The sequence below is a fragment of the Phoenix dactylifera genome, chromosome 3 (genome assembly GCF_051530095.1).
Source record: "Phoenix dactylifera cultivar Ajwa chromosome 3, Ajwa_hap1_PhDact_Kaust_v1.1, whole genome shotgun sequence".
Classification (NCBI taxonomy): Eukaryota; Viridiplantae; Streptophyta; class Magnoliopsida; order Arecales; family Arecaceae; genus Phoenix; species Phoenix dactylifera.
Window position 1 is genome coordinate 44,232,478 of NC_143192.1, and position 114,461 is coordinate 44,346,938.

The 114,461-nt window shown below is 38.3% G+C and overlaps 7 protein-coding genes across 17 annotated transcripts; 2 read left to right on the forward strand and 5 right to left on the reverse strand.

Moving 5' to 3' along the window:
* The first annotated feature begins 4,257 nt into the window (after positions 1–4,257).
* Positions 4,258–12,736, forward strand: ERCC1 (nucleotide repair protein). Of its 2 annotated transcripts, none has more exons than XM_088718584.1 (9): positions 4,258–4,567; positions 4,642–4,795; positions 4,887–4,990; positions 6,339–6,438; positions 6,628–6,704; positions 8,262–8,361; positions 8,833–8,904; positions 9,153–9,221; positions 9,354–9,616. In XM_088718584.1, exons 1-9 carry the CDS (start codon positions 4,341–4,343, stop codon positions 9,438–9,440), a joined length of 990 nt encoding a protein of 329 aa, XP_088574710.1. In that variant the 5' UTR covers positions 4,258–4,340; the 3' UTR covers positions 9,441–9,616. The 2 variants fall into 2 exon arrangements, with proteins under 2 accessions (XP_088574710.1, XP_008803935.3); XM_008805713.6 differs by lacking the exon at positions 9,354–9,616 and adding an exon at positions 12,134–12,736 and having other exon boundaries at positions 4,261–4,567.
* A 391-nt stretch (positions 12,737–13,127) lies between these two features.
* On the reverse strand, positions 13,128–27,460 carry LOC103717365 (uncharacterized). Of its 6 annotated transcripts, none has more exons than XR_001879995.3 (7): positions 27,013–27,460; positions 22,875–23,175; positions 19,645–19,803; positions 15,005–15,297; positions 14,488–14,622; positions 14,235–14,324; positions 13,128–13,427 (listed from the first exon to the last, which is right to left on the reverse strand). XR_001879995.3 is itself a non-coding variant. In XM_017845247.4 (6 exons), exons 1-6 carry the CDS (start codon positions 27,205–27,207, stop codon positions 14,316–14,318), a joined length of 1,092 nt encoding a protein of 363 aa, XP_017700736.3. In that variant the 5' UTR covers positions 27,208–27,460; the 3' UTR covers positions 14,005–14,315. The 6 variants fall into 6 exon arrangements, 3 of the variants coding, with proteins under 3 accessions (XP_017700736.3, XP_089785829.1, XP_017700734.3); XR_001879994.5 differs by having other exon boundaries at positions 14,411–14,622; positions 27,013–27,459; XR_001879993.5 differs by having other exon boundaries at positions 14,235–14,622; positions 27,013–27,458.
* A 1,321-nt stretch (positions 27,461–28,781) lies between these two features.
* Positions 28,782–33,533, reverse strand: LOC103717367 (zinc finger matrin-type protein). The gene is made up of 6 exons (XM_008805721.5): positions 33,126–33,533; positions 32,793–33,005; positions 32,630–32,709; positions 29,449–29,524; positions 29,247–29,375; positions 28,782–29,149 (listed from the first exon to the last, which is right to left on the reverse strand). Exons 1-6 carry the CDS (start codon positions 33,273–33,275, stop codon positions 29,000–29,002), a joined length of 798 nt encoding a protein of 265 aa, XP_008803943.3. The 5' UTR covers positions 33,276–33,533; the 3' UTR covers positions 28,782–28,999.
* Positions 33,534–39,892: 6,359 nt separating this feature from the next.
* LOC103717369 (serine/threonine-protein kinase BLUS1-like) lies at positions 39,893–77,913 on the reverse strand. Of its 4 annotated transcripts, none has more exons than XR_003387558.3 (22): positions 77,345–77,912; positions 68,345–68,599; positions 68,131–68,255; positions 67,956–68,000; positions 66,613–66,694; positions 64,770–64,838; positions 64,400–64,570; positions 64,242–64,307; positions 59,007–59,075; positions 58,776–58,847; positions 58,569–58,630; positions 53,828–54,109; positions 51,448–51,584; positions 51,120–51,214; positions 51,011–51,049; positions 50,859–50,918; positions 43,693–43,794; positions 43,531–43,582; positions 43,401–43,453; positions 42,179–42,247; positions 41,632–41,683; positions 39,893–40,489 (listed from the first exon to the last, which is right to left on the reverse strand). XR_003387558.3 is itself a non-coding variant. In XM_008805723.5 (22 exons), exons 1-22 carry the CDS (start codon positions 77,516–77,518, stop codon positions 40,412–40,414), a joined length of 2,205 nt encoding a protein of 734 aa, XP_008803945.1. In that variant the 5' UTR covers positions 77,519–77,913; the 3' UTR covers positions 39,893–40,411. The 4 variants fall into 4 exon arrangements, 3 of the variants coding, with proteins under 3 accessions (XP_008803945.1, XP_008803946.1, XP_088574711.1); XM_008805723.5 differs by having other exon boundaries at positions 42,183–42,247; positions 77,345–77,913; XM_008805724.5 differs by lacking the exon at positions 77,345–77,912 and adding an exon at positions 71,931–71,994 and having other exon boundaries at positions 42,183–42,247.
* Positions 77,914–81,752: 3,839 nt separating this feature from the next.
* LOC103717368 (NADP-specific glutamate dehydrogenase) lies at positions 81,753–83,306 on the reverse strand. Its single transcript, XM_008805722.5, has one exon. The coding sequence runs from the start codon at positions 82,663–82,665 to the stop codon at positions 81,853–81,855; it is 813 nt and encodes a 270-aa protein (XP_008803944.3). The 5' UTR covers positions 82,666–83,306; the 3' UTR covers positions 81,753–81,852.
* A 3,469-nt stretch (positions 83,307–86,775) lies between these two features.
* Positions 86,776–93,879, reverse strand: LOC103717370 (kinesin-like protein KIN-14E). Its single transcript, XM_039121569.2, has 20 exons — positions 93,512–93,879; positions 92,427–92,725; positions 92,150–92,321; positions 91,993–92,063; positions 91,719–91,899; positions 91,526–91,635; positions 91,303–91,402; positions 91,140–91,226; positions 90,859–91,035; positions 89,652–89,925; positions 89,392–89,553; positions 89,091–89,306; positions 88,752–88,789; positions 88,458–88,621; positions 88,218–88,343; positions 88,005–88,130; positions 87,848–87,913; positions 87,689–87,751; positions 87,548–87,610; positions 86,776–87,442 (listed from the first exon to the last, which is right to left on the reverse strand). The coding sequence occupies exons 1-20, from the start codon at positions 93,738–93,740 to the stop codon at positions 86,948–86,950; spliced, it is 3,219 nt and encodes a 1,072-aa protein (XP_038977497.2). The 5' UTR covers positions 93,741–93,879; the 3' UTR covers positions 86,776–86,947.
* An 8,981-nt stretch (positions 93,880–102,860) lies between these two features.
* Positions 102,861–107,375, forward strand: LOC103717371 (putative metal-nicotianamine transporter YSL9). Of its 2 annotated transcripts, none has more exons than XM_008805727.5 (8): positions 102,861–103,400; positions 103,712–104,150; positions 104,221–104,393; positions 105,187–105,284; positions 105,373–105,507; positions 105,600–105,789; positions 105,873–105,987; positions 106,069–107,375. In XM_008805727.5, the coding sequence occupies exons 2-8, from the start codon at positions 103,793–103,795 to the stop codon at positions 106,992–106,994; spliced, it is 1,995 nt and encodes a 664-aa protein (XP_008803949.3). In that variant the 5' UTR covers positions 102,861–103,400; positions 103,712–103,792; the 3' UTR covers positions 106,995–107,375. The 2 variants fall into 2 exon arrangements, with proteins under 2 accessions (XP_008803949.3, XP_008803948.3); XM_008805726.5 differs by having other exon boundaries at positions 102,861–103,319.
* Positions 107,376–114,461: the final 7,086 nt, after the last annotated feature.

Genomic DNA, 114,461 nt, shown 5'->3' on the forward strand with positions numbered 1-114,461 from the left:
TTTTTGTTGTATTCTACTATATATGAGGGCTCAATTTGTATATAAAGCACATTAGTTCTATGGACAGAAATCATATTTTCAATATAATTTTTTTAAAATACTTACATATTATTTATAGGTGCACTCTAAAATTACACAGCTGAATCAATTATATATATATATATATATATATATATATATATATATATATATATATATATATATATATATATATATATATATATATATAAAAGAGAATCAATTGTTATTCAATATCGCGGAACTTGGATGACTCACCAGGCAGTTTTGGGAACCACAAAACCATAAGCCTGACAGAAGCGACGTACCACCCTAGGAGGCTAAACCATTTATATTACTGTTTTAATAAGCTCACTGAGATAAAAAAAAATAATAAGGGTATTATCTAATAGATAGCGCTCTCTCTCTCTCTCTCACACACACACACCCCCGCACACATACAAAGTTCAGTGTATATATAATTAAACATTAAAAAAGGAGTGATGATTTTAATTATCTTAGTATTAAGAGTCATAGAATAGGGTCAATTTTCTAGTCTACCAAAAAGAAGGTTCAACAACAAAGCTAGTTTTTATTGTATGGCCCTCGTGTATCTTCCATATGGAGGAGATATATGCAGGTATAGTTTCTTCTTTTTCTTTTTGATACACGTAGGTATAGTTTATTAACTTGAACTACTTTCAACGGTAAATCTTATCAAAGCCCCACAATCGCGGCGTTGAAGGACCAAATTAAAATGACATGAAAGGAATTTAAAAATCAATTTTAGTGTTTGCAAACATCTTTAAAAAGCTTATAGCCTCAGGACCACGGGTATTCGTTTCAAAGTAATATTTGGCTTTTGATACTAATTTCTATGATTATGAGCTGCAACTGTGGATGGAAGAAGGTGCAAATTGGTAGCTACATGCATCAAATCGAAATTAAAAGCAAATAAGTGGCAATTAGAGGGAGAGGCAGCATACCACAATATGCTTCACAAGCCAAAGCTAATAAATCAATGTGTCACTCTTTTTACTAATCATTATGGCACTAATAATCTTTCCCACCCAATCTTGTAATGACCTCGTCATGGTTGGATCATTTTGAGAGAGGGGGTTCATCCATGGCCCAAGTCCTCTTTATCCCTATTGGGTCCTCCACGACCTTAGCAACCCTTGGTGATGAGTCCACAGGACTAATAAAAATTTGTGGCGCACAATGAGCCTAAATCTTAAGGTGAGTTCCTAACATTATGTTCTCCATATATTAATAAATCAAAAAACCAATAGGCATGACCTTCTTTTACCCCCAGGTTAGGCTGAATCTCCCATACACAACCCCACCAACAAGTAGGAGGTTTTCATCTAAGAGTTAAACTTGGACACCCATCCTTGACCTCCATGATCCACTTAGTCTATTAACAACTATTGACGAGATACAGAAAAACCAATTGTCGTCCCTCTTGCAACAATTGGATTTATCCTAATGGAGCGGCAGGCTGACTTTTAAAGGTTTTGGCCTACCTTGTGTGCATAACATCTAGCATCGTCTAAATTTAATTGTCTTATAACTTAGAAAATAGCATTATTTTCATGCTAGTACAATGATTTCGATTGTTTTCATGCTAGATTTGAACCATAAGACAACATATTACCAAAGAAAGATACTTGAATAAGAAGTTTCTCTCTAGATTGATTTAAAAGATATGTATGTATGTATGTATTCTGATTTTTTTTTTTTTTTGAAGAGGGGTGGGGGGAGGATAAAAAAGGCTTCTTAGCTGATAATTGTTAGCTTAGTTGGCTAGCACCTTACCTCTAAGAACTTCTCTTGAAGATCTAGCACAAACTGTTGATATTACTAAAAAAAAATATATTTAAGCAGGAGCCTATGGCTTAGAAAATTATCTAGAATTTTCTTTTTCTACCTAAACTAGTATCTACAATATTAAATATAGAGCTAGATACCTTCACATTTGCAGGGAGAATAACTTCTTTACACAGTAGCAGTAAACCCAGGTCCATCCAATCCAAATCTCATTCTGACTTAAACTCTGATCCAACCGAAATCTTAGTTCATCTGAGCTAATCTAGTTTATCCTAATTTGAGGGCCAAATATAGTACATGAGCCTACTTAGCCTCTAATTCTATACTTGCATGCAAATTCAACCATTCATGAACCTAATATAGGATTGGACAAAGCTTAGATATCATTGGATCCTCTAATATCTTCATCCCACGACCCCATACTCTCTTATCATGAAGCAACTCCCCTCTTAACCATCATTATTTTCTTAGAAATACTAGCTAAGTGGCATCCCAAGAGACCTCCACCACATTGTTCTTTCTTAACTAACTTGATTCCATTTTCAGTCTACTTTTGCCCTGTATCCAACTTCTCACATGCTCCCTTCCTTCCATCTAATTTTAGCCCCAATAAATGACAAATATAAATATTTCTCTTGTAACCAACTTTATCCATTAGATGCCACATCCTTGACATGTATTAGTTCAATTTTGGTGCCTCCTTTTTGGCCATCAAATACTCCCCCAACGTCTTAACCCTAAACCCTTTGGCTAGAACAAATAATTTTCATATCACTGCCAATATTAACCTACATCATTATATCACTCACCTCTCTCTTACAATATTGTAATTATCCGTTCACCCTCCACTTCCTCTATCCTTATGAGGAGAAGATCTATTTAAATTTATCCATCTAGTTTTCCTCGTTACTATTAAATCAAACTCTCTTCCCTAATCCTCCTGTCCTCACCATTAGATCAAACTTTCTTCTATAATCCGAACCCTTCTCCTTTTTCTCTAATATACCATTCCAAAAGAGCACAACTAAATAGACATACCCTCTTTAAATCTTGATCATCTACCTCTTCAATTCTCTCCTCACACCATTTAGCTAATAAAGACTTGCCACATTTTCACCATAATTCTTAGATTTTTAGGATTGAATTGTGAACCATCGACTAATCTATCCTATTTATACAATCTTATCCCTGCAAATTAAGGAGCATGAACTAAAAAAACATGCTCTCCCTTCATCTCAATTCTCCATTTATATCACCTCACATGTCTTCCTTTAAACCCAAGAGCTAATATAATTAAGCCACTCAATCTCCCTTTCCTAGCCTTGGGATTTAGGGGTAATCTAATGTGATGATCCCTAGGAGAGGTTACCTTACATCCCTCTCCCAAGAAACTCTTCTCCGAGAGGGAGACTAAGTTAAGGAGAGAAATTTAGTAGGAGAAAGAGATTTAGGATAACTTCTTCCTAGCTCAGTCTCTCTCTTCTAGCTGAGTCCTGTTCCTTTGGCCTGTGTTTCTACACTTGTCATGGTTAGTATATCATAGCCGAATACTGTTTGATCTAGCAGGGAACATGTGATTTCTATGTGTATTGATCTTTAGTCTCATCCATATGGCACTTGTAATATTTAGGTTGCCGAGATTAGGTGTAAAGAACTTTGTATAGAGGTAAAGATTCAGATTTCAATAAAAATCCAACAAATTATAGGTTGTAGAATCATTAAATTATTTATATTTTTTGCAAGCAGCAAGTGAAGAAGAGATAAGAATAATAAACAGTAGCAAACATGCCATCAATAACAACAATTGGTGTCATCAGTTTGTTATTTATGAAAGCAAAAACTAGTCTGCTAGATCATTTTCTTCCCAATAGATACGCATAGCCTGAAACCGGTCGAGGTGCACTGCCACCATCCTTTTCACCCCCTAATTTATTCGCAGAACCATTCCCTTGCTCAAATAGGCATTAGATTTGGAAATAAGCTTCAAAAAACAAGACCAAACTGATTATCACTTTCTAAATATACACTTAGAAAGCTTTAAGAGTCCAGCATGCAAATCGACTCTCAGACCATGGATTTCTTTCCCCTATAATACAATATGTTTAAAAAAATTCCAAAAACATAGGATACTAGAGAAAAAGGAATCATATCGCTGTTCACCTCCTCTTGCTTAAATGCACAGAAGCGCTTCACATGATCGAACTCCGATCTATCGATGCTTTTCCATACATACACGCACGGCAAGTGCCAAACACTAGTAGTAGCAATGCCACTCATCAAGCTCTCCAAAGCCCTTCTCGTTTCAATTCATTTGCTATTATTTGCAGCTCGAAAATTGTAGACGTTGGACTCCTCTACAACCTGTTTAGCCCAACAAGATGAGGCATCGTGATCGTTACGGACCGGCCCAAACCCATCCTGCTCTAATAAGTAGACTCGCGACAAGCGAACTCCAAGCCCCGACCGCGGCCTTCCGCTCCGTCTCTGTCTCTCTCTCTCTCCCCCTCTCAAGAATGGAGAAAAAGTCCGAGGAAGAGCAGCGAGCGAGCCAGGAGCAGAACAAGAAGAAGGGCGTCATAAGGATCCCCTCGTACCAAGAGGTCTTCGGGGGAGGCACCTCCTCCTCGTCCGCTCCTCAGCCTTACAACCCTCCCCCTCCACCGTCCTTCTCTCAAGCCTTCTCTTTCATCAAAGCCTCCGAGTTCTACACCCCTCCTCCGACTTCCGACCCCTCTCCCAGGTGAGCTCCCCTCCCTAGTCCCTCCCTCCACGTTTCTCTTCACCCCCCGATCCTAACCTTTCTCCTCTTTCAAGGCACGTCGCTGCCGAGCCCCAGGCTTCTGCAACGCCAACGCTGCCGGCGGGGGCGGCGGCTTCGTCTTCTTCCGGTTCTGCTCCTTCGTCGTTCTATTCTTCGGCGATTGCGTCGGCTCAGAACCGGAACGCAATTCTTGTTAGCCATCGGCAGGTGGGTGACCTTTCTTTCTTGATTTTTGAAGGCCTAATTGGGAGATTTTTTTTTTTTTAAAAGTTTGTTTGCTCGCTTGTTTTGCGCGCAGAGGGGGAATCCGTTGCTTAAGCATATCAGGAACGTGCGGTGGGCGTTCGCGGATGTTGTTTGTGACTACTTGCTAGGACAGAGCACCTGTGCTCTTTATATTAGGTATAAGCACATTTGCTACTGGTTTTTCCCCCTTCTGATGCTCTCTTTCTTCCTTTCTTTGTTATTGGGTTATTTTCTACATCCTTTTTTTCCAAGAAGTAAAATAGAGATATTGCCTTTGTTTGAGGATCATGGATATGCGGTTGTTGGCCTATAATCTCTTCTCTGGTTTGGTTGTCAGAAAATTATGTTTGAGTAATTGCGCACAGAAAATGTAACCATTAGCTTCTCTGTATTTCCTGAAACAAAGGGAGATAAGCTGAAAACTACCCAGTCAAAGGCATGTTCCATGGGAGATGCTATTGTTGGAGCACGATTCAGCCTTCCCTATCTACAGTACGATAAACTGGTTTATTGCTGCTTTAACATGCCATTAAGCTTCCCCTCTGTCCAGATATAACTTAAATTACCTTTCAAAAAGAAAAAAAAAATCAAGCCTTGTCCTGACTTATTTGGGTTGGCTTTATGAAGTCTTATTGCGAATCATTCTTGATGTTGGTTATCTCCGAAGTAACTCCAAATTTTTTGTTACCCTTTTTCACAATCTCATTTATGTTAGCCTAAATCTTACCTTCTGTTTCTAGTCTCATAAACAAATTTCATGCACCTCTCCTTACCATGACTTTTGTTGCAAATGTCTGTACCATTTGAATCCGTTCTTTACCGCTTTATCCTCAATTAGTGCGACTTCTATGCCTCTTCTATTATAATCCTTGCCAACTATCATCTTCGTAGTCTAATCACCTTACATTTGATTCATACAACATTGTAGAACTTATTTTTGTTCAGTAAGTTTTTTTTTCTTGAGCTGACAAGGACTGCATTAGTCAAATAACATTGCATACGCATGTCTGCACTTCAACTATCCAACTATTCTTCTATAAATATTTTCTTATCAATCACTTTTGTGTCCAGTAAATCTGATATAGTTGAACCAAACATAGGAAGGCCTTTGCGGCGATAAGCGTTACTGAGGCTTGTTTTAATTATTGTTTCCATCAAAATTTTGTTCTATATACTCTGTCTTTGTCTTTATATTTTTTTAGGCCATAATATTATAAAGCCTTTTTTTTTAATTTCAGTTTATCATTTAGTTTTATGCTCTCTGATATTATCATTATATCTTCTATGAATAATATGGTCCATTTTCTTAAATATTAGTAGTAAGTGCACTTATGTCTAATGTGGAGTTTAGTGCTATCGTTGGTTGGTCCTACATTAAATATTAGTTGCTTGAATCTGTTCATATCACTATCTTTTGCTATTCTTACATGGATATGGATATCTCTATTGTTAGTATGCTTCTTTCATCTCTCTTCTCTTTAATTGAGTTCACCGATATATGCAGTCTCCGCTATCATCTTCTTCATCCAGACTACTTATATTATCGAATAAGAGAGTTGCAGAAGAATTTTAAGCTCCGTGTTGTTTTGTGCCATGTTGATGTGGTAAGCTCCACTAATTGCGAGAAGCCCTCCTTATTCCATTTAGGACATTTTTCACCTTTTCTGCTTGGGCTGATTAAAATTACTTGGATTCTTAGAAGTTACTGTCAAAGATTAGCAGTCTATTTTTTCCGTTCTTTCATTCAGTTCTTTTCCTTTTAAGATCAGTTTTCATTGCTCTTAGTTTTTCAGGAAGATGTTGTCAAACCATTGCTTGAAGTCACAAGGACAGCAATGCTGCATGACTGCACTCTTTTATGTGGTTGGAGGTATCATATCCTTTATTTATTTGATAATGTCGTATATGTTGGAAGCCTATTACCTATATTTATCATGTTGTAAACAAGGAAGCTTTTTGTTACAGTTTGGAACTAATGTTTGACTTGGACTGCAAATTATTTTCTCAATAAGAAAATTAAAAGTTGTCTCAGCTTGGGAGAGCTTAAATTATTTTCCAAGCAAGGGTATTTTTGTACTCTATTTTACCAACAAGGCTGAGTCACTTTGATGTTGTTAAAGGTTCTCAAGGCGCTTAGGCAAGGCGAGGAAACCTCTAAGCGCCTCCACAATCCCAAAACAAGGTGCGTTTACCAAGGCGACACCTAGGAGAGTGCTTGCGATAGCAAGAGGTGCTCAAGCAAGCGCCTCTCCAATGTCCGGCACTGTTCTTCCTATCCAGTTCTCTCATTCTCTTAGAACTATGTTAATTTTATTGTGATGTTGATTTTGTTCTATTGGAGCCCTTGTAAATAAAGGGCTACTCTAGGATGTTCGGTGGTTTACTCCTTTGCATTGTGTTGTTTAAAAATATGTTTTCATGTTTTGGGAAGTGGTGTTTTGCCATTATGCTGGAACTTTGAAGCTATTTTAAGATATCTAATGGTTTAATTTTACTAACCTCGGTTAAAAAACATGTTATGCGAAGTGGTATTTTGATGTGATATTTTGAAAGATGTGAAACATGATATCTAATATTTATGATGGTCATGACTTAGGCTATTGAAACTTGAGTAATTAATCTTATATATTTGTATTGTTCAGATACAAATAGTATTTATTTCTAGTGCCATTATTGAACTTTTGATAAATTAGTGCCTTGCTTTCTTGAGGTAAGTGCCTTTTTGGCATCTGGCACCTTGGTAGTATGGGGCCTTGTTGACTGAAGGGCACCCTTTGCTTTTGACATCCTTTAGTCAATATCTTGGAATATACATGATAAATAATATATGCACGATAAAGCCTGAGACATGCCGCTCAATTTTTTGCTCTCCTACCTCTTCCTAAATTCATTGTTTATGGTATCAGGAATTACTGATAGGATACCAGAAATTAACCTGCACCTAATTTTGTCTATTTGATAATCTGTTTATCCTTTTATACCATTCATGTGTGTCAAGGAAAAATCTGATGTTAGGAATCTTTCATTCTTTGGTCTCCTATCCGAAATTGTCCACCTGTCTGACATCATCCTTTACCCTTCACCATCCAAGTAGGGATTGGCATTGTACAGGTATGTAGGAAGTAAAGTCGTTTCTATTTGTTATAATCATTGTTAATTAAATAGTTATGCTTTTTTAATTTGTAAAAGCATGCAGGAACAATCAAAGCCATTGCTGTTGTGTCTGAAGATATCTTCCTAGGTTTTGCATGGATATCTAGAGCTGCAAAAATATCATCACTTTGTTTACAATCTATTTTTGGTATTTAATGCTATGTCCATATATCCTATGTTGTGTATTGTTTTCCTGTAAAGTACGGGATACAATTAAAATAGTTGAGAAATACCTTCAGGCTTCAACCTTGACTACCTTTTCTTTCTTTTCTAGCCTGGAAGAATGTGGTCGGTACTTGGAGACAATTAAAGTTTATGAAAACAAACCTGCAGACAGCATTCGTGAACAGATGGATACTGATTATTTATCACGGGTATCTATTTTTAAGGACCACTTCTATCAAGCGTTGATACATTTCTTCTGGATGGATTGCTTATGTGCTGAACGAAATCAATTATTCTAGGATAACTAAAATTGATTAAAAAATAGCTGTATTTAGTTGAACCTATTTCTTTGCAACAAATGAGACATTTTATTTTGAAAATCTAACTGGTGATAACCTTCTCATTCAACTACTTCTATGATCCCAGTCACATCAGTGAAGGTTTATTTTGTTTTTTAACCTAAGGGAGTCGGTCATTTTGTTTTTTCTCAAAAAATCAGATTGTTTCAGTTCTTAAACCATGAAAGTTATCTAATAATCTTTTTAATCATATTATCAAGGGATTTATTAAATGATTAGTAACTGAGCTTCCCGTAACTAATATTAGACCTTTAAAATATTGTATACTTTTACTCGAAACCATTTATACTTGCTTTACTTAAATTTCTTAAACTTTTGCAGCTGACTCATGCACTTACAACTGTTCGACATGTTAACAAGACTGATGTAGTTACACTTGGTTCAGCTTTTGGGGTAAGCCTGGATCATGTTAATCTGTTTCCTGAAAGAAATGCTGCATCTTTTAATTTCAGTTCTTCCTAGTGTCATAGATGCATATGTCAACCACTTTTTTAACCATGAATTTGTTTACCTGTCTAGGACTAGCTTTTGTCTTCTGTTCCTTTTTTTTTCTTTAGAGCTTCTCTGTGCAAGCCTTGAAAAAATTCATTCTTAATAATATTGCATGTTCATTATTCAGCGAATTTTCCTACATGTTGCAGTCACTTTCACATATTATGGATGCTTCTATGGAAGATTTGGCTCGTTGCCCAGGCATCGGTGAGCGTAAGGTATTTGTCCCATTTGGTGGTCCATGTGTTTGTTGTACATGCATATAGCTTTTTCAAAAAAGATTTACCAATTTTCTTTTAATTATGTTGAAGTTTTCAAGAATGCTCTAACTCCTTACTCTTTTGAATCAGCTTACGTCTTGGTTCATTTTACTTAGCTTTCACCTGCCTGCTGTTTTAATCACAGCAAAAGATAGTGTTGGGTTTGTGTTTATGTAACCCCGGAAATATTTTAAGCATGTGCTTCTTTATAATCGAGCATTCTGTTGCTTTTGATTGGAATGATTTGCAAAGAATTTATAGTGCTGACTACATATGAAAGGGCTATATTTTTTGTTAGTTGGTTGATATTGTTACTCGGAAAATTTGAGTGTTATATATGGAGTGTACATGAATCTTTCATGGTTCTCTTTGTTCAGTATTAGGCATACAGCATTTTGTTGGATCTATTTTCAAAAAGTTCAGCTTCAAGGGTGTGAAGTACATGGCTGCAACATTCCTACCCCCCTCCTCCTAGGTCTTGCTGGATTTCAGTTAAACCTTAATTTAATTTTAATTGATTTTTCCATTTAAATAATGTCATTTTTCTACATATGCCATTTCCATATATAGTCTATTATTCACTGACACTAGGCCTTCAATTTTAGAGCCCTAAGAAATGAGGGTTTGAGGATATCATTTGTGTCTGCCTCAGAATGATAGAATAATATCACAACATTATGTTACTAGTTTCACTGTTGAGGCTTGATCATATGCCACAAGATTAGAGGTTGTGGTTGCAAAAGCAACTATACTTAAGATGTGGTTTCAGGATTTTGATATTGCTTGAGTAAGGGACAAGATCTGATACTACACAATGGGTCTACATGTCCTCTCCTACTTCGGGATTGATTAATATATAATCTGGAGAAGTATTTAAAGAAGAAAGCATAAGTGTAATGAGGAAGGGGAAGAGAGAACAAGTGGGAAATCAGCATCAGGCAAAACTGTCACTTGTATGTAGAATTGGCATTATTAACTTATAGAAGAATGGCCGGTTGTCTTCCTCTTTGAAAATCAGCACTGAAATGTCATCAAACTCTTCTGAAATTGGCACCGCATGGTTGGTGAAGAGTTAGTACTCCACCAAGAGAATAATGAGCACTTCAAAATAATTTCAACTTTAGTTAAATTGTTTAAGGATGAGTAAAAGAGTTATTTATAGTTTCTATGGTTTCCCAAATGACCTGGGAGTCTTAGAATCCCTAGTAACTCCTAACAAATTAATAAAGACTCAAAAGGCAGTCATACAGCCAAAAGTGTCATCTATGCTGGTGTAATGGCCAGACATAAATTTTAGCAGTTATTGTAGTGCTTCTACTAAAATGGTCATATCTCCTCTTTCCAGTCTCCAATTCATGTGCTTCTTGAGCTGTTTGAAAACTTATTCAGTACGCTATCTAATGGTCATGGTGCCTTTAAATTTGTCATGAGATCTTGCCTTTAAATTCATCAGGACATATTCATCATTATGCAATTTTTTGGTTGCATGTTCTAAACCAACAACTGTTAGACTCTTTTGAGTCAACTGTCCAAATGATTAATTCTACTGTTGTAAGGAGTCATGATCGAATGCAACAGGGTCAAAAAACTGATAAATTATGACTAAATTGAGTCGATTTCGAACTAATAATTGAGTGTATTTCCACTTAGTCTTACAAAGTTGCAAGGCATCAAGGCCATCTCTGGTCTCCCTAGTTCTGTCATACTCATACCCAATGAGGATTCACTGTTATATAACAAGACAGTTTAGGTAAGGCGGATTTTGTGCCCCATCTATTGCATGTCATAAAAAAAGAGATGTTCATAACCTTATAGAACAACCGGAAACTACTTCTGTGACTTGCTAGCTTTGCAAATGGAGAACCTCAGAGTATTAAGATACAACAACTCACGGCACACACCTTTGCCACGTGTTCAGGAGCTCCAAATCATACACCTTTTTTAGGTGTTGGTTTCTGAGAACTACTAGCTGTCATAAAATTGTCTGACTGTCGTAATTGAGCCCATATTCGTGACTGTCAAAAGATCAACTTTAGATGTAACATGCGAGTATCTTTTGTCTATTTATGGACTCCTTTTTTTCTTGGGGGTAATCGATCTAGTTGTAGATGACTTTAAGGTTCGTCATTTTCAACTTTTCCACTGCTTTTTTCTAACTCTGATATCTTTGCTTGCTGCATTGTGTAAATTAGCGTTTCAGCCTTCTCATCCATTTCCAAGCAAATATTTGGTCATAAACAATCTACAAATATAACTTAGATTGCTAGTTCTTGTCCAGGGTTAGATCAGTTGTACTAATTGTGATTCTTGTCTGTGAGACTGAGTTTTTTTAATAAACTATGTCTTTGAGAAGATCCTTAATGCCTGATTTTCAGCGGTTGCATAGTTATATGCTGTGTGCCTTTTAAAATTCAATTTCTTAAAGAAGGCGCCAGCGCAGTCTGCTGGTAAGCCTATTGGTGGTGCGCAGGCAAATAAAAATTTTTCTTACATTTCCGTATGCAGCTTCACTCTATAGAAATCAATAAATTTGATAAATACTTACCATGATCTACCCACTCAGAGCTTCTGATGAAACTGCCATACTGCCAGATGCAAGTTTTTATCGGTTATATGGCTTTTATTATCTGACTCTTTCTCTGAAATTGGTTGACAAAAATTATGATCTAAAGCTATTTGCTGCCTGCTCAAAAATTCCGATCACATGCCAGAAATGCATGCTTGCAAATGTGGATTATATGGATTCATTATCTGAATTTCCTTCTGAGTAAAAGCTAATAAAGATTTTGATTTAGTTTTTTGCTGTAACTTTTTGCTTTTTTGGACCCTGATCCAATTCACGCGGTAAAACTTCAAACTCCTCATTGCAGGTGAAGCGCCTGTATGATACCTTCCACGAACCATTTAAGCGAGTTTCCAGTCGGCCTACTATTGCTGTGCCAGAAACTCCCATCAAGGACAAGAATTCTGAAGAATCTATTCCAACAGATATTGCTGTGGAAGTTGAGGGGAAAAACTCTGATTCATCAAAAGCTGAAAAGGAATCCAGTCTTGATGTGAGATCAGCCCTGACTGCTGCCTTCGACAAATATGCAGAAAGAGTCCGCAAACGGGACCGGAAGAGTGAACTGTTTGAGCCAGGGGAAGGTAGCAGCAGCGGCAGCGTAGCCCCAAAAGATGCAGAAGCATAGAATAGGACGATCAACATAGGCAACTGATTAATGAACTTAGGATTATGGATGAGGGCTGAATACTCTCATTGAGCATGCCTTCTACAGGTAGAATCATTGGTGGAAAGAGAGTTGATACACATGGTGTATTCGCAAGTTTCTTTCACTAGATTAAGTCACTATTTTTTAGGCTTCATTTTTCAGAGGTAGTAATTGATTTTACTTTTATGCTTATGATATTTTTGGCCAGATCTAAGTTATGCCATTTTTACGCCCCTGGCAAATGAGCAAACTTTTGATAAACTAACTTGAGTTCGACTTGAAATTTGGGCTTGCTTGAGATAGGCTTGAATTTATTTTATATATAATATTACTATTACTATTATTTATACAAATAATTATTTTTATAATGATTTATGATAAATTAATGTAGATTGTGCAATATTCCAACTACAACATTAAAAATACAATCATAATTATTACTCTAAATTATTTAAATGAAAGAGTTGAGCTTTAGTAATTTTAAACTGAGTGGATTGCTTGAACAAGTTTGTTCATAGCTCGGGCCGCTCGATTACAAAACAGAGAGATAACTAGGCTCTGGCTTGGTTGCATCTCTACTGTAAAGTGGAGCATTTTCATTCCCCAAAGACTTCTCCAAGTATGCTGAATATCATATAAAATGGCTAGAGCATGTAGAAGCATGAAAATACTGGTGAATTAGCAATCTTAAAAATGTTGCTAATTAAGTACGGATGTAATAATCAACTGAGAAATCTATTCCCATAAAGTGAGGCAAGCGAACACAACATTTTAATGTGATGAACAGCGTCATTCTTTGCTGGATGCCTTGACATGGTTGAGGCCATCCGACTTGCTGTACTTGGTAAAGCTACTCCGTGAGAAGGATTTGACCGAGTCTTGTGGTGCTTGCTTTCCTCAATCACTGATGGCATCAGAAATCTAGTTGGAAGCTTTTTAATCATTTGATCACCTGCATCACCAATGTGATGAAATGGTTTATCAGAGATGCATATAGGGGCAGTCATCACCGGTCAATTCCGGTGTAACCACGGGATATCATATCAAACAACGGCTTCACTCCCATAATAGAAATTCACCTGCCTCAATATCCTAACTGCCATTTTTACCACTTTGTTGTTGTCACTAAAGTTACAAAGTGAAGTTAGCCACGATTCCAACAATTGCTAATTAAGAGTTGAAGACAAGAAAGTAGGATGATGTATTGTAACATAACTTCGACCATACCAATGTAGAAGAGGTTGGTAGATCCAGGAGCAACTAATAATGCAGAGAATCATCATAATCGATTCAAGACTTTATATACATTACCAACAGATATTATTAAGCAACAATCTGTTAGTGCCACTTCCAAAACATCAGTTTCCAGGCTTCACTTCATGACCTAATCACTAGCATGCTGGGTCGAGGCGCATCAAATTAATTTGGAGCACTGATATCTCTACAGGCAAATGTCCACATCTCATACAACACCAATTTGTAAATGAACAGGTGTCTACCCTTCTCCAAACACACAGTAAGGAAATAGATTATGCAAAACAAAATTGAAATTTTTTAATAAATTCCCTCCTGCCTAAATCCTGCTGTTCTTCGAGTGTCATCCCTTCTCTTACAACCACGTTGCCAGTATATTTATAAACTAATATAAACAAGCCATAGACAAAATGGTGAACCATTTTTAGGGTACTGATCATGGAAGTAGCCAACAAGATGAACAATAAATATAGCATTTGGGTAGGAATTTTTATGACCAGCACACCTTCAAAACATGATAATTCTCAACCCATGAGAATGTTGACCATCTCCAAAGGTGGGTGAATCAGCTGCTTCGTATCCAAGACTACAATTCCTGAGAGTGCAATATCCACATGTTATGATTCTGAAAGGTCAAGGCATCACAGTTTAAAAAACCTTCAGAATGGTTTAAAAACAGACTAAGAGTCCTGGGCTTCTGATTGGCTGTTGACAATATGAGATACAAGCTTAGAAATCTCCAAGATGGCATTCTGGACCTGATCATCATCCTGCTCTCTGTGCCTAGACCATGGCAGAGATTGCAGCCCGAATCTGTATTCACTTGTTCGTTTTGCCTTTCTAGATGCAGATAATGCATTCACCAGGTCTGACTGTGTCAATGCCCTTGGTCTCTGAAGCATACAACAAATGGATTGGGGTAAATCATTTGTTACAATCATGCAATAAAGTTGGCAAATAGAATAGTTAACAGGTGACGAACAATTTCACTAGAGAACTGAAACAGAACAGACCTAAATAGATAACTTGAAATCCTTAGAAAAAGCCCGATAACCCCTCTCTCTCTATCTCCCTATCTCTCTCATTCTTTTGCCAAACTAGATTTCATTACTTAATCATTAAAAATTATCAAAACACTATTTAATTTCAAGATATTGACACTTTTGAACAGTTAAGCAAATAATCAAAATGGAAAAAAGCAACTTTGATTTTTACGTTCGTCACACAGAACATCTGGGTAGAAATGCTAATCGCAAAACTAAAATACATCCTTACATTTGGTTGCTTTCCCTTCTTTTCATCTTCTAACAAGTCCCTAACAGGGAAGTAGGCTGCTTGCTTGCAGACTTCAAGTATATCAGAACCAGTAAAACCATCACAGAGGCTGGCAATGTATTCATAATCCACGTCTTCAATCCTTTCACCCTTTAAGATAACCTTCAATATTTTTGCTCTCTCACTTTGATCAGGCATACCAATTTCAAAGGCCTGGGTGAAACGCCTAAGTATCGCCTCATCTAGTTCTGATGGGCGGTTTGTGGCAGCAAGAACCATCACACGTGCATTTTCTGCAATAACAAAAAGTTAGCATCTGTAAAAAATTCATAGCCTATTCCGGACCCATTTGGAAAATTATGAAGAATCCAAACCTACAACTAATTGAAAATGAAATAAGAAAAAAAAAAGAAGAAAAAGAAAAAAAAAGTGACAGGCCTGTTTTCTTCATGGTGATGTAGTATCATTGCGCCAAAATTCTGATTCACCTCTCTCTCTCTCTCTTTTATCTTGAGCTTTTTTAGGACTTCTAGGATGGTCTGCTTAAGACTATGAAGAATTGCATATAAGGAATATAGTAGTTCATGTGATTTTTAAGAGATGGTACAAAGAAGAGTTTACATCTTTTAGGGCCTGTTTGGAAACTTCCTGCCTCATCAGACAGGATCAGTTGGAGAGGAGTGCCAGGGAAGAGGCAGAGTGGGAGAGCAGGAGGGTGAACACAGCTGTGAGGCCTGATCCGTGAAGGTTCAAGAAAAACCACCTCTTGATTGTGCGGAGATCCGACCCCCACGTTCACCCTCTTTCACTCTCCCGCCAGCTCCCTCCTTGCCTTCCCTCGCACTCCCCCTTTCCAGCTGATCCTGCTGGATCTGATAGGAAGTTTCTAAACATGCCCTTAAAGTTGCATATTCTCCTATTCTTCATTATTCAACAATTAGTTTTTTTGGGTTCTGGTGCATAACTTTATGATACACTACCTCCATATATAGTATGAATCCAACAATCTGAATATTGAAATTCTCCAACATACTCATAAATTTACTCACATAAGTCTATCCACCAATAATAAACTTTGTCAGGAAGCACAGAAACTATACATTATGACATGAGAGATGACAGATCATGACCATACAAATATTGGATGGGAAGTGTCATTACCCACTTAGCATTTGATTCATGTTTGTATCTAGACTTCCGACAACAAATTGATTCAATGCTACAAGCGAATCTTTTAACATCAATCATCCAATAGGATATACCTCTTAAAAAGAGAGCTTCATATCCTCCCAATAGGCTACTCTGACAACATTCTCATTGAACACATGCCTCAATGGCATTACCTAATTCATCTATACCAGCCGTCGAATTGGTGGAGGACATCCACAATCCTTATGGGGTGAGGAGGCACCAGGTAGTCATTGCTCAACGTATCTAATAATTAGGTGGGAGTGCCCAGAGGGCAAAAGTGAATTAGTAATCCTAGAGATCCAGTTTTCTTTCTTGTTCAGGATCAGATGGTAATAAACACGTGGAAATGATATGCAAAATACTGCAGTAAACAATTGACCTAGACAAGTACATAATTACTTCAGAAAATAAACAAATATTGCGAGGTATCTTGGTCAAATAAGCTACCCAGGACCTAGCCTAAGATTTGAAAAACCCAAGAACTACGTCCCATTTTTCCTTTAATTGAACTGTAGGCTATCATCAAAATGTCACTACCTCTTTTTTTTCTAAAAAACCTTCATGGCATCCATCTTAGTGCGACTCATTTTGCAAAATCATGTTAATGATGATTGCATGCATAGGCAATTTGACAAATATTACCAATATTGAGCCCAATAGTCATGCAAAATCATGTCAAAGTTTCTCAAGTACATTACAAAGTATAAAATACACAAATTCTTTATCAAATTGCACATGAACTTCTTCACCGGTCAGAATAAAGATAAATTGTATTAAACATATCTAGCGAACATCAACAAAAACAAAACATATTTATCTAGTAAAACTTTATCAAAAGATACTCAAGTGAACTTCTGGTGTGAAAAATGCAGACGATAAATTGTCACGGACACTTTCTTTTCTAAAAACACCTTCAAGCCATCCATCTTAGTGTGATTCATTTTGCAAAACATGTTAATGAGGATTGCATGCATAAGCAATTTAATGAATAATACCATGTTGAGCATTGTCTTGAAAAATCATATGAAAGTTTCTCAAGTATATTACAAAGCATAAAATATGCAAATTCTTTACCAAATTGCACATGAACCTTTTCATCAATCAAAATAACGATAAACAGTCTAAACATATCTACTGAACATCAACAAAAACACAACATATTTATCTAGTAAAACTTTATCAAAAGACGTCCAAGTGAACTTCTAGTATAAAAAAAATGCACACTTTACAAATGGCACATCATAAAACAATTAAAAGAAATAACATGTCGATCTCCCCAAATCAAGGTTCGCCAAACTGTGCTGAACCAGCTGGTTCGGGACATATGAAATGGACCAATCAGTTACTAGCATAGTTCGGCCAATCGAATTGTGACACTATAAATTCCTCTCGCGAAGCCCTCTCTAGCTCTCCTAATACCCTCAAAGCCCTCGCTTCCCCTCTCCTGCCTCCTCTTCCGGCTTCTGCCTCCTGACAATGCTGTTAGACAACATCTTGTCCTTGTTTGACAATGACTCTCTCTCTTCATCCCCACCACCGGATCAAGAGCTATCGGACAACTTGAAGCCCTCGAAGCCCTCATCTCCCCTTGAAGCCCTCTCCCGCCTCCTCCTCCTCCTCCGACCTTGGTTGTCTGACTATGCCATCCAACAACATCTCATCCCTGTTCAATGATGACGATAACAATAATATCCCGGCTACAAACAAGTACCGTATAAAACTAGTCGCTGGCCAGTACGACTCTTAGTTTGACGAACCTTGCTTCGGATATTAACAAAAGAAAATGCTTCTAACACTAATTTCATAAATTCCTTTAAAAAATTCTATGTATTAGAATAAGTGACACAAGGAAGAGATTAAAGTTATCAACTCAAGCATGGACTGGACAATGACCCTATGGTCACACCATTCCTTTGGTTGAAAGATGTTCCTGGTTCGAGCCTTGGGAGGCGATGCCTATTTCTAAACTTGGCTAATTTAATACAAGCGGGCCTTCTAGCCTTCCTTGCTCTTCTCATTAAAAAAATGAAGACGTAAAAGAGATACTTGCTTAGTTTTTAACCATCCCAAGATACTGATTGCAAAATTAAGACCGATGCCTTAGGTCTTTACAGAAATGGGTGGATTAACCAATAAAATACTATTAAATTAGATACAATGAGTCCAACCTGAGTGAGTTGGTATAGATTTAGGCTAACCAAGACATAAGACAAGCACCACATTTTCCAAATCTATCTCAACTTCACCTGATGAGGAGCTCAACCACTCAACTCCAATCATATCTAACGATTTCCAACTTATATGAAAGAGGTATCAGATATTGTCAAACAAAAGCAAGGCATGGCTCAAAAAAGAGAATGGTGGTGTGAGATAAGAAGTACCTAGCGGCTGAAGGCAGGCATCTTTGTTGAGGATGAGCCAAGGGCTTGAGATGCAAAGATGATTAGAGAAAGACAAGTGAGAACAAGAAGAATATGAAAGACATACATGAATTGCCATCTCTTCTCCATATTTACCATTAAATTTCTTTCTTCCTATCCAGCTGCAAACCTCTTACACATCACTAATCTCAGTGCCTCATTGATGTTCCTTGCTTGTGGATATGTGTTAAGCACATCTAGGATTTCTTCAATATCTCAAGTAAAATCCCAAGAAAACATTGAGAAAATTCGATTTGGGCCTCAGTAGAATGATTTAACAAGCCATGGATATCAAGGGGGCATAGTTTATATATGAATTATTGCAAAAATAGGTAACCTTGTGATATGATCCATATGCATTAAAAAATTACATGGTGAGTTGTAAATATACAGAATGCAGCAAAGCTCGCACGAATAATTCCTTGAATCACTACATCCCTTGACAAGAGAACATGAAGAATGGCCAACTTAAAATATCTTTCTAAAGAAGCACACTTTAGTTCGATCATTTACCTCTTGGTTAGAAACTAGGTTCGTAATCTTGGTATCAGACTTATACCAGTACTATTTTGGTACAGTGTCGGTACGCCTAGTATAGAGATTGGTTTGGAGTACCAATACTCAGTACACCCCCTGAACTGGCATTGGTACGCTATGGTACACCTAACATGTACCAGTACAGATTGGTATAACATACCATGGTTCACAATATAGTTATGCATACTTGCATAATTCATGCAATAAGGTAAATTATCTACAGAAAAATGGCTTCAGCATGAGCTCATGCTAGAATTAATCCTCCGAATTCCATTATACTACAATATACAAATAAGAATCTTACAATGCCCAAGGTCATTTTAAGAAAGAAACCAAGATAAATCAAGATGGTAACATGTATAAAGTTCCCCTGAGTCTTTAATAACTGAATGTCAAGATCATTTGACAGTAAATTATGGAATAGTTTGTGAAACAAGAAGATGCAGATGTGAAAATTTTGAAAAATATAGGATCAATGATTTAAGTACTTACGGTCTGTGGTGAAGCCATCCCACAAAGACATAAACTCAGTTTTCATGTTGGTTAAAGCTTCATGATCTGTTGTGCGCCGCTGTCCCAAGAAACTATCAACTTCATCAACAAAAACAATAGCAGGCTGGAGCTTATAAGCCAGAGTGAATACAGCAGCCACTGCAGAAAATCCAGTGAAATGCCTTTCAGGTATGGCTATAGTGAAAACGTAGTTATGATATTGAATAACACGAGTACAAAAGTCCCATAGAGGAGCCCATCAAGATTTTTGCTTCTGTATCCACAGAATTACAGGCATATCAAGAATTATGAGAAATCGTGTCTCCACTTCATAGGCACCAATATAAAAAGACCATCGATCAGGCAATCCAACAAGAGGATAGGAAGCCAGTTTCATGCATGTAAACCAATTATTAGTCCTTTTCAGGAGGCCAAAAAAACATAACAACAAAGCGGTCCAATGGCAAACTGAAAGTAACAACAATTGGTCGCATCTATATCAGAAGCTTTCAGAAGAAGAAAATGCTTAACAGATTCTGAAGTTGCCAGACCTCTTCTTAGCTATTACCATGCTATATGATTCAGTAATTCCTTGAGTCTACTATGGTTTCTTAATTGAAGTTCTCTAGTAGACACACAACCTTCTCATATCTGTTACACTTAAGCCTAGCAATTATAATGCATTGTTACATGTTGGAATTCTTCATTAACCAACTTAAAGTGCAACCATACCAATAAGCTTAAGGGAATCTTTCTTGACAATAATGGAACAGAAATATATGTGTAAACAGAAAACAGGTTTTGGTTATCCTTCCACTTGAGCATAACCAAAGACATCAGCACCAATAGCAAATGTTCCTGTAATATCAAATCAAAAAGTCCAAAATGACAAATCTATCTAGTCATTACTAATAAGCTTCCCCAGACCTTTTGTTTCATTTGAAAGGCTTCGCTTGATTCTACAATTTAACCAAACTTAATTCTGTCGGATGCTCCATCAGCCGGTGCTTGAAAGACCTTGATATTTATCTATATGAGCAGTCAAAGCTAGCAAAATAATAAGTATAAAATGGGCCATGAAGGAAGAAAAGTAAGCGAACTGCAGCTTTGGATATATCTGAAATTAGAAAAGTCCGTTCAATAGTCCAAAGATCAAGCATGTAAAAAGTAATACCCAGTGGTAACAGCAATAATAAAGGTCACAACATGCCTTCGACTTATAATGCTTACACACATTGACTGATAAAGACAGATTTTCCTTTATTAGCATGTTTCAACGTAAATGAACATTAAATTTATCAGAAGCCTAGTTCCACAAGCCTGGTTCATCTGATAATATCATGTTTGACAATTTCGCTAGAGATTCTAAAGTAAAGTCCGCCGTATCGGTGGCGGCCCGGACCGGTACATACCGGCCCCATACCGGTTCCGTACCAATCCGTACCAGTTCGTACCGGTCTCATACCGGTTCTCCAATGATAAGCTACCGATACCGGATTTCACGTTGATCCAGTATCGGTCTCAAGCCGGACCGGTACGTACTGGCCCGTACCGGCCGGTACAGCAGACCATGTTCTAAAGTCTGATCATAATGTATGCAAAAATATACATGATTTTACACAAACAGTGATAATTACATGATTTCTATTTATCTAAGAAATATTATTAGCATTTCCAGATAAAAAAGATTATTCACATACTGAACTCGGAAGTGTTCCGGGGTGGATTGGAAAGGGGCATAGCAAAGTGAAATACTAATATTTTAAGACTGTGCTTCCAGTTAATGGCATCATTAATAACAATGTATAATTGCATTATGGAAATATTAGTAAAAAAAATATGAGCAAGAAGCATAGCATTAGATGAGTCCTGAGGCTTAGAATCTAATTTCAATTTTACTCTATTGTTGTAATTAAATACAGCCATATATATTTGATGCCATAACTTGAAAAATATGAATTCTATCTTAACCTAAAGAAATATGATACTAGGATTCTTCAGTGAGATATGTATTTTTAATATCTTTCATGCACCAAACAGGCGTCAATTCAACCGAGTTATGATGGCCTAAGAGGAATGCAACAGGACTGCAGACTTAAATGTCTTTTTTTTTTCTCTCTTAATGATAATTTGTTTACAGCTTTGATCAATGGTTAAAATGGAGGCTTGATTTCTTAAGGTTTGAGTGACAAAGTTTCAAGGACAAAGCCACAACTCAGCAGATAGAATATGGATAATGAAAGAACTTTGCTTCCTTCTTTATGCATCTTTCTGTCCCCTTGCAATTTCTTTTCCTTTTGCATAAATTTTCAATCAACTGAGGCAATAAGGAATCATCTTGATGTGAAAAGGTTCACCCTGAATCATGGATTTAACCCCAGATAGCTTGTTTACATGAATATCTGAAACAATATTCAGAATTTTTTATCAAAATCCAGACTGAAATATATTTTCTAACCATAATATTGTCACCACTCCACAACTATATAACAGCAAGTGAAATTCCAAAGGAGATGCTTCATCCTATGCTGAGGTTCTGGCAACTAGGTCATATCAGCATATCACTTAAGCTATAAATCAGCAGCATCATCGAACCTTCACTTCCCACAATACTTTCTTCAGTATATAGCCTACAAAATGCATGGACAAGCTATCAAACCATCTTGGTAAGCCCAATGATACCCCAAAAATGGAAAGGTATGGTGGCTCAATGTCTATTTGTGCCCTGAACTTTGAGTGAAAATCTTCATCGTCTGCAGAAAACCATATCTTTTTCCACCTTTTCTCTCTTAGGAGAGAATGCATTGCTAGGAAAGAAATGAGGAATCTATCTTTTTATATGATTCCTAAAATCACTTAATTTTCTGACTATAGTTCAACAGATGAGGTACATATAGTCACATTAAGATTTTTTTTTTTTCTGATATGAAGACAACACATACAAAAAAGCAATGATTTTAAGCTATTGAAACTTTGATGAAACTTTCAAAAAAGGGAAAAACGAACATGCAAACAAATAATATACCTTCAGTCGCATAGATGTACGATGTGATGATTTACTCATGTACTTGGATCACAGATCATGAGATGCATCAAGTGAATCGGTTTATATGTTGAAGATTTTACAATATATCAACAAAGTATATACCAATTAATGCCAACTCTCTTTTGTAACAAAAGTTCAATATTTATATAACCAGTTGACCATTACATATATGATTCAGACTTACCAAGTTTCTGAGCATCACCAAACCATTTACTCATCAGATTAGAGATCCTCACATTGATAAAAACAGCTCCAGACTCTTTGGCTATAGCCTTTGCAAGCATTGTCTTTCCAGTTCCTGGAGGTCCATACAACAAAACTCCTTTCTGTGGACTAAGAAGCTTTCCATGGGCAAACAGTTCAGGTCGTCGTAGAGGAAGTATGACCAATTCAAATAAAGCTTGCTTAATATTTTCCAGGCCTCCAATAGACTCGAACTCCACATCAATATGGTCAGGATTTATAACATCGCAGGCTATTACGTCCTGCATTTCGATGCAAAATATCAGAAAGCATAGATCACAAATTCATACTAATTTAAGAAATTTACTTTCATTTGGATATTGTAGCACTAGCAATAAATTCACAAAACTTTAGATGTAGATCAAGATATAATTGATAGTGTCAGACAAGTCCTTGAAAGGCTCCTTCAAGCCATTTTATCCAACATACAACAGATTATGGAATGACTCAAAGTGAAGTCTTGTAACACTCAACCATCAAAGAAGAGGCCTGGTGAAGTGATCAAACTGGAGGCATCATTTCATTGTATGGCAGAATAGTTTCAAATTGAAAATATCAGTTTCAGTGGCGTCGGACCACCTCAAAGGAAGCATGCTTGACATCTTGCTGTAAAACCATGGAGACTAGGATGCAGTCCACATTCTAACGACAAAAATAGTCTCTCTCAATAAGCTATGCTCCCTTCTATCTAACTGTCTTTAGCAATGCATACCTTGCAATGGTTAATCATGCCATCAATTCAATAGGGGCAACAGGGAAGTCTACTTCTGCCTCTGTTGGAGAACAGAAAATTTCATCCATGAAAAATCAAGGAGAAAGCCTTAGATACAAAGCAATGAAGAGATAGGACTTTCAAGTTGTAACAAAAAGAAGGAGAAAAAGAAAAAAAATGCTAATATTGGCCCAAAGACTAGGTGAGAAAGGTAGAAAAATGATATGACGCCGACAAACAATCATAAAAAAATATGTCAAATTATGCAACAGACCCAAATTTGATATTAGTGAATGTTAGGGCATCCCTTGTCTTGAAATAACACCAAAGATGCCATTTATGTGAATTCTTGGTGGATCAAGATCTACAAAGCTGAACCTAAATAGTTGGGACAAAACTAGATGACTATAGTTATAGTTGTGGTAAAGGTCTACAGTTTCGATACCAAGTACCATATCCATGAAGCTGAGCTGTCCCAAATCGAATGATTCAAGATGTACTGAATTCGGGATGGTTTGGCCAATCAATCTAGTTTGCTTTTTTATTTTTTTTTAAAAAATAAAACCCCTCTAGGTCCCTCTCTCTCTCAACTCTCCCTTTCTTCCTCTCCCAATCTCTCGATTTTCCTCTCCCTCTCTTCCTATCTCTCAATTCGAGCTTTCTCTCCTCTCACCCTCTCTCTTGATGCTTCGCCACCACCAGACCAGCTATGATCATGCCAATGCTGATGCGATGATGACCGCAACTAGAGCTAAGATTTCGGATCCATGCAAAAATGCCAGCATTTCCATCTTTAGCCGTGATGAAAATCCTCCTTGTCGTCTTTAGCCCCTATCTTCTTCCGGATCGGCACCTCCATCGAGCCGAGTGAGTCCCTCCCTCCCACTCTCCTTCTCCCTCTCCCTCCCTCTAGTTCTGATACACGTCGAGCATCCATATTGGTGCCTTCATCAGGCCAGGTGAGTCGCCACGCTCTCTCCTCCTTCTCCCCCTCCCCTTTGGTTTTGGCACACATCAGGCCTCCAAATCGATGCCTCCGTTGTGCCCGAGTGAGTCCCCCCTTTCCCTCCTCCCTCTTCCTCTCCCTCGCTCTAGTTCTAGTATGCATTAGCCTCTGAATCGGCGTCTCCATTGGGCCAAGTGAGTCCCCTCTCTAGCTCTCTTCCCTCCCTCTCCCTCTTCCTCTCTCCAACTCTATTTCTGGTACGTATTAGGACATCACAGTATGTATTGGTACTTAATCAACATGGTTCGGTATCGACACTTGGTACAAAAATATATACCGGTTTGTTATAGATACAACATTGTTTGATTTTTTTTTCCTTTCTTATTTTTAAGGATTATTTTGACAATTTATGGATTTTTGAAAGTACTTAGTGTACATTTTAAGCACCCAATTAAATCTCGGTTATTGTTCTAAGTACCCAATTAAGGTTTATGGATGTTCAAAGTACCTACAAAGTGTCTATCCACACACAACGAAAATTAACAAGCGCTTAACTCTTTCTTTTTTCCGAGCACTAGGCTTGCTTTTGGGGCTTGTATATGGGTGTTTGAAGCAAGGTTGGCCAAACCGATACGAATCGGACAATTCGAGCCATACCGAGCTAAACTGATCGAGAATTAGAACAGCTAGGATGGTCAAATCAGTATGGCTCTTTAAAATCTAACGAGCCCTTCCGTTCGACTTTTTAAAGGCTCATGATGCCCTCATTCCGCCTTTTAAAGGCCTTCAAGACGTCGCCGCACATACCAAGCCCCCCAACCTCCCCGAAAGCCCCCTAAGAAGGTCCTCTCTCTCTCACCCTCCCTCCCTCTCTCTCTCCCCCTCCATGGTTGTTTCTTATCATGCACTGCTCTGCTTATCATGCGCCTATCCCATGAGAAGGACCCCATGCCTCCCGTCTCACCCTCTAGGGAAGAGGGCCTTCTCTAGAATCCTTTTCTATCAGGCTTTGATGGGTTAGAGGGGTGGAGGGTTCGAACCCCTTTGGTGCTTTCTGCCATCTCCATGATGAAGAAAAGGCAGAGGAAGAGGCCGAGTGTGAGCAACGGAAAGAATACGAGATGCTTTCTCTCCCTCTATGTCCCTCCCTTCCTCTCTCCCTCTCTCTACCCACTTCTCCCTCTTCCCCTCTCATTTCTTGTTTTGGTATGTCTGAGAATGGCATGGTATGGATCCATACCGTGCTAGTCACTGGCTAGTATGAGTCTTGGTATCAATTCGGTGAACTTTTATTTGACGTTAATTTGCTAGAAATGCAAAATTTACTGTTCACATGCAATACCCTCGCCTTCTCTCTTGCAATAACCTCATTATAGGGCATGCAGAATGAGGTTATTCAAGATTCTCCTGCCCAAGAGGCACTATTCTTATGAAAGGCAGCAAATATAAAAGCATATGCTCCTTAAAACCCTTTAAAACAGAAAAGGAACCTCAATCAGAAACAAAAACTAGTTACATTTTCATCATACATAGACCATTTGAAACAACAACTTTGACTCTCTCTTGCAAAAACTTCATTATAGGACATGCAGAATAGGTTATTCAAGATCCTCCAACCCAGCAGGCATTAATTATTCAGTTGCTACAAACTTAAAACTTCCGTACCCTATTAAAACTCTCGCTCTTTATAAAATATAGCATCTTCATATATCATCAAGCTAACCTAAAGACACGAATAGAATAAAGTCATCGGTGCGATTTTGTAAATCAAGTTATGGTACCCGATGTTACAGAACCCTAAAACAGGAACTTGAAATTTAACCTGCCTACTAGAGCTTCTTGAGAAGAAAGAAACAATGAAAAAACTTATGAAACCCTAACACGAATAGAATAAAGCCATCGATGCGATTTTGTAAATCAAGTTATGGTATCCGATGTCGCAGAATCCTAAAACAGGAACTTGAACTTTAACCTGCCTACTAGAGCTTCTTGAGAAAGAAAGAAACAATGAAAAAACTTATGAAACCCTAACACGAATAGAATAAAGCCATCGATGCGATTTTGTAAATCAAGTTATGGTATCCGATGTCGCAGAATCCGAAAACAGGAACTTGAACTTTAACCTGCCTTCTTGAGCTTCTTGAGAAAGAAAGAAACAATGAAAAAACTTATGAAACCCTAAATCATAAAAAACGTCAGACTTCTCTAGAATAACAAATAAGAAATCAAGATCGACATGCCCAAATGCAACTCAAGGGTTTTCAGTTGGGAACTCGATAGGTTTCCTTTCCATCGCCAACTAATTTCAAAAGGCAACAAGAAAACAAGAGTAACCCTAATCAATCATCAATGGAACAGGAGTTCCCAGAAAGAGACATCGCCACGCCAAAAACTGGACGCGGCGTCAGTGACGCTGTGTACCTCGTATTGATTGGTCTGGATCATGGGGCGGCCGAGGCGCTTGGCGATCTCCTTCTTCTGCTCGAGGGCCTTCTTAGACGCGGCGCGGTTGGGATCGAGCTGGCGGAGGCCGGCGAAGAGGACAAGGCAGCTGAGCGCGGCACTTGCGGCGTAGAGGACAAGCTCCTGGACGAACCTCGTCTCCGACGCCCCCATCTCGCTTACCCTCGTGTCTGGAAGTCGGCGGAGCTGGTCGTCGTCTAGCGAGGGCGAGGGCAGTTCTTGGTAATTTGGGGGAAATAAAAGAGGAGAGAACTTGGCGTTCAAGAATCAAGAAGATTGGGGAAGAAGGCCAAACTCTGAGGCTTGGGTTTTCTTTTTCCTTTTAACAAAAGCAAAAAATAAAACTAATTAATTCTTTACGGTCCAGATCACCAGTCCTAACTCCTACATGGCACGGCGGGGGACCGTCTTACGTAGCAGTCCAATATTGGAGCGTCATACTCAGAACGAGCTCCAGCCACGAATATATATATAATATTTTTTATTTTATAATATATATTATTAATTTATATATTTTAACATATAATAAATATTATATATGATTAAAGTTCGTATTCGAGCTCAAACTTGAGTTTGAATTCGACTTAGTTGATATCTGTTGAGTTGAGTTCGGGTTTGGAGATCAAGGCTCGATCATTTTAAGTTGAGTTTCGGGTTCGAATATTTTGAATCAAATTGAACTTGAGCTTCTATCCCCCCAATTCGGGTTGCACTCCTATAAGTTACTTTCCCATCAAGTCGGCAGTTGTTGCTTACCTTAGGAACCCACCATATTTGGCAATCTTATCTCTATTCCCAAGACAAGCACAGGTGTTGCTTTACCTTAGGAACCACCATATTTGGCAACTTTATCTCTATTCCCAAGACAAGCACAAGCATCCATATCCCATCCATATCCTGTGATGGGTCACAATAACATGATAGCTATCTATGCACATATAACCCTCTGCAGCGCAAAATAGACACCGAGGATCCCAACTTACGTTACTTACCCTCCCACATGTACATCTAACCTGTGAAAGCTTACGGAAAATATAATTTAAAATTCTAGTCTCTACGGTAATCACCAAATCGATTTTGTAAACTAGGCTGCATTTGGTTCCGAACTAAGATAGGAATATTTATATCACAAGTCATACCAGTTGACTCCACTCTTGAATAGCGGAACATTTCTTTTTGAAATAACTTCTAAATGATGATATTTTTGTCCATAAAAGGTGAAAAAAAAAGTAAAGTGCCAAAGGAATAACTTAGACAATTAATTCTAAGCAAGTTTAACCAGCATAACTATTCCCTAGTTATGCCTCTTTCCAAATACCGTTTGGCAGGTATAACACTTATTCAAAGCCTTATACCTATTTTGTACCTGGACAAAATACAGCCTAGCAAATTGACAAAGTAAGGATTAAACAGTCAATATTCAATTTCTAATATTTATAATAAAATATCATTCCAATATGAGTAATATTAACTCCTAGTCCGATGTGGCATGAAGAAGAAGAAATTGGTACAATACGCCTCAGTTATTCTCACCAAGAAAGCACCATGATTGGGTGATCTGGTGATAACTCACTTCTTTTTTACTTAAATATTTTCAAAATATAATGATATGTTACCCAGAAAGATTGATTAATTCATACTCTCCCGGTGTCTCAAAGCTGAAATAACAACGCATGATTCAGTCCGACTCTCAACAACCGAAGGGCAAGGGCCAAGCCATACACGAATTGAAACTAAAATAAGATCTGGTCCTTTCAATCTCTTGATCCATTGGAGTCCTCCACAGCTGCAGGGTTTTATATTATGCGCAAATTTGTGAAGTTTTAGCAATAGCAAAACATAAAGCAAACAAATTGAAATTTATGGTCTACAAGCTCCAAATCCTGCTACCACAGCTGTCCATACAAAAAACAGCATATAAAAGATCCCATGTCTTCCTGATCCTCTAATCTGAATTCATTTCCTTTGCATCTACATCAGAATTTTCATTCAGGTGTTCCAGATCATCAACTGGTTTTCTTGTGATTCCCCAATCCCGAATTTTCTCTCTTGAATCATGTGTAGAAGGTAGTTCAGTACGTCTCTTGCTCCTTCCCTGAAGCAGGTAAAGGTAAAACCGGGTAAAGGTAAAAACAGCTTGGGTATCCCTATTTACTAACGCATAAATATTCATTAAATTTCAAAGATCTAACCTTTTTAGGGGTTTCTTGGTAACTTTCAATCCTGGTGTCTTTCTTCCTGATCATCGAGGAAAATTGCTTCAGAGCTTGACCAAAAAATTGGATGCCTTCGAGATCTCCATTCCTAATACTTGCTTCTAGCTGCCAACAAGGATAAAATATGAAGAAGAATCAAAGCTTAAGACCTGTCGGCAGAACATACATTCTAAATCACCTGAATGTGAACAATGCAGACAAGTATGCTGGCAATGGGCAACCAGCTTTCTTCTGGTGATAGTGACAAGTTTGTCCTGAAAAACAAAATTCTACAGTTTAATAAGCAGAGGCAGGCCTTCAGTACTTAATAAAAGCAAGTTCTCGGAGACCTAGATTTTTTCCAGATAGTAGAAAGAAGTATTATAGCAAATCATATCATAATTTACTCAGTAAGTCCCCCAAGGGAATACAGGTACTCAAGCATCTCTGAGCAATCAGAATTTTTTCCTGTTACCATGGCCTCAGCATGATTCATGCATATTTAAATGATCCGCTAAATTAACTACAATTATCAGAAAGCACTTACATATAAATGCATTTATGCTTTAAGTGACAAAATTGCCTCTTGCATACTGGCTATAATGAACAACATGGGCCCAATGGTAACTCTCAGTTCCAGGTAACCTCATGTGAGAGAGACTGAAGGCAACTAATCTTCCCTTCTTAAAAAATTTAAAACATACGTATATCCAGCACAAATAAAGGTGGATAAATAAGACCTCGTGCCACCTATATAGGGTGGTGAGCTTTATGGTTCCGTTTTCAATTGGTTCTTACTTCATGTCCTATTTCAGAATGGTAGGCATCTGCACAATCCATTCACCATCTCCTCCAAAGTTCCTCCTTTGCTCAATGTTGCACAAGGTAAAATCATCTTGAAAGGCACCCCCTCACTTTATCCACATATATACAAAAACATGATTAGTACATACATATCTTTGCCTCCAGCTGTTCAAATTGCTTAGTGCCTCAATTTATCTAAGTCTAGGAAAGTCTTATGTTTCCAAGACCTAGCTTAGTGCCTCAATTTATCTATTAGCTAGCTAGTTGAAACTTTGTATGTTCTACTGTAACTCTATGGTGGAAAGCACATGGGACTGATCCACATGGTTACGAGGCAAGAAGGCAGGTAAAATTTAACTTATAAATGTCAGTATGTGAAAAGAACAGAAGTTCACACGTGCTAATACTTGATTCGAGTTGCGAAACATCTAGACTCGCAAGTCGTATATGATTGTGCTGTAATATTTTTTTCCCTTCCCCACTTTTGAATACACACAGCGGGCTAGACTAGAATGAAATAGAGTAATTGACCTAATTTTCATCAAGTTCAATGCAAAAATTAAAGAGAAATACCTTGTCAAGGACTACTAACAATGCTGACATACAATAAAGCACTAAGGGTCTGTTTGGATGTCAACACAAAATATTTCTAGAATTTTTCCATTTGAGGTTGGCGATGGGAATGAGATAACAATGGAAGGGAAGAATCCTTTCTGTTAAGGGAACTTGAGATTGAAAGAGTCTAAAAGTAATGGGATAAGAAAAATCACCTCCAGAGCCGAATCAGGTTTCCCATTTTTCCCGGATTGTGGGCTTAGTGGAGGCCGCCTGGTGGTTGTTTCTTCCCCGAAATCCTTCTCTCCCATCGCCGCCTTTCCCTTTTGTTTCAGCCAGAGGCTAGTTTATCCTAGGATAATTTATACTTTGAATCCAAACAGGCCTTGAGTGGTTAATAGATGTTCCTAGTAAGTCCACTGGCAATTTTAAGCAGGGAAGGATCATTCCTAGATACGGATCGACATTTGATCAAGTTAAAATAGTATGTGGTGATATCTTCAAACCATGTTTAACTTGAAGAGTTATAATCAGCATGATGCTATTGCTCCATCTTTAGAGACAGATATTACGAAAGTTGATAAACAAGATAGAGTTATCCATTAAAATTTGAGAAGAAAATCTGTGTTTGATGACCTAAATACAAGAGAAGATGTAAACTTAAGATGTTAAATATGATGATTAAGATGTCTTACTTCAAAACCTCCCTTCAATTTCTTCTCCTATACAGGTTTCAGTTTAAAGTGTGTGTCATGTAAGAAAGTATATTTACCAACTAATGCGTAATTGGGCAGCTCTGTTACTTTCTTCTTCCATATTCTTAAGATTTCATGTGGTGCTCGGATGGTATACAGAGCTTAGGTTTCAGAAAAGCCATTTAATTCTTAGGTCACAGTAATACCGAAAGACATTTGTGGGCATCTAATAAGTTTATTTAACTTGAATGATTACTTCATTATTCAATTTTTATTTTTTGTTACAAACTGAATTAGATCTTTCGCTCCCTACTGCAATTAACCTAAGATATTTGAATGGATCTAATATTCAACAATCACAAATGAATCTTGATTGAATTATAATAATCTGGCAATAGAATTGGTAACGTATATAGAAGACACCTTGGGCACTAGGTGTGGGTTAGGCTGGAAACTGGTAGCAATACTCCCTCAAGCTTTAATGGAACATACTTGCTCCTTAGAGAAAACGCCAAATAGATGGAGCAAAGCTTTGTTTACTTCTTTTATATGTTGTAATCAAAATAATCAAATTGCTATGCTGATCACATACTTGGATTTTAACTAAACTTTTCAGCATCAACATGATCAAATCAATCAAAATTTATGAAATAAAAGTTGCAAGGCCCAAAAAATAGATAAGAAACAAATAATCACATGACCAAATGGGAGATTGGCATCAACATACACCTTCATAAATTAGCAGCCGACCATTTTCTTTGAATTGTATTTACAACTAAAAAAATTCAAGAAATAAAATACTTAATCCAAAAAAAATAGCTCAATAAAAACAATATAAACTCTAATGACACATCCAAGTGACTAACTGCATCATACATAGAGCAAGCATAACAAGAATGGTCACTCATAAAAAAATAATCCTTTCCTGAATGGAGATGGTCAGCATCAGCTTGCTGTTGGATACTGACAATTCTCAGGCTAATATTTCCAGTTAATTATTTCCTTGCATAGCTCATGAAACAAGTCTGACATTTAACAGCCTTGAGCAACAAACTAGGACACCTTGATTCGCATGTTAAGTAATAAAAACGGGCTTAGAAAAATGCTTCCATCTACATAAATCAGAGCACAAAAGGTAGCACGCAGTTCGTTCTCAAAGAAAAATGAGCATTTACACTTATGAAGATGGGCATCTGTATAGAAGCTCAGCACACACAACCTTCTCATATACTAACATTTAGAAGTTGTGGACAACAGTAATCATGAAATATCCACCATTCAATCCAATAAAGTTCCTATTTTTAAAAGTTACTAAAGAGCTCAAACCTCAAGTATGGAGCTAAGTACACAATTGAGTACACCAGATATCTCTGTCTACCACTATCAAGCCACGCAAACACCCAACTCTGCTCCAAAACAAGAAGCTGCCTAAATTAACACCTTAGGTAAATGGGGAAAACAAGAAAACAGTGGGCAAAGGACCGCTTACCAGCCAATTGAAGTAAGGGATGAAGCCAATGATACCCATCACGGCGAACCTCGCATCAGTCGAATCAATCGCCCCACCACCATCCTCATCGTCGGCGCCGCCAGACGGGATCGGGAAGACGAGCGAATTGAGGACGCAGGCGCCAATCGCAGCTGCAAAAGGGGCGTCGTAGGAAAGCTCAGCCCGGCACACGCCCCTCCCTCGCCCACCTCCCTGCGTCCATCAAAACTCGAGCTTTCTTGACCCAATTAGATAGCAAAAGGAGCTAGAAGGAAACAAAACAAGAAGCAGAGAGGGAGAGCTTAGGAGAGAGAGAAAATTATGACGGAGTACCTTGTTTCCATTCTTCACCAATTGCCTCCTAATCTCCTTCATCTTCCAGTCCAACGCCGTGGGGAATGTAGATAGGCCGCGAGATCGGAGGAGGAGAGGGGAGGAAAAGAAAGAAGATGGTGGAGAGGGATAGGCGGCGCAGACGAACATCTCGCGGCGAAGGAAGAGGAGTGGGAGAAGAGGAAGGGAAAGGGAGAGAAGAAGAAGGACAGGGGAAGGGAGGTGGGGAAGGAGAACAGGGAAAAAACTAGAGAAGGAGGGGTTTGCATGGAGAGGGAGTGATTTGGGGAGCCAGCTCGTAGAGCTCAGGGTTTTTCGCTGGCTTTAGGGCGGAGCGGCGGGCCGACCGAGTGGAGAACGAGGGATGCCACCGGGTCGGATCGTAACGCACCAAACAGTTCGGTCCGCATCAAGCAGTTCGCTTTGTCGCGATATAGTAGATTGGTTTGAAATAAAGTTTTTTTTTTTTCAAAAAGAATCCTTTTGATCTCTTTGAGTTCTCACGTTTTTTTTATGGCCCCTCTAGTTCAAAATTTTGCTATCAGGATTCTCGACTTACTTTTTTTTTTTTTTTTTTTTTTTGGTATATGCACATACAACAGTAGTGGAGCCCCTTAACATCGCTAACGGTGGGCATTGCAAGGCTAAAATAGTTCGGACTAAGTCAAACGCTGCTTACTTTGAGGGCCAACGCCATTTTGATAGAGGATGACTTGGCAGTGGTGATTAGCTAGATCCATAGTTGAGCTAGGGAGGTAGGTATGCATGCTTTGATTCAGAACATCTAGAGCTTTGCAAGAAAATGTATCTCCTTTAGGATGAGACATGTTTATCGGAAGATAAACAAAACTGTGGATTTGATGACTTTTTTTTGTGGTTGATCACTCTAACAAAATACTCTAAACTTCTTAGGCATAAGTGCCTAGAGCTGGTAGGAACATGTTGATTTTTGATTTTCTTGGATTGCATTCATATTAGAGTAATATGCAACACCTGTGGAAGCCTCAAAAAAAAAAAAAAAAAAAAAAAAAAAAAAGCAGCAGCCAAAATGGCATAGCTCCTCCCTGAAGAGGGTTTAGGATAGTTATTTGCAAACTGAGTCTGGATTAAAAACTAAAACTAACTCTGGCCTCTCCTTTTTGTCATCATCCAATCCAAATCCATCACGGCGAAACAAAATCTCCCATGACCAAAGGAGAAATAACAAAATCTCCCTAGGCCATTCCTCCATTGTATCCTCGTCCTCTGGTCCTGCCAATAAAAGGTAAGCTTGCGGATTCACTTGAAATCCAAGCAATATGATTTTTCCCCTTCATTGTTGATAAATGAGTTAACATCTGCGGCATTGCCACAGGATTCACTTATTCTAGGCCTACAGCTACAATGTGGTTACTTTAATCATGCATGATATCATTTTATTGTAGTTTTTGCTCTGTTTTGGGGGATGTGGTGTTTGTTTCTGTGACATGTTTTGTCATATATGGTTTCTGCATAAAGTAGAAGTATATTCTCGTGGGATCCAAGATCATAATTATCCTAAACTACTTTAAAAGTTATTTATCTATGCTAGTTGTCTACATGTTAAGGACAAAGTGTAGCAGTTGTTCCATGCTATGATAAATTATTGTTCCTAGTTCTGCTATCTGGTGCTGGACATGAGCCTTGAAGATGGCTTGAAATCAATGAACAATCAAAGAGATATTCTAGACATATGCAGCTATCTAGAGAAGACACACTGTGTGTGTTAAGCATAGTGTGCAAGAAGCATTGGGGATTGTCAGGATATTCCACTACCTCTTCCTTCCTCACAACCATCAACACAGGATGATGATGGTCATCTTAGCCAAGCTGAGGCAAAGGGTATGAATTGTTAGGGTGCAATTGTGGATCTCAATCATGGTCATGTGGCTGGACAAGGGATGTCAATGATGGTGGAGATGTTGAAAGAGCAAAAATTGTTAGTGATGGAGGAGAAGCATAAGGACCACAGGTTGTATACGTAAGTGTTAAAATGACTCGTGAACAAGAAGGGTTTGTAACAAAGGATGGTTGCTAGACTTTCAGTGATGGTTTTGTCAATGTAAATGTGTAGGTGGGTGCATTTGAGGGTACTGGTGGACAAGGTGATGCAAAGGGTACAAATGCGGCTAAGTTACTGCTGGTAGCCATGGGGAGACATCTATTGAAGAAGATGGTGAAGGCAGCGTAGTAATAGTGAATGTGATGCTATTATGGCACTAAGGTGATCTTAAGGGGACTAATAAGGATCGTGATTACTTGTTTAGGGAGTACATTGATAAAGCAATTGTGGAGGAGACCTGAAAGTGGTTACTGGATTCAAGGGTGAGCACGCACAAGCGGCTGAAATTTCTGCGGCAATATTGATATCAGAAACCTTGATAGCTCCTCGGTTTTAGACGGTGTTCCCCCTTCATGTGCCCCCCACATGGGCGCTGGGTGTCGCACGTGCCCCGCAGAGACGGGGGGCGTGACAGTTTTAGACGGGGAACGTCCTAGAATCCAAGAGTATTCAAAGTTTAGTTCTGCAAGATTTGAAAAAGCCTACAAAGCTTCAAGCTGGAAGTTCGACTCTCATGTTGTGTCCAGGGAGGAACTCAAGAAGCAAAGTATTTGAAAAGGTTTTGTCTATATTTATAAGTGCGAAGATAAGTTCAAACTCACAATAATATGCAAGAAAAATTATGGATGGGGGACGCATGCTTCTACAATGCAAACAGAGGCCACATGTTAGACCAAGACCTATGAAGAAATACACAAATGTAGAAACCAATTCCGCAATCACAATGTCACTTCCAGGGTTAGATCGTACAACAATTTAAGGTTCTCATATCCAAGACAGGAGCCTATAAGGCTAAGAAGAAATCAAGATCATACATGGTCCAATTAACATCATACATGGATCGCACAGAGAGCAATGTGCCAAGATATAAGAGTATTGTGACATCATTAGGGCAACAAACCTGACTCCACCATGAAGGTAGATGTGCAGAGAGCCAAGGGTAAAGCCCATTTTCAAAAGACTTACGTGTGCACAGATGCATGCAAGAAGGGTTTTATAAAAGGATTGTAGGCCTATTATTAGATTAGATGGTTGCCACCTGAAAGGTGCTGTAGGAGAATAGCTGCTAGTAGTTGTTGGGAAGGATGGAAAGGAAAATATGTTTCCAATTGCACGGGTTGTGGTAGAGATTGAGATAAGGAATAGCTAGATATGATTTGCCACTAATTTTATTGGCAGACACTGGATCTATAGAAGAGAATGGATGGACCTTTATATTTGATGCACAGAAGGTAATTAATTCCCTCAAAATCTTATTTGCTTACTTCAGTATTAGTTCCATTACCAACACTAAGATCTTCTCATTCAGTGAACTCCAAGAGCAGTTACTTCAAAATTGTTCTATTTGTTGCTGCAAGTCTTGTACTATACAAGAGTTTGTTTCAGAGATGGAAGAACTAAGAAAATTGGATGAGCATTTGGTTGTATGGTAACCGATGGACAATAAGCTGGAATTGTGGGCTCAGTCCAAGGTCCTAGTAAAGTATGATATCGAAACATATATATATAAGAGTTTTAACAGTTGTATTGGAGAGGCTAGACCTTTACTGATAATTTTCATACTTGAAACAATTAGGAGACTACAAATTCGAATGTTTCGAGCAAAGAGAGAAGATGATGAAATATGAAAAATCTATAATTTCTAAAATTTACCAGAAGCATGAGAAGGAGAAAATGGATTAATGGAATGCCAGTATTCATGGGGAGGAGGTACACATATGTGAAACGGATCATCCAGATGGCATATTTGTAGTGGATCTAGGGCAAAGATTCTATGTGGATGCAGGAAGCGGTATTTTGCTGCCATGAAATGGCAGCTACTATGTTCATGAGGTAGGAACCTTGAGGGCTTTGTGAATGCATATTACTCCAAAGAGACATTTCTAAAGGCCTTGAATGGAGTTTTAGCAATACGTAGTTTCAAGCCACATCAAGCAGCATCACTTAGGACCTCCAGAGAGACCCAACAAAACAAGGAGGATGAAGGCAAAGATCCTCGTAGCATTAGGACGCGAGGTACCTCGCCCAACTGGGAACTACTTGGGCAGCAATTCCAGGATCCAAAAAAGCTTGCCTTTGGACGGTCTAGGAGATGATAGGAGTCCAACCCAACCAACAAAATACCCAGCTAATGAAGGTATATTGTCTTTAATGAAGCTTTGGGGTGCACTGAGGTATATTGTCTTTAAAGGGTGTGGCTCATGGAATCTTCATTCGTCTTGTGTCTCTAACTTCTAGTAAACAAGCTTCTCAGATTCTAATCAGATGAGCTTGCATCTAATAGAAAATCCGTAGCATATGATCCTTCTCAACTAATTTGTGTTCATGCCTGCAGGTAATGGACAACAGCGCGGAATAGAGCTCGGTGACTTCGCAGATCAACTTACAGATAGAACCAGTATTTCAGTATTTGCTCAACTAGGTTAGCAGAAGACCAAAAACAAACTCTATAGAACAAAATTCCGCACGAATCCATCCATGGTTTGCCAAGATCGATGCACAACTTGAATAAACCATTGGGTCTCCAATTTGGACAGCAGGTCCTCAAAAAGTGTGTCATTTCACTCTTCAAGTTACATTGATAGCGAGATATGGTCGGGCAGGCTTAGTTGGCCAGGTGGTGGGTAGCCGGAGGAGCTCCTTCATGTAGCGGGAGGTTGGGAGGCATCTGCCTATGACCCTGACACATTCTAGATTGTTGATTGGCGACGGACGAAGCATTGACGTAATAGAGGATCCATAAGTGGATGCACTTCCGTTGAGTTTGTGGCCGACGATGATCAGCGGTGAGGGAGTTGCGGGGCTCCGAGTATGCGGCCTCCTCATGCCGGAGAAGGCAGAGTGAGACGACGACAGAATTGGCCAGTTATTCGGGGAGCACTTAGCAGAGCGGGTATGGACTCTCCCCATCCCGAAATCAACAGGTACAGATGTTAGGGTATGGAGCACCACTTGTAGGGCCAGAGTTAGGGTTGGTGATGTTTCTCGGGTTCTCCAGCAGGAGTCAAAGCTGGGCAGGAACTGTGGCTGGGTATGGAGATTTAGGCTACACCAAAGGGTTGCACTATTCCTCTGGAAGATGGCCTAGGACCATCTGCCGACGAGCTCGGCGCTGAGCCAACGTGGTGTTAGCATCCCTCCCTTGTGCCTGTACTATGAGATGGACGAGTTAGTGGATCATGCACTATTCCAGTGTGTTGGACGAGGTGGACATGGAGGCTGTCTGGGATCCCCGGAGGGCGCTTGGAGCCGGAGGGATTGCTTCCTAGAGGAGGTTCGACATTGGTCTAGCTCCCCTCAGATGTGCTTTGTCGCTATCAGGGCATCCTGCATAGCTTACAAGGTATGAATGGCTAGGAACATCCGAGTTTTTGGCGAGCTTAGTCCGTCCCCACGGTTCGTGATGGAGCAGGCTCGGGCACAGGCAACAGAATTTTTTTATACTGGTTCAGATCATAAACCTTTGACAGCTCAGGGTACCTGGAGCCCCATACTGCTTCGGCAGCTTCTCATACGGTGTTTTTCATATGGGAGCCTCCACCCCCAAGTTTCCTCAAGATCAATTTTGATGGCTCAGTTATGGTAGCAGGAGGGGAGGGGCGGATTTTGTTATCAGAGATCCAAGCTCGTGGCAGCAGGAGGCTGTCAAATCTTCAACACCTCGATCCCAAGGGCAGCAGGAGGCTGTCAAATCTTCAACACTTCGATCCCAAGGGCAACGCTACGAGCGGCTTGAATGGGATTGTGGTATATGCAACGTGTACTTTAAGTAAATTCCATCCTCTTGGAGGGCGATTCGGCCACGGTGATCAGCTGGATCCGGAAGAGTCCTCACAGCGATGGAGGAGTTCATCCTTTGCTTCGTGACATATGGTTAATAGTAAGAAAGAAAATTACTTTTCAGGCTATGCATGTATATCGTGAGGCTAACGAAGCAGCGCACTAGGTGGCGACATATATCGCGAGCTACTCAGAAGACACCCTATGGGTTGGTGAGAATGACCTGCCCAGTGTACTCTGGAATCTTTTGTCTGCAGATTCTACTAAGTGTATTCGTACCCATGTTATATGAAATGCCCATTTTAGCCCAAAAAAATAAATAATTAAAAAAATAAATGTCTGAGGCATATCAATTTATATCAGCTGAGATGATTAAGAGCTGACATTTGATAAATGTTGGCGGGTGCCCGATACCAGCATATACCCTTACCGCAGGAGCAATTTGCCTTCGGTCTTAGCTATCATACGAAAACTATTTCATGGTAGACCTCCTTTTCTTTCTTTCTGTCAGACATCCTATGCATCTGAACAAATAACTGAGGACGTCCTCTACTTGTTATCCAAGTTTTCTCTAAATAATTTGTTAGTACCCCCTACCTGCTCTCTCTCTCTCTCTCGTAAAGTGATGTTTCAAATAAAAGCACAGGAATACCGACACATCCATAGCATGGAGGACATGATGTGGTGGTCCTGTATATTGGCATGAAAATATGCTTTCTGCTATTATAATCTATGGTTTATCTAGTAAGGCATTACATTGCAGACAGGAATCATTATAAGGAGACAAAACTAAACTCATCAGAAAGGTGATTTGTATGAAGTACAATGAGAATGAAAGACTGTAATTCATAGTTATGTTTCAGCTAAACCCAATACATTAAACCTGATAGCAAAAGCAGCTATCTGCTTGTTGAAACTAGAACTTTAAATTCTATTAATGATGCATGCAATTACAAAGATACCAGGGAGAAAATATTTGGGAATAAAAGTGAAAGCAAGAACCTCACAACAGACATGAACAAAATACAGTCTCGAAGATGGTGCAGTCAGTCGGATACTACACCTCAAAAACTATAGTTACCAAAAATACATCAAATTTGCAAAAGAGCAATCATTATAAAAGGTAATCACTGACTTGGTACTTCACAACACCATCTGTTTAGGAATGGTCAATGCCCGCTCCTAGCTACGACAAGTGAAATACATCTACAGGGCATCTGTGATGGCTCTGATCCTCATAAAATAATTCTAGTCATATATCTTTATGGAGCATGGCCCAGCAATTGATTCTTATGCCTCTTTAAACTAGATCTTCTTAAGAAAGACCTGACCAAATGAAGATGGATGAAAAAGGTCCTTCAGCCAGGGAATCTATTGTTACCTGGACCTTCATGGTACTGCATTCAAGAATCTTGAATTAAGAAAATCAGGTGTCCTCTATTTCATCGTTTCTTTTATCTTCTTCCTCTTGACGACAATAAACAGCACTTAGCTCTTGTTGTAACTGGAATTAGCGGACAAGTTGCAAAGTACTAGTAAGCATAGTTAATACAAAATTTCATGGGCTTGTACCTAAACTTGCAAGAAAGAAGTTCGATAAATCATATGCAAGGGAATACATTTCAAACAAGTTTTCTTCTTAATATTTAAGCTGGCTGCTATGACAAAACTTGTGGTCTTATATATTCATAAATACTATAAAATAAGAATGGTCCGAATTCCCATAAATACATCAGATCCGATCAACCATGTATGTTTTTTAATACAGGAATAACCAATAGCTTGGTGCAGCTTAAGTTTAATCCTGCTGCCAAGAGACCACAGATTATTTCATTTCCAAAACCAGAATAGCTAAGCAGCTTGTAGGCTATATAGCACACAATCATAGTATAGCAAAATTAGCTTCAACAAGAATATTGGTGGTTTGGCGATGCCACTTTTCCAGACATGCTATCAATCTGAGATGGGGAGGGTGCTGGAGTTTTAATAATATTGGCCAAATAGTTAGTTGGGTGCATGTATACACTCTGTGCTTCTTTACGTGAGGAGTTATAGTACATTGTTAGTTATACATTTGCTTACTGGCTAGTGTTCATTGTTTTGCCCTAGCTCTTGCTCCACAAGTTCCATGGGTTAAAAATAGCTTACCTATATATACTTAACCATTTCTATTACTGCAATCTAATGCTATTTGTGAGTTAGCGAACAAAGTATTGAGCTATTAATGGTACTAGCACACATTGAGATTAGTTCATTCATTGACTCATACTGGTTAATTATTTGCACATCAACTAAATTCTATGTTTATGATTAAGACATGGACCAAAATAATAATTTGAGAGGATGATAGATGACAAGTAATAGGCTGCAATAGTTGCAGAGTTGGATTAAAAGTCTCCAGAAGCATATAGAGACAGATTTTTCTAGGTTCTCCAACATAGATGGCCGGTCATGCAAATCCCAAGGATCTAAAGATTTGGCACACTCAAGGAAAAAGTTTCTTAGAGCATTAAGTAAGAAACATTTCAAAGTATCATCAAAGAATGAATAATGAGAAAAAGACAGTTAAATAGAAGATCAGTTGAATGGGTAATTTCTCATTGTCAAAGAAAAAAAAAATAGAGGAAATTCAACTCCACAGCTCACCTTAATGTGTTTGAGCTTTGCTGCGGTTAGTTCATCAGTTAGATTAATCATCCTGCAGAAAAAATGAGCAAGGTCGTACTTCTTTAGAGAATAATCACTGATTGCTAGAACTTAGTTACCGGAAGCAAGTCCAGTGCAGGAAGTAGGCCTCTTAAAAAACAATTAATAAGAAAACAACTAGGAAGTGGGTGCACCACTCTAAATGGAAGCTTGCTGCTAATAAGTGCTAGAATATATTATGAATAAGCAATTGCACCATTCCATTTTACATGAAAACACATAACTTGCTGGCAATATTCTTAGATATAAAGACAACAAATCAACAACTCTCATGCATTTTGCATCCAGAAGTAAGAAAAATGTCTATATTTCTTAGATATTTAATGCCATGCCACATAATCTAGTTAATCAAACATTCAATGCTATCTGTGCCCCTGAACTTTGATTTCTTGGGTGGTCATTGTATGACCGTATGGACATCTGTTCTATGCTTCTATATCCTCATATATATTTTGCCAGAATATGATTTTTTGAAGGAGATGCTGACCTACCTGGCTTGTAGCTCTGAAATTTTAATAAGCAATAGACGCTCTCTTTCAGTAGGTGCTGTTTCAGCCTGTCAAAAAAAAAGGTCAAAAGACAACCCCTTTTTTAAAGATTTGTCATATAGCCATGTAATAAGCAGTGGAGCAGCTATGCTAGTATGCAACATACACCACATATATGTGCAAAAAATAGATAACTTACATTTAGTTCAGATCCCTGAGGTATATAAAGAAGATATTAATTAAACTAATGTAACATACAAGATAAATCATAAACACTGCAAGCACTTGCACATGCAGCAAATAACAAATATACACACAAGAATTCATGCATGCATAAAAATATGCATATACACCCAAGTACATAGCGAATATCAGGAAGTTGTAGGAGTTTATATGATTCCAACAACAATAATGAAAAAAGGGATACAAGCGAGGATATGTTATAGATTTGTAAGTTATTGCATCATTAGCACTCATGGGTCATAAATCTTGCACTAAAAAGTTTCTGTATCATCTTTATTATTTTTTACATATCCACTACAATTTGCTAATGTGGTAACCAAGGATAACAAGTGCCTGGTAACATGTAAGTTCTTGGTAAAATGTGATCATTAGCATATGCTGGGGTTTTCTGGGCTTAAAAACAGAATGCCACAACCAAATAAGAAACTGAGCTAGTAATGTAGGATTAAAGGATGTATCACAATTCATCCATCTGCAATGTTTTCTTTTACAGAAATAGATAATTAAATTATTTAATTAAAAATGACTTGCTTTTTTATCAAGCTCATTCGCATAGTGGATGAGAAGTACAAGTAAAGCTTCAATGTTTTGCATGTAATCAAGAAAAGTGACTAAAAATTATTTTTATCAAGTCCCAATGAAGATGGTTTAGTCTAAAAATCCAAGATCCAAACAGGGGTGGGGTCAAGTATAAATCATGGCAGATCAAGACAAAACCAGACCTACTTGGAACCTCAAGTGGAACTTAATCCTCGCTCAGAATTTCTTCCACTAGTTGCTAGCTAGGTTAAAGCTAGATTTTGATAATTGTTTATGTGATCAGTACCTGCTTTAAAACATAAATTGAATAATTTTTGAATTCAAACAGAAAAAATAGGCTACATCAACCATCAACAATGGAAAATACCTAGGTTGTGAATCTTATAGGAATGTAGACAGAATGCACCTGGAATAAGTCAAGATCAATACTATACTTACCAACATATCATTCTCCAAATTGCGGACCTGGGAAGGCAGTCCAGCATGAATAGCTGGAAAGGAATAAGTATGATTTACTGCAGATTTCCACATATACCACAATATTGTAGTAGGAAAATGTTATACTCACCATCAACTGCCTCATTCTGTTGCAAGCTATTTAAGAGATTCATGATAAGATCCTGAAATTCAACAAAGAAAGTATAAGCACTGTGACCAATGATAGAATAGTGATTTCAGGCAAATATTGAAATTTGAATCAGTAAAGTTTAAAGAAATCATTCTGATTTACTTGTTGAAATGAAGTCTGCTGAAAAAGATTCTGAAGGTGAGGCATAAGAATAGATGCAGGTATTGAACTGTTGCTGACTTCCTTGGGCTGCTGACTGACAGGCTGATATAACAACAGAAGTAACATTAATACCTTAAATCACATGGCACATGCACAGAAACAAACACACAGAGAGACAGAGGAGGGAGGGAGGGGGGGAAAGAGTTCTGAAGAATATTGCATAGGATTGGACAACAGATATTTGAAAACTATCTGAACCACAGTTGCATGATAAATGTACTAATGCAGCAATACCAAACAGATTAGTTCAGTATAATAGGATAAAAAGTAAAACAGCAAAGAATTCAGCATTCTTTTTCCCAAGGATTTAAGGATTCCTGAAACTTCATTGCCCCTAAACTAGGAGAAGAAACAAACAATAGTATGCACTAAAACCTTCCTGACTTTTTATCCCTTTAAAAAAAAATCAGAGTTTAGGCCTCAGGTGGGAAATCAAAGGAAAGATAAGTATGTAGGAATTGTACACTAGTTTTTTCGATTATCCTTAACTTCAGCTGATGCTTACATGAATCTCATCAATATGGAAGACTTCGAAGTGAGTCAAAAATAATCCAATGTATATGATGAAGTTGTCAAGTCAGCAGTAAATGGGCCTTAAAAACAACAGTCAACCTCAGCTATAGTGAAATATCATGATAATCAACTAAAGCTAGTGTCTTAGATGGATCTTATTGATGTTGAAGTTGAAAATAGTCCAACATTTATGACTAAACTTCCATCACAGTCGTAAGCAGGCCTTTCAAGTCAATTTCAACCACAACCAATATTATTGTGTTCGACATCAGCTAATTCCTTGGATGGACCTCATCAATACTGGAGTTGAAACTAGCCCAATTTTAGTAACAAAGCTGTCTAAACAGCCATAAATAGGTCTTAATACTCGGCTACAATAAATATTATCATGTTTCACACTGTTGTCAAATGAAAATGGAATGAAGTAGAACATTTCAGTTCTTCTGATGTCTGATGCGATATAGGATACATAAAATCAAATCAAGTCTGTTGAATGAATGACAGAATAAATTTTTAAGGCATATACTGCCATCTAGGATCACATTTGCTAATCTAAACTCGGAGAAAGGATTCAGATAGCTAATGGCCTGTGGAAGTTCATTTTCCTGGCTATCATGGCTTAAATCAAAATATCTTACATGCAATTTCTTTAAAAGAACCAAGCAGACCATCGAACTTTTGTGGATTAGAGTAGCATGCTAAAACCAGTGAAAATCTGGCATTACATTGCATACAAGTACACTGTACATTATTATAGAGTTTGCACAGCAAATTATCTTCAAAATAATTTTGGCACCTGAAGCAAATACTAACCTAAGTGGAAGATTTGAAATGACATTTACAACTCAGCATGACAGTATATTATGGCAAATGGAACTTCACAAAAAATAACATATGGAGTGCAGCCAAAAAGTTGTCTGGGAATCAATCAGATGGAAGTACCAGCAAAATCATGGAAGGTTGGACCCTGATTAGTATTTGCAAGTTTAATGTGAAATCACACTACACTATCAGAAAACAAGAGATAACTTATACAGAAGCCATCATTTCAACGGCAAACTCTATTTCGCCTTCACAACACGTTCCTAAGGGCTTGGTGGGTCCGAGTTATCCATGTACTGCCCAGTCTTTGAGCAAAGCACAATGGTCGGCAGGCAGTCCTAGGCAATTTTGCACTCAAACTAAGAACATGAAAGAGAGGAATGAGGATCACAACCAAGCAGGTATTTAGAAATCAGATCTTTTCAGGTACGAAACTGACAACAGGAAATAACACTTGAAGGAGGAGATCCATGTTTGGCTACATTCTTTCCATATACTGAAAGAACTAACATCCAGTCTGAGTTGTCTATACGATGAAATCTGACAATTCGGAGACTTGAGATTTAAAAAACAGCTTATATCAGTTCAAGATAGAATGAAAGATCTGTTAAGAGTTTCTAGAATATAGAGGTACTAGATGTCAGATGATCTTTTTTTTTTGGTCAGTCATATCTTGACTTAGAACTTTAATTATATATCTTTATTATATCATAGGATCAGGTATGACTAATGAGCCTAGTTCAATCCTAAACTTGTTGAGAAGAAAGAGTCAGTGGCATTTACAGCTGGCAACTCAACAAATGAGGTAGCCTACAACTCTAAACAGAAAACTGTAGACAAGGATTGAGGTGCAGACCATGTTGGTCTGTGCCAGCACCAGCATGTGTACCAACAACACACAACCAGCACCCCTGAAGGCATATAGCAAGTTGAACTGCTAGGCACCAAGCAATACTAATTGGTATCCAACCAATGCCTGTCAATACCACTCAATACCAAGCCATAAGGTAAGGTGTTTGAACCCTTATTCTTTTCCTATTATTCTCATATTCTAGCTTAACACCATCGTTGCCAGTCCCAAGTTCACATGAGAAATATGGACAGTGGACATTAGGTTGATAGCTGGCCACAAAAATATATCCAAAATTACAGAATAGATTCAAACCTTATTCGCGTGTTAAATACTAGAGCATCCCATGTTGTATGCTACATGCCATAACCCAAGGAATGCTAAACCAGCCCGTACCGGCCGGTTCAAGTACGGGCTGGTTCAGCATGTACTGAACCCGTCCGGTCTCTAACCGGGTCGGTTCGATCATAGAAAACGGTTCTGGCCCCGTAGACAAGAGCGAACCGGATCAATTCCATCTAGTTCGACCAGAACTCAATGCGAACCGGTTGGTTCCCACCGAGTCCTATATTTATTGGCCACAATGCGGCACGATCGGTACGGCACCCGGTACCAATTCGGCAATCCTTGCCATAACCTGAGTCAACTGTGGTGAGAAGTAGGCATGGGTTGGCTAGGTCGTTGCTCATAAGCAATGTGCTATGGTGTAACCCAGTTATAGTGACAAATAAGCAAGGGTAGGTTAGGTCACTGTCGGTAAGCAACGTGCTACAAGATAAGCCAGTTGTAGTAAAAAATGAGCAAGGGTTATTCAAGATTAGGGAGTCTTTTAGTAATAACCTAGTACAATGATGGCCAGGTAGAGTGGTAAGAAGAAAAGAGAAATTACAACATGCAAAGAAGGTAACTAGAAAAAAAGAAGAAAATTAAATTTGCTCCTGGAAAAATGGAACTTTAAATGGAAAAATAGAGAACAAGTGGATAGATGACATATAGGAGAACCAATATTGCTTACATCAAGAGACTAAATGGAGAGAGCGTAAATCTAAGGAGATTGGAATGGTATAAAATATTACTTGTAGGTAAGGATGATAATAAAAGTGGAGTAGGAATAGTAGTAGATAAAGAAATGACATAAAAATTTGTGTATAAAATTAATAAAAGTGATAGATTAATACCTATTAAATTAAATTTAGATGAGGAGATAATTAATGTAATTAGTGCTTATGCACCACAAATAGGCTTAGAGGAAAGGATTAAGAAAAAAATTTGGAAAGAAATTGATAGATTGATACAAAGTATTCTTGAAGGAAAAAGGATAACTATAGGTGGTGATCCAACCGAGCATATAGGGAAGAATAATGCAGGAATATGAGAGAGTGCATGAGGGTTTAGTTTTGGGGACAGAAATTTAGTAGGAGATTCAATCCTTGTTATGATTTAGCAATTGCAAATATATTTTAAAAAGAGAGATAAGCGCTCAATAACCCTTAAGAGCATATCAAATTTATCATAAACATATTATTGTTTTTTAAGAAAAAAAAAGATCAGCATGTAAGGATTGTAAGGAGATACCAAGAGAGAGTTTAACCATACAACACAGGTTGCTAGTTTTAGATGTGCAAGAAGAAAGGGAAATAAATTAATAGGTGTCCAAAGATAAGATAGTGAAATTTAAAAAAAAACAATGTTATAACTTTAGGGATAAATTATTAACTAAGGAAAATCAGAATTAAAGGACTAAAATGAACAAAATGTGGCATCAAATGACTAACTATATAAAGAGGGTAGCCAAAGATGTTTTAGAAAAGACAAAGGGAAAGAGGTATATGCATAAAGAAACTTATTGGTGGAATAATGAAATATGGGAGGCAATTAAAACAAAATAGATTTACTTTAGACAATGGCAAAAAAGAAAAGATATTGAGGATTTCATATAATATAACAAAGCTAAGAAAGATGAAAAAAGGATAGTAAGGCTAAATATGTAAAATATGATAATTTATATAACAGGTGGGGATCAAAAGAAAGTGAAAGAAATTTACAAAATAGCTAAAGCTAGAGAAAAAAAACTAAAGATATTGATCAAGTTAAATGTTCTAAAAGGAAAAATAACAAGATATTTGTAAAAGATATAGAAATAAAAGAAATATGGAGATAGTATTTTTCAAAAATCGTTAAATGAGGATTCTATTCAAAATTTACAAAATAGCTAAAGCTAGAGAAAAAAAACTAAAGATATTGATCAAGTTAAATGTTCTAAAAAGAAAAATAACAAGATATTTGTAAAAGATATAGAAATAAAAGAAATATGGAGATAGTATTTTTCAAAAATCGTTAAATGAGGATTCTATTCAAGCATCTTTGAAAAGTATAATCATGAAGAAAGTCAAGGTTTTATTCAAAGAATTTACAAAAATGAAGTGGATATGGCTCTAAAAAAATAAAAATAAGAAAGGCATTAGGACCAAATGAAATACTTACTGAGATTTGGAAAATTTATAGAATATTGGTTTAAATTGGCTCACTAACCTATCTAATGAAATTACAAAAACAAAGAAAATGCCAGATGATTAAACAAGAAGTATAGTAGTAGTACCCATCAGGGTATGCCGTACCGATACCGGTAGGCATACCGGTCGCCTACCGGACCAGTACGGTTTCAGTTCGAACTAGTTTAAACTGGTACTGAACCAGAAGAGAGGTAAAAGTGTGCGTGAATTTTTTTCGCGCGGTGCGCGCGTCATTTTTTCGCGCGCGTAAATGCCACTCTGTGACATTAATATCCTCCCGCGCAGGGCAACGCGTGGGCGCCCAGAACCTCGCGTGAGTGCGGTTCCCCGTGCAGGAAACCGTGCGGGCGCGGGGTCGGCGCTCTTCCCCGTGTGCGGGCGACACGGGCCGGTGCGAGCCGGTCCGATTCGCACCAGTACGCAGCGGAAACCGTTCGGTTCAGCATACCATGGTACCCATCTATAAAATAAAGTTGTTGTTTAAGACTTTTCTAATTATCAAAGAATTAAGCTCATGAGATACTCTAAAAAAAGGGTAATTGAACAAAGATTAAGAAAAGTAATAAATGTTTCATATACCAATTTGGCTTTATGCTTGAAAGATCAAGAATGGAGGCTAACCTTTTACTTAGACAGTTTTGACCAAAAAATATAGATAAATGAAAAAAACAAAAGTCTACATATTTTTTTTATTGATTTAAAGAAAGCTTATGAAAGGGTACCAAGAAAAGTGAATTGACGGGCTTTAAAGGGGCATACATAAACTGTACATTGAAATAACTGAGAATATGTATTCTGGGGCATTTACAAGTGTTAGGAGTTGCAATGGTACAACAAGCATTTTTCCAATCACAATGGGCCTCCATCAAGGAGCAGCACAAGGCCCATATCTATTTATATTAACTATAGACAAACTCGCATATACTATGTAGGAAATGTACCAGATGTCTGTAATTTGCGGACAATATAGTATTGATTGATCAAAAGAAAACTTGATCAAATCCTAAATTGAAATTATGAAGGAAAGCTTTGGATAAGGGATACACATTTCATTAAGATTGATAGACAGGAGATATCATGAAGTGATTGATTTCATTATTTAGGATCTGTTATACAAAATAATACGAAGATAGATAAAAATATATTTAACAGAATTAGAACTGGTTGGATAAAGTAGAGACTAGAGATGTGCATCCGGAATATTATATGATAGGTGAGTATCTTAGAGATTTACAAAAAAAAATTATGGAACAGTAAAGCCCGTAATATTATATGGTGTAGACCAAAGTCCGCCGTACCGAATCTGGTAGGCGTACCAGTCGCCACCGGACCGGTACGATTCCGGTTCGTACCGGAATCGGACGGTACGAACCAGCCAGCTCTTCTCCGCCGGAGCCGGAGAAGACGAAGAGAACGAGAGAGAGCGCGGGGTAGAGAGGGAGGGAGGAGACATGTGGCTGCCATCAGAGAGCCACGGAGGGGGGGGCGGAGGCCGGGGGGTGGGGGAACCCGCGCTCTCCCCCCCGGCCTCCGCCGCGCCCCCGTGGGTCCCCCCGCCAGGCTCCGCCGCCCCCCCGGGCCTCCACCGCGCCCCCGTGGGTCCCCCCGCCAGGCTCCGCCACCCCCCCGGGCCTTCGCCGCCCCTCCGCGGCTCTTCGATGGCGGCCACATGTCTCCTCCCTCCCTCTCTTTCCCACGCTCTCTCTCCTCTTCGTCTTCTTTGTCTCCGGCACAGAACCGGCCCATACCGGCCGGTACAGACTAGTTCGGCATACCATGGTGTAGATCATTAGGCAATAGAAAAGTATGTGGAAATAAATTGTGACAAAAATGAGGATGTTAAGATGGATGCATGGTAAAACTAGGAAGGGTAGAATAACAAATGAATGTATTACAGAGGCTGTAAGAGTTGCATAAATTAAGAGCAAAGAGATGCAAAATCTTGTACTCTCACACCAAATTAGCCATGCCACGTTATAAGCCAACTGATGCCTTATGTTGGCATAGCACATGCCATTCCAAATATTGACAGCCCTAGAAACGACATTAGCTTTTAGAACCTTGATGGTATACTTATGCCGTAGAAGATAACTTTAAATCTGATTTTCAATCAGCCTAAGAGAATGTGCAAAGATTTTAATTGAATCGTAACAGGGTTCTGATATAAAAAGGACGCTTACAATTGAGACATGCAAATTTGCTCAACATGGCGTCAACCAGATTGCAAATGCATTCAAGGAAAAAGTTATAAAAAGTTATGTTCCTTTGGAAACAGGGTGCAAGTCAAAAGACAGATGACATCTTTGAAAGAAAATATAGCTTGTTTTACACTTTCTAATAACTTGCATGTATACTTCACGTGGAAGTTATAAGAACAATAAAAGTAATTAGGAGACAAATTTGCATACCACTGGTTTAGAATTAATCAGCCAATCACCGACACTAGCAGATTTTCTGAGTGGAGATCCCTGCGATATTAAAATTACAATGTTGAAAAAGTGCACACAAGCGTAATAATGGAAATTATAAATGGAATATGAATGTAGAAATCAAAACATACCTGGGATGACCTTCGTGAAACTGTACATAGTGGAATATCCTGAAATGTGTACATCTGTTTAGTACAGTTACCAGTCTATGACAAAATCTTTTATTAGATTGAGACTGACCTTTACAAGATCCACATTTTCAGATGTGACTGAAAAACGACCCTTTATTTGCACCACATTGGCCTTAGATTTATCCTCCGAGGAGTCTCCAAAACCTATGAAAAATGACGAAAAACATAGTTCCTTCTTCTATAGTACTGTATAATGGAAAGATGATAATTTCTTGCATTTGCTGATTTCTTAAGGAGTTAAAACACAACCAGCAAGCTTTGTTCCAACTTTCAAAACTTCATCACGATTTGCTCCCGTAGAGGGCAAAACCCCTAAGCAAAATTATTAAGAAAATAAAAAATCATAGCATTTCCAGAAGTCTTATAGGTTCTGTTACCTCCTGAAGATCGTATTGGAGCAGATAAGCTATTTGCAGAAGCACGGTTTGGAAGCATCAATGGACCACTAAAGTTTGTGGCTTTTCGTGCATCACGTTTATATTTCTCAGCTTGTGGTTGATTATCGCCTTCAAACCTAGCAAAAAGAAGCAGAGCATGTGGACTCTTGTGCACAAGAAAAGCCTCAATGCTTCGAGTAGATCCAATAAATAGTTTAACATTCACAGAGTTGACAAAGAACTAATAAAATGTTCCTAAAACCTTCCAACCAAAAGGAATTATATGTGCCTCTATCTGCTGACATTAACCTTAAAGTTTCCTTTATTTTAAAAGGAAAAAAAACCACTAAAGAATGAGGATGTAATTCCCAGAACCAGTAAACTTAAAGTGAAACAGTGTTCTCAAGATATGTTGCCAACAGCTGTACATCATAACTAGCTAAATAACTAGTCCGAAATAAAAACAATTATATTGCTAACAAACATCCCAGACAATGGACCTAGCAATTGCCCAGGTAGACTTAAGTACAAGGACACTGATGTATTCTTGATCACACTACATTTATATTATTAGATATATGTACTATTTTAATAACTTAGCATTTTGAAATGCTTTAAGGCATATATCATATATTGTGATTTGTGAAGAACCTATAAAAGCACTTTCAAGATGTATCACACTTTGTACAATTTACAATAAACTCATAATAGCATATATATTGTTTTCTTGCTCAAATAATAGAGATTTTCAAGCTTCCTTGGTTGCCTATCTTATTGGCAGCCAAAGCTCAGGATTAGGGTTCTGAATGGAAATATCATATACACTAACTTGTTCAACATTTATTTTTTTCCTTTTTAATACATTATAACTTTTTCTCACTCCAGACAAATGTATCATACTCCCTTCTTAGCAAGGTGTCATTTCATAGCAACAAATTACATGAAAACACTTTTCATTATCAAACCATATCTGTTTGTTTTTGTGTATAATATGAAAAAATATATTTATACCATAAATGCAGACATGCAAGCATACTTGCATGCACGCACATAACTAAGTATGTATATATGTATGTATACATGCACAATGGTCAAGTTGGGGGTTGCTTGGGTATCCTAAGGCCTATCAACTGCCTAGAAACCCAGGAAACCACCCAGAAAGAACAATAAAATGTTACACTTTCAATTCTAAACTTGAACAGGAAGACTTGGAACGTTGCAGACATGCATCGCACCATCATGAAAAGCAATAGCACAAAAACAGTCAGGAACGATCAAAATAGATCAAATCCTCTCATACAGTATGTATACAACTTGAATTAATAATGCATCCAGAAACTTGGATACTCCTACCACGTAACAGTTCAATAATCCAACATCTCCCACCCCACCCTCTCCCTGGCATCCCAACAAAGTTAAATGAAATAGTAAGTTTCATGGATATACATGCAAAAAGGCATATGTTGGAGAGTATGTATGCAAAAAAAAAACAAAAAGAGGGGAAACCAAAAATAACAGAAAAAAAGAAAGGAGAATGACTTGGAACTTGAAAGAAATGGGACCAAAATGCTGCATAGTTTGTTACATGCAGAGCTAGAAAAAGTTAACCAGGTTTTATATGCCAGCCATCCACTTCAGAATAGATACAAATTTGATGGCATGCCATCCATTTCACCGTTATGTCCTCCAATGACATGATAACCACTTACAATGGCACTGCTTGTAAGTGATTCATGAGAAAGAATTTTTAGAGGACTATAGGCCCTTATAAACCATGAAATATTCAACCAGATGATGCTCAAGTTCATGATATAATCATGCCCAGAATCTAACAGCACAACCTCATCTTTCTGGCATCATTGATATTGCTATTAGTTTTCAGCAAATCCATTATGATGCCTTGTTTATTCATATGATCTCATTCTATTTTATATTTTAACCACAATGCAGATATCTCCCAGAATTCCTGATGTTCGCTTATTCCCTGATACATATTAGCTGAAATGGTCAGCGATCTACAATCCACTATATCAATTTATATTCATTATGCAAATTTGTGCTTACTATGTTATAATTAATAAATACCACATAGCGTATATATCTGATGTATATTTCTCTGTTCTGAACAAACTGCATTCCCTAATATGTTTGATAATTGATACAACTTAAAGTACAGTCATCAAACAAAGTACCCACCAATTAAATTAGTAACAGAAACATCTCTTTGTGTGTCCAGCAATAATGGACATGAATAAGACAATTTATCCAATCAAACTATTATGAAATAATCCTAAAAATTTAATTAAAATTTTATTTATAGTTTAATTCGAAGTACAACCAGTGATGAATATAAAACTCGAAGAGGATGAGAGAAATGAACCTTTCAGTGGTTCGCCCTTTCTCTGTTGATGAGTTAACATGCACACTAGAAGGCATAAGTGGACCGCTAAAGGTTTGCTGTCTTTTTCCAACTTCACCTTTACGGTAGCTTGGCTCCATCTCCTGCTTTGATGTCGATGGAATTAAATCATTTTTCACTATGCGCTTCTCATATTCATCAACCTTTGCTTTATTGCTAGAATTCACTAAATCCGTTTCAAGAATTTCATCTTTTGTATTTAAGCATCTGGTTTCTGACTCTTGTGCAGGGCAGTTATTTGCTCTGTAAAATGATAAAACAACAATAATTTGATTGCTCTGGAAAAACCAACAAAATTCTTTATGAACAACATGTAAAATTATAGTTTCTTCAAAGTTCAAACTTAGTCAAGACGGCTGATTTAAAAAGCATAATAAACTTACTTTACTATAGCCAATTAGGCAGTGGCACGCAAACTATAAGAAGCAAAATATGTTGTATATTATGGTCCAGTGACACTGTAATACATACCACAGATGGTCTTGACTTGAGTTATGTGTGCAATGCTCTTCCACCAGCCCAAATAAATTTATAGGTAAATGGATTAGACTCATTTTAATCTTAAAAGTCGAATTTTTAGGGTAAGAGTTATAATTCAACATATGATACCTTGCAAATCTAGAGCTGAATATTCCAATTTTTGCCTTTTAGTTAGGATTATACAAATCTAAGATAAAGAGATGCAGGTCTAGATAATAAGCATGGTTTGTTATACCGGACCATACTGCCCAGTACAGGGCATATCGTATCTCACCGAAGGGGTATTGAGAACTGGTATGCCCTCCATACCAAGTATTACTGCCGAATTATGCAACATATTGACACTTGGTATGGGGCATATCGGTTGGGTATCAATATGGGGTCCAGTAACAAAATTGCAAACCTTGATAATAAATAAAACATCTAATAGAAATGAGTGTGCAGAAATACATATCAAGATTAGGGAAGATCTTATCTCACTTGTAAGAGGCAATAAGATCCAATACAGCCCATATTTATAAAGATACTAAAAACATAACAAACAAGTAATGAAACCCAAATATATCTAGCAATAAAAGGAGATAGCACAAATACAAAGGGGTTATGCTTTTAAACATATGGACCCAAAATGAGGAAAGAGACATCATAGATCATACACTCCAGATGGTAGAGCAAAAGAGATGAATATCAAAGCAAACATGGTTCGACAGAGAAGTATCAACTTTAAAAAGGCTATGAGAGATTAATGAAGACTCGAAGCAAGAGATGTAAGCAAATGAGGCTCAAATTTATGGGATTTGGTATCAGAAGAGATTAAAACCAACATCTTGGAAAGCATAAAATTTCCAGATAACGATATGGAAACAAGAAATGAGAGCGAAAGAAGCCAAAGAGCATATGCAAATGTCTTCCATTCTCCTCTTATCAACTAAAACCCATATGGAAGAAACCAAACCGAATTGATTTAGATTGGAAAGGAAGCTGATTCAATAAAAGGAAAAACACATATGGAATGAAAGGGCAAACAAAATGAGCACAGAGCCCTACCTTAATTATTATGGCTGGTTAAGAATAGTCAATAATCAGAAATGCACTTTACAAGTGCTACATATCAACTGAAACAAATTCAGCTCAGATCTTGCTGTCTTGGAGGTTGGATCAATGACTGGAGGCTATTAATGGGAAGCCCTCAAAGGACAAACAAAACTCAGATTATTGTTAGATACCAATAAACTTTCCAACAAAAAATTGACTTGTTTCAGCACTGGCCCAATGAATCTTGCAAGCCTAAATATTAAAATGAAAGAAACATTGATGAGATCTATGACAAGGATGAACTCCCATAGATTCAGTGTTGACATACTTGAGCTGAACCAGCCAGTTAGATCAGAAACTTGACAACCAGTGTCTATGTCTGATTCAGGTTTCCAACCTGGCATATTTCAGTGACCTGGCCAGCTGCCCCCTTTTCCTTCAAAAACATTCCCGCCACAAAATCTCAGAGATTCAGGTTTGAACCCTTGGTCTGCTGTAACTATTAAAACTCTCTCAAGCACTAAGATACAATGCCAACTAGATTATTTTGATGATATAATATACTTATGTAGACATATCTCTTTGCTAATAAATAAATAAAGAGACTGGACCTTATAAAGTCAAGAGCTAGTTTAGGCAACAGCGATGCTTTATTTTGATTTTTCAATAATGAAAAATTTTCCATTTTTAGCAAAAAAAGAAAATAAATTAAAATGCAATTCATTTAAAGAAAAATAAGTTCTACAATGTTCTTTACATCACATCTAATTTTTTCTATAATTATTTTAATTTATTTTAATGTGCCTCTGATCTGACCAATTGACCTGGGGGTTGGACTGGTGAGCAAATGACCTGGCCTGTTTCTGATAATCATGCACATATTACTGGATTTCACAGTGCTACTTAGAAGCCTTGACAAAGGTTTCAAAACAGTGATCCAAAGATTCAGATAATCATGAACACTATGAAAATCAAGGCAAAGAATCAGACATGAAAAATTAAAAGGACTTCTCCTAAATGAGGTGCATCATAATATGGATTGCATGTTTAAAAATTAAAACAATGCATCTATTCTAGCACACAATCCATATATACAACAAACTCAAATGAACAATTATGCTGTACATGTGGGCAAAACCGCTAAACATCTCTTTTGCAATACAAGCACAAGTAGCATATATTCTTGAAACTCAAACAATAGCTATGCTAATCTATAAGGTGGAATCTTTATCCAACCTTCACAGTAAAATTTAGCACATAGATTGATAAAATGTTATCATACTCATTTTACCTCCACATAATTCCATCTCATATTAATATAACGATCCTTCGCTTAGAGGGCTGCAAAGATAAGTGCACCGTGACAATCCTTGCCCATGTTACATTAGAAAACCATAATATGCTAGAGCAACTCAGGCTTAAAAAGGGGACGACTTCTTTTCAATAAAAAGTAGAAAGAACAACTCTATAGAAGGAGAGTCGGAACATCTTAGTCACTGACTAGGACCAATACGGGAGGAAACTGAGATTCAAGGATTTTTGCCAACATCCAGATGTAGCTCTGCCGGAAGGGTTCGACAATACCGAAGTTTAGTAAATACAATGGGGTCGGCGACCCATATTTATCTTAATAATCTACCTAGTTCTCAATCAGTTAGCAGCTGGACCTACATATTAAACATTAAATATGCATCCAAGGCCAGCAGAACCATCCCAAACCGCCCGATTCGAGGTGTACCGAGCTGTACCAGCAACGAACCGAGATATTTTGGCTTCAAATCGAGAAACCAACGAAGGAGGGGGAGAGGGAGAAGGAAAGAGAGGAAAAGAGAGAGAAGGGGGGAGGGAGGGAGAGGGAGAGGGAGAGGGAAGAAGAGAGGAGGGTGGCCAACGGTCGGTGGAGGCCGGCAGAGGGCCACGAAGGGCCAGGGAGGGGTGCGGAAGGGCGGAAGAGGGGCTCCATCCTATGGTGAAACAGGAGTCTCGGAAGAGGCCCCTTTTTTATTTTGACTTATTTATGGAGGGTTTTTTATTTTGAAAAAATTAAGTAAAGTCGGCAAAGGGGTTGCCAACTTCATATAAATAATTCAAATTAAAAAAGGGGGCCCCCCTCTAGGATCCCCATTTCGAACGAAACAAGAGAACTGAAGGGCAAAGCCCCTCCTCTGCCCCTCTGCGGCCCTTTGCTGGCCGTCCGCCACCCTTCCCTCCCTCCCTTCCTCTCTCCCATTCTCCCTCTCCCCCACCCTCTCTACCATGTCGGGCCGCGTTCCGCTAGCCTTCTCCCTCTCTCTCCCTCCCCCCCCTCTTTTTTCATCTCTCCCGTTCTCCTTCTCCCCTGTCCTCTTTGTTGTGTCGGTACGGGCCCGGCGTGGAGCGGCACAAGGGCATACCACACCATCCACCATGCAACTAGTATAAGCCTCAGTACCAGCACAGCGATCCTTGTGTATCTCCACAGATTTACATAGAAATATCTATGAACTAAGAGTGTCACCATTTAAGGCTTTTCTCAAGTTTGAATCAAATTCTTCTAGACGCTTTGACCTTTGACAATCATGTCACTATACTTACATTGGCACTTGCGAAGATTCTGACACTTTAAGCAAGTTTAGAAAAGACTGGATATGTTTCTCTCTCAAAATCTAATTGTCATAACCACGAATCTACAATTTTGGAAAGCTGCAGCAACTGAAAACAAGCAGTCCCAAACATTTCTCGCTTGACAAAACTGTATGATAGAAATGATAACTACTGTTTTGTTTAGGTGCCTGATTGACCGGCATAGATCCTAGTTGATCCAAAGGTAAAACAATTTTTGCTTTGTAAGACAGTGCCAGTACAGAACGTTAGAATTCATTTTTCACTAAGTATTTTTAGAATATCAGCCTAGATACTTAACTAGAAGCATACAATTATAACCATGTTTCACAGAGAATTCAAACACAAGCATGCGAACCCAGATATGTGATTGTTACTTGGGAGAAACAAAGATTTTAATTAAACAGGAGCAAGAAAAAAACATGTGAGAGAATTTTTCATGTATGAACTCTGAAGCAACCTGTGATCCCACCAATCCAATAGACTTTAGATATGATATGTTTCTTCAAGAAACCAAAATCATAATCCAAGAAGCAATTTAGATACCAGGGTCGGGAATTAAATATAGGACCACAGGATGACTCACCTACAAATGACTTCATCAGTAAATACTGACTTCCCCAGATTAGATGTGGAAGTAGATGGAACCTGCCAATGACAGTGAAGTGTTTACAAGTGAATTTTCTGGAAGGACAAGAGGAAACAGAGTTCACCTAAAAGAGATAAAAATATTAATAATATGCTGAATACAGTATGCAAGATATAACCTAAAGTTGAAATTGGCAACGCAAACCTTATTGTTAACAAACAGTCTCATGCTCTCGTCATCTTCCTTCATTTCCGGAAAGTCCTCATCATCTTGAATCTATAAAAGAATTCCAGAAAATGAATGACAGTCCTAAGAAACAAAGAGAAGTAGCAATTTGGGAAAAAAGGAACCTAAAGAAGAAATAAATTTCAAAATGAATTGACTAATGGAAGTAGATGTTCTGGCATTTAAAAAGGAAACAGGTTACGGTGATACCAGTGATGCTTGGGCCTTCAAATCTTCAATATCAAAGTTCCATGCACTAACACCTCTTTGATACTCACTCTGTTAAAGGATCAAGTAGTACATTAGAAAATAAAATGATAAAACTATAAGCATGGCTGGATTGACTCTTCTCTATATCCGGAATTAAAATATAAAATCATCCTTTCTGTTTCTTTTGATAGTTATCATCCATGTGATCTTATACAGTATGTGTGTGCACGTGTGCGTCCACATATGTTTGTGTGCATTCAAATTATATTACTCCTTATTGAACCAGGAGATCTTTTCAGTTCTTTAATATTCACACATTTTACTCTTTCAGCAATAATCAGATGAACAGCTACCAAAAGCCATCAGCAACGAACTTAAAATTGTTTGCCTATCATGAGCAATGTTCTAATACTTGCAAGACAAAAGACAGCTCAAGTGCATGTGATTCCAGATTTAAGTACATCATAAGCAGAAGTTTAAGTTAAGAAATGATAATTTTTTCCATGTGCTGCTGGTGCCAATTTATAATTTAAAGGCATGATGGGGAGTCATCTCCTCTGAATACCTTGAAGCTTAAGGATGGATATGCGTGGTTCACCGTACCAGGCATACCGCCCTATACCGGTACCAAATTGAGACTTGGTACAAGGGCATATCCAGTCTTGGGATGCCAAAGCGACCCCAATATCAGGTGTACCAACACTATACCAGCATGGTGTCATCAAGGGATCTAGTATTGAGACAGCAAAAATTGGATATTAGCACATATGCTTTTTGAGAAGTAGAATGGGTGGAAGCCCAGTTGACACCAGGTGAGGGTAGGACTCAAATCCTAGTCAGTGGTACCAAACTCAACGACTTTACCAACTGCACTAGTTCGCACCTTTATTAGCACCTGAACTTTGAAGATATTATAATTCATCTTGCAAATTTTGTTGCCATTTGACTTTGTCATCATGTTCACCCTCATGGATTTTAAGTTCCAGCCAGCATGACACTACACAATACTTGCAGTGCCAGCGCCTTACCAGCATGTAAAATTGGCAAAGTAAAGTCAGCATGACAGTACTTGCATGTGGCAATGTCAGTGCATGCCAAGTGTAACAAGAAATGTCATGAACTAGACTCCGAGGCGCACATCACGCGACCAGAGCCAGGCATCAGCACCGACATGCAGTTGCACTCACTTACTGGTGGCAAGCCACACCACTTCCTACCTACCTTCTATTATCAAGCCAGAATGCAATTAGTTACCCAATTGCTATACATGAAGTTTTTCTGGCTACAAAAATGTTCATAGCACCAGGGTAACATCACACTGACCATCACATCAACTCCCTACTTTTGGAAAGAGTATAGGCGCTAAGAGGCCATTTTGTGCCCGCCAATTGGATGTCACCTAGAGCCAAGGATCATTGAACCGGTACCGAATGCCGTACCGGTCGGCGCCTGATATGGTTCGGACTGAACCGAACCGGTTGGTCGTGCCTATTCACGCATTGGCACGCCCTAAATTTTTTTTAGGGGGGGAGGGGAGGAGTTCTCTCTCTTTTCGTACTTTTTCTATAAATTTAAGTCTAATTTGATTTTTTTTTGATGTTTTCTTGATGTTTTTCTGATGTTTCTAATGTTTCTATGATTCCAGTTTAAGCTAAATAATGTATCTTATTGCTTTAAAATGATATAAATCATAAAATGAACAACAAAAAATATCTTCAAATCAAGATACAATCAATTACATACTTTTAAAGTCCAACAAACATACATAATGATATCTAAAATCGGGTCGAGTGGCGATGCCTCTCGTAGATATCCGTATCATCAGTATAATCAGAAGGCACATCAACCCACCCCTCTATCCAAGCAGCGACGTAGTCTTGTATGTTCATCCCATAAGGAACGCGTGTTGGATTATAAATACTCTCAGATCTCTCGCTAAAGCTCTGGCTCTGAGAGGTGTCTTCTGGCTGATAATACGGCAGTAGAGAAACCCATCCGAATATGCTAGCAACAAAATCCGACCCGTGAGGTACTTCGGGCTGCGTAGGATAGTAGCCATCAGAAGATGCCTCAGACGCACCATATACATATCGGTATCAGTATGGATTATAGGCTGCTTGTGGCTGCAGATAATAGGATCCAGTATAAGACTTGAAACCTAATACGTCTATGGATTCGACTCTATGTGCGAAGTCATCTGCAGCTGCATCATGTCCTTCTGAATGACCTTGAAGAGCTCATCTCCTATATGCAATCGTATCCTCACGGGCTCTGCCAAATCGTCTACCATGGTTCCGATCCTGTGTAATATGCATAAACTGGGACTCACCAGTGTATCGAAAACCAACCTGCGGTTGTCTCATAAATAGTGGCCTCCTGTCCTCCACTCCCTTCATGGCCAACAGATCCATGACCACCAGAACTATCATCGATGCTGCTCCAAGACTTCTCGACACTCTCCATTGGGGTTGCAGGTGCCTTTTGTTTTTCTTTTTTGGTCTACTGGGCAATTACCTTCTTACTCTTCATGCCTCTCTGTCTGGTTATGTCGCCTTTCTGACTGAGTTGACCGGATAGCATAGTAGCCTCATCCGAGCATCTCTCAATTATGTCTTTGAAAGGATGCCTCGGACAAGGAGTCATGTGGTGACTGACTTTTCTACGGTTATGGCTGATTAGTTGCAGGAATGCGTAAAATTATGCAATACGTATTACTAATTTTTTATAATTTTGATATTAATTATATATTTTAAACTATTTTTATATTTAAAATAATTTTTAAATAATAATATTTTAAAAAATTAATTTCAGCTCAAACCCATTTAGAACCCAATAATGGATACTATATATATTTTTCTAGGCCCTCGGGCATGCATAAAAGGTTACTTATTTCTCAATTTTTTTTCAAATTTAGGCCTAAGCTACTGTGCGCATGATCGCATCAAAACTTGAATGAATGGACACCAAATTTTTTATATAGAGTAGCCTGCATGCCTCTAAATACATTTCTGATTTTATTTTTTAAAAATTTTATTTTTTAAAAAATATCTTTTTTAATCCGAAAATATATTTATAATTTTAAAAAATTATATATAATCCAAAAATTAAAAAATTTTATGTCAGCATATACATCGTCCATAGATCTACAACATATAAAAAAATCAAGCCCAAATCAAAAAATTTGGCATGATCTTATCTTATTTTGCAATTATTAAGCTTTTTTTTAAGGTCCCCACAAAAAAGAAAAAGAAAGATAGAAAAAAGGAAGCACACCTTATTTAGCATTGACTCTTCCTTCTGATAGCCTAAATCAGTGTTGTTTGTAATTTTTTTGGAAAGAGAAAATCGGTACCTGATCTTTGGGAAATGGAAAGGCCTTCTTCGGCCTTCCTCTTCAGTGGTGTTCGGCTTTTAATGCTGATGCCACGCCATAGCGGGCCGCTGGCCCCCAACTCAGATCGGTTCGCACCGAGTCCGAGTCGAACTGGATGGAACCATCCGGTTCCGGGCGGTATTATTGAAGTTTCGGCCCCTAGGAGGCCGGAACCATTTTTCTATAGCGAACCGACCTGATCTATGACCGGGTCGACTCGGTTCGGCCTGAACTGGGCGATACGGTCTGGTTCGACCTGAACCGAATGGTATGGCCTGGTTCGACGATCCTTGCTTAGAGGAACCTTTGGTATCTTGACTGAGTTTAGGCCAAGATTTAGCATCCTCCCTGCATACTATATACTATGTTCGGTAGTGGGTTTTTTCTATTTTCTTTCCCTCTTTGTGAGGTTTATACGCAAGGTCAAGCTATATCTTTATCCATACTTACAGTTACCCATTTTCAAGGACCAATCAAGACAATAAATTGCATGTTCTGATGAGGTGAAAGAAATAGCAAGATGTTCTACATCAATGCTCCAAGACAAGATCCATAATCTTGGTACCGGGTACCGCACTGCTATATTACCAATTTGGTACAGTACAGTATGCACCCCATATTAGGACAAAATTTTGACCTTTTTTCTCACTTATTATCACAGTACTGTTAGAAATCGGGCAATGCAAGTCAATATAGTATGGTACGACTCATATACCAAACCGAACCTCGGTACTGTACCGATAGCTTTCTAATACAATACATTATGGGTTTGTACGACAGACCTTGCTCCAAGAGGTTGGAAGTCTCCTTTTTTTCTCTTTCTTATGGCTGTACAGGGTAAGGCATCAACTTAACAAGCTAGCATGCTCATTGTTGAGCTTGTTTTGCTTTTGCCAATATCCTTACCTAGACAAAAAGAAAGGACTAAACGAAGAACTGAAGCACCATGTCCATGCTTTTGGAGTTCCCAATTGCACACTCCACCCCTCATCTCCAGTGTCAGTTGGATGGCAATGGAGGCACAAGGAGCTATAGGGCTTGGTTTTATGTGCTGCTGCTCTGTCAGTGTGATATCTCCAACATGGATGAGAAGGGATATCACAAGTTTAGGAGTGAAGGAAGAGAGAGGGAATTAAGGGAAGCTGCCCATCTGCAATCCTAAATTTTTCTAATATTAAAACACATTCATGAGGTGATATTTGATTACCCAAATATCTTGGGACTGCGAGGTAGATGGCATATAAACATGCCTCATAACCTCAATCTCCTAAGCCCGCGACCTGTTTGCAAATTTCACAAAGAAAGGTAGATGGCATATAAACATGCCTGAAGCTTGGGAAAGCAAACATAACTAAACTTGGTAATTTGTCCTGTTGTTGGAAAGGTTTGGGCCCCTGCACTGCTCTAGAGTGGACCTTAGCCAGGCTTTGGCCTGAGGGTTTTGTTATTTCAGCAGCCGGTGCCTGTGGGTTGCCACCCTAAACAGCTCCACGCTGCATGGGGCAAGGCTGTGACAAATAGGACCCTTTTATCTATGTTCTTTTTGCCTCTTTCACCATGGGGAAAACCAAAACATTCTGCATTTATAGGTATCTTTTCACCTGATATACTTTTCAATTTTTCATTATAGAGCATTGACCTCTCACAAGTTAGTTTTTAGAAAGAAAACATAAAACATAAACTCTTTCTAAACAGAAGTGAATTACCTACTCATCTATTGTTAATGAAGGCTTTGCATTATAGGAATATTAAACAAGAGAAAACTAGCCACAGTATACAAAAGAATTCACTGAAAGAAGAAATATCCTGATTCATTATCAACGTTTTTGCTATCATTATTAACATGTGCAAATATGACCAACCTGCGATAATTTTTCTTGTTCAGCCGAAGGCATTTTCTTAAGAGCAAGTTGTGCAGCATCTTTAAGCTGCACAGAAGCAGAAATTATGTTACCATGCCAGTTTCACATAATAACAACTAAGACACAGTAAACTTAGACTGCATCCATAAAGTGACTACCTGGAGTGCCTTCACACGGTCCCCAAGTGGCGGCAAGTCAGCAAAAATGGTTTTCACTGACAACTCTGGAGGCTTAGCATGTCTGAAGAATGAATGTTTTAACAACTTTTCTGCTGTTGGCCTCTTTGTTTGATCTTTCACCAAGCACATTGCAACCATTTCTTTAAAAGACTGATTACAACTGAAAATCCTTTATTAGAATAGTAATTTATCTAGATTGCTTATACAGTAAAACAAAATGCCCATGGCATGCCAACATTTTCATCGACAACTTATTGATTGCACTTAAAGATAGTTTGAAGCTGATTAATGATGTGATAGATGTGAATATCCTCCACAAATATGTATTAGCCAAAAAGACATGTAATACCTTAGAAAACCTCTTATCACGATCATAGTCAAGTCCAGGAGGCGCATTTTGGAGGGTCATCAAAAGAACCTACACTTAGGTGGAACAATATCAAATGTCAGAGCTTCAGGTATTGCCGTTAACTAGTATCATTAAGTCTTTGACTTATAAACTTATGCACCCACTTGTAACCAACATGTAAACCATGGCAGATAGACTGCAACATAATCATGAAGCTTCCACTTTAATCCAAAATTAGACATGCATTTAAAAGACTTGTGACTATGAATGGGAGAGCTATAAACTATGGAACAAGGAATCATGTTTTTATCAAATAGACTTCACATGATCTCCATTACAGGATTCACCCACACACAAGCCCTCGAGTTGCTTAGACATTATTCAGTAAGAAGCAATTGACTTAATTCACAGCATTAATGGAACAAAGACTTCCACATATGTAGAGAACTATAAGCTATGGGAATTAGAAAAAATGCGTTCATATCGAAGCATTGACCTGATTTATGCTATGGAATTCACATAATATAGGTGCTCAGTACTTTATTCACAAATTGTTCAATGTGAAGCAGTTAAGACACTAAAACTTATTAATGGAAATCACATAGTATAGGTGCCTGCTATTCATTGTTCGATACTTCAATGTGAATTAAGACAGCCAAGCTTATTAATGGAAATTACCCAAGTTTATCTGGAACTTTTCTGGGGAGCTAAATTGTAGTCATGATGCCAACTAATTCACCACATTCTTCACAAATTGAGCTTTCAGACATTTAATGTATGGATTTTTTTTTTTCTTGTTTTCTTTTTTTCTCTGAGTTGAGCCACCTGTCAGGGAACAAAATGATCTGTTTATCTTATTGTTTTCAAGAAGATGCTCGATAGGAAACATGTGAGAATTTTTTCTTGTAAATGTCAATGCATGCTGGTTTTAGCCATCATGCAAAATTAACGCCTCAAAAATATTGATGCGTGTGAATATAGAGCATCAGTGTATATTGAGCACATCTTGAGTATCATCTCGGAGCACATGCTAGTTTTAAACATTGGTACCTAATGGCTTCATACTTCAAGTAGACTAGTAGTGTTGGGAGGACCTACGCAAGCATGCGTTTAGTCCCATATGGGTTATGTGCTAAGAAGATCTTGGGTACCCATAAGGGCTTAGGAATCCAAATAATATCTTCCCGCTAGCCTTTTTCTATGAGATCCTGATTGTTACAGATGGTATCAGAGTGGACCCGGGCTATGGCCCATGTAGACTAGAAGACACTGTAGAACAAGCCCATTTAGGGCTGACCATGGACTGATCATGATCTTTGTGATTGGATTTGGTTGGGTTTGGACCCTTAGCCTAACAAAAATGCCAAGACTTAAATGGAGGAGTAATGCAAGGAACCATGTAGGTATGTGTTTAGTACCATACCGGTTATGTGCTGGGAAGATCCTTGGGTATTTATACAGGGCAAAGAACTCAAATAATACCTTCTGACTAACCTTTTTAGGTGAGGTCATGAATTGTTACAAGTGTTAAAACTCCTTATATAATCTTTTTTCTAGAATAATATTTATTTCCAAGGAGCAGTCAAGGATCAAGTTAAAGAGCCTTTGCTCATCTATGCTTCCTTACTTATCACAAAATGACAAAAATAGCCAAAAGAAATAATGGTTTATAATGTGCAGAAATGTTCATAAGAAGACCCCTCAACCACAAGAAATTTTGTGATAGCCGTAAATGTCTTTAGAGAAACTATCATCAAAATTAATTGCTAGTCAGAACAAAGGGAATTGTAAGTGACTTGTATAGTTTCAATACAATATTTAGCTGATTATTCGAACAGCATACCTTCATTGGAGGATATTTTGAAAATGGAGCATGTCCATGCGCCAACTCTAGTGCAGTTATTCCCAATGACCATATGTCAGCTCTGGAAATACCCGATGCATTAGCAACTGCAATCTTAAACATTTATATATTTGTTCTTCTGAGAATATAGTAACCTCTATTTATAAGTTTCAAAATCACAAAGTCAATATCCGTTTCTCATAGCATTAGAGCAATATAGTAGGCAAAACCACAAAAATAGAATAAATTGCCATAACTCAGAAAAGGTTCAATCAGAAACAAGGTGAGGACTTTAACAGAAAAGGCATGTTCCAGCTACCTTTCTATACTAAAGCTTAAAGGACCAGAAGCCAAGCTTTGATGAACTAATACAAAAAAGCATGTAAGATAAAGGCAATACAGTAGGTAATTTTATGGAGTGTGAACGCTAAACTGGGAAGCACGAAAAAAAAAAGAAGCAATCTGTAGTATATAGAAGCATATGAATGTTAACTGTATCTGCAGAAGCATTTCACTTAGAAACATTTGAGAACATCACTATAAGCATTTTCCCATCAAAACAGAACCAGATAATGACAAAACTTACTTAAAAGAGCCCCTTGAAAAAAAAAGGTTCACCAAATTCCTACAGCCAGTTGTCAACCTGACCATCAACCAACTAGAAACTAGTGCCTGATATTTGGTCAAGGAAATTTGAGCAGGAGTTAAGCCTGCAATGGACTCTTGAAAGGCAATTGGTGGACTGGAGGACCGACCTTATTGGTCAACCAGCTTAAGCTCATACTGCTGGAGAAGGAACATGCAAAAATCCTCTAGATTTGGAAAGAGCTTGTACAAGGATCAAAAAAGAGATAAGATTTCATATAAAATTTTGCATTATCTTTAAGGTACAAAAATCAACCAAAAGCAAAAGGGAAATACAATCCCAAACTCCTTGGAAACACAACCATAAAGATAAAAATGTAAGACAGAGGAATTAATAACTAAAGGGGTACAGGAGTATACATAATAACAGAACCTTGATGTCCTGAATTTTGCACATTTGCTAAAAGAAGCTCTTTGTTTAGATATCAATCAAGCTCTTTGTTATCTGCTTATAATCATCATAAGGATTACTAATTATAACCACATAAGGAAATGAACCCTTTCTGAAGCATAACTCTGCTCCTTTTGTTCAATTAAACAAGGGGTGCAGATCTCCATAGATTGCTGATGAATAAGTTTCTTTCATCTTAGAAGGAAGAAGTATTTAGCACTGAATAAAGTCACCATTTCGGCAGGGTCAATTATTGTTTTTGGATTAAGCATCTGAATTAGGTTCTTAGAAAGATGATAGTACTCACTTGAAATCATATCCACTTCCTGGCTGCAAGACCTCTGGAGCCATCCTATAGAAACAAAGCTTATTGAAGAATTAAGCCATGAAAAAATTTAGATGATCTAGAAAACTTAATAGCACTATGTTGTAAAAATGACTTTACAGAGAGAATAAAGTTGACAAGAGATCTTGTATCTCACCAGCAAGGAGTTCCTACGAAAGTATTTCTTGAACGTTGCCTATCACCCTTATCAAACATGCAAGCTGAAACACCGAAGTCCCCAAGCTTAACCACCCCTGAAGTATCAAGAAGGATATTTCCAGCCTGCGGTGAGAAGTCGGTGCTGAGTGAAACATTTGAAAATATAATACAGCAAAAAAAAACCATGTGCCCTCTTCTCTAGATAAACTAACCTTGACATCACGATGTATATGCCCATGTCTATGAAGGTACTCCAAAGCCTTGAGTGTTTCTTTAAGAATAGACGCGATAACATGCTCTTCAAATCCATCTGGATATGCTATCTTCATTAGGTGCAAACATGAACCTTCCGCCATAAATGGCATGACCACCCAAAGGCAATGGCCAACAACAAATGAGCAATAGGCCCTTATGACATTTGGGTGGTCTATTAAACTCATTGTTTGGGCTTCCCGCCGTATGTCATCCTGCGTAGCATGCCTTTTTTATCATGACCATTTCAATAATAAAAAAATATAATAGATATAAAATTATAAATGATCATAAATGCCCTTCCCATCCCTCCTCTTCATTCTTATTTTGGCATGATTTCATGACATGTCACAGATAAAAGGATGATCTGTGTATTGAAAAAGAAATCATGCATAATTTTTTAATTAAAAATATATTTCTGATTTAAAAATAATGTTAATAAATAATACTCAAAATTAACAAAAAATGGTAGCATGTTTGGGGGCATGCATGTTACTTGCTGTCATTTATTTGGCAGTAATTTTTTAGAATTCAGGCATGGTTTTGGGTACTTGGATCTAAGCCTAGATTCAAATAAGCTTCAAGAATAAATAGTGAATAAGGCATACACGTGGACCGAAAATATATATATATAAATATATATATATAGTATCCTTGGTCAGGTTCTCTACTATTCAAAATTAAAACTATTTTTTTACTTTTTATAGTTAAATATTTTTAATTAAAAAATAATGAATATACTTAAAATAAAAACTATTAAATCAGTATCCTGTATAGATAATTTAGGGGTTCGTTTGGTCGAGGTATGTCAGATTACGAGGTAATCTGACGATCCCTAGAAATCATTTATCTAGGTAAATGATTGTGGGGGAAAATAAATTTTATCACCTTTGGTTAGTCAAAAAAATTACTATGGCAAATGGCATCGGAAAAGGATTACTATGTTTGGTTAGAGGTAATCTTATATGGAAATATTGCCGAATTTCCAACAATACACTTAAATAACAATTCAAGTAATAACATTTTCTTCAGTCAATTTGTTAGCCATTTATGGCCCACTTACATAAACACTGTCAATATAGCTATTTCGGATATTAAAATATATTTACAAGACTTAATATTAGAAAATATATTTTTTATAAATAAATTTTAGTATATTTTGGTATATAAACAAATTTATTAATTAATAATAAATTCTATGTTATATTTATTTATAATTAATATAAATTTTTTACTTATTTATTAAAAGTAATATTTATTAACAAATATACTAATATATTAAATATATTATTATTTATAAACATTATTAATCAATATATTAGTATATTTTATAACATATTAATACGATATTAATGTAATATACATTAATATAATTAATATTAATTATATAATATAATTAATATTTAATACAATATTAATATAATATAAGTGAGGGCATTTCCGTCAAGAAATGATATTTTCAAATTACCCCCACTCAGTAGTCTAGCATGGAAAAACGAATATGATCCCTTGGTGCTATTTGTTTTACCTTCTTTCTCAGAAAAATAGACATAAGACCTATTATTTACTTTACTACCTCTCTCATCCACTTTTCGTACCAAACACGGTAATCTGACATGGGGTTCATTTTTCTATGCCATATTACCCCTAACCAAAGGGGCCCTAGAAGTCTTTTCTAAAGTAATTCAATTATTTTTTGCATTACAATATAAATTATCAAATTTTAAGAGTTTAATAATTCAAAAAATTATTAACTCAACTAAAAATCATGAAGAATATGGCAAACTGTGTTGATAATTAGGACATTTTCTAGGATATGCATAGTTTTTACATTATTTTTTAAATTACCACATATATTAAATGAAACCAAATTATAAATGTCACTATTACATCTAAAATATATAATGTTTTTATTTTTTTTAAGTGAAGATTGACTTTATGCAATTCGTGGTAACAAGTGAGGTGGTTTATAGTATATGGTCGTCAAACTTGCAAAAATGAATTTAAGATGGAAGAAGGATAAGGATAACATTAACTAAGAGCATGTGTAATGCTCGAGTCTGCACTATTGGAGGTGCAAATGGTACAATGCAAAGTGAAGTGGGAGTGAGTTGACAAGATTGAAGCAGCATTTGATTAGTGGCCACCTCGATCAAGGAGATCCTTCAATCCCTCTCTTTTCCCGTTGAATTGAACTTCCGCATACAAGAAATGTCCACTAAATATTCGACAATTGATGAAGCAATTTTATGATTTTACAGAAGGCAAGAAAAAAACGCAAAGAAACATGTAGATATTGATTATTGGGTAATTGAGCCACTATCACATCACCCTAAAGATCCGAAAAATTATGAGGCATCGGATCCAAATAACATGGAGGAAGATTAGATTCAGGCTACCAACTGGGACATTTCGAATAATCAATGACAGAGGGAGGTTGCCAGGCACATGACATAATTTGGGCCCTCATAATACAAGGAGATTCTGATTCCAAGTCCACCAGGATAGATTCAGGCTATAGGAGGCGCTAGTCAATGAGAGAAGTTGTCGGTAAGGGTGATGGCCAAATAGCATCTACATTTGAGGCTTTTACCAACAAGAAAGGAAACAAGCCCAGAAACATATCAGCAGAGGCTACCATTCATAACTTAAATCCACATGCCTTCCTAGCAAAGGCTCAAAGCAGCTGAGAATTGATCTATGCTCATCAAGAATAAGAGAAAGGATATGTAGAGAACTTTGTTTCTTGGCTCCACTACAACCACATTCTTGCAAATGCCGCAAGCAACACCTATTAACTCCATCTAAAAAGCCAATCAGGCTGCTGATCCACCTAAACCTAAGGATATCTACAGTGAGTTGCTTAATAACAACAAGGGAGAGGTGGAGAGATGGATAGCATTCTATCAGAACAAGTGAAACACTTATAAGCCATTAATGAATGATGGTTGGACGATGTCCAACAGACGAAGCATCACAACTTTTTAACATATTATGACAATTGACAAGAATACATTCTTTCATAAGTCAATTGATGCTTGACAATATGCACACGCCAGTATACCGTGGAGCATGATGGCGCAAGTCATTGATCAGATAAGGGAGCAGCATGTCATGCAGGTGGGTTACCGATAATGAACCACAATGGTCATCAAAAATATTCTAACAATTAGAAGATCACACATTTTTTTGATTACATGTCACCCACTGCATAAATCTGATTTTGATGCACGTATGCAAGATACTTCGGGTGAAGAAGGTGATCAAGACAACTCAGACCATCAATAAATTCATACAACACCACATAGGTGTTGGTTCTGATGAGAAAGCAGACCGGGATGAGATACTGAAGCCAGCCATCCCCCATTCTGCCACCCACTGTAATGCACTTAATAGCTTCATTGAGAAGCTTGCACCAGATGTTCATAAATATAGACCAAGAGAATAGATATGCCCGTACAGGCACAGAAGGGAGCCATGTGAAGAGGTTAGTAATAAGCAAGCATATTTTAAAGCATGCTAAGAGAGTAAACAAGGTACTCGCACCTCTATAGCAAGTGCTTAGCGCAGATGATGGTGAGAGGTACTCCTAGATGGGCTTCTTGTATCCTATGATTATGATTGCTGCAATCGAGATCAGGCAAGCAGATATAAAGCATGCTGATGAGCATTTTGATAAGAGAGATGGGATTGCAAAATGGGCAAGAAGTAGCATCCAGCAGGTAATCCAAGTAAATCCTCAAAGCACGTTTATTCTTATAAAATACGATAGTCCAATCCTTTGTTTGTTAATTAAATCAATTGCATGCCTTCGCGGCCTACTACCTAAATCTAAGGTTCCACTATAGTGTTCCAGGAATAGACTTGGATGAGGAACTGCTGACTGCCTTGCGCAAGATGGACCTAACCTTGCTATCGTTATTAGATGCCTAGAGGAGATAAGTTACATTTACTAGAAATAATACTTTGTCAAATAAGTAGAGATATTATGCCACAAGTGTGTCTCATAGCCTAAAGTTTTTAGGGAGGGCCCATAGTTTTGGTGAGAAGACAACTTTGGCAAGGAAAGATAATATGAATCTAGGTATTGTTAGATGCCAATTTTAATAATGTTTTATGCTAAAGGGTGCCCAATATGAAATTTACGTAACTGCTTTCACAATTGAATGGTGGTTCCCTTTTGGGCTGTCATCCAAAAATATCAAGAGATTAACAATCTAGATTCTCTCATGGACAATCTTCTCCGGTGGCTGCAAGCACAACTGGTCAACCTTCACCTTAATGTGCAGCAAAAAGAGAAACCACTTGACAAAGAAGAGACTGAATGACTTAGTATGCATAAACTAAAATCTATGGCTTGGATTGAAGTGCATCAATACAGAGGTGGAGCTGAAATTTAATAGCTCACTCTACAATGACTTTGTAATACGATGAAGATGATCCCATGATTAATTGGTTTATGGGCTTTAGCAATAGCCAGAGCTTAATGAACCAGGGTTACCTCATCAACCAACTAGCATTATAACAAAAGGAAGTTGGGGTGAATGTAGAGCAATAGATAAAGTGCACATGCCACATTCACAATTAGCTGATGCCCGACAAGAGAAGAAACAAAAAGGTCAAAAGGGAGCCCATCGGGATCCCAAGGCTATGTTTGAGACCTCCAATTAGAGATATCACTTGGAGATGCTAAGGAGAGGTCACCATGGCACCAAGTCTACTCAGAAAGGTAGGGTCAGTCAAGGTTGTGGGCCTGGTCGAGCCACCTAGCAGATTCAATCAGGCAGAAGCGGCTAAGAAAAGAAAGTTATTCATCAATATAGCAAAAAGAAAAAGAAACTGATGCTAATGGCAGTCCGAGTAATGATGCATCTGATGGCCAGGGAGGTAGTTGTGGTCATGTTGAGGGTTTATAAGACTTTTGGAGTCACATAGACTAAGTCCATTCACCAGCGAGCCTCGTTTCACTTGTGCCATGCAAGATACAGACCACAACACAATGTAAATCCCATTAGGATATGATAACATACATCGAACGAGCCTTTTGAGGTAGTTCAAGATTCAGTACTATTGCAACTAATGATATAGCAAGAAGCAAGATCCGTCGAACCAGTATCGAAACCCATGCCAGTCGGCTACCAATTCGGTACAGGATGAATGGGCAGTTCCCTCCGGTTTAATAGACCATGAAGCCATTTAAAAAGATAGAGGGTGAACTGGTTCAAATTAGTGCGAACTGCTCCGTTCGCACCAATTCCGCTCCGAATCGGTGAGGGATTTCCAAATTTTGGACCGAATCAACTCAATTTTCCACCGGTTCGGTTCAGTACGGGGTGAACCAGGCAATTCGGCCCGGTTCAACTAGCAAGAGGAGTAGGAACTCTAGACGTCTTCGAATTCTAATCATATACCAAACTATTCTGCACAACTAGCATGCAATCTATATGTATCCTTCATCAGAGACGTCATATTTGAGTAGCTACTACCCTCCATAGCTTTGGACAACTAAATGTTAGATTTCGCTGCATGACCTTCCCTCGGGTGAAATAGCCATTCCAATATCAAAGGATCAATATCAGGCGACTATGTAAGAGACCCTTGCAAATTATCATATGCATGGGTGGGCAAAATATCTAGGTGGAGTCAAATCCATGGCCCCAACTATGAACAAGATCCCGACGTTTACAAGCAATATAGATACTCCACAAGAGATTAGATGTCGGTATGTATTATACAATTTAAATCTATTTGATATATATATTTTCAAGCTAAAAATAATGCATGCCTATTTTTATTTATAATAATTGCATCCTTCAAGCAATCATATGGTATTCAAGATTAATATGATAAAAAAGAACATTAAAACAACCTTAAAATCACATTTCCAAGATGCTCGAACCTTAAAATAACCGTAACCAAAAAATAAAAAATAGTGAATCTATCAAGGTCCGCCGTACCGGTACCGGTCGGTATACCGATGGTGGCCCGGACCGGTACGAAACCGATCCCGTACTGGTCCGTACCGGCGGCATACCGGTCCCGTACCGGTCCATACCGGTCCTTCAATAATAAACTACCGGTACCGGATTCCACGCTGATCCGGTACCGGTCCCAGTTCGGACCGGTACGGCAGACCATGGAATCTATACTATATCGATATGCTTCTACATATCAAGCGTTGGTACCAAGGTCCGCCGTACCGGTACCGGTCGGCGTACCGGTGGCCGGCCGGACCGGTACGGTACCAGTCCGGCCGGTACGCGGTGGTTTCAAAAACCACAACGCGCGGCGCTGTGGTTCTAAAAAAAAAAAAATCGTACCGGTGCGAACCGGCCGGTTCGCACCGGTACGAGGCCGGTACCGGCCGGTACGGGCCGGTTCGCACCGATACGAGGTCGGTACCGGCCGGTACGTCCCCGTACCGGCCGGTTCGGATAAAAAACCGGAAAATACCGGTTTTTTATCCGTTCCGGTACCGGCCCGTACCGGCCGGTACGGCATTCCATGGTTGGTACTGTATGATATCGTACTGATCCGTTATCAAACAGGCACGGTATCCCGTACCAAGATTGCAAATTTTGATTATAAATGCATATATATCCAATATATATTATTATTGAAGATCGGTCTTAATAATTCAGCTCTAGGACAACTAATAACCATGTAATTGATGCTTTTCTTGCAAGCACATGCAATTTTGACCAGGAACTCTTATTGTCCTTACTTAGGGATCCATGTTCTGAAGCAAGTGTCAAAAACAATTTAGCATATCGACGGTTAACATATTTTTTTCTTTTTATGCTTCTTCACCAAAGAAATATAAATTTGACCAAAGCATAATAGCTATTCCCCTCAAATAATGACTTTATATGCAAGATTTAATTTTTCTATTTAAATCATTGGCATGTCAAAATTCAAAAAACATGCAGCCAAACCTCTAAAACATAACAATTGGCATTAACTTCTCTGAATATATACCCTTCTGTAATCTGAAAGAAATGCCATCTAGGTCATAAGGTCAAATAGTTCCAATAACAAAACCAAAAGAATTGACATTTGAACTCATTCCATTTTGCAATATTACCACAATATGGCATCCATTGTTTACTTCAGTACACTTTAGCAATATTGATCTAGTTGTGAAGTTACATGGGCTCCCATACTTATTCTTTTCATTGATTACAGTATCGTTGTCTTATTCAACCTAGCATCAAGCAGTGTCAAATGTTGTGTGTACCATGCTTTAGGATGTAAGATCACATAATGGAACTGCACGTTATGCAGTCACTTAATGTGAAGCTGTTATTAATGCATATCACTCTAGTAGATTGCCAAAATGACTCATGCAACAAAAATAACAGCTTGACTACCTATGTTCCTCAAGTAACTGTGGCATGGTATCACACTCAAAATGACTGAGCCAGGCAGTAAACCAAAATATTGCTGATGCTAGCACAGCTCAAACAGATAAGCAGCATACTAAACAAGAGAACAAAAATAACCATATGCCCCAACTATTTAGGTCCATGTTACTAACATCAGATACTGATCAAACACTTCTTGAAGTATCTTAAAAACCTATACAAACAAAGTCTTCGTGATCATTTGGTAACTTACAGATATGTACTACGTTAAACTGCATTGTGCCCGTCATGTGATTCAGTTATGGAATATTATATATCTTTTTTGGAACGAAGCAATTATATGCGCTTAATAATATTATTGTTTTATAGCATGACAATCAGGTTATAATGAATACAGTAGGATACGGCAACATCAAATTTTCAAGAAAATAATCACTGAGAATCAAAGCAGATATTGAAGTTCCTCAAACACTTTTTCGAGGCATCCAATGAATTCTAACTTTACCATTTAAAGTCTACCAAGCATGATGACTTCTTATACAACAAATTATAAGAAAGATAGGAGACACTCCTAGAGAAACTTTAGCTAAAGTAGTGAGATCAGATTTACACGATGGACCTAGATAAGAACTGGCCATAAAGCAAGATCTTTATAGTGTGATATTTAAATTTATTACAATGGAATCATAAACCTACAATTCAGGCTTGAGAGCCTTATGCACAAAGGAGAGAAAGAAATGAAACAGAAAGAACAGTACCGAGGAGGGGTAGAAATTTGCAGCCTGAGTCAGCAGCAAGATTATCCTTATTTAGAATTGATAAGATTGCACTATTCAGGTTCTACCTTAGCTGCCAATATCAGGAGCAAGTATGGATGCAGATTCGAGTGCTTGGGAAACGAGTGCAGATTCGAGCATCTCAGGAGTTTGTTAACTGCGAATATCTCGCAGCAATCTAACAGCACCATTACATATTAACCTGAATTAGTATTGATTTACAAAATGAATACTTATTCTTCCTGTTTCTATACAGATAAGCACTGTTGAAGCATGCAAAGAAGCGTGAACCAGTAAAACTTCAAATCCATTCAAAAACAGCACTAAGTGCCCACAAAATAGAAAGAAGGGAGCAGAATTGCATCAACAATTATGCAATTCAAGGTCATATCACGATTAGATGGAGTCACAAAATCACAATCAAAGGTCAACATGAAGCAAAATCAGAGAGCCAATCCAGATAACATCCATCGAAATAATGGGAGACGATCCCGATTGCCCTATTCATCAGCAGAAGACCAACCACCAAGAAATATGAAATCTTGGTAAGCAAAACGGCAAGAACGACATCTGAACAAGAAAGATGAAATCTTGCAAGCAAAGCCGCAAGAACGCCATCTGAACAACTCAAATTCCTCAACCCGTACCATCCAAACCAAGAACCCGCCCTCCGTCTCCCGATCTAAGCAACTCCAACCGCTACCCTCACCAATCCCAAATAACAAAACAACAACCATAACCAGCAAAAGAAGAGTCCAAAACCCTAGGAATCATAACAACAGCAACCAAAGTCTAAAAGACAAGGGATAGAGAGACCCACGAGATTACTGTTGCAGCGGTCGAGATCTAGGCACTTGACGGCGACGATCTCGTTGTACGGTATATAGATCGCCTTATAAACCGTCGCGCTCGCGCCGTACCCAACCTCCTCAAGGAGCTTATAATCCGCCGGCGACACCGAGTAGCTCTTCTTCACGCTTCCATTCTTTCCCATCTCCCCTTCCTCCGGCCGCCGCCAGAACCGGAATCCTCGAAATCCCCCCGCCGGAGACCTCGCTTCCGCCCTCCCGTCGGCCTCCTTTCGATGTCGCGAGTGCCGTTGACCGCCGTCACTTACGGTGGGGGAGAGAACTTCGGAGACGGAAAGGGGCAAAAAAAAAAAAAGAAGAAATAGAAAGAAAGAGGAGGGTGGGGGAGGCGAGATTAGAAGGGGAGGTAGGGTGGGCTGGGGTGGGGCTGGGAGCCGGATGCCGAGAGCTGACGTGGCGGGGAGGGGATCGGGGAGAGGGGCCGTACGTGCCGGCACGGCAAGGAGGGGCGAGTGGGGCCCGGGGGAGCCCAGAAATCTCCGCTCGGAGTTTTCGCAAAAGCTGATATATCGGGGACGTGTCGGTGGGGAGGGGAGGGATGGGTTACTTACTTACTTCCGAGGGGCGTTACGAGGCAAGCGTTTGCGAACGAGGGACGGGGGGTACCACGGATTGGGGTCCGGAGTACGAAGTACGAACAGCGGAGATCAGTTCTTTTGAGCCTCCGATGGATCTGATCTGAAGCCGTACAACCCGTGAGCCCAAAACCAAAAGGGGAGTGGTGGCACGGCATTGTGACCCTGCAACATGCCGGTTTTTGCTCAGCCTTGTTCTTGCGACCACGCGGGATATTTTTTGTTTGATTTTTCTTTCAAAGATTGAGATTGTCCTGCCCGATGGTCGCATCATTTCGGCAGGTTACGCGATTATGCAAGCCGGCTTGTGATTTGGTATGTGCATGTTGTTTGATTTGGTAATTTTCACATCAACAAGTACCGATAGCTCCCAAGTTGACTGCAACCGGCATAGCGGACTGATCAAGCAAAATTTACCATGAAGCCTTCTACACAGCCAGTCATATGGTCGATCCCAAAAGCGTGCGGAGTTCTTTAAATTTTAAACTCTTTCTTTAGTTGGCGATACTTTGGCCACGATTGTGAACGGTTTTTATAACCACATAATGAATGAGTGAAATGTGCAGAACATGATGCGCAGATGAAATACTCGCACATGATCTTTAGAGTGTGCAATTAGTTACCAAAAATAACCGATTCACACTCCCAAATTCTCCGGCGATGGGCATAGACTCTCGTCTATATAAATTTGTCCTAAGGAATCTTTTAGGTAAGTGCTCTTGAGCCATGAGAATCTATTTGACTTGGGCATTGAAAGGTCTCCATTGGACATTCTCTAGCAAAAGGAGTTTCTTGCCTTTGCTATTTTCAGGTCGGATTTGATGTGGAGCCATACAATCCGTGAGCCCAAAACCAAAAGGATGGTGGTGGCATGGCATTGTTAGCCTGGCAACATGCCGATGTTTGTTCAAGCTTATTCTTGCAACCACACTGGATATTTTTGTTTGATTTTTCTTTTAAAGATTGAGATGGTCATGCCCAATGGTTACATCATTTCGGCAGGTTAGGCGATTATGTTAGTTGGCTTGAGAAATTTCTCAAGCTACAAGGGCTACTATGTGCATGCTATTTGATTTGGTATCTTTTACATTAACAAGTACTGATAGCCTTGGAATTTACTACACCTCTGGGCAACCTGTTAAAACCAGCCATATGGCCGATCCCAAAAGCGTGCAATGAGTTCTTTGAATTTTAAACTCTTCCTCCAACTTGCGACACCTCAGCCACGATTGTAAACAGTTTTCACAACTACATAACAAATGAATGAGATGTGCGGATCATGATGCGCGAGCAAAATACTCGCACATTATCTTCGGAACGTGCAATCAATTACCAAAAATGACTGATTCGTGCTCCCAAACTCTCCAGCAATGAGCACTGACACTCATCTATATAAACCTTTCCTAAAGAATCCTTTAGGTAAGTGCTCTCAGGCCCTCTTACGTCCTTGTATTGCCATTCTGCCACTCTTACAACATCTGCACTATTCCTTGAGAATTCGTTTGACTTGGGAATTGAAGGGTCTCCACTAGACATTCTTCGGTAAAAGGAGTTTCTTGCCTTTGCTATTTAAAGTCGGATCTGATGTGGGGCTATACAACCCATGAGCCCAAAACCAAAAGGGTGGTGGTGGCACGGCATCGTTACCCCTACAACATGTCGTTTTTTGTTCATGCCCGTTCTTGCGACCATGTGGGACATTTTTGTTTGATTTTTCTTTTAAAGATTAAGATAGTCGTGTCCAATGGCCACATCATTTCGGCAGGTTAGGTGATCATGTAAGTTGGCTTGTGAAATTTCTCAAACTACAAGGGCTACTATATACATGCTATTTGATTTGATATCTTTTACATCAACAAGTACTAATAGCATCGGAATTGGCTACAGGCGATATAGCAGACCAGCTAATCAAAACTCACCACGAAGCGTCCAAGTAACCAGTTAAAACCAACCATATGGTCGATCCCAGAAGTGTGTGATGAGTTCTTTAAATAAACTCTTTCTCCAATTGACGACACCACAGCCACGATCATAAACAATTTTTTATAACCGCATGATGAATGAGTGAGATATGTGGAGCGTGATGTGCAGGCGAAATACTCGTGCACGATCTTTGGAACGTACGATCGATTACCAAAAATGACTAATCTGCACTTCCAAACTCTCCGACAACGAGCACCGACCCTCGTCTATATAAACTTTTCCCAAAGGATCCTTTATGTAAGTGTTCTCGAGCTCTCTTGCATCCTTGTGTTGTCATTCTGCCCCTTTCATAACATCTCCGTTGTTCCCTAAGAATCCGTTTTGACTTGGGCATTGAAGGGTATCTACCGGACATTCTCCGCTAAAAAGAGTTTCTTGTCTTTGCTATTCAAGTTGAATCCGGTGTCGAAATGAAGATCAGAGTATAGTCTCCTCCTCCCGACACTACTTTAGGAGCGACCAACGTTGGAGCTATCGCTATCGCTATCGCTATCCAAGCACAACAGCCACCACAGTGCCATCTCGAAGATACATCATGATCTTCAGCTAACCTTTTATGGTCTGAGCAGCTAATCGTTCGAACACTCCACTAGCAGGGCCGATTTTTAGCGGCAACAAGTACTATCTAGGAAAACTGGGGTAGTGCCATGTTGTGGGAACATTAGATCCCATACGCCCTTTCCATAAGCCCACATAAAATATTGTTTAAGCATAATATTTACTTTGGTCAATACGTAGTGAATGTTAATACTACTATCATCTCATATTGCAGGCATGGAGAACTTGCAGCGAAATCATCCTGTTTGCTTTTTTTCTGGTATTGGCTTCCAGAGAAAAGCAAATGCTCGAACATGATGCTATTGGAGTTAGATTTGGACATTCTACGACTTTAGTTAGTTGGGAGACCATGGAAGATTAATTGGGCTTTCGTATAGCAAGCCTCAGCAGAAATGGAAAAGAGTTTCCTTTTTAGAAATACAAAACCAGGCTTCTGCTCATAATTTGGGCGCACATGAAGAAGCCCAGATCCCAGCTAAAAATAAAGCACAGGAATTAGCTGGGCTCGGGCCTGATGTGTTTAAGCAAGCGATCGAGGTCAGGCCAGAATGAGGGGAAACGCAGATCTAAGCCTACTCCACCTTACTGACTCGCAAAACAGTAGAAAAGTAGGGGCTTGTCAGAAATGCACACTCTTTTAACTTAATAGCCCATTTGCTATATGTTAAACCTACTGGTGAAAACTAAACAGTACCAAGTAGTCGAACTGAATTTGACTAGGCTAGAGTCCATGCAAGTTTGCTACAAGATTCTTGTCTAAAAATGTCATGACACCATCACGAGCTAAGTTGGAGATAAAAATGGGGACTATCGCAGGAAATAGTTCATATAATAGGTTGGACACGGCAACCATCATACACTCGGATTGGAAACCAGACTGATAGCTTACACAAATACACGCTGGTTTTAGGCGCTGTGCTGCATGTGTAGTTGCTGATCTAATTTAGCACGAAAGGAACGATGGAGTTCAGACGAAATTTTTTTTCTTAACGAAAAAGTTGGGAACACATTATATGTGTTGATATGACATTTTCATTTAAGTCAAAATGCACCGACCGGTAGGATCAAGTGAAGGGAAGAGATCACAGGTTTTGGGCCAACTTTTTATAAGATTGAATCAAGACGAAATTTTATTATTTTCAAGAAAAATTCTTCCTTTTTAACATTCTTGCGGCTCTTCTTGGAGGAGAACAAACTAAATTGGCTGCTGACTGGAGAAGAAAAATGAAAATTGGACAGAAACATGTACATGCTTTGCGACTCATTATTAAGATAGTTAGCGTACAAAATTGTTAAAAAACTTTTCTAAAAAGACGCTTTGCGACTCATCTGAATAAAAATCTTTAAAAGGAAAAAGGGCTCCTGATTAAGCTTTTCCTCCTCCCAGCTTTCCGAGAAGCCGTGGAGACCAACAACCCCACCCCCAAACACACAACCCAAATCCCCAAATCCACTGCCCACCTCACCCCTTCCATCTCTAACCCATCCCCACCCTTCATTTCCTCCCCCTCCCCAGACTCCGCACCGTCCGATTCCACCACCTCCCACCCCTCCACTTCTTCACAATCAAAGCAATCGCAGCCGTCCATTTCCTCCGGTATGTCCTCCAGCTTCGAACAGAACCCCCTCCGCCTCCTACTCCTCCTCGGCCCCGCCATCGGCGACCTCATCTCCACCTTCTCCCTCATTATCACCCCATTTTCCCCGGCCACCCACACCTCCGCCGCCGCCACCCCCATCTCCGCCTCCGCCGCCCACCGGCACTCCATTCTCCAACACCCGACGCCGCCGACCCGCCGGAACACCCCTTTCAGAGCCTTTTCCGCGCCGACATACGCCTCGAACCGCAGCCCCTCCCCGGCCCGCACCCGGTCATTGCTCGCGTACGCCACCTCTTCTGCCGGCTTCCCGGACCGCACCCGGTGCAGCGCCACGATCGCCGTCGCGTCCGCCCGGATCCTGGCATCATTGACCTCGATCAAATCCTCATTGATCCTCGGAATGTAGACCAGCGTCAGCGTTTGAGGCAGCGCCTTGCGGTGGCCCACGGAGGCGGCGGCGAGGGAAAGGCGGAGGTAGAAGGCCCGGATCTTGAGGCGGCCGCGCTCCTTCGGATTGGGGAAGAGATCGGCGAGCTCAGTGGTCGAGCGGCACATCTTCTCTTTAGTTTCTTTTTTCCCCCCTCAGTGAAGCTAGGGTTCGAGAGAGGCAGAGGGACCATAATTTATTAGAGGAAGGGAGACGGTTTTGGGAAGGCAAAACCGGGGGCTTCGAGAAAAGACGATAAATTATTAGGAAATACCCACTGATTTCCTTTTTCCGGCTACGTTCCCACCGGAAACAGGGGACGAAGGCGTGCGCACGGCACACGGTTTCGGTGCGAACGTGGAGGAATTGGACGCGTGTCATGGATGGAATGGAGGGCGGCGGGGTATTTGGAAGGTAGCGAAGCGTCGTCGGAGGAGCCTCGGTTTGGTGACGTTTCCTACAGATGGATCCCGCGTGGTCAGATGTTTCGCATGGTTGGCTTGTTTTAGCGGATACCGTATAATCTGATTACGTGTGTTTTATTAGGTGGGTCCTACCTCGTGTATGGTGTTTGGACGGCGAATTTAGGGGAGGTTTGTCACGGTGTGAACCCGTGATCCGGCCGTTTCCGCATGGGTGGGTAAGGATTGACTTCGTTCGGTGCGGAAACCTTATCTTTTGGAGCGCTATGAGTATATAACTTGAGAAATCAAGTGATGCTAGTTTCATACTTGCTGAATGAATAACATTTTATGCGGCTCATTATATTAAAAAATTTATTTAGAAGAATCATGTGTTTTTCTCGTTTCTTTTGTACTATTTTTTTTTTAAAATTTTATGGGCACCATTGAATAGCAACTATAATGCAATTAATTAATATATATTATTTGCATGAATAGATACATGCATATGTATTTGTAATATAGTTAACTTTACATGTATTTTTCAAAAATTATTATATATATAAAGAAATTATCCTTATAGATAAATATTTTTGTAAAATTATTATATATATATATTGCACACATATTCGTACCATCTAATCTTGTTAAAAATAGACGGTTTAAAATAAAATAACTGAAATATCCTTATAGATAGATATGCAAAAAAAAAATAAAGGTATACAAATAACTAGCAAATTTATAAGAGTATTCATGCAATTTTTCATATTTAGAAAGATATATATTTTTAAAAAATTAATTAAAAAAATTAAAACTCTGTTGGAACTTGCTAAGTTTTTTATGATTCTGTTAGATCGATAACTCAAAAAAAGATTGAGCCATATTGTCAATTTTTTTTTAAAATCATAACTCAGTCGAGCTAGAATATTAAATGATCATTTTAGTAATTCTATTCTCTATTTGATTTTAATATAATTATTATTATTTTAGTATATTTTTTATTATTTGTAAAAGATTAAAAGTATATCAAATTTAAATTAAATATAGATGTTTAGATTAGTAAAATATTTTTAAGTGATTTGTAAATGTTGAGTTGTTATTTGTTTTTGAGGCGAGAATTTCATAAAAGCAACATGATTCATTCTATAAGAATTGATATTAATATGAGATCATGTGATATGATAATATTAATTTTATTTTTGCATCTTTTTTATTAAGAACAACTAAATTATCTCTATTAGATTTTGATTATTTTTATTAGATTTTTTTAAGTGTACACCCTCCTAAACATGCGTAATTGTACGAATACCTTTGCAAAGTTGCTATTTGCATATGTATTCTTATTTTTTTTTTGTGCATCTACCTATAAGAGTATTTTAGTTATTTTAAATTTAAATTATTTAATTTTTAATAGCATTAAATTGTACGGGTACATATATTAAAAAAAAGAGTATATATGCAAAATAGGTATTTTATGAGCAGAAGACCTATGTCATGAAGAGAAAATGAGATAAAAATTCAAGATAAAGAAGGCCCATTGTAAATTAAGCTATGTTTTCGTTGGATTCACATTGTATGATCATTTGATTTTGCCAAACTAGATAAATTCTTTTTTCTCTTCTTATGTATATAAAGTTTTCAATCTTTTGTTGATATACTAATAGGATGCGTGAATTATGAAGCCATCAAATCATCTAATCTACTTTAGATGACTTTGAATATTTACAACCTTGAATTGCTGCATTATATTGTATATTGAGCTTTTTGTATATGCACCCTTGCACATATAGCTTATTGCATATTTACTCTTGAAAAATTAGAATTTGTACATATACCCCTTGAACCTTCCCTTTTTGCTGTAAGGACACTCCTTCTGTTAGATTTTTGGTTGATGATGTTAATAAATAATTGTTTTAAATGCACAATAATCTTATTGCCCTCTTGTATTAGTACCACCAAAAAAAAATTATGCAAGTGCTCTTTAAATTGTAAAATTGAATGTTAAATTTTTTTCAGGGATATTATTGCAAAAGGCAGCAGTTTCTTTTTCATTTAAAATAATTATTTATTAAGACTATGAGAAAAAAATATAATGGAAAGGGTATTGTTACAAAAAGAAAATAATTCAAGGGTGTATATTCAAATAACTATTTTTGAAGGTAAAATACCCAATAAGCTATATATATATATATATGTGCCAAAATCCTTTTATATTTGTTTTTCCTTTGCAAGCACAATTTTCTAAACTCCTATAATGGCTTTATTGTTTATTATCTAATTTAGTAACTTGTTTTGTAGAAATATAATACGGTAACCCTGGAATTAGAATTTTGTTGGGTTATTCTTCTCCTTTGTCTTATGTAACTCAGCTTTCTTATCTATACAAATTTGTCAAAAAAGAAAAGATAAATCCCATAAGATGTTTCTTATTGGCTCTTAGTATTTCTTGGAGGTGATTCACACAAAACCATAATGCTTGCTAACCATCTTAAAAGCTTAAATCTCAAAACTTCAGAAAAACCTCATAAAATAAATCTAAAAGAAAAATGCAAAGAGTAATGCTATTGTTTAGACCCTTTTATTTGGGTATCGGACGGCTGAACAAGGAAGCACTATTACAGTCATGGCTATTCGACAACTTAACCTCTGGCTAATTTATCTAAAACATGGAATAGCTCCATAAGGATAAGGCTCTGCAGGTTTACAATGTCTATCCTCCGTCGTATATCTTCAATCTAGCCAAAATGGGATCCTTCCTAAAGATTGTTTGTCGGGAGATCTGTTGGAACCTGAAAACAACATTTTGGTTTGTGCTTGTGGAAGGAAGCAACAGGGCCACAGCAATCCGCAATAGATTTTAACTGCACCATTTTATGACTTCAAAAAATGAAGACTACATTTTAGTCAGAAAGCTTAAATATAAAAATAAAACTCCCAAAAAATTTAGATAACAGTATAAAGTTGAGCTGAGTAACGATGCTAATGACAATTATATATGAAAGATGTGACTAGCAACAATATGTTTTGCGGAGTTGGAAGAAGCAAAAAAATAAAGCATAGATCAGAAGATTGCAGGGCTGATATATGCACCCATATGAAGCACATAAAAATTAAAATATTTAAGCTGATGAAAAACTGAACATGTATATATTTCTAGGTTCGCCATATCAGCAGCGGACTCTGTACCAATGCCACACTAGTATAGTATCGGTACGGTATGATGTAGAATTTTTTTGGCGTACTGAGAATCGGTATGCCACATGTACCGATACTAGTACCGAACTAGTATGTCTGGCACTGTCTAGTATGGTACGGCATAATATAATATATTTATTACCTACAATACCGTCAACAATAAGGCTAAGAACAATATCAAAATAACGGTGTAAATCTGCAAATCATCAGGCATAGAATATCTTTTTTTTCTTTTCTGGATGAATAAGAATATGAATTCTCTCGCAGCAATTAGTAGTATATAGATATCTATGTTAATTGCTCTAGTTTTAACAGTCTGCTATATCTTGCAACTCATGAAGTTCACCACGATAGAAACATATTAACAAATGACAATACTATCAAAACCTCTGAATTTTAAAGACCACCTAACCGATATTTAAAGACAGATGCGTTCTTTTATATAACTTCAACTAACACAACTTAAGGCCGTTGCATTCTTTTATTTAACTGCTGTACCTAGGAGCTTAAAGTCATTCCGAAAGCATATGAATTGGTAAGGTTGCTGAGAACCGCAATTAGAAGCAGATGTTAGAGTTTTGCGGATATTTCCTTTTGCAATGCAGTCGTCATTGTCAAAATGCATCTCAAAATTATATTATACCAAACTTTTAGCATTGACAGGTTAAAAAGAAAAAAGAAACTTTTCTCAGTACTTTTGTAGTGATACATCCAATATACAAGTCCAAACAATTTAAATCTCAAATTTAAACTTCACCAATTAGTGAAGTGCCCTGGAAGAGCAGGTATACATATTATCTAAGTCCTCCATAAACTATCTGGTCCAAACTTTTATCTTGGCTTTCTCCTTGATTACACCGGCCTGCTGCTCCTTGTTATTTATGCTATGTGGTAACACCTTTTGAGTAGCGGCCACCTTCGATGTCCTAGTAAGCCTTCCAAATGCCTTTGCTGGATCTATTTTCCTAAACTTACCCAATTCACTTGGTCGTATCCTTTTCTCTACTAAGGTTGCTGCCACTGCATTGTTGTTCTCAAGTTCCCCAACCATTGTATTTCTGAGTTCTCTTCTCCGTTTCATCTGATGAAGAGACTCGGCCCCTCGTAGCGAAATAGAACCCTGACTTGGCTTGTTAATAGAGTTTGAGCTCCTTAGAATCTGAGGGTCCATTTCACTCGTGGACTCATCCCTTGAAAATGTTTTCCCTTCAGTTGGTGTTGCAATTCTTAAAGCATCAGCAGAATTCAACAGTGACTTGGAGTTTGACTGATCTCTCTCTTCTCTTAGCTTGTTTTCAAGATCCTTGACCTGTGAATTGAAGTGAACAAATCAGTTGCCACCACTTCTATTCTTGTACTACTCTCACTTCTATCAAAAATAATAGATCACTTCCCATTGCAAACCCCTAAGTACCTTTTGTTCAAGTATCATCTCTGATTGCAGCCTCTCCTTTAGCTTGTACTCTAGTTCCTTAAACTGCATAACATGTTAAAAATATCAGCCACGGCGATTTTGGTATCAGAAAAGATGGACCATAGGCTGGTTGACTAGTACCTTTTGTACGGCTGCTGATTCAGAATATAGTTGTTCTTTGAGCTTGCATTCCAGCTCTTTAACCTGTTTGAAACATTTAACAAAAGAGCACTTGAGCTAATCATTACTGCTATTTTCCTTCAGAGGTAAAACACAGAGCAGTATTATTTGTCTTGGAACCTTTTGTTGAAGAATCATCGACTCGGAGTATTGTTGATCTTTCAATTTGCATTCCAACTCTTTTACCTGAAATAAAGAATAATATATTCGAATTTGTTTATTGAAATCGCATATTCTAGTTGGAAATACATGATGACCTTATGTGCTTAAGCTATACCTTTTGCTGAAGGGACATACATGCTTCTTCCTTCGCCTTCAATTTTTCTGCAAGCTGCCAATGTTGTTTTTCTGTTAAGCTTTGTAACTCCACCTTTGACTCAAGTTGGCCTTCAAGTTCTTTGTTCTTCAAGAAAATAGGATACAGAAATTGCAGATTTACTAAGAGCAGTGAATAAATAATTAAGTGATTTTCATAAACAATATGGAATACCTTTTCCTGCAAATTTCTGCACAGCTGTTCTTTTCCTCTCATTTTATTCTCTATGTTTTGGCAATTCTCTTCTAGCTTCCGCAAGGACTCATCCTTACTTCTGGATTCTTGTCTTACTTTATCAAGCTTCGCAATAAATTATAGAAGCAACAAAATAAAATTTATTCAGCTAGGAAAATCAATGCATCGTATATTTAAAAAAATCTCTTAAGCCAGCTAATAAGTTTCCTCCACACTCACCATCTGTTTCATCTTTTGAAGCTCGCCTGTGTCAACCTGCTTCCTTGCAGGACCCAACTCTATATTTCTGACTCGACTTGCAAAGTTCAATGAACTCAGAGTTTCGCCCAAGTCAATATCTGAGGGGCTGATCTGCACAAACATTAAAGCTTTCGAGTCACCTCCTGCATTGCAGAAAAAGGGAAATGAGCTAGGTAAAGAATCCAATGGAAAAACAAATGACTGCAATAGCATTTAATAACAAGGACAGAAATCTGAAAATAAACTGCATGTTTATAAGAATTAGCAGCATACCTAATGAATCTTGCAGCAAATGTGTCAGCTTGGAATTCCTGAAAGAAATATAAATTCTGTTATATCTGAAAGCAAAATAACAAAATTATCTACATGGGATTTCACAGAAGTCAGGTTTAACCTTTGCTGGACATCATGCCCCTACCATCAAATGAATGAATGTAGTGCACGCATGTAAAAATATTCTTAAAAATATTCAGTGGGCAGGGGATTGTAATGGTTCGTTAAAGTCCAAAATGGACCATTTCTGCCAAGGAGACAATTTTTGCAGAAAATGAACAAAGTGTATTTTCTTGCAAAATTCCCTTCTACATATTGCCATGCAGTAGAGTTTCAAACCTGTATGGGATGTGGCTGCTTTTGGTTGCAAGAGCAGACATGACATCTCCAAGGGCTGAAAGTGATCTATTAATGTTCTGAGCTTCCTTAAGCCTCTCGCCCTGCACATCTGTTTTTGCAAGCCTCTCACTTCCTGCCAAATCTATGAGCCAAAGCTTGCCTTTTGTGGACTCCCCATTCATAAGATTGTTTGCTCTTACCATTACACAAAGCATGCTGAAGACATGAAGGATGAGATTGTATAAATATATGATCATCTACACGCATCCAAACAATAACAAAAAAATGCCCGGCCACGTACCAGTGGGATCGACTACTATGCTCATTTACATTGTTCGATCCAACAGCTCTGGCATTACTTCCAGCTTGCAGTACATCCCAAACTTCCTTTATGTTCTCTACTTTGGCCTCCACTATTCCTGGCACATGATGAAATCCTTCAGCTGCCTGTCTAATCTCCAGCCTGATAGAAGGAGTAACCAAGCAAAACTCTTTACATCAATACAAGAAAGAAATATTTTCTTCTTGAACAAAAAGAAAATTACAAGGACTGGATTGTACTTCTTTGTTGATGGGGATGTTGCCAGCAAGTCTCTGATCTGCTCATTGTACACCTCAAGAACACTGACAGATATTTTGTAGGTAATTGCCTCCTTCCTCTCTGCAGCAATTTTAAATAACTCCTCCAAAGTTCTGTAATTCACTCCTCTGTTCTGCTCAGTACCCTCCATTGTAAACGTCTTTCCTGTTCCAGTTTGCCCATATGCAAATATGCACACATTGTAGCCATCCAAGACTGATGTAACCAATGGTGACGCATCCGCATACACATCAGCTGCTCATGAATGATGATAAGAAGGAATTAATTGAATGTAATGTGAATAGAGCCTAATGGTATAAGATCCAATTGTTCTGATACAAGCACAGAAAGAATAGATATTTAGATAGTTTGTACTAAATAAGTGAACTTTAAATTGATCAGATAATAGGATACTACAGAGCTTGTGGGATGATGAAATTCTCTGTTATCAGTCCTTGTGCATGTGACTGCAAATCAATACAGTGGTACTCTAAAGGGATTATTGGAAAAATCTAGTCATTTTTCATCTGAGTATGAGTGTATAAAATTAAAGCATCTACAAGATAACATTAGGATAATAGATGGGCTTTATTAATGCAGGAGGAACATGTACTACATTTGATTACGAATATAGATGCTTTACTCTAAAAGCAACACATGCTGTGTTATAACAGAGTAGCCTCTGGTTAGAAAGTGCTTTTCAAACATTTTTTGGAATCTCTAACTTAAATAGTGATTTTTTCAGCATAATTAATTCATAATATGCGTTAAATTTTATCTTTGGTTGTCCAGGATTGCCAATTTATTAAGCACCATTTTATAAATCAAGCAATACTCTACCTTGGCCATTCTTTGGTGTGTACTTATGATCACCAAAGATTACAATGACCCTGAAGTGCACCATAAGAATTGGTGTTCATTGAAAAAAAGTTACTTTGACCATCTTTTGGTGCTCAAATTCTGTGTTTAAAGATCATTTGAGAATGGATTCTATATACCAGTATATCTTTCAACCTAATCAATTCAGAGTATGAGATCATCCTTGCTTTAGGTTTGTTAGGATTGCAAAATCAATTAATAATGTAGCGTACCTTGGTCATCCTTTCATAAATGTTCACCTCCAGACAGATGGTTGTGAGGAGGCCAATATGCACTATTAAGATTCTGTATTAATTGAAAAACAGTTACCTTGACCATTCTTTGGTGCATAAACCCTGTCAAATTTAAATGTCTTTTTGGTAGATCCGCCAGTCATGATCCCAATATCACCCTCCTTTGCTGCATCAAAGTCCACTATGGTTGTGCAACCAGATGAAACCTCCTCCTTAGTTAAAGGACGACACCTACAGAACACCCTGATGTTCCCTGGAATAGTAATGCAATAAAGCTCGGCTTAAACTTCTGTAGTCAAGTGCTCAGAGTACACATTTAGAGATAGAGATAGATAGATAGATAGATAGAGAGCATACCTTTTGCCTCTTGAACTTGATTATATAATTTCTTTCTCTTGGCTATCTCTTCGCTGTACTTTATTTTAAGATCTTCACACTGTGCAACTGCAAGCATAAAGCTATTAAGTGTTCATGGTAAGGATTTTAAGTCCCTTATTGCATGTTCTGAATTTGAACATACCTAAGGTCTGAACAGCAATGATCATCTTATTCAAGTCAGGAGTTGAGTTGGCACATTCATGTGCATCATGAGAAAGTTGGGATTGCACTTGTTTCATTGCCTGAAAGATCAAAAAAAAATTGATGAATAAAGGTTTATCGATGGCCAAACTCCCTCTATAATTTAAAACCATATTTGATCGTCCAAGCTACAGGCATGTTCACAAGATATAGTGCAACATTACCTTAATTTTTTCTTCCAAATTAGAGATAGCAGCAACCCATGACTTGTTATCATGTTCGTACCTTTCAGAAACATCTTTCAATTTGTCCGTTTGTTTTTGAACAGCTTGTTCTATAAGCATAAAAATTAGTATATAAAGACCAAGTTGGAACCAGACTTAAAGAATGCACTTCTGGTCAGATCAAGTTACTTACCCAGAGTTTCAGTCTGGAAGAACTTATTGTCAAGCTCCATTTTAAGCCTTTCCAGCTGTTCATTTGTAGCTGTTAGAGACATCCAAGCTTCATAGCACTCGTCAGATTTTAATTTGCATTGACTAGTCAGCTCTTGTATTTTCTTATCATACTTGGCAATAAATTTACTTCGAGCTCTGGTCTGCAGCATGGAAAATGAAGCAAAATAAATCCATGCGGCAACCTATACTAGATGCGAAGTTTCAAAATTCTTCTCTAAACTTTAAACACTGACCTGAGTTGGGGAAACTTCGATCTCAGAAGCACATTTGTTACAAATCAGATGCTCAGGTTTCACCAAAGGTGCTGCACAAGGTTTCAAAGCAACTCAAATTATATCTAGTTTAATCACAAAGTACTCATGCAATTAAATGAAATCAGCACAATTCTACCTAACAATTTGGGTGCTTTTCTAATACAAATCCCACAAACAGTCGGAGTCCCACTAATTCCTTCGAATCTTATAACTATAACTCCATTATCCAGCACAGGGACTCTGATATCAACTAGCTGCAAAGGCTTATTAGCTCCAACGACAGCATATATATCAAGTTCAGACAGTATCTGCAATGCTCACATAGAAGGGAGTGTTTCAGAAATCTACACATATGGTTATGTAAATCCCAAGGAAAAAAAAAAGATCAATTAACAAGAAGTTTGTCTCCCTGCCTTCTCTTCTTGCACAGAAACATCGAACACCCTAATTCCTTTAGGCCCATTTGTGTTAACTATTTCTGCAAAGTGCAGATCTACAAAGTATTCTCCAGGTGCAAGACCTTCAAACTTGTAGCAGAAATTTCCATAGCGTGCAGACTGATACACCAATGGGTAATCACCACCTTCAACCATTGCCTCATTGGTTTCTATAACATCTCCTCCTTGAAAATAAGAGTCACCCTCGAAATTTATACGGGAATCTTGTCCTTGCATTGCAGAGCCACCAGCATTCACAAACATGACAAAGTCATCTGCCTCAACAAAAATTGTTAACCAGAAGCGTTACAACCAGCATCTATCTTGAGACAAAAAGAGAATACGAGCTCAAAATCCAAATGTTCAGATGAAGAATACTAATAAAAGTAGGCTTGCAAACAAGGAATCAAACTTTGCATTTCTGATACAAACACACATAACCAAATCTTGATGAGAGACTCAATTTAATTGGATTCAAACCACTTTGGATGATGAATGAACGCAAAATTCAAAGAGAAACAAAAATCGGGTCTTGTATCTCGAACACCAGCTCTAAAAAATAGTATTTATTGAAGATCAAGGGCTTGATTCGATTTAATTAATGCAAAATAGCAAAAGAATTATTGATGAGAGTAGACAAGAGCTGAAGATGTACTAGTCAGACAATTTCAACTGTTAGACCTAAAAAATTCCAAGAAAAGAGAAATATCGAAGCCCTGGATCCAAAATTCCAGATCTGAAACTTAGCGATTCTAAAGACAAAACATTCATCTCCAGATCAGATGAAATGTAGCAACCAAAAACCCAATTTAATCCAAAAAGAACACTATTTTTTTAAAAATGTAAGCCTTTATACAGCTTGGAAAAATATAAATCCAACCATAATTTCAGCTATCAAAAAAGAAAGAAAGAAAGAAATCCGTAAAAACTCATTAATAGATGAACGAGAAATAAACAATCTGCAAGGAAGCATCTACGAACACTTCAAGATCTGAGAGTCCTTTCATAATATTTAATCCAATTAAAAAGCAAAGCAAAAGAAAGAGGAACAAGAAACTAACCTCGGCAATCCATCTCCTTGAGCCCGGACCGTACTAGCCTCGACCCAGAAACCAAGATCATCGAATCAAAGGAATCCTCGTCGGAGACGCGCATCGCCGGATCAGCTTCAACTACGGGAGAAGACACCTTCTCTGAATCTTTCATCCAGAAAGACGGGCTCAAGAAACCGGAATCTGGGGTTAGGGTTTCCGAGTAGGGGCGGAAAGGGCTCTGCTGGTGCTCTTCCATCGGATATTCTTAGCTTAAAACTTTTCAGAGATCTCTGAAATCTTGGAACGGAGAGGTGGTGAAGGGGGGTGAGAGTTTCTTTTCTCCGTTCTTTCTCTTCGCTTGGAGTAAGGCGGTTCAAATTTGAAAATAAAATGACCGTTGGACTACTCGACCGTCGCATCAATCCGTTACACCGTGGAATTTATGAATTCTTACCTAAATCTAAGCATCCAATCTCAACCGTCCATTTCGTGAAATCTTGTGGCTGGAAGCTTAGATTGGGAAGACTGTACAGAGCGAGCCCTTGACAGGCGGCTTTCTAACCATGGAATTAATTGCTTCCAGCGAAGGTAGCCTTGCAGCGAGGAATCTGGGCAGGTTCTTGCCTCATTATTTTGTTAAAACTAATCGTCAGCCGGAGTTTGGCGCAAAAAAATATTAAATTTTATATAGACTCGATTCAAAGTCTGCTTAAAAATAAATAAAGTTTAGGATCAAGGTCCAGCCCAAAGTTTGGCCGGGTGGACTATCGGGATATGTGGCCCAAATTTGATTCCACATTGTCTTTCAATCGGCTGCAATTCAGGTCTTTTGCCCAGTAGAAACTCCAATCTTGCCGAGAGCCTGCCTTGCAAGGACTTCAAAATCTTTTTGTTTGACACCTCATGCCTAGCAGAGCATTGAAAAGTGATTGTGAAATATTGTGTGACTCTCAAAGTTAGAAGCAGAGCACTTAGCAGAAACTGAGGCTACTTTTGGCATTGTTGGCAAATTTTTTTAAAAAAATATTGAACATAAGAATTCTATTTCTTTTTTTTAAAATTTTTTGATCAACAAAAGATATATTTGTTCCATTTTTTCTTTTTCTTTTACAATAAGGGCTGATGATTTGGTGATGACGAGAGAGACGAAGGAGGAATAAGGTTAGCAACACGATCGAGAATAAGAAAACGCTCGACGTAGGGTGAAAAGGCAGTCGAGGAAGTGTTAGAGAAAAAGAAAGTGGGGATAGGGTCAATGGTGCATTTGAAAATGAGGGATAACCCGATATTAGATGGAGAAATGGTTGGTGAGGCTCAGAAAGCTAGTATGTTGGGTGGGGACGATGAAGTTGAGGACGACTAGGTAGAAAAAGAGAAGGTGGAAGGAAAAAGGTGAAAATCCATTTTTAACTAGAAGTGATTTTTTTTTTTTAAATAATGGAAGTTGTTTAAAAAACAGAAACTGAAATAAGATAATCAATTATTTTATTTTTTTGCATTGAATTCCATATTTCTATTTAACAACAACAACAAGAAGAAGAAGAAGTGAGGTAAATCATACCACTTGCTCGAGACCACATTTTGATTGAACATTTGAGTAAATCATACCCGTCCATGGATGGGCTGATCGCTACCAGCACGAGATATAGTGATTTGGAGTTCTGAGTTGTGAATAGGGTGAAACATGGATGGATTAGATTGATGCAGGGGCCGAGTCATGCCTAACCCAACTACAAAATATAAAATCTATACGTTACTTTGGCTAACTAGAGATAGATTGCGTTAGGCTTGAGATACATTAGATTAGGTCAAGGTAGGTCGGGTTAGGTTTGGTCAGGATAGACTAGATTGCATCAACATTTGTGAACGTAAGTTTAGATTGTGTTTAAATCTTGTATTTATTAAAATATATGCAATTAAGAATAACAAGATCAAAATCCAAAGGATAAAAGAACCAACACAGTTTTAGAGTTCTGAGAAGGTAATAGGGAGTCAAGGGCTATCTTTAAAGTGGTCAGCGTACTTATATAAACTCTCTTCTAGCCAATCTAGGGAGCTAAGTACACTGAATATGAGATTGATTCATTTGGGTGGTGAAATAACTTGGGACTTTACAGATTGCTTATTCTTTATTTTTGTATAGATCTATTTTAATGAAAGCAAAAATTTATAAAATTCACATAATTTTGAATTTGAAAAACTAATAAATAATAAAATTCACATAATTAACATAGATATTTATTTATAAATTACATTACTGCACTTAATTTATGTACTAATACTATATCAAATTAAAGCATTATTCTGATATAATATAATAATGGTTGATATAATATAGCATAATACTTTTACAATCTATATTCATAGATAATATGATTATAGTTTATTATTTTCAATGTATTACACATTTAAAACTATGGCAATGTTATGTATTTAGTAAATTATTGCAAATTTTATAATATGATGTGTTGATTTTCATTGTAATATTTCTAAAATATTAACTAATAATCTCTCCCGCCATGATTTGTCTGTGATTACATTCTAACCATATAAACCAGCAAATCATAATATCCATGGAGTCCCATTGATTCTAAATCTGACCTTAACCCCTTTCTACCTCCACCAGGTCCACAGTGAAGGGATTGAACCAGGGTGGCCCTGAATCTCGGGAAAGGACTTAGATCTTGTTTGGGTAAGCTAGAAAGATTGGACTGAAATTCTTGCTTGATTCGGAAATTTAGCAGCCTATTTAGACTAGTCTATGTCAACCGAACATCCCTCAATTTGAATCCCGTAGGATAAAAAATATTTTCGTAGATCTTTTTTTTCTTCCTATTACTAGTGAGGGATGAAGGTATAAAATATCAGGCTAGTAGGGATGTAAATGGGCTCAGGCCAGGCCGAAGCCCATCAGATTGGGCCGACTTCAGGTCGGGCTTTGGACTAGGCCCGAAAGAGTTCAAATTCGAATTGGGCTTAAATGTAGAACCTATTTATTTTTCGAGCCGGGCTCAAGAATGCCATGGACCCGGCTCGAGCCCGAGCCCAAATTTAGTCCCGAATCAATTTATTTTTGTATATTGTTATTTAGAGAGAATAATAAAAATGTAAAATATAATTAAAATGGATTTCGCTGAGAATAATATATCATGTATTATTTATTTGTATTATAGGAGAGAGCCTAATGTTTAACTAGCTTATTTTTTTGTGAAACAATATAATGAAATATTAAACTTCAATCAGGTTTGGGCCAGATCTAGTTTTGACCTAAATAGATAATTCAGGGGGGCCCAATCGGGTTTGGGCCCGGGCTCGGGCTTGGATTATTAAAAAAAATTTAGGCCTATGGCCGGTCCGAAGCCAAGAAAAAATTCAGGCTCGATTCGAGAAGGAGAATGGCCCAGCTCACTTTCGACCCTATAAGCTAGGATTTTGATTCATATTGAGCTGTAGACTGTGAGATGAGATTTAGATAGACTAACAAGCCCGATTCCTATAGAAATATTTAAACATGCCTTCAAAGGTGCTGGAAAAAAAAAAAAAAAAACTGTTTGATAAAAGGGCAGTGCAGCATGAGATGTGAGGTGGTTTCCATTGTGTTGTGGCAGAAGATGGAACCGTTGACCAAAGGCCGGCTTCCTTTTTCTCAAAGTATTTTCATTTTTTTTTTTTAATTTTGGCCGGCCAGGAAAATATTTTAGCTTTGAGGGAGGCACAGGCTTTTCAGGCATCGAGAAGATGAAAGTTGTAATGAGAGTTAAACCGTGATGGTTCCACTTTTTGACCATCGCCAAGAACAATTGTCAGGCCGAGTGAACTTCTCTAATAAAACAATTGTCAGGCTCATTTAGGGAGAATGAAGCCGGCCATTAAGTATAGCGACAACAATGATGCCAAGAAGTTTTCTAGATCTAGGTGTTCATAGGTTCATTCGACTCTTCCAGTTAAAGTGCTTTGATTCCATGGTGTTAATCAAAAGCACCTGGGTTTAAGCGAACGCCTCGCTACTTGATAGGTAGAGAGGTTCGTTTCCAGTTGAGCCGTCAAGGACAGCAACACATTACGTAGAGTTAGACAAGAATGAATAAAATTACTAATATTATATATATAAAAAAAATTATAAAAAATTATATATATTCGACTCAAATTCGAAAGGAATTTTATTATTGCTCGTAACCCTGAGGGTAAACTCAGTCTCAGGAGAGATCAGGCACCCATGGGCCAGAGCAAATTGCCACATCCATTAGTACAAGCAAGCTGCGATTCCAACAATCACCATTTTTGTTACAAAAATGATAAATTAACAGTGGTGGCTTGCCACGTGGAGGGAGCTCGGAGTCAGAGGCATCACTATGATTGAAACCTTGATTTGTTTTCCAGAATTATTATCTAAAGCAATCTAAAGATGGGTTGTCTTTTAACCAAGTTCGGCTCGTCCTATCCTTTATCTCGAAAGAGGCAGACATTAATTCTCCACCATTTCAACTTTTCAACTACGCGGCACAGGAAACCAAAGGCTCCTACGCACAAAGCCGATGGAAGAACTCATAATGAGTTTGACATCCCTTGCCATGAGCGGGGCTTCTCATCCATTAATGTCTTATCGCGCAGGTCCATCACTCCAAAGCAGAATTAAATTCGTGGCACGAGAGCTGAGCCAAAGTGTTAAGTGCCACGACTACAATCTGGCATGTGCATGACGTATGGCTTATGATTTCTTTTCTTATGTACTTTTTTTTAGTGTCCTTTTTTTTGATGTGTTAATGAATATAATCTTGAATTTTCTGAAACAATTAACTTAAATCATGACATTCTTTGAGACTAGAATTGCGTGCAGGGACGACCTTGGCCAATTTAAGGCGCTACACTCTCGGCAATGCAACCATAAACCCAGCCCATGGGGGCTGCCCAGTTAGTTGCTCTCAATATATTATTTCTCAGAACATGCATGGGAACTGTCCCTCGTTCTCATTCGGCTAGTTATTTCTGGGGTCTCTGTAACCCCGAACTTGTACGTTACGTCTCAAGAATGCTATTACTTTAATTTTTAGTTTTTTTTTCCTTGTATTAGACAATCAGGCAACCTTGATATAACAATTTTATTCTAGTATGGACTTTGTGTTTTGATTGACTCCGAGGGTTTGATATCTTGAGTGCCACGACACTTGTAGGGCTCTCTTTTCTTTGGAAGACTCCGAGAGAAAATAGGTGATGTTGGTTCCAATTTATCCATGCTCTCCGGGTAATACAATTTCTGCTTTATATTGGTGAATGCTTGGGAGGCTATAGATAGTTGATTTTTGATATAAATTTCTACCCTTTGACACCAACATAAATTCTAAGGTGTCGAACATACTGTTCTGCAATCGCAGGCCACAAATCATTCGGGTAGGGCCTGCGAGGATAAAAGATCTTATAGAATATAAATGTGGAGTTCCAAAGTGTGTCAAAGGGTAGAAAATCTTCTAAATTCATTAGAAAGTCAGGCTTATACAGGCAAATGATCATGATGCAATGAACAAGTTTTAAAATTTTGTTGGATCTGAGCTCAATGAATTATTTAGTCATGTGCCATTAAGTATGGGTTCGGATGACTATGATGTTGTAAGATAATGATGGTGATATGTAACTTCATATTTACAATGGGATACTTACACTCAAATTTCTGAGCTCAGTTGAAGCAAAAACGAGAAATACCAACCGCAAGTAGTGAAAAGCTCGAATACCAGCCTCGGTCGTCTACGGTTCATGCAAACCTAGATATGGCATGAATTGCCTTTGAGTCCGAGATTTAAATTCACATCAAAATCATCAGTTGGTAGATTAAGTTTGTGTAAACCTTGATCCAGTCCTGTTTATATGTTATAGACCCAAATCTTAGATCCATCACTTTCTTGCGTTGGGTTCATTTTGGATCAAATTTTACAAGGCCAAATCAGACCGACTTCAATTAAATAAGAACGCATCAGGTCAGGTCTAGCTTTATTCAATCCATGCCTAGACCTTGATTTGGATTCCATGCTTGATCCATGTGTCTTTTGACTTAGAAATGGAGTAGGTTTGTGTAACACTAGCACAGCTGGACCCTTAAACTACTCCACCCACTCACACCTCGAGCGAAAGTGGGCGCAACTTGGGTTCCCCTGGTCTCATGTCCCATGATAGAGAATCCATGCCAGCCTTCAGCTATAATTACAATGTTTTTTTTCTACTATTTTTATTTATTTATTTAATTTTGACATGTCCATCAAATAAGTGTTGCAAATTCTGAAATTTATCTCTTGGACAAACAAAAAAAAAAAAAATTCAGAACTAATCTTATTTTTATTTCGTTGCATCAGTATATGAATATCAAAAATTAATTATATATATATATATATATATATATATATATTGCTGTAATAAATAATTCATATAGTTTTAATATAAATATATTTAATAAAATAAAAAATAATAATAAATTTTGGAGAGCTTAAATAGTTTTGGTTTTTTTTTTCTATGACAGATAATTCATACAACATACATATAAATATATTTAATAAAATTAAAAATAAAATATTACAGAGCTTCTGAAATAACTCTTTATTTTCTGTTCATATGGTTTGCCGTATAAATACTTAAATAGCCACCAAGTCCGCAATCTATTGGCCATCGCAGCCCCCGCCTCTGAGTGGCAAGTTATCTATAAAAATCAATGATGTGCTTGATAAAGAACTTGAATCGACTGGTCTCGGCACAGGTGCATGTCAACGTCAGTTCCAGCTTGAACATGATTGATGGCTCCCAAGAAGCACAAACAAATAAGTAAATACTGGGTGCCATTGGACGATCAAAGATTCGCTTCAATGATGGAAAACGCTGGTTCAAGGCTGCGTAAATTTTCCACATCTTCTTACTTTATTCTGGGATATTACTTTTATCTCCAGCTCCATGATAGATGGGTCATCGTGGACCGCCCGATGGTACCTTCAGCATCCCATCTTGTCCTCGTGGACCACCACCCCAAGCCACTTTCAACCGCTTCGCCGGCTCCACCACCACCGATGCCACTTGCTCCGGCTTTTATCGTCGCGTCGTGGGATTCAACCAAAGAAGTCGCGAAAATGTCGTGTTGGAGTGACGTTTCGATATAAAGTAAACGATGCTCAAATTTGCAGCTCGCCCAACCGCATGGGACGGTAGTGGATCCTGGAAGGTCTGGATCATTTACAAAGTGAAGACTCGTTGAGCCAAGGACCCTTCTTCTTCTTCTTCTTTCTTTCTTTCTTTCTTTCTTTCTTTCTTTCTTTCTTTCTTTCTTTTTTTTTTTTTTGCTAAACAAAAAAAAGTAAAAAAGAGAAAGGACAAGCCCATCGCAGCCCCTACTGGGCCTCCTCCCCTTCAGAAGAATGTTCGATGCGGATAGACACCGTTTTACTCATATCCTCTCCATCCGAAGATGAGTACGTCACATCTACACCACCAAATCTACTAGTGGACCAATAAGCGATTCTAAACTCCAAGTTCAAGCAGTGTCGCCATATTTTAATTGATGCGCGGAGCAATTCAAACTTGGAACTCTGCGATTAGAAGATGAGGAACTCTGCGGCAATTCCCCTCGCCCCCCCTCTTTAAGTTCCTCATCAACCCTACCAGGCCATTCTCTTTTGATTGAGGTCCTTAAGTTGGGAAGTTTAATAGGTCGCGCGGAAGTGAGTGCAATTAGAGAGGAGGATGAAGGCAGGCAGATATTGCATTAGTAACTGTGTTTGAAAGCATAATCAGGTTGGAACTTAAAGATATAAAGAGATGGATCGAGGCCGAAAAGGGTAAAAACTTGGGTGTGTTGAGGAACTAGTTTGGCGTGGGTTGACAAACTAGGCTGATCAACTCACAAGCTACGAAGAGAGACAAGGGAAAAGTATAATGCTATTGACTGCTTTGTGCGCACCAACGATTATCTGGTTCTGTGGCACAAAGGGATTGGTGCAACTCAACTTTTTTTTAATCATTAATTAAATATAAAAATAATCAGCATTTTTGAGTGTTCATAATGGGCTTGTGCTTCACAGGTCATATTTTGATGGGGGCTTGGCTATCTTCTATAAGATCAGTTATTTATTGTTAAACAAGTCATAGTGTTCTTGCAAGCTATTTTGCTAATTAGACGATATATTAGATTACATCAAATGATCATATGAATCAACACAGGAATAGTAAGTAATAGTCCTACCTAATATAATATTATTTTGATCATAATACAGACTAATAAAGGTATAATAAATTAATGAAAAAAAATTTATAGAGACATCCTTAAGTTTGGGCCATTTACATTTAGTTCCTAAATTTTTTTTAAAAAATATCAATTAGCTATCAAAACTTCAAATTCGTTGTAATATGGCCTAGTTGCCTATCTCTATAACAAAATATTATCACACAAGAGTTACATGATAACGAGACTTTTGTACAATTTCAGAATTGCTCTTCCCACTAACATAGCAAGAGACTCTTATATTGGCATGAAATGAAAGAAAAGAAAAAGAGAGTCATGGAGATGTAGTGCTTTGAGAGCCGTGCAAGCAAATGACTGATAAAAGACAGAATGCTTTGAGATTTATGCAGGAATGTGGACGATAAAATATGGATTACTTTGAAATCTATGCAGATAGACGGATAATAAAGGATATAATGCTTTGAGATCTATGCAAGTAGATGAATGATAGAGGATGAAATACTTTGAGATCTGTATAGGTGGATGGATGATGGAGGATAAAGCAATTCAAGATCTATGCAGACAGATGGATGATAGAGAATAGAATGTTTTGAGATCTGTACGAATAGATGGATGATGGAGCGCTTTGAGATTTCACAGTCGAAGGAACGCGGGCTTTTTCAGCTGGCATGCTTCTTCTCGATGCTAAGGAGTTTTTCTCCATCTATTAATTAAAATTTTTTTTTTGCAAATCTTTCTAAATATTAAAATTTATATAAATACCTTCCATAGTTACTATTTATATGTATACCCTTATAAATATTTTTTTTACATATCTATCCATTAAGAGTATTTCATTCATTTTAAATTTTCAACCGCTAATTTCTTAACCACGTTAAATAGTTTGGATATATACTAAAAAAAAGTATACATACAAAATAAATATTTTCTAAAGATATATATATGGAAATATTAATTTTAAAAGGTATATATATAAATTTAATATTTAAAAAGGTATGTATGTAAAGAAAAATCTTAAAAGAAAACAGTTCCATATGCGTCTGAAAGTTTACGATATTTAGCTTATGTTTTTTTTTTGGCAAACATCCAACCCCGGCTACCGCCTCCACCTTACCTGTGGGCCCGCCCCCGCCCCTAAATGCTAATGTGGTCGCCAAAATTAATATCCGCCTTTTCGTTGCCCCGAGCGTGCGTGAGCCATACGCCCGTTCTCCGGAGTCCAGAGAAGAGTCGACTCCCCGCAAAGATTCTCCAATCTCAGCCTCCCTCAGTCCTCACCCACCGATGTCAATTCTCTCTCCAACAAAAAGAGAACAATTTTTATGCTCCCTTTCCTAAAGGGCACGACGAAAAGAGAGGAAGGGAGAAAACGAGAGCCCAGTTGCTTGTTTCCTTTTGGACCGGTGAAGTGGATCATTTTGTACTGCGAGGAGACTCGTCGTACGGCTGCAGTACACACAAGAAATTTCAACGGCACTAGTTTTGTTTTTCCTATAAAGGGGAGTCCGTCTGGAGATTGGGGGTTGGGGATGAATGATTTTAAGATTTTGAGAAAGAGCAGCCAACAAGTGTTGATGATCTCTGTGGAGTTTTGAGCTTTCCAAGTGTCCGAGGAAGACACGGGTGAGATTTTTAGCTCTTCTCTTGCAAATTTTTCAGAAAGAGTGGCCTCAAAAGTCAAAAGTGTATAACGAACTCACAAAGGTGAGATTTTTAGTCCGTGTCTTGGGCTTTTTCAGAATCCGGTCTTTGCTCTAAGATCTCATGCTTGCATTGTTCCGAGGGAAAAAGAGATTTTTTTTAATTCGGTTAATAGAAACGTGGACGACCCAATTGAAATTTTTAAGGCTTTTCTAGGACATGTTTTTGATCCTCTGTTCTTATTTAATAGAAGAGTAGATTCCAAATGAGAATTTTCTTTCTTACAAAAATCTTCAAGATCTTTGCAATTTGAGATACAGCAAGGAAGAATCGAAGTCCTTCTAATTAGTTTTCCTCCTTTAACCCCATTCCAGAAGGGATTTCTTGTCGAAAAGGGGGAGATAAAAAGGAACAAGGCGCGCAAGGTTTTAAGCAGTCAATTCGAGCTTCCCTACATGGAAGAGTCAAAGGAGATGCCGGAAATCGAGAAGAGCCAGGACTTGGAAGAGCCCATGGAAGCAGAGGCTGGGGAACTCAAGAGGGTTCCTCCATGGTCGACGCAAATAACGCTCCGTGGGCTCGTGGCGAGCTTGGCCATTGGAGTCATGTACAGTGTGATCGTGATGAAGCTAAACTTGACCACGGGACTCGTCCCCACCCTCAATGTCTCGGCTGCTCTTCTTGCCTTTGTCTTTCTCCGGACTTGGACGAGGCTGCTCCACAAGATTGGCGTCGTGACCGCTCCCTTCACCCGGCAAGAGAACACAGTTGTGCAGACCTGTGCCGTCGCTTGCTATAGCATTGCTGTTGGAGGTGAGAAAGCTTCGGTTTTGGTGAATTGTCCATAAGGGTTTTGGATCATATTGTGTTTGTGCGATTGCAGGTGGATTTGGATCTTATCTTCTGGGTCTTAACAAGAGGACTTATGAGCAGGCAGGGGTGGACACAGAAGGGAATGCACCAGGCAGCTATAAGGAGCCTGGAATTGGGTGGATGACGGGATTTCTGTTTACTGTCAGTTTCGCCGGGCTTCTAGTCCTGGTTCCTTTCAGAAAGGTACTTCTCCATCTTACCTCTATACTTCTCTTCTCCCTGAGTTATTCTTATCTCTGCCATGTTGATTATATTATTGCTCCCAAAAAAAAAGGAGAAAAATTGATTGATATTTTGCATGGGAAACGCAGTAGAATCTTTTAATTTTTGATGGAGATCTGATCTTGTAAACATAAGTTTCTTGATTATGTCGTTTTCATATATGAGCATATACTGCAGAAGTGCAAAGCTTAGCAAGAAGTTAGATTTTGATTGTATCATAATAGCTTTTTATGCTTAACTATTGGACAGTCATGCCAAATATATATATATATATATATATATATATATATATATATATATATATATATTAGTTGATGTCATGTGATGTACACTTTACCGATCATGATCGGTGCTACCTCAACTCTTTTGTCTTGCTTGATAATTCAGATTATGCAAGTCCAAGTGTGGATAATGGGCATACATCTGACTTTGATTAAATCGAATTGCTGTTTGAGAAAAGGGATTGACAGATCATGTATCTAAGATTGAATAATAAAAAGGCGAACTTTTATGGTTAAATATTTACTTGCATTTGCCGTATGAGGAAAGACATTATTGTTAATTGCGTATACGTTTCTGGAATGAGTCACCTGTCTTGCTTTTTATTGCTTATTAAGTTTTCGCAACAGACACACTGCCGCAGATTGTACAAATATGTTCATACAAGTGACTGTTAGCGATCGGCACCTATCTCTCTTTTGTTCTTTTTCTGCAGTGTTGCATACTTTTCTCATTGAATATAAATCATTTTCAGATCATGATAATTGACTATAAATTAACATATCCAAGTGGAACTGCTACTGCTGTTCTCATCAATGGATTTCATACACCTCATGGAGATAAAATGGCGAAGTATGTACCAACTTTACTTGCTCCCTTGAAAATTAGAATCCACATTGAATTTACGCTTCTGAACATTCCATTTTCAATTTCTCATCAGGAAGCAAGTTCATGGATTTGTGAAATATTTCAGTATAAGTTTTGTCTGGAGTTTCTTCCAGTGGTTTTACTCAGGAGGAGATCAGTGTGGATTTTCGCAGTTCCCTACTTTTGGGCTGAAAGCCTGGAAACAGACGTATTCTTCAACAATCCCTTTTTCATGAATTTAACATCATTATCAATTCACTTAATATTCATAATTTGTAATTGTAACTCTTGGTATTGCAGATTTTTTTTTGATTTTAGCCTGACATATGTCGGGGCTGGAATGATTTGTTCTCATCTCGTGAATCTTTCTCTCCTTCTCGGAGCAGTGCTTTCATGGGGAGTGATGTGGCCGCTGATAGGTGAACTTAAAGGAGATTGGTACTCTGCGAATTTACCAGAAAGTAGTATGAGAAGCTTGCAAGGTTATAAGGTCTGTGTGCCATAAATTTTTCACATTTGGTCCCCCAAATATCAATGATCTGTTCTTCGCTTATATGGTAACTCCTTTTGCAGGTATTCATATCCATTGCTCTTATCTTAGGGGATGGCATCTATAATATCTCAAAGATTTTTGCTTTCACTGCAAGAAACTTGCATGCTAGCTCAAGCAACAAGAAACTCAGAATAGGTTAATAACTAAATATAGACTCATTCATCCAGACCTATAAATGTTTATCTTGCAACATAACTGATACTATTTTTCCTACAGTGGGGGATCATGGCACTCAACTCCTCGACAATCTCCAGCGTAATGAAGTATTCACAAGGGAGAGCATTCCTTTGTGGCTGGCCTGTTCTGGCTATGCTGTTTTCGCTGTGATCTCTATCATTGCTGTCCCCTTGATGTTCCCACAGGTGAAATGGTACTATGTCATCATAGCTTACATGCTCGCCCCAGCTCTGGGTTTCTGCAATGCTTATGGTGCTGGCCTCACAGATATGAACATGGCCTATAACTATGGAAAAGTGGCTCTCTTTATTCTTGCAGCTTGGGCAGGGAAGGACAATGGTGTGGTGGCAGGCCTTGTAGCCTGCGGGCTAATCAAATCTGTGGTCTCTATTGCTGCTGATCTAATGCATGACTTTAAGACAGGCCATCTCACATTAACATCACCAAGGTCAATGCTTCTTAGCCAGGCTATTGGAACAGCCATGGGCTGTGTTGTTGCCCCACTGACTTTCTTCCTCTTCTACAAAGCCTTCGATGTGGGGAATCCAGAAGGAATCTGGAAGGCTCCTTATGCTTTGATCTACCGGAACATGGCGATTTTGGGTGTCGAGGGCTTCTCGGCACTTCCCGACCATTGCTTGCAGCTTTGTTATGGTTTCTTTGGCTTTGCAGTGGTGGCCAATGTGATGAGAGACATCCTCCCAGCTAAGTACGGAAGGTGGGTCCCTCTGCCGATGGCCATGGCTGTGCCATTTCTAGTCGGAGCCAACTTTGCCATTGATATGTGTGTTGGAAGCTTGATAGTGTTTGCATGGCACAAGCTTAATAGCGACAAAGCTCCTCTAATGGTGCCGGCAGTTGCCTCTGGTTTGATTTGCGGGGATGGGCTGTGGATCCTCCCTTCTTCCTTGCTAGCTCTGGCGAGGGTCAACCCTCCCATCTGCATGAAGTTCATCACTACTTAGTAGATAGCTGTCCGATCCAACTGTTGGATCGAGTTATATGTCTCTAACGAGAAGAGAGATACCATAATAAAGTACTCTCATTGAAGGACTCCAACTGCAGAAGTGGGAGAATATAACAAGCGAGCAGCTGCAACTAGTGCGATCAAAATGCACATATTTCACATAATTTGGTGTATGAAGGAACAAAGAAGAACTTGTTTGGTTTCAGACATTTGCCTTGTCGCATATAGTATCTATGATGAAGGTCTTCAGATAGCATGGTGATGTTATACTTTAGATGGAGGTTAACAGCTCTAAGGTACCTTTCCATGTGTGGATTGGTTGTGCCTCTCAAAGCAACATCTTTTATAAAACAGGACAATAGAAAGAATGTTATCTGAATCTTCTCTCATATTTAGATGCTATTATTAGTTGATAGAATTATTGAAGATGTATGAGCAGTGCGGTTTTTTCCTTTTTTTCCCCCCCTTTTTTTAGGAAAAATGCCATGCATTTTCTTGAAGAAAAATGCATCCAATCGTAGCAGAAGTTATGTTTCTTTTTGTTAATCAATAAGTTTAAGTTCTATAAGAGGGTTATTAACCGGTTTGAGATCAAAAGATGAAGATGAATTATTTGCTTTCATCAAGAATGAGCAAGGAAATTTCATGAAGAAAATGCATTGTATTTTTCTTATTTGCCTAGTATGAAAGTTAAAGAGGCACATGTAAGAAAAATAGCAGAAATCCAGACCAAATCTTTGGCTCCTGGTGTTGTGCGATGGTTGCAGTGCTGCATACCTTTTTTCGAGAAAGAAAGAACTGAGAGAAATACCTAGGAAACATACGATGGAGACTGGAAGAGAAAGGGGAGTAACCCAAGAAAACAGAAGCAAGACAGTCCCATCTGGGGTTATACAAACTTGGTCTAAGGAGATCTCTATTTTGATTTGGCAAAAGAAAACCACACAGCTGGAGTTGAGAAAATAAGTGCATATTTTACCAACAGGATTTTGAGTTGCTGGTTGATACCTCTCTCTCTCTCTCTCTCTCTCTCTCTCTCTCTCTCAAGGCATGTTTGGTTATAAGGAGAACTGCACAACCACAACTTTCCAAGGAAATTTTATTCTATCGGTTGGTTGGTTCAATAGAATTTTTTCCTTGTTCCCTGAATTTCCTTGTAACTAAACATATCTACATTCTGTAAAACCTAAAACATGGAGTTGCCTTCTCAAATACCCTGCTTTCAGCTTTGAGGACAGATTGGCTAAACAATAGTTCTTTCTGCTTTGAGAACAGATCAGCTGAAGACTAGTTGCTGGTTAATTTCGAACTCTTGAAACCTACCTACATGATTCCAAACTTTCGTTTTCTTGAGCAAACACCGCTCCAGACTGGACTTTGATATGGGACTGCAGAAGTTACAGGATTCTATTATAAATGGGGCATAAACTTGAAGTGCTCAAAGTGTTTTGAGTGCGAAGTTTGAACCGGTAGTTTGTGTATGAAGCCATCAGCGCACGATCAGACATGGGTTTGAGCACAGCCATCTCGACTTTGATATGAATCACATAACCAGGTAAAAGCGTACTCATTTGCTTGATTTTTTTCTTTTTTAAAGCCAAAGGCCGGTGAAACCCAACATATTCATTTAGAAAATGAACGAGGCGATAAATCGATTACAATAAGATTGAGACTGGATCGGATACGGATTAGATACCAATATCCATATAGTCGATGTGAGACTAAGCACACGTCCGTAAAGATCATGAGAGGACTCTTGGTAGTATGTTTAGTTTCGCATCAGATATGCACCAAATAGAACTTGAATACTCATATAGGATCAAATAATCCAAATAATACCTTTCAACTAGCCTTTTAGGATGAGATCCTTGATTGTTATAATAGTATCAAAGCGGACGCGATCCATGATCTATATATACTAAAGAACACTACAGCACATGCCAATTAGAACTGACCACATGTCGATCGTAATATATATAATTAGATTTGAATGGATTTTGAAGCTACCGTGCTCGCTCGCAATGGATTTTGAGAATTTTAAGAATGTCTGTCATGAGCGCGGATGGATGAATTTTGTTTTCTGTTAGACGAGCATTAAAAGTCATATATATATATATATATATATATATATATATATATATATATATATATATATATATATATATATATATATATATAGGAGCAAAAAATGTCCAAAACCATATACGGAGGACAAACACAAAGTTTTCCGCTGAGAATGATAGCAAGCATTTGCTTGAATCACAAGGGAACCGTATAAAACATTACCACTCTTTATGACTGACTGTAGAATTATCTAGTTTGTTACCAATGGAGGATCCTGGGGTCTGGGGGATTATTTTTCCACTACATCACTGAGACTCGCTGGTTTCTACTTATTTATACTAGAAAGCCGCCACAAGTGTCGCATTCTCATCTTTCTGGACGATATAAATTAATATATTAAATATTTTTAATCAGTAGAAACTGTCACGCCCCGGATCCGGATCCGTGACACGGCCGTGCTATTGCCGACTACTACCCACAATAGCACGCAGCCTCGTATATGGTCAACAGATAGTCAAAAGCAGTCAAACTTACATATATCAAAATGTAGGTATTACAACATACTGGTTTATATAAGGTACAGAGCTTCTACACAGTTTATATACACAAATATGTTCATATCACCCAAAATAAAGAAGCCCTGTTACAAAAGAAAAATGCTCCTAGCAGCGGTCACTGGTGGGGATCTGAAAAAAAACATAAATATACGGGTATGAGCTACACAGCTCAGTAAGTGGTCTTGCATAATCTTATCGGATCAACTACTATACCGATCATATTTAATCAGGGTATGAGAAGCTGACATGTATACTACTCAATAAATCATTATAATAAAATATTCATGCTGAGTAAATAAATCAGTATCCTACATTATCAAGAAATCTTATAACATGCATATATAAAGAAACTCGTGCCACCGGCATGCCGTGGTCATACTCTCAGATGCTACTGCGAAGTCATTCTCGGCCACTGACGGGGCCAGCTCAGTTATTAGGCGGCCACTGGCGGGGCTGGCTCAGTCATTCTCGGCCACTGGCAAGGCCGGCTCAGTTGCATTCGATCAGTAGCTCTTAAGAGTTCGTAGACAATACTTCTTATAGGTGGTACCTCATGGATGCTACGGCGAATTCATTATCGGTCACTGGCGGGGCCTGCTCAGTTATTAGTTGGCCACTGGCGGGGCTGGCTCAGTCATTATCGGCCACTGGCAAGGCCGGCTCAGTTGCATTCGACCCGTAGCATCGAGAACCCTTAGGTGCAAATAACTAGAGGCAATTCATCATCATTCTTTATGCTTATGCTAATGAAAATTATGACATGTAATTCCATCCACCTTACATGCATCATGAAATCTACATAAGCATGATATATGCACAATCACCAATTATATGGCTAACACATGCCACTCATACACATGATTCATAATCCATATCTTAGGATATAATGTAATCTACTTATTTCGTAGGTATAATGGAAATCATAAAGCACATATAATCATAACTCGTATAACTAAAGCATGCCATATACATTTACCATTCACAGCTTATAATTTAGGGTACATGACCTACAATACAAGTATAACGGGTTAAATTTCATGCATGATCCATAAAAGATTAGGACAGGTTACTTACAGGGATTTGCTTTTTCCTAGGTCTCTCACGTCCTGGTGACGGGTCCTAAGTCACCTAAAATCATGTTATAACAATATGTTATTTCTTTTTGCTTGATTGGATTTTACCCGAAATTTAGCCCAAGCCCAATGCATCCGTATTGGAGCCTTGGTTGGGCCCACATGGTTTAATTGGCCTTCTAATTGGTCAATAAGCTTAATCCCAAGTTTAATTGGGTCAAATATGGGTTTAGGGTCAATGTGGCCCATTTGGGCCTGAATCAGGGTCAGCCCGGGGTCCATTTGACCTCACGTTAGTTGAATTGGGCTTTAATTGGGCCTGATTTATATTCAATTAGGTCTGCTGGAATTAACTCCACTCAATTGGGTTCGGACCCAATCAATTTGGGCTTAATTCGGTTCGGATTTGATCCAATTTGTAGTTTGGAGTCGTCCAAACTTAACCCAATTTAATTGGGCTCGGGTTCAGGTTTAATTGGGTTCAGATTCCACTCCATCCTTCATCCGGGTTCACCCAAATAGATTAGGCCCAGTTTAATTGGGTTTACTTAACCCATTTCGATTTTTTTTTTTGTTTTTTTTTGTTTTAAGACTTAACGGGTTGCGGGTTCGAATTCGGATTCGACCCACGAACCCGTTATCAGGATTTTTCCCCCCTTCCAGAGGCTTCCGCCTCTTCATCTCCCGTGCCTTCCTCTCTCCTCCCGGGTCTCCCTCTCCCTCGTTCTCTCCTTCACTCTCACCGAAGGCCTTGGTTGCTCCGGCCGGCCCTTCGGTCTTCCTCTCCGCCTCGGGCCAAAGCAACTCTCACTCTCCCTCCCTCTCTCTCCCCTTTCCTCCCCTGCTCTTTTTTTTTTCGCCAAAACCCTAACTTCCGGCCCACCAAAACCCTCCGCTTCTTCCTTTTTCTTCCCTTGCAGGCGGCCGGGGAGACGAGGCTCCCCCCGATCTACCGACCGAGGCGGAGTTTCCCCCCGGAGCGCCGGCGAAAGGAAGGCCGGCCTTTCCTCTTTTCCGAAGTGATGCCGGAGAAGAGGAAGAGCGCCGGAAGGTAGGGTCGCGGCTGGACCTCCTTTGGGAGGTCTCCCCCTGCCCCGACCACGGCGAGGTAAGGCCGTCGTCCGATGATGGAGCTTCAAGGTCCGGTGAGTTCATTTTATTTTATTTTTTCTTCTCCTTGGTTCTTCCTTCCGTCACCACCACCCCTTGCCGGAGAAGAGGTGGTGGTCCGGCTGGGGCTGGCGGCCCTGTGGCCGCCTCTGTTGCCGTCCCGGCCAGATCCGGTTGCCCGGGTTGCCCCCCGAACCCCAGGGTACCCGCGGCCGAGGCCGCGGTGTCCGGTTCGTCCGCAAGCCGAGCCCGGTTGGGTTCGGCCTGGGTGGTCGTCGAGTACGCGGCCTGTGAGTTCGGCCCGACCCGGGGCTTGTGGGTTTTTCTCCCTCTCCTGTGCCGGCCTCCTCCCCTCTGTTTCACTGTTGACACAGAGGGGGAGAGCACCCCACAGAGGGGTTTCTTTACTTCTGTGAAGCCCTAACCCTAAAAACTCCTTACCTTGGCCAGTTGCAGTCGGGCAGTGCTTCCTCCCTAGTAGTCCCTCCTTTCTCAGAGCTTCAGGGTTTCTTTGCCTTCGGCTCCAGAGCTTCGGCTCTCTCTCTCGTTCAGTGTTCTAGGGGGTCTGTGACTTGGGGTTGCCGGCAGAGGCTTAAATAATTTGTTTAAGGGATGAGACCTCCTCTAAGAGGTCCCATCCTCTCCTTTCCTCCTTGCTCCGGGACTGTTAGCCGCCCCCCCTGTCTCAGGCGCGCCGGAATCGGCTGCTAGCAGGGGGTTGAGGTGGCGGCTCTAGGTTCTGCATGGTTGGGGGTCCCTTTTGCTCTGCCGTTGCGTCTGGCCTTGCCACGTGGGGCGTGAGGTGGCCCTCTCCTATCGGCCAGTTGTGGCCTTGTCCCTTCGTTTCGTAGCATGAGGTGGCAACCTCTTCCCGGTTGCCACTCTAATTGTACTGCCCATAGTAAAACAAAATTGGGCCCAAACCCCTAATTGGGCTTTTTTTTCTTATTGGGCCTAGTAGGTTGTGGGCCCGGACATTACAGAAACTATGAACTCTGTACGTTGAATGAGATTAGTTCTGAAGAATCAAACCCATAATCTCATCGAAGGAAATGTTGTGCACACGCTATCATGAAATTACAACTTATAAGAATAACCAATTCATGGTGTGACCTCGATTCTTGCATTCATCGGTTGCACGTAGAAATAAACAAGAAAGAAAGATTCATGAAGACGTGTGAGAACAGCAACGTGCTTGACTGGACTTTTTTTGTTAGTATTTTTTTAGGACTGTATATAACTATTTTTTTTCCTAATCATTATCATCCCTGCAACCAAGGATCAATCCAAGCTTTTCATTCCAAAGCGCTCAAGATCCCTTGATATCAACTTTCAAAGCTGTTCTTTTTTGTACATAAAAACTAAAAATAAACTAGAACAAGAAAAGTTCCAGCGTCCAAGTGAGATCGGGAATTGAGTTTAGATCCTTGATATTAACTCTCAAAGACATTACCAACTACACTAATTACCACCCCCTTAAGGATAATTCTGTTGGATCCTTAGGATTAGAAATAGGATTTCTAGACTGAATATATGACTTGATCCAACCTACATTAGCTAGACCTTTCCGGTCCATTCTCGTAGAAAGGAAAAAAAAAATCTGCCAAGGTCTTCTTTTTTTCTCCCTATGCGATTCGGGCTGGTTCACTATGAAGCTATTTCTGAAAATTCTATGAATGTAAGCTTGGTCTCGCCTGTGGTACTACGATCCTGTTGGATTGCACAGGATTATCCAAACAGACTCTTAGTAGAGCTTTCAATTAAGTTGTACAAGTGAGATCAACTTTCAATATGGTAGTTGGTCTTCTTTCAAAGTTGAAATCTCCAACTCTATATATTCCGAGACTTACAAATCAAAGCTAACTACTCTAAGGCCCGTTAATTTATCGTCTCTCTTATCTATTTTTCGTACCAAATATGATAATCTAATATTGGATTTATTTTTTTCATGCGAGATTACCCACAACAAATACTATCAGGAGATGGTATTTATTTTTCCAAGCTGGATCTCTAAAATATCATTTTTTGGTAAAATTGCCCTCACTTATATTATATTAATTAATATTAATGTATTATATCATTATTATATTAATATATTATATATTAATATATTGATTAATAATATTTACAAATAATAATATATTCAATATATTAATATATGGATTCATGAATATAAAATATTAATAAACAATCAACAAAAAATATTTATTAATTATCAATAAATCTGACATAGGATTTATTAATAATCAATATATGTATTTATATTTTTTGATATATGTATAATTATTTTAAAAATATTTATTAACTCATATAGGTATGTTGCAATATTCAAAATAGTTAAGTAAGTGAACTATACATGGCTAACAAATACGCCGAGAAAAAAAATGTTATCACCTAAATTGAATATTCATAGATAATATTGCAAAATAGTACCGCATAAAATTAACTCTAACTAAATATAGTAATAATTTTTCGATGCTAGTTTTCAAAATAATTCTTCCACGAACCAAACATAGTAAAATTTATTTTTCTTCCACAATTATTTTCTTAAATAAATAATTTACAGGAATCGTGGTGCATACCCCAACCAAATAAATCGTAAAAGGAAAAATGAATCAAAATATCCACCAGGGATAACAAAGTTTGTAAATATCATTATTC

Coding starts and splice junctions, on each gene's coding strand:
- LOC103717371 (XM_008805727.5), top strand. CDS start 103,793: ATGGAAGAGTCAAAGGAGATGCCGGAAATCGAGAAGAGCCAGGACTTG. Junction 105,508..105,599: donor CTGAAAGCCTGGAAACAGAC/GTATTCTTCAAC, acceptor TTGGTATTGCAG/ATTTTTTTTTGATTTTAGCC. Junction 105,790..105,872: donor GAAGCTTGCAAGGTTATAAG/GTCTGTGTGCCA, acceptor CTCCTTTTGCAG/GTATTCATATCCATTGCTCT.
- LOC103717370 (XM_039121569.2), bottom strand. CDS start 93,740: ATGGAAGAGCACCAGCAGAGCCCTTTCCGCCCCTACTCGGAAACCCTA. Junction 92,064..92,149: donor AAAAGCACCCAAATTGTTAG/GTAGAATTGTGC, acceptor AACCTTGTGCAG/CACCTTTGGTGAAACCTGAG. Junction 87,611..87,688: donor AATCAGCAGCCGTACAAAAG/GTACTAGTCAAC, acceptor CATGTTATGCAG/TTTAAGGAACTAGAGTACAA.
- LOC103717368 (XM_008805722.5), bottom strand. CDS start 82,665: ATGTGCCGCTCGACCACTGAGCTCGCCGATCTCTTCCCCAATCCGAAG.
- LOC103717367 (XM_008805721.5), bottom strand. CDS start 33,275: ATGTTCGTCTGCGCCGCCTATCCCTCTCCACCATCTTCTTTCTTTTCC. Junction 29,525..32,629: donor TACTTAGCTCCATACTTGAG/GTTTGAGCTCTT, acceptor TTTGTTTTTCAG/GACAAACTTGTCACTATCAC. Junction 29,150..29,246: donor ACCAAGAAACCCCTAAAAAG/GTTAGATCTTTG, acceptor TACCTGCTTCAG/GGAAGGAGCAAGAGACGTAC.
- LOC103717365 (XM_089929703.1), bottom strand. CDS start 27,207: ATGGGGGCGTCGGAGACGAGGTTCGTCCAGGAGCTTGTCCTCTACGCC. Junction 19,804..22,874: donor TGGTGATGCTCAGAAACTTG/GTAAGTCTGAAT, acceptor GATTTTCTGCAG/TGGCTGCTGTATTCACTCTG. Junction 14,623..15,004: donor AGAAGGGAAAGCAACCAAAT/GTAAGGATGTAT, acceptor TGTATGCTTCAG/AGACCAAGGGCATTGACACA.
- ERCC1 (XM_008805713.6), top strand. CDS start 4,341: ATGGAGAAAAAGTCCGAGGAAGAGCAGCGAGCGAGCCAGGAGCAGAAC. Junction 4,568..4,641: donor ACTTCCGACCCCTCTCCCAG/GTGAGCTCCCCT, acceptor TCCTCTTTCAAG/GCACGTCGCTGCCGAGCCCC. Junction 9,222..12,133: donor CAGGCATCGGTGAGCGTAAG/GTATTTGTCCCA, acceptor TCCTCATTGCAG/GTGAAGCGCCTGTATGATAC.
- LOC103717369 (XM_008805723.5), bottom strand. CDS start 77,518: ATGGGAAAGAATGGAAGCGTGAAGAAGAGCTACTCGGTGTCGCCGGCG. Junction 43,454..43,530: donor ACAGAATGAGGCAGTTGATG/GTGAGTATAACA, acceptor ATTCCTTTCCAG/CTATTCATGCTGGACTGCCT. Junction 41,684..42,182: donor ATTTCAGAGCTACAAGCCAG/GTAGGTCAGCAT, acceptor TTTTTTCTGCAG/GATGATTAATCTAACTGATG.